This window comes from Girardinichthys multiradiatus, chromosome 18 (genome assembly GCF_021462225.1).
Source record: "Girardinichthys multiradiatus isolate DD_20200921_A chromosome 18, DD_fGirMul_XY1, whole genome shotgun sequence".
In the NCBI taxonomy this organism is placed as follows: Eukaryota; Metazoa; Chordata; class Actinopteri; order Cyprinodontiformes; family Goodeidae; genus Girardinichthys; species Girardinichthys multiradiatus.
In genome coordinates, this window is record NC_061810.1 from 38,734,838 (window position 1) to 38,877,992 (window position 143,155).

The 143,155-nt window shown below is 39.5% G+C and overlaps 10 protein-coding genes across 10 annotated transcripts in view; 3 read left to right on the forward strand and 7 right to left on the reverse strand.

Annotated features, from left to right (window-relative positions):
* The first annotated feature begins 19,791 nt into the window (after positions 1-19,791).
* Positions 19,792-23,419, forward strand: LOC124884441 (extracellular calcium-sensing receptor-like). The gene is made up of 8 exons (XM_047392363.1): positions 19,792-19,865; positions 20,236-20,530; positions 20,624-20,913; positions 21,037-21,329; positions 21,642-21,847; positions 21,989-22,210; positions 22,318-22,441; positions 22,521-23,419. Exons 1-8 carry the CDS (start codon positions 19,807-19,809, stop codon positions 23,417-23,419), a joined length of 2,388 nt encoding a protein of 795 aa, XP_047248319.1. The 5' UTR covers positions 19,792-19,806.
* Positions 23,420-28,079: 4,660 nt separating this feature from the next.
* Positions 28,080-55,770, forward strand: LOC124884709 (extracellular calcium-sensing receptor-like). Its single transcript, XM_047392758.1, is given in 22 exon segments — positions 28,080-28,340; positions 28,431-28,720; positions 28,866-28,974; positions 28,976-29,162; positions 29,594-29,793; positions 29,915-30,136; positions 30,224-30,347; positions 30,428-31,308; positions 43,727-43,931; positions 44,047-44,167; positions 51,670-51,828; positions 51,916-52,078; positions 52,169-52,321; positions 52,405-52,595; positions 52,849-53,015; positions 53,118-53,332; positions 53,417-53,547; positions 53,655-53,751; positions 53,878-54,001; positions 54,613-55,085; positions 55,191-55,271; positions 55,389-55,770. Coding segments are annotated over 22 exon segments (4,911 nt in total). The 3' UTR covers positions 55,746-55,770.
* A 1,656-nt stretch (positions 55,771-57,426) lies between these two features.
* On the reverse strand, positions 57,427-67,969 carry LOC124884710 (extracellular calcium-sensing receptor-like). The gene is made up of 9 exons (XM_047392759.1): positions 67,789-67,969; positions 66,678-66,858; positions 65,611-65,899; positions 65,443-65,529; positions 64,971-65,162; positions 63,351-63,884; positions 63,021-63,245; positions 58,422-58,545; positions 57,427-58,328 (listed from the first exon to the last, which is right to left on the reverse strand). The coding sequence occupies exons 1-9, from the start codon at positions 67,967-67,969 to the stop codon at positions 57,427-57,429; spliced, it is 2,715 nt and encodes a 904-aa protein (XP_047248715.1).
* Positions 67,970-72,376: 4,407 nt separating this feature from the next.
* On the forward strand, positions 72,377-77,465 carry LOC124884711 (extracellular calcium-sensing receptor-like). Its single transcript, XM_047392760.1, has 8 exons — positions 72,377-72,468; positions 72,590-72,932; positions 73,302-73,541; positions 74,014-74,565; positions 74,659-74,880; positions 75,554-75,677; positions 76,484-76,956; positions 77,043-77,465. Exons 2-8 carry the CDS (start codon positions 72,615-72,617, stop codon positions 77,463-77,465), a joined length of 2,352 nt encoding a protein of 783 aa, XP_047248716.1. The 5' UTR covers positions 72,377-72,468; positions 72,590-72,614.
* A 2,862-nt stretch (positions 77,466-80,327) lies between these two features.
* Positions 80,328-84,737, reverse strand: LOC124884712 (extracellular calcium-sensing receptor-like). Its single transcript, XM_047392761.1, has 7 exons — positions 84,628-84,737; positions 84,254-84,539; positions 83,597-84,169; positions 83,110-83,232; positions 82,795-82,918; positions 81,696-82,651; positions 80,328-80,393 (listed from the first exon to the last, which is right to left on the reverse strand). The coding sequence occupies exons 1-7, from the start codon at positions 84,735-84,737 to the stop codon at positions 80,328-80,330; spliced, it is 2,238 nt and encodes a 745-aa protein (XP_047248717.1).
* Positions 84,738-90,190: 5,453 nt separating this feature from the next.
* On the reverse strand, positions 90,191-94,391 carry LOC124884339 (extracellular calcium-sensing receptor-like). Its single transcript, XM_047392217.1, has 4 exons — positions 92,612-94,391; positions 92,290-92,511; positions 92,090-92,213; positions 90,191-91,901 (listed from the first exon to the last, which is right to left on the reverse strand). The coding sequence occupies exons 1-4, from the start codon at positions 93,092-93,094 to the stop codon at positions 91,003-91,005; spliced, it is 1,728 nt and encodes a 575-aa protein (XP_047248173.1). The 5' UTR covers positions 93,095-94,391; the 3' UTR covers positions 90,191-91,002.
* A 3,603-nt stretch (positions 94,392-97,994) lies between these two features.
* On the reverse strand, positions 97,995-101,584 carry LOC124884713 (extracellular calcium-sensing receptor-like). Its single transcript, XM_047392762.1, has 7 exons — positions 101,580-101,584; positions 100,901-101,171; positions 100,018-100,821; positions 99,663-99,893; positions 99,426-99,549; positions 98,411-99,297; positions 97,995-98,030 (listed from the first exon to the last, which is right to left on the reverse strand). The coding sequence occupies exons 1-7, from the start codon at positions 101,582-101,584 to the stop codon at positions 97,995-97,997; spliced, it is 2,358 nt and encodes a 785-aa protein (XP_047248718.1).
* A 3,386-nt stretch (positions 101,585-104,970) lies between these two features.
* Positions 104,971-111,688, reverse strand: LOC124884714 (extracellular calcium-sensing receptor-like). The gene is made up of 8 exons (XM_047392764.1): positions 111,419-111,688; positions 111,126-111,215; positions 110,040-110,332; positions 107,493-107,763; positions 106,608-107,411; positions 106,254-106,484; positions 106,019-106,142; positions 104,971-105,890 (listed from the first exon to the last, which is right to left on the reverse strand). The coding sequence occupies exons 1-8, from the start codon at positions 111,686-111,688 to the stop codon at positions 104,971-104,973; spliced, it is 3,003 nt and encodes a 1,000-aa protein (XP_047248720.1).
* Positions 111,689-135,326: 23,638 nt separating this feature from the next.
* Positions 135,327-138,637, reverse strand: LOC124883647 (extracellular calcium-sensing receptor-like). Its single transcript, XM_047390833.1, has 6 exons — positions 138,438-138,637; positions 138,002-138,290; positions 137,030-137,842; positions 136,728-136,955; positions 136,466-136,589; positions 135,327-136,391 (listed from the first exon to the last, which is right to left on the reverse strand). Exons 1-6 carry the CDS (start codon positions 138,635-138,637, stop codon positions 135,472-135,474), a joined length of 2,574 nt encoding a protein of 857 aa, XP_047246789.1. The 3' UTR covers positions 135,327-135,471.
* Positions 138,638-140,941: 2,304 nt separating this feature from the next.
* LOC124883648 (extracellular calcium-sensing receptor-like) overlaps positions 140,942-143,155 on the reverse strand; it is a 4,489-nt gene continuing 2,275 nt past the window's right edge. The window contains exon 6 of the mRNA XM_047390834.1: positions 140,942-142,309. Coding sequence (XP_047246790.1) covers positions 141,396-142,309 — 914 coding nt within the window. The 3' untranslated portion in view covers positions 140,942-141,395. The remainder of the gene's footprint in view (positions 142,310-143,155) is intronic.

A 143,155-nucleotide genomic window follows, 5' to 3' on the forward strand; every position in this document is an offset into this window, starting at 1 on the left:
CATAAAAGAAAAATGGACACATGATTAACTTAACCCGCTTATATCCAACATAAAATAAAAACCAACTGTACTGTACTGTAAGTTTTGCCTTTCATTCCAATCAACAATAGATGATTGGTTGAAAACCAATTATCTTCACTGCCTAAATTAGCTCATCTGTGTTTGCATTTGTGGTACAAGATGATTGGCAGATAATGGTGCCAATAATGAGATTGTAGTGTGGGATCTGCAAAATTTCTTTACATCTTGAGTATAGTAGAATATTGTCAATTACATATCTTCTTGGTATCAAGGGGAGGGCTTGGATGTATTGATGAACGGTAAAGAGGCCAGTGGGAAAGGAGAAACCTTATTGCATTTCTATTCATCAATTATAAATTTTAAATACAAAATTCCATCCACAATCATTGATATATGGTTAACATGACTTCTAAAGAAACAACTCTTTTTTTAGTCTCAATCAGTGATACACTTCTCCAAAAGAAAAGAAAATTAATACATAACTCCAAATGGGCCTCCCAGACTTCACAGCTTTAGAATGTGAATATTTACTGATTAATATTTTGATTTAGTTGACACGCCTCTTCAACATTGCATGGCGGTCGGGGACAGTGCCTCTGGACTGGCAGACTGGGGTGGTGGTCCAGGGGGAGGGAGGGTGTGTTCCAACTACAGGGGGATCACACTCCTCAGCCTCCCTGATAAGGCCTACGCCAGGGTATTGGAGAAGAGAGTCCAGCCGATAGTCGAACCTCGGCTTCAGGAGGAGCAGTGTGGTTTTCGTCCCGGCCGTGGAACACTGGGCCAGCTCTATACCCTCTACAGGGTGCTCGACGGTTCATGGGAGTTTGCCCAACCGGTTCACATGTGTTTTGTGGACCTGGAGAAGGCATTCGACTGTGTCCCTCGTGATGCCCTGTGGGGGGTGCTGCAGGAGTATGGAATCGGGGGCCCTTTATTAGTGGCCATCCGGTCCCTGTACGAGCGGAGCAGGAGTTTGGTCCGCATTGCCGGCAATAAGTCGGACATGTTCCCGGTGCATGTTGGACTCCGGCAGGGCTGCCCTTTGTCACCGGTCCTGTTCATAACTTTTATGGACAGGATTTCTAGACGCAGCCAAGGGCCGGAGGGGGTCTGGTTTGGGGACCAGTGGATTTCGTCTCTTCTTTTTGCAGATGACATGGTCCTGCTGGCCCCCTCTAGCCAAGACCTACATCATGCGCTGTGGCGGTTCGCAGCCGAGTGTGAAGCGGCTGGGATGAAGATCAGCTCCTCCAAGTCTGAGGCCATGGTACTCGACTGGAAAAGGGTGGCTTGTCCTCTTCAGGTTGGAGGGGAGTTCCTGCCTCAAGTGGAGGAGTTTAAGTATCTCGGGGTCTTGTTCACGAGTGGGGAAAAAATGGAGCGGGAGATCGACAGACGGATTGGTGCGGCTGCCGCAGTAATGGGGGCACTGTGCCGGTCCGTTGTGGTGAAGAGAGAGCTGAGCCGAAAAGCAAAGCTCTCAATTTACCGGTCGGTCTACGTTCCTACCCTCACCTATAGCCAAGAACTTTGGGTCATGACCGAAAGAACGAGATCCCGGATACAAGCGGCTGAAATCCTCCGTAGGGTGGCCGGGCACTCCCTTAGAGATAGGGTGAAGAGCTCGGCCATCTGGGAGGGGCTCCACATCGAGAGGAGCCAGTTGAAGTGGCTTGGGCATCTATACCGGATGCCTCCTGGACGCCTACCTCGGGAGGTGTTCCAGGCACGTCCCACCGGGAGGAGGCCCAGGGGACAGTCCAGGACATGCTGGAGGGACTATGTCTCTCGGCTGGCCTGGGAACGCCTTGGGCTCCACCCGGAGGAGCTGGAGGAGGTGTCTGGGGAGAGGGATGTCTGGGCGTCTCTGCTGAGTCTGCTGCCCCCGCGACCCGGTCCCGGATAAGCGGAAGACGACGAGTGTGAGTATTTTGATTTAATCGTGAGGGTTTATTTAATTTCTGCATGGATACATGGAAGGATCTCATCTAATTTTGACAGAGGGATGGTGGGCAGCGTGGTCTGCATCTCTCTATGGAGGCTGAATTTGTCTGTAACGAAAACATTTATATTAATTTGAGTTTGTGGGCTGCAATACAGTGTTTGGATCCAGCCAATACATTTATTTCCTATGTAAAATTGTTTTAGGATAGCAAATAAGTATGGCCATTCAACCCTATCAAAAGCTTTTTCTGTGTCCATTGATATCATCATTGCATTTTGGTTGTGTAAAGTTGAATAATCAAATATGTTTAATAGCCTCCAGTTGTTGTCACAGCCATAACTGCCCAAAGGCAGTTTGGTCGGGATTAACAAGTTGTGGGAGCAGGTTTTCGAGTCTATGTGCAATTATTTTAGATATTATCTTAAAATTGACTGGGAGTAAAGAAATTGGTCAGAATGATGCACAGTGTGATATCCTTGTATTTCTTATGTATAAGAGTGATTATAGATGCTTGTATTGATTCCATAAGATTTCCATTCTCAAAGAAGTCATTAAGCTTGGGCATAAAGAGAGGCTAGATTTGAGGCCAAAATGTTTTGTAGAATTTCTATATTCAACTGTGAGATTCAGGGTAAGGACATGTTTTCTAAGAAAGTTCTGATGTTTGACTCAGAGGGGTTTCTGACGTGTACAGTTGTGTATAGAAATTAATACAAATTCAAATTCAAAGATACTTTATTGATCCCCGAGGCGGAAATTAGAATTCCAGTACAACCCATCCAAACATACATCATGACACAAGACAAGGGGGGACGGGTCACCGAGGCTTTGCTGCCCACTCACAGGCGCTGCCCTTGCTAGATGAGAAAAGAGGCCACATTAGGTAAGTAGAGGGAAAAAATCATATTTCACACTTTATCCTCAGCAGGATACAGTTTGAGATTGCAAAAAAACCTCACCACAAAGAAGCAACAAGTTTACAAAACAACATCATGCTGAGAATGGTGAAGGTGGTGTGAGGGGGTGCATATGTTTATCTTGAGCATGTGTGTGTGTGCAAGTGAGTGTGTGCAAGTAAGTCCATGAAGCACTGTCACAGAGGCCATTGTCCTTGATGGTACGTTGGAATGTTCATCAGCCGGCCACAAAGTTCTGAGCAGGTCAACAGATGTCTTCAGGGAAGGGAGGGGGCAGAGCGTCATGTTTACATAACTTCCAGGAGAAGTTGAAGATAGCCAGCCATTGAGGCCGTGCAGGGGAGCCAGATTCAGAAAAACAATAATTATTTGGGTTAGGCTGACTCTTAATTTTCCGTCAGCCTTGAGAGTCTCGCTGGTGCTTCTCAAAGGCAAATCCAAACAGCCAAATTCCTGGTCTTTCGCCAGATCCGAGTGAACAACTTTCTCCAAGATTTATCCCATTTCACCCCTGAGTCCAGGAACCGCAACCTGCCTGCGATCCTGTGTAAGGATCACATCCAGTCTGCGATTCAGCTCACGTAACATCTCAGTCTGAGTGCTGATCGCCCTGAAGATCCCATCATACATGCCAGGCAGCCTTACAATTGCCAGAACAGCTGCTGACATTCTCCGAATTTCTCGATATGCCAGGTAACCGCTGACTCCAAAAAGTAGAAATCCTGATATCAAACATCCAATTATATACATATCTTCCACATCCTCGACTGACATTATCGGCAAACACACTATCCTCCACTTCTGCCAGGAGTCCATTGTATATCCAGAGAAAAACATCCCGTCCGGACAAGTTGGGCTCTCCTTCACCCTGTCTTCTCCTCGAGAAAATTTGATCAATTGCATTGAGAGACCAGCTGACCAAATCCATAACTAAGAATTTGGAAGATATGCAAAAAGAGGCTCCAAAAAGAAGACCAGACACAGAGCTGAAGCAGAGCAGATATGGGAGGGGTGCGGGAGACAGAGAAAAAGCGTCCTCCTCCACCGAGAGCAGAAAGAAAAACATCTATAAAAATTAGGTTTTTATAGATTCCACGTCATATTTTTTTTTTCCATGTTTTGTTAGATTTACATTTTATCATGCACTCAGCCTGGACATTTTAAAGCTGATAAGCCATTATTTTACTTGGTTTGTTACCGTACTCGTAATACAGCTGTCTTTTAGCAAAAGATCTTTTCTTTGCTGATGTGTAGGAAATTAAGTGGCCTCTGATCATGGCTTTTGTTGTGTTCCACATTACCGCAGGAGATACTGGGGAAGCTCCATTATCCTGCTTATACTGCTTCAGCCACATTCTAAGGTGTTACAAGCATCTGTATTAGTCATGAGTCAGGAATTAAATCCCCACCATTTTGTCCAGTTTGACTGTTGTGTGAGGGAAAGTAGGAGAGACTGGTGCATGATCAGATAAAAGGATTGGTCCTATACTACAGGATGTCACTGGCGATAAAAAGTGTTACTTGTACCCGTTCTCATCGTCTCCCGCTTCATCCGGGACCGAGTCAAGGGGGAACAGACTCAGCAGACGCCCAGACGTCCCTCTCCCCAGACACCTCATCCAGCTTCACCGGGGGGAGCCCAAGGCGTTCCCAGGCCATCCGAGAGACATAGTCCAGCATGTCCTGGGCTGTGCCCTGGGCCTCCTCCCGGTGGGGCGTACCTGGAACACCTCACAAGGGAGGCATTGTTGGGACCCACAGCCATGAGTTACAACGTGAAAGGCCAGTACAAACTTTCCTGGAACTTTCAAAATAAATTGCATTAACCTACTTCCGGCACAACTTAGGAATTGGCGGTAGCAGCGGACTTCCCACGATGCCACTGGCTGCATAAAAGCACCCCCTTTCCAATGGTCCGACATTTTCCACGCCGGTGATCATTGGGATAGGAGGAGACAGCGCGCTAATGTCTCTTTGCTGGCAAACAGACATAAACCCTTCAACGAGATCCAAGGGTGTCATACGATCCCGTGATCATATGCACAAGTTAAGTACTGATGTACTGATGAATTACTGTTGAAAGAATCCGGTATTTATTCATAAAAAGGGGTAAATTAAGATATAAGCATTGCTTTCTTTCTCTCTGAAGCCTGCAGAAGCAAACTGTCCCAGAGATGTCCCCAGTAGAGAAGTTGTCTCTACAAGCCGAGTGAAGTGGTTTTCCATGCCTGAGAGAAGGACAACAGGAGCCGCATCACAGTGGTTACGGTAACGTGTAGTTTGGCCGGCCGACAGAACAGCCGCCACTCCCCACAGCTAAGGAGGTTAGCTGTAGCTAACCATTTAAAGTTTCTTCAAACTTCGCCGCCTTGGACAACATTCCTCACCACAGTTCATGATGTTAAGTTTTTGGGCAGAGAAATAGAAGTATTTAGACTGAAATGATCTAAACGTTTTCCATTTTATGAAGTTTTGTTTTGTTTGTGTTGAACTCAGCTATCTTGGTGCTAGCAGAATATCTGCAGCACACATGCTCAGGTTGTGTTATTTGTTTGTATGTTTTTAAAGTTAAGACAAACTTTACTTGAAGGGTGATTTTAAACAGAAGATTGATCATAAGGCGCCGTCCGTGCTTATGCATTTTAACCCTTTTATTGACGGTATTTTTAAAGGTGTGTGTTTGATTCTGGTGCTAAGCTATCAGCCTCTTTGTTGGCTTCAACTGCTAACAGGTAAGGACAGTGCTTGCTGCCAAATATTTACCCAGAAAGGTTTAGTTTTCAATCCAGTAAATAATGTGTCCCTAACATCATTTTACAAAATTTTATAACTAAGTAAAGACCATTAAGCTCCATTTATCCAGAAAGATTTGGCTCTTTCCCAAAATATTCCCTTAAGTATTTTACCATTTCCTTTAATAATTTTAATTATTTTGGTCATGGTTTTCAATCATCTTTTATCAACTTGTTTATATTGTACATAGCCTTGGAGTCTTCGTTATTCTTTAATTCTGCTTGGTAGTTAGTTGGATTGTTTTAGCATAGTAAAGAGTTAGTTGATTGAACTATGTTTGACTTTGAGTTGACTTATTTTTGTTAATAAATTCTTGTATTTTAAGAAATTGTGTGAATTCATTCCTTGTGTGTGCAGAGTTTTTGCTGTTCAATAATGTCAGAGCTTGGCTCACCCTTTTGATTTTGTCCTAATACCATCGCCCTACTGGGCTGGTATTCACAGAACAACCCTTAACAGACCGAAATATTATTTGATAAAATATTAAATTATTAAAATTAAATAATATTTTCGGATTCATAATCACAACACCTCAGAAAACCAAGTCAGTCAGGAGGTTGACCAGGAGCTCAGGAGACTGGAACCCATAGTAGAGCTTAGGAGAACACCAGTGCAACCACTGGAACCCTTGCTGGAACCCTGGAGAGCAGTGTTGGAACATTTGAAGGAGCCCTGGAGAGCAGCACTGAGGCCAATGAAACCCTCAGGGGAATGCTGGAGAGCAGCGTCAGGGACAGTAGAACCCACATAGTGACCCAGGAGAGAAGCACTGGTGGTGCAGGAACCCACAGAGTGGCACAGGAGAATGGACCGAATCTCAGAATTGCTGAAAAGGAACAGTTCTGAAAAAGAGCAGGAGCAAAGAGGAGGAAGTTCATGTTTTCTATTTATTATGATATATAATGAAAGATCCTTGGCAAACAAACTGGATGAACTTCAAGAGCTAACATTGACCCAGCCATACTACCAGGAGTTCAGTAATATTATAATAGTTTTCCAAAGAGGCATGGCTACAGGATCTTATTCCTGACTCCAATGCCTGTCTGCCTGGCTTTCTGATTGTACAAACAAACAGATATTTAAAGAGAAGCGACAACAGTAAAGGAGGTGGACTGGCAGAGCTAGTCAGCAACGATGGTGTAATCCAGAAATGCTACTGTGAACTATCAGCTCTGCAGCCTGGATATTGAACTGTTAGCAGTAGATTTTTCTCCATACACTTTAACAGGAGTGCTCACCAGTGTTATTTTGGCAAACATATACATTCCACCATGAGCTGTTGCAAACAATGCATGTGACATCATCAGCTAAGTTGTTGCTAACCTACAGACACATTGCCCCAATGAGTTTCTGGCAATATCTGGTAATTTTGACCATGCCTCACTCTCTGCCTCACTTCCAATGTTTCAATAGTTTGTACCATCATGATCTTCTTTACATCTGTTTCTGGGACATTAATAGCAACAGTGTACGGTCCTTGCCACTTAGCTAGCAACATACTTGGTTCAGTAGGCAAAAGTAATAAAACTTTCTGTCAATTCTTCAAGTCTCTTTCTCGGGCATGTTTGTCATACCATACCCTTTGCTTGTGCTGTGCTTTCTGCATGTGGGCTTTAACCTTACCCCCCTGTATGTTTCCAGCTTGTCTCTCATCTGCAGTATGTGGAAGAGGATGTTTTCTGTTCACAAAGCCAGTGGTGCCACTCCAGCCACCCAATTGTCCCCCAGCATCTCTGATAAACCTGTTTTCCATAGAGCAGCTAAAAAGGAGAGAAACCGGTTGAAGCCATTGGTATTTCTCTGTATGTAAACAAAAGGCAACCTTTTATCCCAGTTTTTACCAGTATAAATCAATAAACTTCCTCAACATGTGCTTTAATGTGTCATTAAATCGTTTCACCAAACCGTCTGTTTCAAGATGGTATGTAGTAGTTTAAATACCTTTTATACCAGATTGGTCGTAAAGACATTTGATCAAATGTAACATGAAACTGGTAACTTGATCTATTAGGATCTCCTTTGGGATGCGAACTCTGGAAAAAATGTCTTCTAAACAGCGGACTATGCGTTAGACCTGAAGAGAACGTAATGGATAGACATTTGGATATCTTGTTGCATAATCACAAATGATTAATGCATATGGCCACTAATGCTCTTTGGTAAAGGACCTATGATATCCTTGGGTACATTCATTATCGGTTAGGTTTGCAGTTGGGCTCGGTCTGAAACATTGTTGGGAGCTACTACCTGACAGTCATGACATGTTTTGCAGTAGCTGACTACATCTTTTTATATTCCTGGCAAATAAAAATGTTGAGCAACATGATTATAGTGTTCTGACCATGGAACAGTTTGACCTAAATGCAGGATTACTGAACAATACTCTTTTGGTACAACGAGTCTGGGTTCCTCAATGTCTGCTAGATACAAAGGTTTACCCATTATTATGAAAGGTTCTCCAGTTGAACTTTTAAGCCCCACAATACTTTCTTTTTCATCATCAACTTTCTGTGCTTTATAAAAGAGGTTTTAAAGATGGATCATTTTCTTGGCTTTGTCATAATAGGTTTTCTCAGACTCTGAAGAGACAACCACGAGGACCAAGACAGTGTTTTAACAGTTCATTATGATAGACAGTTTTCTAAGGTCGGACTGGATACAGGACTGGAGCAGCAGGCAAAAACGGGATCCCTTTTTGAAGGAGGAAACAGAGGCTTATAAAATCTCTGGGTGAATGTAGAAAAAATTTAAAGAGGCTGACTTACAGGGGGTGAGATCTTGGTAAGGCCCGGGGAGGTAATAAGTCCTTTTCCACGGTGACTTGAGGCTGACAGGGTGTGCACAGTTTTGTGAAGAGAATTACTGTGTTCCTTTGCTTTTGTTTCCTCTCTTCCGGGAAGCTCCACAGAGGTCGGAGAAATAACGTTGGAGGGTGGACAGGCAGGTTGATGGTTAGGTTGGGGCAGCTGCTAAGAAGCAGGGTTTGGAGTTGGAAACAGACTAGCGTCTCAGGGCTGGGGAATCGAGGCTGGAATTTCCAGACTCCTCTGAACATGACACGAGTGGAAAACAGGAGATCAGAAAAATACACGGCTTCCTTCGGTAGAAGGTTTGATCTGCAAGGCAGGGGAGAAAAACAAGGTGATGAGAGAAATTCGCTTAGTAGCAGGACTGCAGAGTAGCGGAGGTCTAGCTGTTACCACACCAGGTGAGAAAACGAGCTGATGCCTTCCTCTGGGTTTCCACTCCATAAGAAGCCCAGCTGATTGCACTCAGATGAGTGACACCTGTGTGGCAGCACCTGCCAGTCATACCCTGTCTGGAAAAAACACAGCACACAAACACAGCCTGCATGCAGCCTGCATACAGCCTGCACACAAACCACCGTGGATATGAGGCTTTCTTTCTTTTCTAAAGTTATTGGGGATTTGCTCCTGGAGATCAACAGATGAAGTTATTGGCAAGGCAGTTTCAGGAAGTTTTGCCCTACCTTTGTTTTTATTTTTCTCCTTATCGCGTTGTCTTGGGTTCCTGCTTTTACTTCTTCCTTCACAAAAATAATCATCTGCATCCAGCAAGGGTTCTAAACCCTTTTTTAATGAACGCGTACAAACAGCAGAAAAATATGCCACAGAGTTTAGTTCAACCAAACTGTCTAAAATACTCCCAGAATGACATCATATGCTAATTGTTTCAAATCTCCAACAGTCAACATCAAAGTTTGGCCCTTAACATCAATAGTAATGTCTGGAGTTGGGTAATCTTTCTGACAATCATGGACACAAGGAATGTTTACAGGCATACTGAAGTTAGGCAGTACATTGCTCCACATAGAAGATTTTACAAAAGTTTGTGAACTACCAGTGTCTGCAAGAGGCTTTACTACTTTGCCATTTATTGCCACATCCACCACATGCTTATGCTGAATCAGTCCGTGAGTCAGTTCACTCAGCACTCATTCCACACACCCAAAAACCATTACCAAGTAGGTAGGGAAGAACTTAATGCTTCCTAACACACCTGTATTACTAGAGAAAATTATGTTCTTCTTTCCTCTCTTTGCCATCTGTGCCTTCTGTGGCCATTAGCATTTTGGGGAATATCAATTGTTTGCAGTTTGAGCTTCTGCTGTTGTGAGACTCAGGCTAAACCTACATTAGCATGTGAAATGCAAGTTCATTCAATTCAATTCAAATTCAAAAACACTTTGTTGATCCCAAAGGGAAATTAAATGTTGTTGTAGCTCATAATGCAGGTTTCTTCAAAGAGCCATTGCAGATGCTAATGGCTGTGGGAAGGAAGGATGTTCTGTACTGGTCTGTCTTACAGTAGATCTGAAGAAGCCTCTGACTAAAGACACTCTGTTATTGTATGACAGTCTCATGAAGAGGATGCTCAGAGTTATCCTTAATGTTCTTCATTAATGAAGAATCTTTCTTTGCACAATCATCTCTAGAGGAGTCCCCAGAACAAAGCCAGCCTTCTTTATTAGCTTATTAAGCTTTTTAAAGTCCTTGGCTCAATGCTGCTATGCCAACAGATGATGACAGAAGAGATCACACTCTCGAAAGCAGACTTATAGAAGATATCCAGCTTATTGCTGCAAACACTGAATGACCTAAGCTTCCTCATGAAATACAGTCTTCTCTGTCCCTTCTTGTAGACAGCTTCATAGTTGCATCTCCACTCTAGTCTGTTGTCCAGGGGTCCTCATGTACGATGCGTACTCAGGTACAAAAATATTGCAGTGCAATGTTTTACGCACAACTTGGCACGTACAAAAATAAATGGTGTGAAAATGTGCGTAAATCCACGCAAACTTTGACCAGCCATGAAAATGTGCTGAAGCCACGCCAACTTTTTCAATTGACTATAATAAACTACAGAAAACTAAAACTCACTTAAATCCACTGAAATATGACTCTATTCAGCTTTATTTAATACACTGAGAATCAAACCTAAAGTTTTTTTATGAGTCTGAGCTTTTACGGTTTAAACCACAGCAATGAAACCGAATCACATTTAGCCTCATAAAATAACTTAACACACCTCAGAAAAAGACGGAAACAACCTCATTCGGATATAAACTGTGAAACATCCTCTGTTTCTGTCAAATGTAGATGGAAATGCGCATCGGTCTGTGTGCTGAGAAGCATAAAATGCATGTGAATTACCTAAGAGGCACTTTCATTCTCAATGAAAATGAAATGTGTCGGATCAGCAGATTAATTCCAACCAAGTCAGGTTGGATGATTCCTAAGTTGGAGAAGCTAGGGACAATCATATGTCCATGATGTTATAATAATAGTTGTGTTGGGCACAAACCCTCCGTGCGCGATGGTTGGCTACTAGGTAATTTTATTTTATGTGACGTCCTGAATGGTTGTAAGGAAGTACTTCACATAGTGTGTGGTGATAGTCTTCCTAATAGTAATATAGGAGGCATATTCACGTCATTATAATGACCAGCATTGAGCTAAGAATGAACGTAGTGCAGGAGCTAGACAGAGCCGTTTGGTTTAGATACACACATTGTAGAACTAAACGGGTACGAGCCAACAAACGTTTTATTTTCAGCCAGGTTTGAGTCACTGATGTCATTCCAGAAGTTGTTGATTTGCTGTGACTACAAATAGCCCTCATGGTGTTTAGACACAGTCTCTCTAAGCGGTTTTTTGCCGAAAGGAACTAGGTTATTGACCATCACAGCACCGTTGCCATGGTTATTTGGACACGTGATGGGTGACTTCTGGCTATTTATACTACTTTGCATATGTATTTAGGGGTGGGGACCAGGGGGTCCAAGCTCCACGTGCAGCTATGCAGAATTCACCTTAAATTGGGATGCTTGAAGGCTACGAGTGCGGTGACATGTCTACGCACTGTTTCGTACATCTGAATTTTCAGGATTTCGCCCTACCACTAACCTATAGAATGAATGTTATGCAGTCTTTTGTACATGAGGCCTCAGGTGAACATCAAGGTATTTATACTCCTCCACCAGATCAGGTTGGAATGTTTTAAATGCACTGGAGAAATCAAAGAACATGATCCTCACAATGCTGCTGGCTTTTCTGTTATCCTTAACTCCACCTCCACAGCGATAAGCAAACTGCAGGGTGTCCTAAAAGCTGCTTGTTTGCTTACTCAGGTGTTCCAACAGTCTCTTTAGGACCTTCATGATGTAGGATTTCAGAGCAACATGTCTATAGTAATTACGGACTGATGGGTGAGTTTTCTTTGGTACCGAAACAAGGCAAGAGGTCTTCCACAACACCGGAATGTTCCCCTGGGTCAGGCTAAAGTTGAATAAGTGCTGCAGAATCCCACAGAGCTGTTCTGCACAGGCCCTCATGACTCTGGGGCTGAGACCACCTGAACCTTCAGCCTCAGGTTTAATCTCTCTAGCTGCCTTTTTACCTGACTTCTAGAGACACAAAGGTGGAAGGGTGGATGCAGCGGGAGCATTAGCATCTCTTGATTTGGTTGAAGATAAACATGTTGAAGCAGAAGGATCCATGGCTGAGCTGGAAGATAAAACAGATTAGGTGTGACAAGGAAGCTTTGGGAGGTTTGGATCTCTGTTTGGCTGTAGGCAGGAGTGAAGGATACTAGGCTTGTTCCTGAATTGAACCTATTGAAGGGTTCAACAGGTTGAACATTGATTATGTTTAGTTCAGGGGTTCTGTCCAGACATCCATCTGTCTGATCTTCTTTCTGCTTGAAGCCTGTGATCTTATTCATCCCTGATCACACATCTCTGATATTGTTTTGCTGGAGCTTGCTCTCCAGTTTCTTCCTGCACCTCATTGCTGTCTCTTATCCTGACTTTTAAGTGGCTTTTGTATACTTCTCAATAATTTCCTGTCTCCCGCTCCAAAGGCTCTTTTTTTGTTAAGCAGGTCCATCAGGCCACTGGTGTCCAGGATGCATTATTAGGGAAGCATTTCATCATTCTGGTCAGGATAGTGTTATCCACACAGAAGGTTATGTAGTCTGCCACACACTCAGTCATGGCATTGATGTTTTCTCCATGTGGCTCAGGACATCACATTTTGCAGCCTCAATGCAACCTTGCAGGGCTTCTTCAGCTTCCTGTGACCATCTTCTCACAGTTCGCTTTATTACAGTATGTCTCTGAACAAGGGGTTTATAGTTGGAGCAGAGAAAACAAGATTCTGATTTGCCTGGAGGATGTCTCGCTTCAATGAGTCCTTGACATTTTTATAAAAGAAATCTAGTGTTTTGTTTTCTCTGATTGAGCAGCTAACAAACTGTTGAAATGTTGGAAGTGTAGCAGAGAGTTAGCTGTGATTAAAATTGCCAGAACTTGCCACAAACGCATTGGAGTGTGAATATTAGCCAGCAATCATTTCAAACAGTTCAAAAACTCAAAGCTGTCCTTTATGATATGAAAATTGCTCACACTGATATTGTGATGATGATATAGTCATGATATATTGTGCAGCCCTATTATTGAGAAGACGGTCATGGGAATCTGAAGAAGCTTTGCAGGGTTGTTTTTGAGGATACAAACTGGGAGTGTGTGACTATATTAACTTACAGGAAAAGACTGGAGAGCTAGCTCCAGCAGAACAATTTTATAAAGGTGTGGTCATAGATGAAGAAGATCACAGGCTTTAAGCAGAAGGAAAATCGGAAAGATGGAAATTTGGACAGAGGAAATTAACTGGACATATTTGTCAATAGGAACAAGCTCTGCATACTCCTCTTCTACATGCAGCCAAAAATACATCATACTTTCTCTGGCCCCACAGCTGTTCTGTCACACCTCAAATGTTTTATCTTCCATGGACACTTCTGCTTCTACATCATTGTCTTTAACTAACCATGTTGGTGCCCCCTCTGCTTTCCCCTACCACATGTCTGTCTCTAGAAGTCAGGTAAAGAGGCAGCTGGGGAGACTAAACTAGAAACTGAGGCAGCTCTTCAACCTCAGTCTCACCCAGGAGAAGGTTCCAGCTTTGTAGATCTAGCTGAAGGTGCAACCAGCAGATTTCCTATTGTTGGGACCACACAGCCATGGGTGTTCAACACTAAAACTCCGGTACATACTTTCCTGGAACCTTTCAAAATAAAGTGCATTAACCTTCTTCCAGCACAGCCAGGAAATGGGGTAACTGCGGACTTCCTGTGGCGCCAATACCCAAATAAAAGCCCCACCTTTCCACAAGTCTTCCTCTTCCACACCAATGACCATCGGGTCAGGAGGGAACACAGCGCGCTGAATATCTTTTGCTGGCAAAAGGACATAAATTCAACTGGATCCAAGGACCGATCATTTGCAAAAGTTAAGTAGAATGAAATACTGTCTGTGTATCCGGTATTTTCATTCTTGAACGGAGAAATTAAGGTGTAAGAGTTGCTTACATTTTCTCTTCGAGGCCCCACAGAAGCAAACGGTGTTCTGAGAGAAGCTGTTTCGACAAGCCGAGTCTGGAGGAAAGACGACGGCCGCAACTGTGTTTACGGTAACGAACAGCTGGTCACCTTCTGATCGGGAGAAACTGAGGAAGTTAGCGGGAAGCTAACTCTTTGTTCACGATGGATATCTTCTTCAAACTTCGCCTTGGGACGACATTCCCTCAACAGCTTCAGAGGTTGGGGTTTGGGCAGATTAACAGATTGGTTTAGGATGAAATGATCTAAACGTTTTCATGTTATGAAGTTTGTTTTGTGGAACTCGGCTTTCTTGGTGCTAGCATGCTACCTGTAGCACCGAGGCCGGTTCGGGTTCTTTGTATGTGTTAAAGCTAAGATAAACTTTATTTAAAGGGTGGTTTTTACCTGAACATTGCTCATAACGCGCCGTCAGCGCTTATGCATTTTAACCCTGGTATTTTAAAGGTATGTGTTGATTCTGGCGCTAAGCTATCTCTAGCTTAGCACTTTAGCTAGCTTCTTTGTTAGCCCAACGGCCAGCCGGTAAATACACGTGTGCTAGCATTAAGGCTAGTCAACAGAAAGGTTGTTAGTTTTCAAGCTAGTGAATAATCGTCCCCGAACATCATTTACTAAAGTTGATAACTAAGTAAACACCATTAAGCCCCATTTCTCCAGAAAGATTTGGCTCTTTTCCAAAATACTCAATAATATTTCTTCAAATATTGTTTTAATAAATGAAGGCAGCTAATTAGACACCGTTGAGAATTAGTCATCCAGGAGGTGGGTTTTATTCAGCAGATCATTATTTAAAACATTATTTTATTAAAATAATATTTAATCTGATCTTGCATTGTGAAAGGTTGTCTAAAGGTTGCTGATTATTTTCTAAGTTAGTTCCAAAACTAACTTAACTTCACTTCCAGATTCTTCAAGATAATCCGTGGTTCTCAAACATAAACATTGCATGGTAATGTTGCATCACTCTTTTTGGGTCATGATTTCTAATCATCTTTAATCAACTTGTTTATATTGTAAATAGTCCATTAGTTGTCATTATTCTTTAATTCTGCTTGGTAGTTTAGTTGGATTGTTTTAGCATAGTAAAGAGTTTGTTGATTGAAATATGTTGGACTTTGAGTTGACTTATTTTTGTTAATAAATTCTTGTATTTTAAGAAATTGTGTGAATTCATTCCATATGTGTGCAGAGTTTATGCTGTTCAATAATGCCTGAGCTCGTCTCACACCTTTCTATTCTGTCCTAATACCATCGCCTTAATGGGGCTGGTATTCACAGGACAATCCTTAACAGACCGGAATATTATTTGGTAAAATATTAATATTAAAATATTAATATTAAATAATATTCTCAGATTCATATTTACAACACTATTCCGATTGAAGACCTGAATTATCACATTTTGCGACCTAGGTGTGCAAAATCCGACAAGCCTAGGTTGGTTGAGACAAGTCTACCTCCACAAACTTGATGATACCCTGCAGACAGTGAATGCCACCAGGAGTGTTGGAAGCTGAAGATAAGTTGGAAGCTGCCGAATCAAGAGCTAGGAGGTTGGAGAAAGGTGAGTGTAGTCGAAACATTTCGCACCCCTAGAGGAATGGGGGCTGGTGGTAAATCCCACCTCAAAGGTGAATTTTTTAAAGGAGAGACTAACCTGCAGCATCCTGATTGAATCTTCAGCTCAGAGCTGGAAGAAGAAGCTGTTCTGCAAAGATTCCCCTTCCAGATTCGAGTTGATCCCCGCAGATCCACCGAGTCCAGAGTAGGTATGAATGGTCCGAGTAGTGTCAGTGGTGCAGTGTCCCACTCCACTGCAGTGGACAGCCATAGACAATACCTGGTGGTGGACTCAGTAGAGGCAGGTGGTTTAAAATTTAGGGGTGATTAACCTTCAAACCTGACTTGCAGCACCCTTCACTGTCTGTGGGACTCAGGTGCTTCATACCGCTCTGAACTACTGCCATGGACCCATGTCCGTAGGGCACAGGGCACACCAACGTACGATGAACAGCCTCCGTTGCTTTCTCGAAGGCTGGATCAGGATTTTCTAGCATACCATGGACGTACTAGGCCGGAAATCTCAGATGATGATTCAGATGGACCAGCACCAATACCTGAGCATGGATTGTGCACGTCAGCTTGAGTCTGTTGACAGAGACATAAACTGTTGCGACCTGAGTAATACAGAATCAAACAATGACTACCCTATGGAGGTCGAATGTTGTCTTTTAGACTTGCACTGTTCCTCGGCTCATAAAGAGAGATGGAGGATGCCTTCCACAAGCTTTTAGCATAAGCAATGTGCCAGGCCACCGCTCCACCTCAACCATTATCGGAGGTAACCAAACCACAGGTGAAACCGAACCCATAACCCCCATCGGCATGACTAGACATGGACCTAGTCTCCACTGCCACCAGAATTTATCTGGTCAGATGGGAAAACAAACCTAGGAAACCCCAAAAACCTCTTGGGAACTTACTAAGAGAAATACCAAGAACTAATTTCTTAAGATTTTTAGGTGAACAAAGCCACAATGAGCGTGTACGTCGCCAATATTGTCCAACCCTTCTGGACGCAGGGTCTGCGATAAGCCTGATGTGCTCAACCTTGTTTGAAGCAGTGACTAAAGCCATGCTCTTCCTTGGTGAACCATTTCAGGGAGAGGCTTGTGATGTAAGCATCACTAGTTACCAATCCAGTCATGATGCATCACAACTCAGGTGTGGTTAGACATCACATTCCAAGACATTGACTAACCTCTGCTTATCATCTGTTGTGGAGAGTACTATCCTTTTAATTTCCCCTTGGGATTAATTAAATGTTTTTATTTGAATTAAATTGAATTGAGTGAGGATTTAGAGTACAGTCATTATACAGTAGAGACTATATGTACATCCTTCAATCAAACGAGGTGTGAAAATCTTGACAGGTGGGCGGGACTTCCGGTGGCTGGGACATCCTAGGGCGGGACTTCCGGTGGTGGGCCTTCCGGTGACGTAACCGGATATCATCATTAACCGGATGTTGTCATTAGCCGGATATCGTCATTAACCGGATATCGTCATTAGCCGGATATCGTTATTAACCGGATGTTGTCATTAGCCAGATATTGTCATGACAAGGAAGCAAATCTTTCTAATTGTATGTTTTTAGATGTTTTTTACATCTAAAAACAAAACATGTAGTTTATCCACTTTAAAAAGTCACTCAGGTTAATGCAGGCACATCACACAAAATTCTGATAAAAAGAGAGAACCTGACAGAATTGTAAATTAATTTTGTTTTAACGCAGGGGTTATACCTGGTTTGATTCTACAGGCAAGGTTGATCATCAGGTAAAGATTTGTTGTCACCATACTCCTTAAATCCACAGCAGCCAGAAAAGGAGATTACAGACAGGTGTGCAGGCTGCTGGCTGCAGACTGCACACACAGAACTCACACTTACACACCAGGATCATAACAATTTGTTGACAAAGGACTGCTCCATAAATTCCCAGTTCCTAAAGGATACCTGGAGAATTGGAATTTGTTAGGTTGGATGTTTAGTTTTGCTTTAGAACTAGGAAATTCTTTGGATTTTTAAGGCCTGTCTTCATGTACCATTTGAGCCTTTTGAGGTGACTGATCTGAAGTCAAACTTCTTCAAAATATTGTTTCTGCTGACCATAACAACAAGGAGAATTAGTCAGCACCACATTGTCTAAGCTTGCACCTACTGCTCTAGTTTTCTGTCTAATCAATTAGGCATTAGGCACCCTGGTCAAGACTACCCTATACTGTACCCTATTGTGGCCTTGGCAAAGTACATCCACCACATATTGAAAATTAGGAAACTGATCTGTTTTATTGTCTTCTTCAGTAACAATATTTTAGACAAGCCTTTATCTAAGTCCAGGCTATAGGAATGGGTTGTGACACAATTCAGCTTGCCTAGATATTTTCAGGTATTCCTGCCCCAATAGGTGTTCAAGAAAGCTCCACTGCTGTTTCTACATTACAAGACTTATGTTGATGATCCTCTCTTGCTGACCTATGTACATCAGCAAAATTGTTTTCTTGCCTACTTTTTCAGTATTCTATCAGTTGACTATAGTAGCCAACCTTTCCATTGGGAAGTGGGTGTTGAACTGGATCTGCCAGCAGAGGCTTTAAGTGTTGTTTCTGTATGTTTAGTCAGCTTGGTGACCTGCAAACAAAAGTGGCATTTTATTACAAGGATGGTATTTTTGTCTTCCAGGGCTATTCTTAATCTAGAGTTAGTCTTGCATCTTGCAGACTGCTTCCACAAGCCATTTTGCTTTTCTGGATTTTCTTTAACGCCAAGTTCTGGATGGTTTTTGTATAGTATAACTTTGTGAATAGTTAATTGGCTGCACCAATGTTATGGATGGCACTATCACCATGAAGTGTCATAAAGTTAGCCTTAATAATAATAATAAACTTGTCCTGTCTCATAATCAGAAATAGTTATTTTTTTCTGTTTTATTCATTCATTAAAAATATGTTTGTATATTTGATTTTTGATTGTAATGTTGATTAGCTTTCTTAATTTTTTACATCTTTTAATTTAAATATTATTTATTGTATAGATTGTGAATAAATCAGGCTGCACAATTGTGCAGTTGTTAGCACTTTAGCACTGGACTAAAATGGTTCTGGGTCTGAATACCAGCCAAGGCACATCTGCGTACAGTTTGCGTGTTCTCGATATGTATGCATGAGTTAACTCAGATTCTCTAGCTTCCTCCTACAGAATAAAGACTTAGCATGTTAGGTCAATTGGTCTCTTGAATACCTCTGGGTTCAAATGTGTGCATGCATGGCTGTTTTTGTTGTGTGTCAGTGTTGCCTAGTGAAGGAATTGCAACTAGTCAAAGCTGTACCCTGTTTCTTGGACTATGATTGCTAGAGATAGGGACCAGCCACATTGCAAACCTTAGAAAATGGATGGATTAGTTCATTTTTCAGTTGATTTCAAATACTGAGAAAAAGACAGAGGTCGGTTTAGAGTTTGCTTAAGTAATCAAAGTATATACATATAAATATACATATACATGTACACAGCAGGTTGTGGCAGTGCAATGTACTTATTTGTTTCACAGCTGCAAGGTGTTTACTGTGTTCAACAGAGAGACATCCTGGGAACAAAACTGTCTCTGTCTCATATTCACATATTTAATCTTTGGGAGTAGGTATTTTTAGTGTTTTCAGTAAAGATAAAAAAGAAAGCAAGAAAAAAGAACAAGAGGGGAAAAAGTAGAGAAATAGAAAGAGATAAACAGAAACAGGTGACAGACACACCTGAAAAAATAAATATATGATGCTCATCCAATTAAAACAGTTGATCTCAGGCCACTGTGTTACAGAATGCTTTCTAATCTCCTCCTCTGACAGACCAATAAAGGTATATAGGAAAGATAAAACACTTTTGCATGCAAGTGAGTGATGGAGATCTCAGTTTTTTTGATTGACCTGACATTGGGTCTGTATCTGTTTGAGGTTAGAACAGTTGTTGCTTTGGGTGGGTCTGTTTTTAGTGAGAAAAAATCAGCTGCTCTCAAAGAGCCTGGCAGTGCTAATGGTGCTTTTACTGGGGTTTCATCTTTGAAATGTAGCCTGCAGGCTAGTGCTCATGTACCTGCCTTCTCAATGGATGGGGACTACCTTATTGGAGGTGTTTTCTCCATCCACGCCAACATGCACACGATAGATAATAACTACACCACAACTCCTGAGCCTCCAAGGTGCACAGGGAGGTTAGTAAGTGAGAAGAGGTGAAAAATGATGTTGAACTGAAATGCTGCATTTTTTTCTCAATGTTGATATAGGCTGTGATAATGTTTTTAACTAGTAGTAAAATGCATCACCTATTTTTGAGTGTTTAGACACAATTTTATTTTATCACTTTAAACAACGTGTTCAATAACTTGCGGGAATGCAGGAAAAATACTTTAGGAGCTATAGGTTCAAGATTAACAAAGATTGTTCCTAATTTTTATTTTGTACCGATATGTATTGAATTTCCCAAGAAACGTTTTCATTTATATTTTGCATTGTTTTGTAATAACATGTCAAAGCACCTGTTTCTTAACGCATAACCTGCACACCCAAACTTTCTATGTGCAGAATAGATCCACGTGAACTGCGCTTCTCTCGTGCAATGATCTTTGCCATTGAGGAAATAAATAACAGCACAGAGCTGCTGCCAGGTGTCAAACTGGGATATCAGATCCATGACTCTTGTGCCTCTGTGCCTGTCACAATACATGTGGCATTTCAGCTGTCAAATGGACATGACTCTGTTTTTTACAAAGGCAGTGATTGTTCTAAATCTGGTGCAGTGATGGCTGTAATTGGTGAATCTGGATCCACTCCATCTATCAGCATGTCTCGTGTTATCGGGCCCTTTAACATTCCACAGGTGCAAAGTTTCAAAAATCTTCCTTACAAATGAATTAGCTCCAGTTGCTTTATTTGTTATGTTAATGAGTTTTCTTAACATTCATTTTTTTAGGTGAGCCACTATGCCACCTGTGCCTGTCTGTCAAATAGAAAGCAGTATCCAACTTTTTTCAGAACAATTCCCAGTGATCAGTACCAAGCTGACGCTATGGCCAAGCTGGTGAAACATTTTGGTTGGACTTGGATAGGTGCCGTAAGGTCGGATTCAGATTATGGAAATAACGGCATGGCAACTTTTCTTGATGCAGCGCTCAGAGAGGGGATCTGTGTGGAGTACTCCGAATCCTTCTATCGGACCAACCCACCCAGTAAAATCCAAAGAGTTGCTGATGTTATCCGGAGGTTTCTGTATCCTGCCTTTTTATATTGAATCAAATATTCTATCAAAGATAACTGATTTGCATTATTATGACTGAAAAAAAAAGTCATATGTTGGTTTAAAGCAATACAGTAATTTATTTTCAGGTCAACATCAAAAGTAGTTGTGGCATTCGCAGCGCCCGGGGACATGAAGTTCCTTTTAGAGGAGCTGGCTGAAGACCCTCCTCCACCTCATCAGTGGATTGGAAGTGAGGCCTGGGTAACTGATCCACACTTAATGGAATTCAGTTTTTGTTCAGGGGCTATTGGAGTTGCCATTCAACAATCTGTCATTCCTGGCCTGAGAGACTTCCTTCTGAATCTTTCTCCTTCGCAAGTTGCTGCCTCCTCAGTGCTGACTGAGTACTGGGAGGATGCTTTCAACTGCAAGCTGAAAAGTGAGACAGTTTTCTCAAACTTTCCTTAAAAGTAAAGGTGTTAAATTAAACAATACCCCCAAAATGATGTAATGCTTTTGTTACAGGATTCCTTAACATTTGCAACAGAAAACATATTTAAAGAGAAAAATAGTCTAACTACTTTTTGAAAAGTAATTTACTATATTTATATTTATGTTCTGTAACATCTCCCCAAAACTTTTTTTATTATTAAGTGATGTATTTTTATATGGGCATTTTTGCGATTCCCAACAGGAAGTTTGTGTTGCATTTTGGTAAATAAGATTGGGTTTTTTCTTTCCATATCTTTAGGTTATGATCTAGATAAGAGGTCCTGTGATGGAACTGAGGACATTAGAACACTCTCGAGCCCGTACACCGAAACATCTCAGTTAAGAATTACTAATATGGCATACAAGGCTGTTTATGCAGTAGCACATGCCATTCATGATTCAGTTTGCCAGGAAACCAATGAAACAATACAGTGTGACAAACACATCAAATTGGAATCAAGCCAGGTCTGTTTGAATGAAGAATGATTCTAAACTGTTTCCCTGACAATACATTTTCCCCACCCCATTATTTTTTTCATAAAACTTTTAAATTTAAAGATTATTTTTAGAAATCATTCCTTCCTTCAATTCTGTGCTGCTTCACAGGTTTTGTCAGGGCTGAAGAAAGTAAATTTTTCCAGAAATGGTTACCATGTGTCATTTGACACTAATGGTGATCCTGTTGCTTTTTATGAACTGGTCAACTGGCAGAAAAGTGACGGGGGAGTTACTGAATTGGTTACAGTGGGATACTATGATGCATCACTGCCAATGGGCCGACAGTTCCTTATCAACCGGAACTTAACCTGGTTGGACGGCAGCACTGAGGTAATGGGACTTTAGAGGAAAAACAGATTAACCTTTGTCTTATTGCTCCATTATGGTTGCATGACAAAAACATTTGTATTGTGAATTTGTTTATAATTGTGGTACAGGTACCAGTTTCATCTTGCTCTGAGAGTTGTCCTCCAGGAACTCGTAAAGTGTTACAGAAAGGGAAGTCCATCTGCTGCTATGATTGTATATCTTGTCCTGAAGGAGAGATTAGCAATATGACAGGTAATGTCAAACATCTTTTTATACAGCTCTTCATCACCGAATATTCATGAGTTACAAATGTTTTTGATTGATATTTTAGATTCCCCTGACTGCTTCCCATGTCCCAGTGAGTTCTGGCCAAACGCAAAGAGAGATGCATGTTTCCCCAAACCTGTGGAGTTTCTTTCTTTTGAGGAAATCCTGTCAATTATCCTGGCTGTATTCTCCATCAGTGGGGCCTGTCTGGCCATCATAACAGCAGCAGTTTTTTATCATCACAGGACAACCCCAATTGTCAGAGCCAACAACTCTGAGCTGAGCTTCCTGCTGCTCTTCTCTCTGACTCTGTGCTTCTTGTGTTCATTAACATTTATTGGAGCACCGTCTGAGTGGTCCTGCATGCTACGACACACAACGTTTGGCATCACCTTTGTCCTTTGTATCTCCTGTGTTCTTGGTAAAACTATTGTGGTTTTAATGGCCTTTAAAGCTACACTACCAGGAAACAATGTCATAAAATGGTTTGGTCCTCCACAGCAAAGAATGACTGTAGTGTCATTTACATTTATTCAGGTTATAATTTGTATTATTTGGTTGCTAGTGAGTCCTCCTTTCCCAGTTAAAAATCTAAGCACCTACAAGGAGAAGATTATCCTGGAATGTGCATTAGGCTCTGCTGTTGGCTTCTGGGCTGTGCTGGGATACATCGGCCTCCTGGCTTTTTTTTGCTTTGTGTTAGCTGTTCTAGCTCGGAAACTACCTGATAATTTTAATGAAGCCAAGATGATAACCTTCAGCATGTTGATATTCTGTGCAGTCTGGATCACCTTTATTCCAGCATATATCAGCTCTCCTGGAAAATTTACTGTGGCTGTGGAGATATTTGCCATTCTGGCTTCCAGCTTTGGACTGATACTGTGTATATTTGCTCCAAAGTTTTTCATTATTTTGTTTCAGCCGGAGAAGAACACCAAAAAATTTTTAATGACCAAAAGCTAATAATTGCTTTGTAGTGTTAATGATATGATAAATCCTGGAATACATCTGCTAACATTTAGCTTTGTAAACAATGCTAATTATTATGTTTTATCAAAATTAAACATTTGAGACCAGCCTTGTGTAAGTCACTCATTCTTAAGTCAAGTTGATTGAAATAGATTTTAGAATTTGTGGTCTTACAAAATATATATTTTATGAATTGAAAAAAAAAAGAATTCTCAAAATTTAAAACTACTCTGCCATTTTCATTTTTTTTTCCCAATTGTCTGAATTTACCACTGAAGAGCCAATCATACACTATGTCCAATCATCCATCCCAGACATAATCATATACTTTGTGCACAATTATTAGGCAAATGAGCATTGTGCTCATATCTTTAGTTTTAGGAATATTTTCCGTGGCAAAAAGTCGATAGGGTTAGAATGTCGATACTGAGAAAAAAGACCCAAATTACCTGCCAAGGATTTGAGAAGAATCTAACATGAAGCTACCAGGAACCCATTTATTGCATCTTGTCCCTTTAGATAACTTTGGCAAAGTTTTTTTTATTTTATTTTAACACAGTAATGTTCGGGAGATTGCTCAAACTCCCTCTCCATCATTTTCTTCTCACTAAACATGCAGAACATGGTCACATTCTTGTGTGTCTTTTCCATCAGTCCTTTGTAGCCTCCTACAGATTTTCTTATGACATTGCCCTAAATTTAGCTCCATCTATCTATACATAAGTGTGGAGTAGCCTATCAATGCTAAATGTAAGCTTCCTTACAACACGATATTGGCACCACTATGTTGCCTGCTGGAGATGGTTTACATTATGGGATGTTCAGTTTTATTTCTTTCCCACATCAAGCATTTTGCACATAGGCCACGAAGTTTGGCTTTGGAATAATCCAACCAAGAAACCATCCTCCAAGTGTTTGTTTTGTCCCCTATAATGCTTGTTGAAAAACAGCAAATGGAATTTTCTCCATAGTTACAATGTTCCTCTTGGCTGCTATACTGGCTAATTCTCTCCTTGCCCAGTTTATATGGAACGCCAAAGTGTTCAAAATTAAATAAATAAATAAAACAGTATGAATCAGGGGGAGAAGCTCGGTCATCCTGGAGGGACTCAGAGTAGAGCCGTTGCTTCTCCACATCGAGAGGAGCCAGCTGAGGTGGCTCGGGCATCTAGTTAGGATGCCTCCTGGACGCCTCCCTGGTGAAGTGTTCCGGACCTGTAGGAGGCCCAGAGGAAGACCCAGGACACACTGGAGGGACTATGTTTCTTGGCTGGCCTGGGAACGCCTTGGGATTCCCCCAGATGAGCTGGGCCAAGTGGCTGGGGAGAGGGAAGTCTGGGTCTTAGGCTGCTGCCCCTGCAACCCGACCCCGGTTAAGCGGAAGACAATGAATGGATGGATGGATGGATGGATGGATGGATGGATGGATGGATGGATGGATGGATGGATGGATGGATGGATGGATGGATGGATGGATGGATGGATGGATGGATGGATGGATGGATGGATGAAAATAAGTATCCACATCAATAAATAATAGATAATGATTTTAATGTGACAATGAAATTGTGAAATAATTGAATGTATATTACATTCTCATCTCATTATTATGAAATATATTTAATTTTCCACAAAAAAATCAGCTTTATAATATAAAAGAATTTTCATATAAGATTTATACCTAATAATTGAAATTATTATTGAGGCTATGTTTATGTAGTTCCATCAATTTGTTTTTTTTTTCCTTTCAAAATGTCAATTTTTAAAAGTCAGCTTGTATTTCAAAAAGGCAGCTTTTAGTTTATAAGGGTGATTTCTCCCCATGGCCTATTTATTTCATGTCACTTTACAACTGAATGACTGTGGGGCCAATCAGCATCAATGGGCTGGACCTGCATCCTTATTGGCTGAGCCTTACATAAAGATTAGTTTCCAGATCAAATTGAGGGGAATAATATATCATATGATTCCATTTTGAGTTGTTTGGATGACATCTTTCAAATGATCGGGATGATAATTGCTCTCCAGAATATTAGCATCAACGATGCCGTTGTGGATACCCTAAGAGCCTTTGAGCACCGTGTCCACATGGAATATGCAGAGCACAACACTCAAGACTTTAGTGGTGTCTGGCATAACCATTGGGGTTCTTGCTGTTAGGTTTTCTGTGTCACCCAGCACAGTTCACTGCAGTCAAGTAAGCCGACAGTCACGCCAGTCAATGTTAGCTCTCTATTAAAGATTAGCATCGCACATACAAGGTGCATTACGGTAATAGAGCTGACCAGACGCCTATCCAGGCAACGGTTGAGAAATTAAGACGAAAACAAAAAAGTAACCTTAAGAACATTTATATTAAAGACATATTTACAATTTTCACATACATGTTTATGTAAAAAATTTATATTTAATCATTTTAATGTAGATTTTAGAAGGAAATAACAGGTCAAAGTACTTACTAATGTTATATACTTTTGTTAAACTTTCAGCAATTTATTTCTCCAGAATCATGAGAGGTGACAACACAATCTCTTCAGACTATGTCAGAGGGTCATCTATACTATAACCAATATTATTCCCCTGTATAGTGACTGGGATCTGCCAGATTTTAATGGAAAATAAACCTGAATGTCCTCTACATAAAAATGGAATATAGCACAAAATGAGGCTTCCCACAATGAACCATGGCAATGAAAAAACAATGAACTAATGAAAAATTCCAAAATCTTAAAACACAATTAAATCCACTGCAGACTTATAAAGGCCTTGGTTATTAAGCTCTGGATGTGTTTCAATATTGTTAGTAAATTTTAAACTTTTGGAAAGATGAATAAAAGCAGTTATTAGCTTAAAAATTTGACTTTTAAAGTTTAGCTGTTTTCTCTAAAACAAGGAAAAATCTATTTTATTTAACTAGTCCCGCAGGTTAGCCCAAGTTTAAACAATTATCTTTATTTATTAAACATTAATACAGGCAGAGATGGGTAGTGTAGCCATTTTACTCAGGGAAGATTAGCAGTATTTCAATGTATTTTTTTCTCAAGAAGAAGTAAAACGTAGTCATCCAAATAGAGTAAAAAAGTATTCAGTAAAAAGCCTTTGTAAATACTGAGTACTTAAGTAGCCCTGTTCTACTGATTTACTGTGAAAATTATGCTCGAGTTTTAGCGCTTTGAATAATTAAATAAAAACATATTACAGTTGGATAATGCATATATTCTAGGTATGTATATTATATTTGACAATATATGCTGTTTACTATATGTTCACTTGCCCTCCAAATCGCACAACATATTCCACAGATAAAAACGTGTTGCATTTTTGGTATAGTGCAGTAAAACTACTCTTAGAAGTACTTTCATTTTCAAAAAGTTACTTAAGTAAATGTAACTGAGTAATTGTAAATAGTTACTACCCACCTACAGGCAGCTATTCATTGCTATACGCCTTACTCTGTGGGAGGTGCAATGAGTTGTCAAGCTGTTAATCACAGTTAAAGCTCTCATTCTTTGAAAACACATCAGCTTAGCCTCTAACTTCTTAAATGCCAATGAGAAAACTGATTGTATAAATGGCTAGTGGAAGTTTGAATTTCATAAAGATAAAAAGAAAAGAAAAAATTCAAAGCCCTCATGTCTTTATATCCAAACACATTTAAAGGTAACATAGCTGAGAATAGAATGTAATTCTCATCAGCTAAATTCTCATTATTTACAGAAAAGTCAGAATGTGTAGCACCTACACAGAAAAACAGGCCAATTTATTTTTTTTAAACAGTTAAATCTAAAATTTATAAAGCAGAGGTCACAAAGCAGCTGCACATTTGTAAAAGTTAAATGTATTCTAAAGGAAAAGATAATGGGTAAGATTTGGTAAACAATAGAGATTTTCAGTGTTTTGAGGGGAAATGCTGCAAGAAGACAAAAGAGGCAGTGTATAGACTTGGCATGGGGAAATGGAACACATGAAGGTCATCCAATTAAAATACTTGTTTTCTGGCCACGTTATGACAGCATGCTTTCTGATCTCCTCCTCTGAGTGAAGAAGCTATATAGAAAAGATGAAACCCACCATCCTGCACTTGAGGGATGGAGATCTTAGCTTATTTTATTGGTCTGACACTGGCTCTAGGTTTGTTTGAGGGAAATTCAATATTTGCTCAGAAAAAATCTGCTGGTACAGAGAAATGTAGCCTGCAGGGTACAGCTGGTTTACCTGCATTCTCTATGAATGGGGACTACATTATTGGGGGTGTTTTCTCCCTCCACAACAACATGCACACAGTGGAGAAAAACTACACCACAGCGCCTGAGCCTCCAAGGTGCTCAGGGAGGTTAGTAGTTGAGAAGAGGTGAAACTAACTAAAGTTATTGGAGAACTAAAATGCTGAGAATTTGTCATAGTTCAAATCAGTTATAATGACCTTTATATCATAGTTAAATCTGATGTATGTATCTTTAAAGCTGTGTTTATCAACTTAGTTAAATAAATAAAATATATAAATACATTAATGCTAGGCTTTTGATGTAACTGATTAATGATTTATGTTGTAGGCCTTATAATGCAATTGGTAAGGCATTTTCTTGTGTATTTTACTTTTTGAATTTTTTTTCTGTGCAGAATAGACCCTCGTGAAGTGCGCTTTGCTCGTGCAATGATCTTTGCCATTGAGGAGATAAATAACAGCACAGAGCTGCTGCCGGAAATCAAACTTGGATATCAGATCCACGACTCGTGTGCCTCCGTGCCAGTGGCTGTGCATGCAGCATTTCAGCTGACAAACGGCCAAGATCCTTTGTTTTATCAAAGTGATAATTGTTCTCAGTCTGGAGAGGTGATGGGTGTTGTGGGCGAATCTGGATCCACTCCATCCATCAGCATATCACGTATTATTGGGTCTTTTAAGATTCCCCAGGTATATAGTTTGAATTTCTGACACATGGAATAAGCTTTTCTTAATTCAATTGTTACATTTCAGAGCATGTTTGGCATTTTGTTTTTTTAGGTGAGCCACTACGCCACTTGTGCCTCTCTGTCAGATAAGAAGCAGTATCCAACTTTTTTCAGAACAATTCCCAGTGATCAGTTTCAAGCTGATGCGCTGGCCAAGCTGGTGAAACACTTTGGTTGGACTTGGATAGGTGCTGTTCGATCTGACTCAGATTATGGAAATAATGGCATGGCAGCTTTTCTTGAAGTAGCACTCAGAGAGGGGATCTGTGTGGAGTACTCTGAAGCCTTTTATCGGACCAACCCACGCAGTAAAATAAAAAGAGTCGCTGACATTATCCGGAGGTTTCTGTATCTCCTGCATGTATACTTTGCATTGATGTCCATCAGCAAACTTTATGAATGTTCATTCAGAAATAAATGAAATACATTTTCTAAGATTGATAAAAAGTGGGATATGTTTAAGATTATGCATTTAATATCTTTCCAGGTCAACAGCAAAAGTTGTAGTGGCATTTGCAGCTATTGGAGAGATGAAGATCCTGTTGGAAGAGTTGGCTCGGGATCCTTCTCCGCCTCGTCAGTGGATTGGAAGCGAAGGCCTGGTTTACTGACACAGACATGTTAAGCTTCACTTTCTGTGCAGGGGCTATCGGAGTTTCCATTCAGCAATCTAATATCCCTGGCTTTAACAATTTCCTTCTGAATCTCTCTCCTTCTGAAGTAGCTGCTTCCTCATTGCTCACTGAGTTCTGGGAGGATGCATTTAACTGCACCACAAGAAAAAGTGAGATTTTTCAAGGTAATCGCTAATTAAATTCATTTGAGAACTCATTCCAGGCTTCTGTTGCTATGTTTGTAAGGCTTTGGGTAAATGTGACCTTCCATTTCCAAAAATGAATTGTCCAAAAAAGACAATACATATTTCTACATAAATACATATTCTTACATAAAATATCCTTAAAGAATTCATATATTGGAGAACAGGGTGTATCACTGAAAACATTTGAACATGATCTGTTGTTTCGAGTTGAGTTAAAACCGTTTTGAACTGATGAACAATTTTCCAAGTCATAAATCATATCTCTCATTCTCCAGAAAAAGTTCAACAAATGTACAGAATAGTATTCTTAGTTTGTATAGATACATACATACTCAAAAATGGAAGATTACTGATGAAAATTAGCTTTACCATTTGCTTCCTTCTTGTATCTTTAGGTGGTGGTACAGTAAGGAGAATGTGTAATGGAAAAGAGGATTTAATGACACTTCAAAGCCCGTACACTGAAACTTCTCAGCTGAGAATTACTAACATGGTGTATAAGGCTGTTTATGCAATAGCACGAGCCATTCAAAACACATGGTTTCAAAAAAAGAATTTCACTCTTTACAAAACCATCAAGCTGAAGTCAGAAGAGGTCTGGGAACCTCATTTTCAGTTTTTAACTGTCATTAGCTTTGCTGAGGTGAAATGCAATTGAATGTAATGCATTTTCCTGTATACTTTTTCATCTTTATGACCTTGCATCACACTCACAGGTTTTTACTGAGCTCAAAAACGTAAACATTTCCCAAAATGGTTATCATGTGTTATTTGATGCTAATGGAGATCCAGTGGCTTTTTACGAATTGGTAAACTGGCAGCTGAACGAGAGAGGAGTTATTGAGCCAGTAAAAGTGGGGTATTATGATGCATCACTGCCAGAAGGCAAGAAGTTCCGTATCAACAGAAACATAACTTGGGTGCAAGGTGGCTTAGAAGTAATAACAACAGTCCAGTTGATTAAACTTTGTCTAGCTGCTTTTTAACTGTTGTTTTTTAACTTTTTGTCTCTATCTCATGGACAGGTACCAGTGTCCATTTGCTCTGAGAGTTGTCCTCCAGGAAGTCGTAAAGTTTTGCAGAAAGGAAAACCCATCTGCTGCTATGATTGTATACCATGTCCTGATGGGGAGATTAGCAATATGACAGGTAAAATCAATTGTTTCAATGCAATGCTGCATTATTACAAAATACTTTAGTGATAACACACTTCTCAATATATTCTTTAGATTCTGCTGATTGCTTCCTATGCCCCAAAGAGTTCTGGCCAAATGCAGAAAAAAATGCCTGTTTCCCCAAATCTGTGGAGTTTCTTTCCTTTGATGAAGTGCTGGGAATCATTCTGGAAGTGTTTTCTGTTACTGGGGCCTGTTTGGCCATTATTACAGCAGTGGTTTTCTTTCGTCACAGAACAACTCCAATGGTCAGAGCCAACAACTCAGAGCTGAGCTTCCTGCTGCTCTTCTCTCTGACTCTGTGTTTTTTATGTTCATTGACTTTCATTGGCGCTCCATCTGAGTGGTCTTGTATGCTACGACACACAGTATTTGGCATCACCTTTGTCCTCTGTATCTCATGTGTTCTTGGTAAAACTATCGTGGTTTTAATGGCCTTTAAAGCTACACTTCCTGGTAACAATGTCATAAAATGGTTTGGTCCTCCACAGCAAAGAATGACTGTAGTTTCATTTACATTTATTCAGGTTATAATTTGTATTATATGGTTGGTTGTGAGTCCTCCATTCCCAGTAAAAAATTTAACCACCTACAAGGAGAAGATCATCCTGGAATGTGCTTTAGGCTCTACTATCAGCTTCTGGGCTGTGCTTGGCTACATTGGCCTCCTGGCTGTTTTTTGCTTTGTGTTAGCTGTTCTAGCTCGGAAACTACCTGATAATTTTAACGAAGCTTAGATGATAACTTTCAGCATGTTGATATTCTGTGCTGTCTGGATCACCTTTATTCCAGCATATATCAGCTCTCCTGGAAAATTTACTGTGGCTGTTGAGATATTTGCCATTCTGGCCTCCAGCTTTGGACTGATACTGTGTATATTTGCCCCAAAGTGTTTCATCATTTTGCTCAAGCCATACAAAAACACAAAGAAATATTTAATGAACAAAAACTAACTGTATCCTGTTATCTTACACAACATAGAGATGACAATATTTTAGCCATGCTGTCTTTGTCACTTTAAACAGTAACTGGGTGTATTTTACATATTTCTACCTTTCTGGTTTCTCTATTTGAATAAATATTTAAACTATATATTTTTGGCTCAGTATTTCCTTTATGTCAGTTTACAAATTTGAAAAAGGTAAAACGTATTTTACAAAGAAAATGTTCTATACAAATGGGAAAATTTGTTTTATATTCGATTTAATGTGGAGTTCTTGACAATAACATTAATGTTAGTCCTGCAATGTCATTTAAATAAAACAAAATAGCCCAAAGTGCAGATATACAACATTTAATGTAGCAATGACCTACATTTGTGTTTAATACAAATTAAAATACCATTCACAATTAACTGTTACCTGCAGTAAAAAGCATATATATGAACACACTAGATCACAAAATAGAATGTTGTTAGTTTTAGTTTTAGAACACTGTCTATAAATATTGAACAAAGTAATGTACTCATTACTTATCAGTATCTAAAAAATTTTATATGTTAAACATTCTACGATGTGATTCTCCACCTTATAAACTTACACAGTGGTTGATTTGGGTCTAAGTTGGAATTGTTTTTAAATGAGAGACAATCAATTGAGTAATAGTACTACTATTACTGAGAATATTTAATAGTAAAAATACATTTTATTAAGACTGTATTTACACTATAATGACAAAATATTTGTTTGCCTGCCTTCACACAAATTAATACCCACAAGGTTTATGGGAATGACTATTAATTTTGAAGCATTTGTGAGGTCAGACATGATATTGGGTTAGAAGGCATAACACAAAGTCTCCATTCATCCATTACACTAGTCGGTCAAGATCAAAAGGGCTCTTAGAGGCAGCTCTTTGAAATGAACAACGGGAGCTGGCTTCCGCTGGGATCAATTTGTATGTCATTGTCCCTGCTTGCACTAGCAGAGGGGTGGCTGATAGGCCACCTGACTATTTGGCAATGGGTATGGCCAGCGCTGCCACACCTTGAGCAAGGATGCTATTACAATTAATAGGGTCTTTTCAATTTTGCTGTTGTTCAGTGTTATTATAATTATAAATTGGTTGCACACTTTATGAAGCACTGAATTCACACTGAAAATGAAAATCTATTTCTCCTGAATCTATGGCCCACTGTCAGTGTGTGAATGTGTCTATGAATGGATGAATGACTTATTGTAGTGTAAAGCGCTTTGGGGTCCTTGAACTTGATAAAGCCCTATGCAAGTTCAGGCCATTTACCATTTAATCAGGGCATGCTTAGGTCAGTTTTCTAAGGTTACAGTGTATCAAACATTCCTACATGTTCTCTGAGCCATTATTTGCAGTTACAGATCTGATTCCATGGTTTTTCTATTTCTACATAGTGGTTTTCCTGTGACAAATAATGCATATGTCCTAATTTGTCATGGCACACCTACTTGTGTCAGATTGACTTTTACGCAATATATTCAGAATATTCTTTTCATATATGTGACTGGCCGTGGCAAAACCAGGAACAAGTCTACCCGGGGTCGTTTTGAGTTATGTACAGATTCTGAAAGAGTGGAGTCTAAGATTTCCAATGATGTCAAACTTGTGGAAATTGAAAAATAATGGAAGAAGATATGTCCATCTGAATGTCTGCACTCGCCAGACTACTTTTCTGAGAAATCAGTCCTGAAAGATTCCTTGTTTTCTCTCCCTGAAAGCAGGGCGGTGACAAAAGCTGCTAATTTGAATAACTTTGAATAGCCCACCTCCCCCAACTGTTTGTCAAGATAAGCTCCAACTGACTGCCACAGACTTCTGTCACTGAACTCATAGTAGTATTTTTCTATGTAAAGATAATTCACAGCACTGCATTACAATTTATTATTTATTTTATTTATGTCTGCAAATTGCATCATGACTGCAACCTAAGGTGTGCATCCTGGTGATTGGTTGGTTTCCTCTTGTTTTTAGATAAGTCTCACTTAAAGTTCCAGTCTATTAAATGTTCTGCCTCAGGCAGAGTTTGAAATCCTATCTCACAGCAATTAGCAAAATATCAGGGTAATATTCAATTCAATTCAAATTAAATTCAAAAATACTTTATTAATCCCAAAGGGAAATTAAATGTTGTTATAGCTCATATTATGAAGGTTTCCTCAAAGAGCCGTTGTAGATGCTGATGGCTGTGGACAGGAAGGATCTCCTGTATCGCTCCGTCTTACAGCAGATCTGAAGAAGCCTCTGACTGAAGACACTCTGTTGTTGTAGGACAGTCTCATGAAGATGATGCTCAGGGTTCTCCATAATGTTCTTCATTTTATTAAGAATCTGTCTTTCCACAATGATCTCCAGAGGTTCCAGAGGAGTCCCAAGAACAGAGCCAGCCTTTTTTATCAGCTTGTTGAGCTTTTTTAAGTCCCTGGCTCTGATGCTGCTTCCCCAGCAGATGATGGCAGAAGAGATCACACTCTCCACAACAGACTTATAGAAGATATGCAGCATCTTGCTGCAAACACCAAAGGACCTAAGCTTCCTCAAGAAGTAGTCTGCTCTGTCCCTTCTTATAGATGGCTTCACAGTTGCATCTCCACTCTAGTCTGTTGTACAAGTGACCATCAAAGTATTTATAGTCCTCCACCACCTCTACTTCTTCTCCCATGATAGAAATAGTTTTTGACTTATTCCTGTTTCTCTTAAAATCTACAATCATCTCCTTTGTTTTAGTTACGTTCAAAATGAGATGATTGTTTCCACACCATGCCACAAAGCGGTCCACCACCTTCCTGTACTCAGCTACTTGTCCATCTCTGATCCACCCCACGACTGCAGAATCATTCCGAGTATTTCTGCAGATGACAGGAGTCTGTCTTGTACTGGAAGTCTGAGGTGTACAGAGTGAAAAGGAATGGTGAGAGTACAGTCCCCTGTGGTGCTCCTGTGCTGCTGACTACCTGGTTAGACTCACCACCTTTCAGTCTCACAAACTGTGGTCTGTTTGTCAGGTAGTCTTTGATCCAGGAGATTGTTGAGGCCTCCACCTGAGTGTTCTGGAGTTTCTGACAAAGCAAATCAGGTTGGAATGTATTAAATGCACTGGATAAATCAAAGAACATGATCCTCACAGTGCTACTGGTTTTGTCCAGATGACAGTGGGTTTGTTGAAGCAGGTGTATGATGGCATCTTCAACTCCAATTCCACAGCAATAAGCAAACTGAAGGGGGTCCTGATGGTTTACTGTTTGCTTACTCAGGTGGGCCAACAGGAGTCTCTCTAGGACCTTCATGATGTGAGATGTCAGGGCAACAGGTCTATAGTCATTGAGGACTGATGGGTGAGTTTTCTTTGGTACTGGAACAAGACAGGAGGTCTTCCACAACACCGGAACCTTCTTCTGGGCCAGGCTAAGGTTGAAGGGGTGCTGCAGAATCCCACAAAGCTGCTCTGCACAGGCCTTCAGGACTCTAGGGCTGACATGATATGGACCTGCAGCCTTATTCCTATTCAGTCTCTCCAGTTGTCTCTTCACCTGACTTCTTGAGACACACAGGTGGAAGGGGGAAGCAAAGGAAGTATCAGCATCTTCTGATATGGTTGAAGGCAAACATGTAGAAGCAGAAGGGTCTAGGGCTGAGGTGGAAGATAAAAAATGTGAGGTGTTACTGGACAGTTGTGGGTCCTGTGGGTCAAAGGAAGGTGGAATGTCTGTTTGGCTGTGAGCAGGAAAGGAGGATGCGAAGCTTGTTTCTGAACTGAACCTATTGAAGAATGTGTTCAGTTCATTGGCTCTGTCCAGACCTCCATCGGTCTGATCATCCTTCTGCTTGAAGCCTGTGATCTTCTTCATCCCTGTCCACACATCTCTGATATTGTTTTGCTGGAGCTTGCTCTCCAGCTTCTTCTTGTACACCTCCTTGCTGTCTCTTATTTTGACTTTAAGTTGCTTCTGTATACTCCTCAATAATTCTCTGTCTCCCTCTCTGAAGGCTCTTTTTTCTTGTTAAGCAGGTCCTTCAGGTCACTGGTGATCCAAGGTTTGTTATTGGGGAAGCATCTCACGGATCTGGTGATGTCCTCTCCATGTGGCTGGCACAGTGCATCCCAGTCTGTAGCCTCAAAGCAACCTTGCAGAACTTCTTCAGCTTCCTGTGACCATTTTCTCACAGTCCTCTTTATTACAGGTTGCCTCTGAACAAGGGGCTTATATTTTGAGCAGAGAAAAACAAGATTGTGACCTGATTTGCCTAGAGGAGGTCTTGCTGTAGAGATGTATGAGTCCTTGACATTTGCATAAAACAAATCCAATGTTTTGTTTTCTCTGGTAGAGCAGCTAACAAACTGTTGAAACGTTGGAAGTGTAGCAGAGAGTGAAGCATGGTTAAAATCACCAGAAATTGCCACAAAAGCATTGGGGTTTTGTGTCTGTAGCTTAGCAACAACTGAGCTGATGGCATCACATGCAGTGTCGGCAACAGCGGAAGGTGGAACGTAAACTGTTGCCAAAATAACACTGGTGAACTCTCTGGGTAAATAATATGGATGAAAACTTATTGCCAACAGTTCAATATCTGGACTGCAGAGATGACACTTCACAGTAACATGTCCTGGGTTACACCATCTGTTGTTCACAAGTAGTGCCAGTCCACCTCCTTTACATTTGCCGCTCCTCCTTAAATCTCTATCTGCTCGTATGGTTAAAAAGCCCGGCAGAGAGACGCTGGAGTTGGGGATATGATCCTGCAGCCACGTCTCAGTAAAACACATGATACTGCATGCCCGGTACTCTGGCTGGGTCCTTTGTAGGGCTTGGAGTTCATCCAACTTGTTTCCCAACGATCTCACATTGCCCATCAAAATCGATGGAAGAGATTGTTTGAACTTCCTCCTTCTCTCTCTTCTCTTAGCTCCTGCTCTGCATCCACGGCGTCTCCTTTTCAACTCATCAGGGATTTGGGGTTGTAGCTGAAGTATTATTTGAGCTTTTGAGATATTAATTAGCTGCTCCCGGTTGTAAGAAACAACCCTGTTGCCATGGCAATGCATCATAACAAATGTCCAAAAATAGAAAGTCTTAAGAAAAATCCTTTTCAATATGGATGTGTTCTTCTTAATATGTGATATGAAATGTCCAAAGATTATTGTAGCATGCAGAAATATTGTTTATAATTCATTAATAATTAATTTTATGTGTGCAGGTATGAAGAGAGCTATGGGCTAATAGCTTAAACCTTTTGAATACGTGTTAATCTAGAAGAGGCTGGTGCAGCAGCTACTTAATCTGTACCCATCAAATTTTATGTCTTCAAACCTCTTGACTTTAATGGACCCAGGGAAATAACTTGACTTTGATCTTGTCACAAATGTGATTTTTATTTACAACTCTATACACATTACAAATTGCCAAAACGCCAATGTCACAGTGCCACACCATCATTCTCTTCTGTGTGCTATTCTGTGTAGTGCTTTGTGGTGCTGGGCATGTAATATCCTTTGCTTCATCGGAACAGAAAGGCCTGATCTTTGAATAAAGATAAGTCTGCCTGTCCGTGGCCAGTCCAGGTGCAGGCAGGGCAGGAACACAGACGACTGGGGGTAGAACTTCTGGGTCACACAGCAGCTGAAAGCTAACAGACTCTGCGTCGCTGTGAATCCTAGCTGGGACCACACTAGGTCTGTTGGCATCAAAGCTGTTAATAAAAGCACACAAAAGACAATTAAAATATTGCATGTCTCTTTGTTATTGACAAATACAGATTGTGGAAGTCTGCAGAATAGATACCCGAAGTGCTGATAACTCTTGATCTGTGGGAGCTTTCGGAAGTAGGGACTCAGGTGTGCCTGCCAGTCAAACGTGTTGACTAACACCGTGCCGTCTTCCAGTCCGACCAGCTGTAGGGTGTTGAGGCGACTTTCAGGAGAGCTGTTTTCCACTACCTGTACACAGAAGGACCATAATAGAAATGAGCATATTAGTTTTCATGCACATGACTGACTTTCTTCTTTGATTTTCTATCAGATGGAATAGACTTACTTTGGCAATATCTGCCAATGTGCTGACCCTGGTCCTCTTGTATGCTTGTTTAATAAGCCAAAGCCACAGTCTGTGGCACATTTGGTGTGGCCAGCAATCAGGAAGTGGATGTTTAGTGTGGAGTGAAGCTTGTGTGCATCCCGACAGGCGCCATACCACAGCTTAAAACTGTTTTTGTTTTGCCCAGTGCAATTGTCACAATGAAGATCCACATCAGTTTCTCCAACTCCAAAATGAGTGAAGAAGTGGTGCATGTAGCTGATGACTTCATTGCTCCCCTTCCGTGATGACATGCCTTCATCAATCAGGAAAGTCCCCTGGTTTTGCAGGCCTTTACAAAAGACACCAAAATGTCCACATTTCCGTGGTGTCAGGAAGTACAGTACATTGGCCCAGGCTGCGGTGGGTTCGAGGAGAAGTGCATCTGATGAAGACAGAGGACAAAAAAACAAGGTTTAGAATAAACAAAAGTTGTGTATCGTTAAAGCAGTCTTATGTTTATACTATGTAAGAAAAAAAAGTGCAATGTGGAACAAATACCTGCTGTGCAAAGTCAAAGATGTAGTGCATCCTGATCTTCTTACTTGAAGGTGGGGAGGGGTCGACGGATAATTGATAGTCGACGCAGGTCGTTTTACAGGCAGCAGTCATCTCGTTGTAGATGGCCCTCTCTTTTTGAACAAGCTGAAGATGATCCTGTTGCTTCTTGACTGCTGCAGTCTTTCTGTCCTCTGGAAGGTTTGCACTTCTTATAAGCTGGTCATTATTCTGTTGGCACTGCCAGCAGAGGTCGGTGCGGGCCTACAGCTTTTTATGTGTGGGAGTAGCTAGGTCCAAAGCGCCTTGAAGCTTGATTTGCAAATTGCACGCTCACCTGAGAGAAAAATATCACAGGGTTATTAATTTGTGATGAAGTTTTACATCACTGGTCATTAGAAGAATTTCACTGTTCTATAAAAATATATTTTTATACATATCAAGCTCCTTGGCACACTTCATATAGAGACGCCACACTGAGGCCCTTGACACATGCGTTGGCAGTAGCTTCACATGCCAATCCCTGTGGCCAGGATGTCGACCAGGCAGCATGATGGCATGATCTTCAGCGTAGTTCTTTATGAACTCCAAAACTGTGCGGAGTTGCTCACTGCTGATAAAATGGGGATCCTGTGGCCGCTGGCTCTTTTTCCTCAAGCGGGGTCTTGCACCATTCTCATCAAAGTGTGTGATGATGTCAGTCAACGTGGCTGTACAAATTCTGAGCAGGAGAAAAAAAGGAAATATTCAGCTTATGGTTTACATCGACGAGTGTTGGCAAAATTGGTATGACAATACACAACGTTTTTTCTGCACATAGGTGTGTTTATAGAAATAAACATCTATCACAAAACATAAAAATAGGTAACCCATCATAATAGTTTTTAAAAAAGTTATCAAACTCACCCCATGAGAAACTGAAAGGTATTCCGACAGACTTCGATGCCTCCGATTGAATAAGTAGTCCTGGCATGTTCTCTTTTCCTTGGTGTCTTCTTGGTGGATGTGGTCATTGCTGAAGTTTCTAGCATACGCCGGTTTGCTTCAAGATGTCCGATTATTCTCATGCCCTGCCACTCCCTTTCTGCTGCTAAAGAATCCATCCGTTTGTTGTACATGAGCTCTAGAGAACGTTTGCGGCTACAGGACTGTGTCCCAAGTGAAGAGTTCTCCTTTCTTCTTCCGTAGCATTTACAGTCAAAGTTACGTATCTTCTCCATTCGACTGTCTCTGTTTTCCTCAAATGTGTTATAGCTTCTGAAATCTTACGTTCTAGCTCCTCAGCCGCCAGTCCAAAGCTTTCTTCATCATTCTCGTCTTGGTTGAAGACAGCTGCAAACTAGGAATGTTCTCCAAAGTACTGCAGTTGCTATCATCTTCCGCTTCATCTCCTTCTGATTCAGATTTTGAAGAGAGTTTGGCGGCGGTATTTCTGAACATGTACTCCCACAGCGAAGCGCTGTAACACCCGCGATTCAGTTAGTTTGCAACACGCTGAGCTTGGTCCATCGTGAAGAAACACATTATTTTTCATAGGAGCTGTTAAGTAGCCACGAGGTTTCTTGAAGCATGCTGGTTATTGGTCGACAAGCAGAACAAAAGCCAGCGCAGAGCCAAACAAAACCGCTACAGAAATGAGCTGAGGCTTTTGCCCTCCCCAAAATGGAAATACTGAGTTTTAGGCTGAAAACAAGCCGAGTTTAAACATAAAATTTTCCATTTAAAAATCTCTGAAACTGTCATTTAAAGAACTAAGTGGATACTTCATTTCAACATGCACATTTTGCAATAAAACGAAAATCAGTATTTTCTCAGAAATTGACATTTTTTTCTCATTTTCTCCGTCTGTGCTCTGCCGACTTGTTCCTGGTTTTCCCGTGGCGTGTCACATATTCAGGCTTTTATTTAATATATTCAGAGTTCATTAAATATATTCAGACTTTTATTCAGCATATTTAGCCTTTTATATATATAAAAACTTGGATGACGTAAAACTTTTTTGCTTCTAAATTCAGACAAGACAGAAGTTGTCGTCTTTGGACCGGAGTCTTTAAAAAAGAAACTGCTTAGTCAATCACTTAACCTGGATGGCATTAAATTGACCTCTGATAATAAAGTAAAAAACCTTGGTGTTATTTTTGACCAGGACATGTCATTTAAATCCCATATTAAACAGGTTTCTAGGAGTTCCTTCTTTCATCTCCGGAACATAGCCAAAATTAGAAATATCCTATCTAGGAGTGACGCTGAAAAACTAGTCCACGCATTTGTTACTTCAAGGCTGGACTATTGTAATTCGTTACTATCAGGATGTCCACAAAATGCAGTTAAAAGCCTTCAGCTGATTCAAAATGCTGCAGCAAGAGTTCTGATGAAAATTAAAAAGAGAGATCAAATTTCTCCTATTTTAGCTTCCCTTCATTGGCTCCCTGTTAAGTCCAGAATAGAATTTAAAATTCTCCTCCTCACACATAAAGCCCTTAATGACCTAGCTCCATCATACATCAGAGATCTGATTGTTCCATATGTTCCAAACAGAGCACTTCATTCTCAGACTGCATGTTTATTGGTGGTTCCTAGAGTCTCTAGAAGTAGAATGGGAGGCAGATCCTTTAGTTATCAGGCTCCTCTCCTGTGGAACCAGCTCCCAGCTTTAGTCCATGAGGCAGACACCCTGTCTACTTTTAAGGCTAGGCTTAAAACTTTCCTTTTTGATAAAGCTTATAGTTAGAGTGGCTTAGTTTCTCCTGAGCTATCTTCCTTATTTTTTTACCTCCGTCTTCTTCCCTCCCTGTTGGTTGGAGTAAGGGGGAGTCAGGTTTAGCCTAAACCGGCTCAGTTATGGTTGAGGTGCAAACACACCCTCCATTTCTGCTACCTGTATGACCCCTTCTCTTTTCCAATGGTTATAATCAGTCTGACAGAGGGAGGTATCCCAATCATTGTGGTTTTTAGTACAACAATGACCATCAGCGGGACCCTTTGTGGGGTTCCTTGAGACGACATTGTTGTAAATAAGCGCCGTTTAACTAAATAATCTGAACTAAAACTATCTGTGTAGTTATGCTGCTATAGGCTTAGGCTGCTGGAGGACATAACGACCACTTTCACCCTCTTCGCTACATTCTCACACTACTCTCCAATTTTGCATTGTTTGCTGTTATTTCAGCTTTTAACCTTGTTCTCTCTTTTCTCTTCCTAGAAGCTACACCTGGCCTGGCTCTGTGTCTGCCTGTGACACCTTTCTGGAGAGGGGAATCGTCCGAGCTTCTGCTGGCAACAACTTAATGCTCACCCTCTACCGATGATCCACATAGCTCTGTCGTTTAGTGTTTAACCCTTTCTCTCTCCTAGACATGGAAATTGACTGAGCTTTTACTGTAACTAATTATATGTGCTCTCTTTCAGACTCTTACCTTGAAAACTGGCTCAGAGTTTATCTGTTCTTTCTTTCTAGGTGAAACGACTAAAGGAGCTACATCCATTAACATTTACTTTTCCTTCCCATAGAAAGTACTTCTGGATCAGTGCTTCTGTGTTCTTTTTGTGTCTCTGCTCTGTTCTCTCAAACCCCCAGTCGGTCGTGGCAGATGGCCGCTCACACTGAGCCTGGTTCTGCTGGAGGTTTCTTCCTGTTAAAAGGGAGTTTTTCCTCTCCACTGTCGCTACATGCATGCTCAGTATGAGGGATTGCTGCAAAGTCAACGCCAGTGACTGTCCATTGTCTCTACATGCTCATCCGGGAGGAGGGAATGCTGCAAGTCACTGACTGGATGCAATCTGCTGGGTTTCCTTAGACAGAAAAACTTTTTATCCAATTTGAATAAAAAGCTAACTCCGACTGCACTGTTCAATTGTTAGGATTAATAGGAATGTATGTACCTGACTGTTGTGAAGTGCCTTGAGAAAATATGTGTTGAGAATTGGCGCTATATAAATAAAACTGAATTGAATTGAATTGAATTGAATATATTCAAGGTTCAGTCAGTATATTTAACAAGGTGTCAAGAGCATTCCTCAAAGATTTTGGACGATATTAACATGATGCATGCATTTGCTGCAGAGTTGTCCGTTGCGAATTCATTATGTGAATCTTCCAGTACGACACATCCTGAAGGCATTCAAACAATGTTTAATTAGGGGTAACACCATTACACCACAACCATCAGCAACCCGAACCGTTAATACAAGGCAGTATAGATCCACGCGTACATGTTGCCTGTAACAAATTCTGACTATCCTTGTTGGAGTTCTGAGAGCTTTTTTTTCTGTTCACCTTTTTTACCTGCTACTAACCCCAATCAACCTCTAGATGGCACCAGACGCACAATAGGAGCAGAGTCCTGATGTTCTCCATCAGCCTCATCAGGAGAGGAGCTTAAGTACCCAACGTTGCCAACACTCCGGTGTCTGAGTGTTAACAGCAGTGGTAACTCTAGCTGGCCAAGACAAGTCTCCTTGTGAATTTTTTCTAAGTACTTACCTTCTCGTGTCCTCCTTCCCAGGTTACCTCCAGTTCCGAGCTTCTTATCCAGTTTGCGTATGCAGAAGATCCAGAATCTCTCTCTGCAAGAGAACTTCATGGATTATCTTCTCAGTTGGCTGCTCCCCCCTGGTGGATCTCCTAATCACTCTCTGTAAGCAAAAAATATATCAAGATCAACAACCCAGAATATTACCTGTCACTTACCGTTGATCCGTTCTCCATACAGCGGCAAGTTCCTGTTTCTCCAGCAAACTAAATATTTCTTAATAAACTTGTTAAAACTTTTCCTGTTTTCCTGAGTGTATTTCTGCATGTGGGTCTAAGCAGCTAGAAAAACGATGACAGAACACTCAGGCCAATCTGACCCAGCACATACACTCAGGAGGACTCTTTCAGATCATAGCCTCCAGATCCAGTCCCACAGAAACTCACTTCGATCACTCCTGCAACAGCAACGCCACACAAACCAACAGATTGAACAGATGTCCTCTTTACTCCAACATGCTCTGAACAGTCTAAACCCCGCTGCACCAGGGGGCGCCGCTGAGTCCGCCGTCTCACACCAACTTACTCATTCCCGATCCCGATCATTCTCCCAATGTGGAGAAGCTTTCCGGTGAGGTTGGTAGTTGTGGAGGTTTCCTCTTACGGTGCTCCCTTGTGTTTAATCGCTCTCCACAATCTTTTCCCCATGATGATGTTAAAATCTCTTTTATTTTAGGACTCCTTTCTGGAAAGGCACTAAGATGGGCTGAGGTTCGCTTTACCGATCATAATTGATTCGGCTGCACTTATAATGATTTTATAAGTGAATTCAAGCAGATTTTTTGCACTGAGTTAGACCAGACACATACAGCCCGCCGCCTGTTGGCGTTAAAACAAAGAAATAAACCAATTTCTGAGTTTTCTATAGAATTTCGTACACAAGCAGCAGCTTCAGGTTGGGATACCTGCACTCTTAAAGCCGCCTTTCTCCAGTTCCTTGACGAATCTTTGAAGGATGAGTTAGTTTTTGCTAGATGAACCCAAGACTTTAAATGAAGTTATAGCTCTAGCTACTCGAGTTGATAATAGATTGAGAGATAGAAGAAAGTCACATTTTGAAAGGTTTGCTGTGAGATCACAGTCACCTCAGAGCTCAGCCGCAGCACCTCGCCCTGAACCACTTACACCTTTCCCAGAACCCATGCAAATTGGTCTAACTCGGCTCTCCCCAGAGGAACGTCAACGAAGAATGGAATCCATACAGTGTTTATACTGTGGCACACACAGACACTTCATCGCCTCTTGTCCAGTGCGACCAAAAAAGAGGTTCCTCCATTTGTATAGGGGAACCTGACGGACAACCATTTCACCCCTACCAATTACCGATTCACCATACCAGCTACCATCTTGTTCTCCCAAGACTCACTCCATTTATCAGCTCTCATTGACTCAGGAAGTGAGCAAAATTTAATCGACCAACGTTTGGTGGAACTGGCTCAGATCGACACTGAACTCCTTCCTATCCCTCACCTGGTTTCTGCCATTAACGGTAAGAACCTTCAACACATCACACACAAGACCAAGCCTTTGTAATTAATAATCTCTGGCAATCATCGTGAACAGATATCATTCTTTGTGTTTCCTTGTGTTTTCCTGTATCTCAGAACCCCAACCCACTCCTTCACTAGTCAAACTGTCAAAATTAGTTCCTGGTCCACTAACTGCGTCTCATCCTGTTTATATTCAGCCGTTCTACCCAAACAACCAGAACCTGATCCTGGAACAGTAGAGTATCCTGACTTTACTTCAGTTCCCAAGGAGTATATAGATCTAAAACAGGTCTTCAGTAAGACTAAGGCTCTGCCCTTATCCCCTTAAAGGCCATACGACTGTGCCATTGACCTTCTCTCTGGGGTACCTCTGCCCTCCAGTGGACTTTATAATGTCTCACGCCCAGAACGACAGACCCTTGAAAAATGTATCACTGAGTCCCTAGCTGCAGGAATCATTCGTCCCTCATCGTCTACACTAGGGGCAGGATTTTTCTTTGTGGGGAAAAAATATGGATCCCTTCGTCCATGCAGTGACTACAGGGGACTCAATCTTATCACAATAAAGAACAAATATCCTCTTCCACTCATCTCCGCATTCTAACCCATACAAGATGCTACCATATTTTCCAAACTTGACCTCCGTAATGCTTACCATCTCGTCCGAATCTGCCAGGGGGGACAAATGGAAAACCGCTTTAGGACATTTTGAGTATCTGGTTATGCTTTTCGGCCTCTGTAACGCCCTAGCCATGTTTCAGGCCCTAGTGAATGATGTCCTGAGGGACTTCATCAATCGTTTCGTTTTTGTGTATTTAGATGACATCCTAATTTACTCAAAAGACCTCTCAGAGCATCAACAACATGTCCGCCCGGTCCTTCAACACCTCCAAGAGAACCGTCTATATGTAAAAGCTGAAAAGTGTGAGTTTCACAAGCCCTCCGTTACCTTCCTCGGATTCATCCCAGAGGGTGGGCAGGTTCGTTCAGACCCAGATTTAGGCTGTACTCAAATGACCCACTCCTGACTCACGTAACCAGCTTCAACGGTTTTTGGGCTTGGCCAATTTTTATAAAAGATTCATCAGAAACTACAGTCAAACTGCAGCCCCATTAAGCGCTCTGACTTCCACTAAACACCCTTTTGAGTGGACTCCACAGGCAGATGCAGCTTTTAATAAGCTCAAAGACAGTTTTTTCAAGCCCCCATTCTCATTCATCCAAACCCGTCAAAACAATTCACACTAGAAGTTGACGCATCTGACATTGGAGCAGGGGCTGTGCTATCCCAAGTTTCTGACTCTGATGGTAAACTTCACCCTTGTGCCTTTTTCTCCCGCAGATTCAATCCATCCGAGAGAAATTATGATGTGGGAGACCAATAACTCCTGGCAATAAAACTGGCCCTAGAGGAGTGATGTCATTGGCTGGAGGGCGCTGAACACCCAGTTGTGGTATGGACAGATCATAAAAACCTAGCCTACCTTCAAGCAGCCAAACGCATTAATCCTCGCCAGTCCTGTTGGTCCCTTTTCTTTTCACGTTTTAACCTTTCAATCACATACAGACCTGGTTCCAAAAATATCAAGCCCGACGCCCTCTCTCGACAGTTCTCCCCAGACGACTCTGACAAGGAACCTGCTCCCATCCTACCACAAAGTTGTGTTATTGGACCCCTCACGTGGGATGTGGAGAATTTGGTATCCCAGGCCCTCAGAAATTAACCAGATCCCGGAACTGGACCCCCAAATCGGACTTACGTCCCGTCAACTGTCCGGTCCCACCTGATCCACTGGTTCCATTTGTTGGGACCCAGCCATGGATTTCAACATTAAAACTCCGGTACACACTTTTCCGGAACTTTCAAAATAAATAGCATTTAACTGACTTCCAGCAACTGAGGAAAGGGGGGTAGCAGCAGACTTCCCATGATGCCACTGTCTGAATAAAAGCACGCCCTCTCCAACAAGCCGACCTCTTCCACGCCGGTGTTCATCAGGATAGGAGGGGGACAAAGCGTGCTGATGTCTCTTTGCTGGCAAACAGACATAAACTCTTCAACTGGATCCAAGGATGTCATACAATCATCGATCATATGCAAAGTTAAGTACGAATGAAATACTTTCTGTGTATCTGGTATTTTCATTCATGAACAGGAAAATCAAGGTGTAAGAATTGCTTACTTTCTCTCTGAGACCTGCAGAAGCAAACTGTCCCAGAGAAGTACCCTACAGAGAAGCGGTCTCTACGAAGCCGAGTGGTGCGGTCTCCCAGTCTGGAAGGAAGACAGCAGAGACCACATCACCGTGTTAACGTGCAGTGTGGTTGGTGGACAGAACGGGCCGTATTTCATCCACAGCCACGGAGGTTAGCTAGAAGCTAACCGTTTGTTCACAGACCGGCCGACAGAACAACCGCCACTCCCACAGCTAAGGAGGTTAGCTGTAGCTAACCATTGTTCACTGTGGATACTCTCTTCAAACTTCATCGTTGCTTGGACAATGTTCCTCACCACAGTTCATGAGGTTAAGTGTTTGGGCAGAAAAACATAGAAGTGATTTAGGTTAAAATGATCTAAACGTTTTTCATTTTATGAAGTTTGGTTTGTTTGTGTTGAATTCAGCTACCTTGGTGCTAGCAGACTATTTGCAGCACACATGCTCAGGTTGTGTTCTTTGTGTGTCTCGTCAACTGGGAGGGCTATGGTCCTGAGGACCGCACCTGGGTGGCCCGGTCTTTTGTCTGCGACCCATCTCTCATCTCTGACTACCTCTCCTCCCTTCCTTCTACTTCCTCTGGGCCGCCAGGCGGCGGCCGTTGAGAGGGGAGTACTGTCGGAGTTCTGGGAGCTTTTTTTTTCTGTTCACTTTTTTTACCTGCTGCTAACCCCATTCAACCTCTAGATGGCACCAGACGCACAGTAGGAGCTGAGTCCGCAGGTGTTCTCCATCAGCCTCATCAGGAGAGGAGCTGAAGTACCCAACGTTGCCAACACTGGTGCCTGAGTGTTAACCTGCAGTGGTAACTCTAGCTGGCCAATAAAAGTCTCCTTGTGAATTTTTTCTGACTACTTACCTTCTTGTGTCGTCCTTCCCAGGTTACCTCCAGTTCCGAGCTTCTTATCCAGTCCGCGTATGCAGAAGATCCAGACTCTCTCTCTGCAAGAGAACTTGATGGATTATCTTCTCAGTTGGCTGCATTCGGATTTCAAGTCTCCTTTCGCTACCTGTGAACGAACCTGGCTCACCTTCCACCATGCTCCCCTCCAAGATCATCCACCTGGTGCCTCTTCCACCTCAAGTGCAAGTAAAACTGAATTACCTGGACCTTTCATTTACCCGACACGCTCCCGGAGTTTTCCATCATCTCACTTCTGCTCCCCCTGGCGGATCTCCTAATCACCCTCTGTAAGCAAAAAATACACTGCTCAAAAAATAAAGGGAACACTCAAATAACACATCCTAGATCTGAATGAATGAAATATTCTCATTGAATACTTTGTTCTGTACAAAGTTGAATGTGCTGACAACAAAATCACGCAAAAATAATCAATGGAAATCAAATTTGTTAACCAATGGAGGCCTGGATTTGGAGTCACACACAAAAGTGGAAAAACACACTACAGGCTGATCCAACTTTGATGTAATGTCCTTAAAACAAGTCAAAATGAGGCTCAGTATTGTGTGTGGCCTCCATGTGTCTGTATGACCTCCCTACAACACCTGGACATGCTCCTGATGAGACGGTGGATGGTCTCCTGAAGGATCTCCTCCCAGACCTGGACTAAAGCATCCACCAACTCCTGGACAGTCTGTGGTGCAACGTGACGTAGGTGAATGGAGCGAGAGATGATGTCCCAGATGTGCTCAATCGGATTCAGGTCTGGGGAACGGGCGGGCCAGTCCATAGCTTCAATGTCTTCATCTTGCAGGAATTGCTGACACACTCCAGCCACATGAGGTCTAGCATTGTCCTGCATTAGGAGGAACCCAGGGCCAACCGCACCAGCATATGGTCTCACAAGGGGTCTGAGGATCTCATCTCGGGACCTAATGGCAGTGAGGGTATCTCTGGTGAGCACATGAAGGGCCATGCGGCCCTCCAAAGAAATGCCACCCCACACCATTACTGACCCACTGCCAAACCGGTCATGCTGAAGGATGTTGCAGGCAGCAGATCGCACTCCACGGTGTCTCCAGACTCTGTCACATCTGTCACATGTGTTCAGTGTGAACCTGCTTTCATCTGTGAAGAGCACAGAGCGGCAGTGACGAATTTGCCAATCCTGGTGTTCTCTAGCAAATGCCAAGCATCCTGCACGTTGTTGGGCTGTGAGCACAACCCCCATTTGTGGACATCGGGCCCTCATACCATCCTCATGGAGTCGGTTTCTAACCATTTATGCAGACACATGCACATTTGTGGCCTACTGGAGGTCATTTTGCAGGGCTCTGGCAGTGCTCCTCCTGTTCCTCCTTGCACAAAGGCGGAAGTAGCGATCCTGCTGCTGGGTTGTTACCCTCCTACGGCCTCCTCCACATCTCCTGGTGTACTGGCCTGTCTCCTGGTAGCACCTCCAGGCTCTGGACACTATGCTGACAGACACAGCAAACCTTCTTGCCACAGCTCGCATTGATGTGCCATCCTGGATGAGCTGCACTACCTGAGCCACTTGTGTGTGTTGTAGAGTCCGTCTCATGCTACCAAGAGTGTGAAAGCACCACAAACATTCAAAAGTAAACAAAACATCAGCCAGAAAGCATAGGTACTGAGAAGTGGTCTGCAGAACCACTCCTTTATTGAGTGTGTCTTGCTAATCGCCAAAGATTTCCCCGTTGTCTATTCCATTTGCACAACAGCATGTGAAATTGATTGTCAATCAATGTTGCTTGCTAAGTGGACAGTTTGATTTCACAGAAGTTTGATTTACCCTTTATTTTTTTTGAGCAGTGTATATCAAGATCAACAACCCAGAATATTACCTGTCACTTACCATTGATCCCTTCTCCATACAGTTCCTGTTTCTCCAGCAAACAAAATATTTCTTAACAAACTTGTTAAAACTGTACTCCTGAGTGTATTTCTGCATGTGGGTCAAAGCAACTATAAAAACAATGACAATCCTTTCTTAATGTTACAGCTGTAATTAGGACTCATCACATGACATGTTTTCCCAATGATTTATTGTCCAATTTCTTTAGCCTGTATTATCTGTGGCCTCAGCTCCATGTTCTTAGACATTAATGGCTTCAGTTCCGTCTTCTGGTATTGTAGCCCATCTGCTTGAAGGCTCAAGGTTTTATGCTTTTAGAAATGTAATTCCACAAACATTTGTTTTAACAAGTGTTTACTTGTTCCTATTCATACTGCTCATTCTGACATCAACAGGCATTTTCATCAAGACAGCCGTTAAACCAGAGAAATGTTTGTTTATGAAAATTCAAGTAGAACAGCAGTTTTTGATATACTCTGACCAGCTTATTTGCAAAACGTACCCTTGCCATATTCATTATGACATTGTTCTAATTTCTTCCTCATGCCAGTGCTTATTTTAAACATGATGGTGTCATTATCACAACATAGATATGCCTAAATGCATTGTGTTTCTTTTACTGACTTAATGTTGTTGCCAAGCAATTAAACTGGTACACCTAGTATATAGAACAAGAAGTATATAACAATTTTACAAATGAAAACACAGTGTAATATAGAAATGTTTCAGGCCAATTAAAAAACAAATATATACTGATTACACTATTTTGTGGGTTTCTATATTACAGGGTTTCTATTTCATTATGGATCTAGTTTTAGCTTTGTTGGTTTTTTTTAAGATTTCTGTTGTGCAGGTGGCCTTTATTTACAGAAATCTGACAAAAAACAGCTACAGAGAGGATGGGGGAAGATTGTCAGTAAAGGTTGGTAATCGTATCCTGAATGGCTGGATGCATGAATGTGGTTATTAACATTTTTGCAATATTAAGGAGGTCACAAATGTTGCATGGTATTAAAAGTACAAATGTTTTTTAGCATTAGGTTTATCAAAAATGAAGTAACTGGCATAAACTGAAAGTTAAATTATCAGATTTTCATGAACAGAACAACTCTATCTGAATTTGTTATCCAGAAGATTGTATTTTGCTGACTGGTATAAGAATGTGTTCCTGTTCCTTTAATTTACCAACACATTGCATAAATTACAGTATCCACATTGGATTGATAATATGTTTTGTGTCTTTACTCATTCTTCCTCTACTACTTGTTGCATCAGAGCCAACTTTACGGTTTAATCATTACATACCTAAATCTCATTGACATGCCCTCTTGGCAATGTATTTAAAAAGGACAAATTAACAATCTTTTGCTAATCATATGAACTTTAAACTTGCTGAATATCATGTCACAACATTAAAGTTAATTGCTGCCCAAAGAACGATTAAGAATATATTGGTTTGGAATAAACATGTTTAAACATGATACTGTACCTCAGTGCAACGTCAAGTTAGCTCAACTAAACAATGTCCAGTAGATTACAATAGTTTACCAAAATAGATTACTAAAAAGTCTTCATTAATGCATATGTTTTCATGCAAAATGTATTAATAACTGTAATTCATATTTCAAGTACTTTCTAGAGTTTTAAATATTGATTTTAATTGTTATTTGAGTGTAAATTGTTTAAATTCAAAACTAAAATCAAAAAGGAAGATAATTATTTCATATTTCAAAATACAGTACATTCCTGAGTCTGTTTCTTAACATCTCGTACTCGTCGTCTTCCGCTTTATCCGGGACCGGGTCGCGGGGGCAGCAGACTCAGCAGAGACACCCAGACGTCCCTCACCCCAGACACCTCCTCCAGCTCCTCCAGGGGGAGCCCAAGGCCGGCCAAGAGACATAGTCCCTCCAGCGTGTCCTGGGCCATTCCCTGGGCCTCGTCCCGGTGGGACGTGCCTGGAAGACCTCCCGAGGAAGGTGTCCAGGATGTTTCTTAACATCTCTGTCTTTTATTTATTTTATTTTTTTCTCATATGCTTGGTGTCAACATTTTAACAATATCATTCACTTTTTCTGTGCTGTTTATTTTCACTGTGATTGGTAGAACTGGTGATGACTCATATTACTAATAAAATGGAGCACACATAATAACAGTTTCTAATTTATCTTAACTCAGCAGTGTGTCAGAGTCTTTGTTAGATAATCATTGGGTCCCGCACATACAGTCTTTATGGGGTCAGTATGGGGAAGCCAGTTAACCTTTTTCAGGCACTGTTTAATATTGCATCTTTGGGTTTTATTTAGCATTCTTTTTATTGCGTTGTCAGGGTTTTGTCATTCTGTGGAAAAAAGAAAAATTTTGAATATAGAGGAAAGAGTTGAGAAAACCAAAAAGGCCATAAAAGAAGGACTGGATGGTCTGCAGATGGAGGAAATGAGTGGTTTCGAATCTACCTCACCTCAATGTGTGAAAGTAGAAGATAATGTGCCTCTAGCCTTGCAGACGGAAGGGGATGTTCTCATAGGAGGGTTTTTCCCTCTACACTATCTGACCTCTGAGCTTCAGCACAGCTACCAAAGCAAACCCCAGATTGCACCTTGCAGTGGGTAAGTGTTAGGATATTAGTATTTAATGTATTTACGTTTCATTAACTACTGTCTGTGCTCTGTTTTTAAAACTGTTTAATTGGTCACTTGACAAATGATTGACTTTTGACAAATATTTGACTATAATGTTTGCAGATTTGATCACAGAGCCTTCCGCTGGATGATGACAATGGTGTTTGCTGTGGAGGAAATAAACAACATATCAAGCCTACTACCAGGTGTTAAACTTGGCTATCGCATCTTGGACAGCTGTGACAATGTCCCCAGAAGTCTGCAGGCTCTTTTCTCTTTACTTAGTTTCCCTGATTCTATGGCCAGTAACAACCAAATTTTGGAAAAGAAAAACACCATAAATTTGACAAACAAAAGGGATTTTGGAACAACAGGGTTGAGGTCAGATGACAGGGCACAAACATTATTAACAACACAGAATGAAACTCCCAGATGTCTGTCTGGTTCTCACATCCCTGCTATCATCGGTCTTGCATCCTCTTCCCCAACAAGAGCTGTTGCTCAGGTTCTTGGCTCTTTCAGCATCCCACTGGTAAGAAAGGCAAAAAGAAGACATCTTGTGCATAGTTTCTTTGTAGTGTTTTAAAATGTTTTGTTGTTAAAAAGCTCTGTCTCATCTTAGGTGAGTTATTTTGCCACTTGCACCTGTCTTAGTGACAAACATATGTATCCATCATTTTTGCGGACTGTGCCAAGTGATCTTTTTCAAGTTGGAGGTCTTGTACAACTGGTCACATTCTTAGGATGGCTCTGGGTGGGCACAATAGGGACGACAGTAAGATTAGGCTTTTCTTTTATCTCCAATTGTTATATTACCTGTTTAATGTAAATTACTAACCCGTTCAATGTTGATTACAGGATGACTACAGTCAGTATGGAATACAAGAATTTTCGAATCACTTTACACAGCGTGGCGGGTGTGTGGCATTTCACCTCACTATTCCGAAATCACCCACAGTGACTGAGATTCAAGAAATGGCAGACATACTGCAGATTTCAACTGCACATGTTGTGGTGGTTTTTGCAACAGAGGGACAGCTATTGGATCTGTTTCTAGAAGTAAGGATCTGTTTTTTTTTGTTTTTTTTTTGCAGAATAGAGAAGATATGCAGGCTTCATGATTATATTAGGGTATAGTCAGAGATCAGAACATAAACATGATTTTATTTTATTTTTTGCTAACCCTTACATATCTGTACCTATATTTTCACAGCTTACTCATAGAAATGTAACAGGGATCCAGTGGGTAGCTAGTGAAGCCTGGGTGACTGCTAGCCTTCTGACACTTCCGAACTTCCACAGCCTTTTAGAGGGAACGCTCGGCTTCTCCTTTCCTGGAGTCAGTATCCCTGGGTTGAAAGAGTTCCTTCTGAATGTCCGTCCTTCTCCCAAACAAGGGATGGAATTCATCAACATGTTCTGGGAAGAGCAGTTTGGTTGTCAGCTCAAGTTTGATGAAAATGTAACTAATGAAAACAAGGCAGAAACACTGGATTACATAATCAATCTGGACTCTCAAAATATTTCTATTGCGACAAACAACAGCTCATTTAAAAGGCCATCTTATGAACATATAGGTACTGCTAAAAATCCTGTATGTACAGGATCAGAAGACCTAAGTATCACATCAAGCAGTTACACTGATGTATCTCGGGTCAGGATATCCTATAATGTGTATAAAGCTGTATTTGCCATTGCCCATGCTCTCCACAGCTTACTCAACTGTGATTCTGCAGGGACTAATGAGGGAGTGTGTCACAAATACAAAGAATTCACCTCAGGGCAGGTATGTGAAATAGTTACTAAAAACAAATACCTGCTTATTTTTTATTAAGTTTTTGTGTGATGTTTTTGTCTTTTTTTCAAATAGTTGCTGTACCATCTGAGGAAAGAAAATTTCACAAATCAGTTTCAAGAGAGAGTTTACTTTGACACTAACGGAGAGCCAGTTCCTTTATATGACATTATTAACTGGCAGAAGGACAATGAGGGGAAAATCAGGTCAAATATCATGGTCATTTTAAAGACAGTTATCCCTATCCATGTGTCTCTACTGCTTGATTCAGAGTCCCAACTTGATTTCATTTAGATTTTCATGTCGTTGACAGATTTGTTAAAGTAGGAGGTTATGATGGTTCAGCTCCACTGGGACAACAATTAAGGATAAATGACACCACTATTGTATGGACAGGAGGCCAGTCACAGGTGCAGCAAATGTGATTTAAAACTTAACATTCAACATTTTGATAAAAAAATTGCTTTAAACTGTGGGAAGTGGATAAAAGGAAATGTTTGTGTAATTTATGTTGTGCTTTTGTGGTCATCATTTAGGTGCCTGTATCTCAGTGTAGTGCTCCATGTCCCCCTGGCAGCAGACAGGCCAGGCGTCCTGGAAAATCTCAATGTTGTTTTGATTGTTTGCCTTGTGCAGAAGGAGAGATCAGCAACCAGACAGGTAGGCAATGCTTATTATTTTTTTTTTTTCCCAATGCATATACAGTTAAGCCCAAGTAATTTTTATCCCTGGCAGAATTAGATGTACAATAATCTTTATTCAACCAAGACGTTTGCTTCTGATAAGAAATAGGATAGGTGAATAGATAATAAAACAACAAAGGAGAATCAATTACAAAAATTATAATAATTTGATATTTTTACTTAAATTTTATTAAAAATGAAAAGTCAAAATTTATTATACCCTTCTCAGTAACCAGTGGAGAAATCAACCTTATATTCCAACAATTTATTCTTGTAAGTCTTTGAGGGTAAAGCCCATCTTGCCATCGCCCTAATCTTTATCTCCCTCCTCAGATTCTGCATAAGATTTAAGTCTGAGCCTTTCTAAAACATTATTATTTTCAGCCAGAAGAAATATGTTGCTAAAATTAAAAGATTACTTTAAGTTTTAATCTGTCAGAAGTATGAATAATTTGGAATTTAACTGTACTTTTTACCTGTTCTTTGTAGTCCATCACTAATGCTAGTGAAATGTTGTGGAAAAGTAATCAACCAATAAGACTGTGGAATACAATTTTATGTCATTTAATATTTTCTGTGTCCCCAAAGGCTCCACTGAGTGTATCAAATGCTCAGAGTCCTACTGGTCTGACAAACACAAGGTGAAATGTGTCGCAGGGGTTGAAGAGTTCTTGTCATTCAGTGAGACCATGGGCATTATCCTAGTTGTACTGATCTTGCTTGGCGTCATCCTAACAATCATCATTACTGTGATCTTCCATCGTTTCCGCACTACGCCCATTGTTAAGGCCAACAACTCCGAAATAAGTTTCTTGCTTCTGTTGTCGATTAAGCTATGTTTTCTCTGTTCCCTGGTGTTTATTGGCCAACCCTCAGTGTGGACCTGTATGCTTCGTCAGTCTGTGTTTGGGATTAGCTTTGTAATCTGTCTGTCCTGTCTCCTGGTTAAGACTGTTGTGGTTCTTTTGGCTTTTCGGGCTAATATACCAAGCTCCAGGGGGCTGAAGCTGTTTGGGCCATCCCAACAGAGGACTATGATCCTCTGCACAACAACTCCTCAGGTGGAAAAATATGCAGCTCTGAAAACCCTACACAGTTTACCATTATTATTAATATTATATTATTAGTAGTATTGTTTATCATTTTATTGTTATTTGTTCTCTCAGATTTGTCTGTGTGTTGGCTGGCTGTTGGGTGCACCTCCTTTCCCTGTAAGGAATCCTACATACCAAGCTTCATATGGAAAAGTAAGCATATCGAGTCTTAATAATCATCCTGTCAAATTCAATCATAACCATATTATACACATAACACTTTTATTGTAAACATCAAGGTTACAACATTGTATTCTTTTCCCCAAATAGATTGTTTTGGAGTGTAAGGAACCATGGCCACTTGGATTTTACCTGCTCCTAAGCTACATTGGCTTGCTTGCTTTTGTGTGCCTTCTCTTGGCGTTTCTTGGACGGAAGCTGCCAGATACCTTTAACGAAGCCAAGTTCATTACCTTCAGTATGCTGATTTTCTGGGCGGTGTGGATCTGTTTCATTCCAGCTTATGTTAGCTCACCTGGAAAGTTCTCAGTAACTGTGGAAATATTTGCAATATTAGCCTCCAGTTTTGGCCTGTTGTTGTGTATTTTTGTGCCCAAATGTTACATAATTCTACTGCATCCTGAAAGGAACATTAGAAAAGGTATGACTGGAAAATATAATAGATAAACCCCATCAAGTTTGATGTAGTTGTTTGTTTTCATTGTGACCATCACAAATATTATAGTCAAAATAGTGTGCATATTTAATTTTGACTGAAATAAAAATAAGAAATTTGTTTCAACAAATTGCTTCAATTTGTTTCAGAGGAAAGTTTTTTTCACTCATCATGAGAATGCATGTTGTATTAATTTTAGTCCTTTAAGGATTTAGGTTTTCAGTGTTTGTGATCTTTGTCTTCTAAGAAAGCCTATACAAGTTTCAACTATCTAGACATTTATTTGAGAGGAAGTTTAATATTTGAAGGTAGTTTTCTTTTTCATTATTGCACTAGTATCATAATGCTAGCACCACCATGTCTGACAGTTAGTACATTGATTTTAGATTTAGATGATTTTTTTCAAAGACCTGTCTCATCCAAACATAATTCGTCTGGCCAAAGGATTCAGTATTTTGCTGTCTGACAATAAATCCTTTCTCCACAAATCAAATGGGTTGTCCAAGTGGGCATGACCAACTTTCAGTCAAGCTTTAGTTGTCCATATTACAGGCAGCTGGTTTTGGTTGGCATCCTATAAGTCCACAGCAATGTAAAACTGTAGACAATGTTACTGGTGTTTCAGCTTTTTCTAGTTAATGTTCAAGTTTTCAGTTTTATTCATTTTATCTGAGGCTGACATTTTGATTTGGGTAATTGAAATTTAGATTGGACTGGGTGTTCCAACACGACGATAATCACAAACACACATTTTAGTCAATCTTCTTGAATTAAAAGAGACAAAGGTACATATTAAATTTTTTGAGTCTAAATATATTTTGTAGACTTAGGACCAAAAAGAGAATATACAAATGTTTGCTTGGTTTTTGTTTCCAATGACAAAACAAGTCAACAATTTAATATTTATTTCCATCAAAAGGCTGGCCTTTAACAGCCTTACACTTCTAAACAGTTGTGTAGTCTCAACAGGCTTATCCTTCAACTTAAAGGCATAAGCACTTTTCACAATAAAGAAAGTTTTGTTTTGAGGTAGTTCACTTGGGGTTTCAGCATAGCATAAATACTATCCAACAACTACACAGTCTTACAATTATTTTACAACACTTGTAGAAAGAAAATGGCTGTTTGTGCTTGCCAACCATGCCAACCCAACCAACAAAGTAACACAATGTTGGCCTTCCCTTCTTAAAGACTGCACAATAAAATTCAAAAACTCTGTCAGGAAAACTAAACAATTCAACATTAAACACATCTCTCTGGCTTTCTACTGGAGTTGCTGGGAAATCTATTTATGTAACAAGGTTCAATTAACAGTGAACATGGTCAGTATTACATTGATTAATATGACGTTAATTTAAATAATCAAATTAGATTCTAACTAATTTATTTTTAAACTAACAAGTACCACATATAATTTATTTTTACAAAAATAGGACAACATAGCATGTTTTTAAGGAATGGACAAGAATTTTATTGTATTCTGACACTTCATTAGATACATAAAAATCTTTGTTATCATACATTTTACTTTCTCGTCACAGGAGTTTACAAACCTTACCTTGTAGATATACATAAAAGGAAAGCATAATGAAACAAATAAAATTAAACAGAATTGAATAAATTTAATAAAATAATGCCAAACACTTATTAACCAATTACGAAATGTAAAGATATTTTAAAAATGGTCATTAGTTACTTTTTTTCTTTACCCATGAGATGGTGTTTTGTATTTTTTTCTGGCTTCAGCAAAATAATGTAACATTTAGGAGCAAACAGACAAAACAATAATCCAAAGCTGGAGGCCAAAATGGCAAATGACTCAACTGCCCCTGCATAGTTTCCAGGGGCACTTATATAAGCAGGGATGAAAGCAAGCCACACAGCAGAGAAGATGAGCATACTAAAGGTGATGTACTTGGCCTCATTGAAGTTTCCAGGTAACTTTCGAGCCAGAAATGCTAACACAAAGCAGAGAGATGCCTGGAGACCAATGTATCCTAAAACGCACCAGAATGCAAGGCTAGACCCAACACTACACTCTAGGATAATCTTTGAGCGTTCATAAGTAGTGTTTCGAATTGGATAAGGGGGAGCATCAATCAGCCAGGCGGCACAGATTACTACCTGGACAAGAGTACAGCTGAAAATAATGGCTCGTTGCTGCTTGGGCCCAAACCACTTCATGATGTTGTCTCCTGGCCTGGTGGCAGTGAAAGCTGCCAAAACAACCAAAGTCTTTCCCAAGATGCAGGAGATACAAAGTGAAAATGTGATGCTAAAGGCAGTGTGACGGAGCATACAGGACCAAAATGTGGGTTCTCCAATAAAAACAAGAGAACATAGGAAGCAAAGTATTAGGGCAAACAGAATGAAAAAGCTGAGTTCTGAGTTATTCACTCGCACAACTGCTGTGTTTCTGTGGTAGAAAAACACAACAAAAACGCCTATAGTGAGAGAGGCACCCACTACTGAGATGACTGTCAAGGGTATACCCAAGGCATCATAGGCCAGGAACTCTACATTCTTGGGGATACAGGCTGTTCTGTCTTGGTTTGACCAGAAGTCCTCAGGACAAAACATGCATTCTACTGAGTCTACCGAAAGAGAATAAAGAAGAAAAAAGTAAGATTATATAAATGTTACCTTACTTTGATAGATATTTGAACTGCAATGAATTTTATTCTCACTTGTCTGATTACTGATCTTGCCACTGTCACATGGTACACAGTCAAAGCAGCAGACAGGCTCCCCACGACGGACAGCTTTCCTGGAACCTGGAGGGCAGCTGGGACTGCACACAGACACTGGCATCTATAAAAAGACAATGCAGACACTTAAAACTAGCCCTGATGGGTTGTTCTGACACACAACAAATGCTCTCAAAATCATGGAACTACAGTCACTGTGGAAAAAAAACACTCTTTTAATTGTAGGGCGTTACTTATCAGGCATAATTAACAATTATCAGGTTTTTAGTTTTTTTTTTTTATATTTAGAGGCATGCAAAAATACAAGATTCCACCACGTCCTTATATCTATTGGATTGAGATCTGGTGAGTGTGGAGGCCATTTGAGGACGGTGAACTCATCGTCACATTCAAGAAACCAGTCTGAGATGATTCGTGCTTTATGACATGGCACGTTATCCTGCTGGAAGTAACCATCAGAAGATGGGTACACTGTGGTCATAAAGGGATGGACATGGTCAGCAACAATACTCAGGTAGGCGGTGGCATTAACACGATGCTTAATTGGTACTAAGGGTCCCAAAGTGTGCTAAGAAAATATTCCCCACAACATTACACCACCACCACCAGCCTGAACCGCTGATACAAGGCAGGATGGATCCATGCTTTCATGTTGTTGACACCAAATTCTGACCCTACCATCCGAATGTCACAGCAGAAATCGAGACTCATCAGACCAGGCAACGTTTTTCCAATCTTCTATTGTCCAATTTTGGTGAGCCTGCGTGAATTGTAGCCTCAGTTTCCTGTTCTTAGCTGACAGGAGTGAAACCAGGGGTGGTCTTCTGCTGCTGTAGCCCATCCGCCTCAAGGTTTGACGTGTTGTGCGTCCAGAGATGCTCTTCTGCATCCCTTGGTTGTAATGAGTGGTTATTTGAGTTACTATTGCCTTTCTATCAGCTCAAACCAGTCTGGCCATTCTCCTCTGACCTCTGGCATCAACAAGGCATTTGCGCCCACATAACTGCTGCTCACTGGATATTTTCTCTTTTTCGGACCACTCTATGTAAATCCTAGAGATGGTAGTGCAGGAAAATCCCAGTAGATCAGCAGTTTCTGAAATACTTAGAACCGGCCTGTCTGGCACCAACAACCATGCCACGTTCAAAGTCACTTAATCACCTTTCTTCCCCATTTTGATGCTCGATTTGAACTGCAGCAGATCGTCTTGACCATGTCTACATGCCTAAATGCATTGAGTTCCTGCCATGTGATTGGCTGATTAGAAATTTGCGTTAACGAGCAGTTAGACAGGTGTACCTAATAAAGTGGCCGGTGAGAGTAGTTTCTTTTTTATTTTCCAGCTATTCTGTTGTAGTTATTGATGCTTTTGGGACTACTGTCCTGTTGAATGATGCAAGCTTTGGATGTTATACAAATGGCCTCATATTTAACTCTAGAATGTCATGGTACAAAGAGGTGTCCATGGTCAACTCAGTGACAGCAAGGTCCTGGAGAGTTTTGACTGCAAATAAAGCCCATGTCATCACCCTCCCATCGCCACACTTGGTATAAGGTGTTTGTAATGCTATGCTGTGTTTAGTTTTTCCCCAATTTACCACTGTGGATTATATCTGAGCATCTTCATTTGATCTGTCCAGAGGATAGGTCTTGGAGTTAAAAAAAAATCAATGTTTTTCCATATGAACCGAAATTTAAAATGCCAAGTGAGGCCTTTAGAGTTCCAGATTGAGCTCTTAGTTTTGACACTTTCTTTAAAGATTTTATAGCTTCGAGGTCAGTTAACTGGAATGTTGATTTCTGTGAAGACTGGCAACTTCCTTAAATGTTTACCTGCCTTGGCATGGTGTTTATGCACACTTGTAAGCTCCAGACCAGCAAACTCCTAAACGTTTAGCTTTAATGGAGGTAGTAAAATTAGCTGAGGATCACCTAAATAATTGGATTTGAGTAGTAACACCTGGCTGCAAAGTAACCTTCAAAATCCTTTGTTAGCGTTAAGGATACATTTAGTTTCTTTTCACACACAGCCTCTTGAATTTGGCTTAGCTGTTGTTTAATCATGACATGGCGAAATCTCTAGTGTGGTCTTTTGGACACTTGAAGCTAGATTTAAATAATTTTAGAATCTGATGGGGACTAGATTATCTTTAATATATCCTGATATGTAAAATGTGGAACTAGAGGAGGGTGTGCTTTCTATTTACCATGACTTTGTGAAAATTAATGTTTCATTATTTTTATCTCTATGGAAAAAAAGCATTTTACATTACATTTGACCACCTATTGGTGTTTTATTGATAATATTGGGGTCCTGACCCCCAACTAGAAAACCATTAACACAGTTTGGGGGCTCCGTTGTGAGCTCAGTGATTGATGGTGTCTGCCCGGTTGTACCTGTGGGCAGGGGCTTGGGCGGCATTGCACGCGGCCCTTGCCTTGCTGTCGTGGCGCACTGTGTGGTGGGGGCAGGACACGGTGGGGGTGCTTGGAGCGGGGCTGTCTGTGGAGCTTGTGCGCTGTGTGGGTGTCGCTTTGTCAGCTTTTCGGGGATGAAGCTCTCCTGTGTCCCCATGTGCTGTAGACCCCTCTTTTGTATGTGGCCCACTCCCCGGATAGGGGTGGTTGGGGACTGGGGTCGGGGTCCGGGCCAGGGTCGCTCAGGTTCAGGCACGAGCTAGCCCAGACCAGGTTCAGGTGCTGGGGCGGTCTGTCTGTCTCCACCCCCGGAGGGAAGGGGACCACCTCCTGGGTCTGGGGGACGGTTGTCCCTATGGGGTATCGGCACCTGGACCTGGGAGTATAGAGTATGTATGTGGAGTGTGAGTGAGTGTACGATGTCTATTGTTGTTTGTCTTTATGTTGGGTGCCCGGGTGTGAATGTTTTTGTGTGTACACATGAGAATTGTGATTGTGTGTGCCTGTTTTTTTGTGTCAGGTTGGGTCTTGGGCTGCTCCCTCTCCCGGATCACATCGAATGTGAGGCCTATTCCGTCCCCGCCACACTACCTGCCGGTGGTTGGTATCCCTGCCCGCCGGTGTACTTGTGGTTCTCGGTATCTGGGGCTGGGTGCTTTGGTGTGTGCTGGCTCATTCCCGGTGGCTGCTTGCCGGGGCCTGGACCCCTGGGCTTGTTCGGGCCTCTGCTTGGGGAGTGATATGTCCCAGGGTCTCGGGTCTCTGGGTCCATCGCTGGATTTGCTCGGGCGTGGACGGCTGGGCCTGTGGGCTCGTCGCTGCAGCTCCCTGGGACTTCTGCACTGGTGCTACTGGGTGGTTCCCCTGGGATTTTCCCCTGCTCCTCTTTGGGGTGGTTATGGTAGCCCTGGCGGTGGTTCTCCTAGGGTTCCTGTGCTCTGGGGGGGCCTTTGGATGTCTGTGGCTCGGATCTCCTCCGTTTCTGTCCCAGGTCCAGGGGGCAGGTCAGAAACAATTGAAATAATCCCAAAGCAGTTTCTAATAAAGTTTCTTTTTATGAATATCAAGCAGAGCTTTAAAGTGTTAGCTGTAATGCTCCACTTGTGAAAGTAAATCTGTTGGGCTTTTTCTTGGCACTCTGCCGGACAGGACACGGTAAAAAAAAACAAAAAAAACATTAACCATAGCTAAAAACTACTGTTCACTTCAGATTTTTTAAGAACTCACAGTAAGCCACAACAACATATTCGAAGCCAATTAGGTACAAGGTCATAAAAGGAATGACAAAAACAGACATGCCAATCAATTAATCAACTAAACCATCTTGAATAAAAGCTTCTCCTTCTCCTTTTCTGCGAAGAGAAATAGGGTGACGTACTATACTATATTTTGCAAATGTAATAATTTAGATTGAAGTCTTAATGAGTTTTAGCTGTCAGAATTGAATCCAATATATTTAACATTATATTATGAACAGAGAAGTTAGACCTAAGTTGTGAAACATGAAATAGCCTCTTTCAGATCATAGTTCCACAATACATGTCCATTTACATCATACATGTTGATCAGCTGAGACCATGAGCTATATGAGCTTTTAGATCTGGGACTGCAGAATCATAGGAGTGCAGTTCACAACATGCAGCATTCACCTGCAGGGCATTTTCCTAGGGCTCAGCTCTTTGTCATGGTAATCATGCAGGAGGTCCAACTGCAGTGCTTTGAATTAAGCAAAGTTATTGTGTGTTGCTAGAGCTGTCTTTGCTTTGTAATGATTAACACTATTCCACAAACCTCTATTACTGTTTAGGGATCACAGTGATTACAGATTTAGTACTAATTCACGAGGTAGTTTAGCGATGTATCATTGGTGGGTTGACCATAACCCCCTATTCCACTTTGAGACCATTTAGTTGAACTTAAAGCTTAATAAACACATGCAAATCACAGAAGAAAAGGTGATCTGAAAGGGGCTATTGAATAAATATTTCATAATCTATGGAGATCTTGAAGGCTGTATAAATATGATGTTTACTATGTAATGGCAAAGGGGATCATATGCGATCCAATTATTTCTATCTACCTTACTTACCTCCATCTTAACCTACAGAACTTCAACACTTGGCATCTGATGAAGGTAAAAACACAGTGTGAGCAGCTTGCCTCACTCTGATGACCCGCCCACATTATTCCTTCCTCCTGGATCACCAGCTCTTCTCCAGCAGGCTTTGTCCCATCAAACAACCCTATGTTGACAAACTCAATGTTCCCAGATGTACCTCTCTGCCAGTTGATAATGTCATAGTATGGCACCGAGTCACCTTTTAGGTCAAAATTAACCTCCTCCCCGGCAATGTTGAACTTCACTTCTTGCAGGTAGTACTGAAGCTAATGAAATAGCATTTATAACAGAACAAAGGCAAGACTGCCTTTATTAAGTACTCTAACAAGGTTTAGATGCAATATTAAAATGTAAAAAAGTTTTTATTTTACCTGCCAGGGGAGTATATTGTTACTTTGAGCACATGAATTGTTTTCAAAAGGCCCATTGCCTGGTTGACAAAGAAGAAGGTTGTGCAGTGAATGGGCAACTGCATATACTGCCTTATAGACATTGTAAGCCACTCTAGGGCTGGATGTATTCATGTAGGCAGAATGCTGCTCCAACAGGACCTCCTGCCCTGAACAAATTGGAAAATGGTTGGCAGAGGATGGAAAAGGTGTACAGCCATAAAGAGCCTCCCAAAGTTCACCCACAAGAATGTTATTGGGATATCTCTGAGGGTTGACTGTCTGTAGGTAGTCACTGAGTTGAGCAATGTGACCTTTTTTGATGCCAAACCCAATGGTGCCCCCAAGGTAGGGGTAAAACTCCCTTCTTGTAAAGACAGATGCTGTGACCCAGGCTTCACTTGCCACCCATTGGATTCCAGTGATGTTCTGCATCATGTAGTCTCTCAAGAAAGGCGTCATTTCCCCTTCAGCTGAGAATACCACCACTACTTTTGCCGAAGAAGTACGCATTACCTCGAAAAGTGAAACAAAAACACAATGATTTACCTTACAACAACTTTAAGATTTCACTTAATTATGCAGGTAAACCAAAACATCGGTAAAGAATAAATTGTTACTTCTTAAATGTTTGGAGCACTGCCAATAATTAAGTGGGGATAATTATTTTCTTTTTTTTTTTAACCTAATCTTCAAATCAGTCATTGTCTGCCTTACACTGTTGAACTACATTGAAATTTGTACATTTGTTCCACCTGAGCCAAATTACTATAATATTTTAGGTACCTCTATTACATCTTTAAATTACTGTAGTTGCATGAAGTTATTTAGTGAATCCAGATGAATTTAAAATTTTGTTGGAAATGTATCTCTTTCTGTTAAAATAAAATTGGCTTGATGCAGCCAAGAAATGTCTACAGACATATGAGATTTAATTTACTACCTGTATAGTAGGGGTGTAATGGCACACAAAAATCATAGTTCTGTATGTATTTGGATTTTAAAGTCAGCTCGGTACGTTTGTGTGTGGTTATTTTTAACAATGAGCACTGAACAATTTTTGTTTTTCAATTTCTAAAATTAGCCTGATTTTATTATATATTTTAGTACCCACTTGGATGTCAGCAGATTTTTCTCCTGTATCTGTGATTTTTACCTTCAGCATATTGTTTCAGGTGATTAATTCAGATGAGTGCGGAGCAGCTATGTAACTTATTGTTTTTGAAAGATACATACATTGACATAAAGTTTTATTTTGGCGTGCATGAGAAATCTTATTGTTCCCAAATAGTAGAGTTTAGTGAGAGCCAGAAGCCCTTTCTGTTTGGTTTTGGTGTCGCTCTTTAAAGTTGCGCTACAGACAGTTGCATTGCGCACTTAGTTCTGCACTTTAATATTCTGTATGTGTCCAGGTATGAAACAATGCTGCATTTGTTTGGTATGGTACATGTGCATTCTGAGCCGACTGGGCAGTACCACATATTTTTGGTAGGAATATTGTCACCGCCCTACTGTGCAGTATTCATTATGATCTGGGGATAGTTTGAAATCACACCTCAGTAATTTAATAATAACTAAATGAGTGCTTCTTTAAGCATCTACCTGCATAATCTCCAATGCCCTTTGTGTGTTGTAGAGCAGAGGGATCATTTCTTGATAGGCCACACACACATTGCTGCCCTGTAGTTCCTTCAGTAAACCTTGCACAGCAAATTGTCCATATTCATGATCCCCTCGAATAAGCCCAACCCATGTCCAGTTGAAGTGTATCAGAAGTTGAGCAATGGCCTTCACCTTATTCAGCAAGAAAAAAAAAATCAAAGGAACAATGTTTCAAAGCACAGACATAAATTGGAACACAAATAACACTTGAAAATTGTTTGAAAAATATATATTCAAAATAGAAACTTCGTGATCATATTTTGTGTCTTCACAAAGCAATTAGGACAAAAATGGGATTAATGGAATTAAATGTATATTCGCACACAAGATCATGTAAATGTCAAAACCTCCTTTTCTATATTGCATAAGTGCTTACATGTCATTAAACCCATTTTTTATTTTGAAGTCTTACCTGATAGTCATCATTAGGAATTACTCTGAAAAATGTGGGATATTTTGTCCTGTCAGTAAAGCAGGCACACGATGAGAAGTAGCTGATCTGTGTCAAGGAAAAATCAGAACAACTTCAAACATATGATGAAATGCTTAAATAATTTTGAAGGAAAGGAGACACTATTACCATTGGGATTCTGAATGGCCGCAGGATTCTTGAAACCACTATGGACTGAGCAGATCCGGATTCCCCAATCACAGCCAGCAATGGAGAGGCCCCTATGCACATGGGAGAGTCGTCCTCACTCAACCCATTCAGGACAGCCAGAGCAGCCCTCTGACCAGTCAGCGGATATGCACATGAATCAAAGATTTTGTATCCCAGAGTGTGATTGGTCAGTAGTTCTGAACTCTGGTTTATCTCCTCCACTGCTAGTCTCATAGTCTGAACCCAGCGGAAAGCCCTGGGATCAAACCTGTAACTCCAGAAAGATGCATGCACACATATTTAACAAAATAGTTAGAGATTCTGGTACAGAAGAAACTGCATCTTGTACATTTAAGTAACTAAATAGTTTATTTGTCCATACTGTCTAATTTAAGTCTGAAATCATCGAATCAATTTCATATAAATTGGAATATATGTTCCAGTGAGGGTCGTTTTTCAGATTAGATGTACCTTTTGAAAATAACAACCTTTAAGCAGGTATTAAACCTACTTTTAATTAACCTTATATTTCAGTATAATAATGTTTATTAGTCTGATATAATATTCTAATCTTAAATGTCATGTTCATTAGCTGTAAATCATCATTATTAACAGGAATTTAGGCTTGAAAACATAGGTTCGTGTGTAATTAATCAATATATTGTGTTTCACTTAGTGATCTGAGATATAGAAACAAATTAACTTGTCAATGCTATTTTTCTAATATTCTAATTATTTGATTGGGTCTGTACATACATTTATAATGAATCTCCTTGAAAATACAAAAACAAGTGAACAAATGATCGATAATATAATAGTATGATTAAATAACAATTATTCAGACAAAAATGACTCAAAAATACATTTATAGATCATAAAATCAAGCTTCTTTACCTCCTAAAACCGAAATGCGCTCTCATCAGCTCTTGAAATCATTTATTGGTTTATCTATCAGCAGGTGTAATTGGATTTAAACTGATTCTAAACTCTAGAGAAAAAATGATCGCTATTTTAGCAGTAAAAACTAATCTCTGAATTAGGCTCACCCATTGCACTTCACTGGTGGTGGTCTGTAGGTGCTGTTGCGATCAGGCATTTCCTGGTTATAATGAAGAGGAAAAATCCCTCCAACTACAAAGTCACCTCCTGCAACAAAGCCTGGCTGAAAGCTGTTTCGGAGAGTGCAGTCTTTGGCTGCAGTTGTAGGTGAGGACGAGTATCTGGAAACTGGGGAGTGTGTAAAAGACAAGACATTGACATAGTAAAGCAAAGAAAATAAAGCAAGTGGAGGCATACTGACAGATACTCCCAAAAATCCAGAGAGCTGGAAATTAGTCAGTTTATATACTGAATGCAACGTTGTCATCCTTTGACATTCTGTGTTGTGATTGGACATTTAGCAGCCTTCCATAATTCACTGAAGGTAATTAGCATAAGAGGGATCACAAGATAATAATTCCATTTGGAAAAAAAAATCTGTAATAAGCCAAGGTTTTCAATTTACAAAAACATGTCATATATTTTTTATGTGACATATGTTTATCCATTTATTTTTTTCCTACTTCTTTGTGGCTGATATGTGTATATACTGATCAGCTTTTGTCTTTTTACTAACTTGATTCAGTAACACAGATTCAGTTCACAGTAACACACCTATATCATCTATCTATCTATCTATCTATCTATCTATCTATCTATCTATCTATCTATCTATCTATCTATCTATCTATCTATCTATCTATCTATCTATCTATCTATCTATCTATCTATCTATCTATCTATCTATCTATCTATCTATCTATCTATCTATCTATCTATCTATCTATCTATCTATCTATCTATCTATCTATCTATCTATTATCTATCTATCTATCTATCTATCTATCTATCTATCTATCTATCTATCTATCTATCTATCTATCTATCTATCTATCTATCTATCTATCTAACTATCTATCTATCTATCTATCTATCTATCTATCTATCTATCTATCTATCTATCTATCTATCTATCTATCTATCTATCTATCTATCTATCTATCTATCTATCTATCTATCTATCTATCTATCTATCTATCTATCTATCTATCTATCTATCAATCCGACATTTTCATACATACATCTTAGTATATGGTAGATGCATGACTTGGGTAATACATTTTGGATTTCCTTTCACACGCTTCTCCAAATACTTGATGTCAGCTGTAGGTTTGATGGCTGGATTGCCTATACAGATCTTTGCCCCCAGATTTGTAGTGGGACTGAGATCAGTACTTCGTGATGGTCTTTGTAAAACATTAACTTTGTTGTCCTTAAGATAGTTGGGTGGTGTGCCCATGGTAACTGTATATTTGGAAGATCCGTTTGTGCCCAAGCTTTAACTACTTGGCTGATGTCTAGAGATGTTGTTCCACTATTTCCACATTATGTTCTTTCCTCCTGATGCCATCTATTTTGTAAAGTGATCCACTCCTTTTTTCAGCAAAACACCTACACAACATAATGTTGCCACCTACATACTTTATAGCTGGGATGGTGTTGTTAGGCTTGCAAGCTTAGCTCTTTTTTCATGATGTAACAATGGTCAGTACGGTCAAACACTTACATTTTAGTTTCATCAGACCATAGGACATATCTCCAAATAGTGAGGTATTTCTCTCTTTGTGCTTTTGCAAAGAGTAATCTGGCTGCAACTTTCTGAGTTGAAATTCTGACTTCAGGGTGCATTGCTGTTTTTCTGAGTGGGAATTCGCAAATTTCGACTTTTAAGTACAAAAAGAATAAATTACATTGTAAACAGTGAGGCATGTGAGCCAAAATGTAATTAGAACTCAGCACCCAGTCATCTGCTCGGTATAGCACTTTGCTTAACGTTGTTACTGTTGTGATTATAATATTTAATATTAATAATTTAGTATTTTATTAATTAATAATTCGGTCTGTTAAGGGTTGTCCTGTGAATAACAGCCCAATAAGGTGGTGGTATTAGGACAAAATTGAAAGGGATGAGCCAGACTCTGGCATTATTGAACAGCAAAACTCTGTACACACACTGAGAATAAATTCACACAATATCTTAAAAGACAAAAGTTTATTAACAAATATAAGTCAACTCAAAGTCAAACACATTAAAAGCAATAAACTCTTTACTATGATAAAACAACCCAAATAAACTACCAAGCAAAATGAAAGAATAAGGAAGACTAATGGGCTATGTACATGTTGGGACCCACAGCCATGGATTTCAACATTAAACTCCGGTACGGACCTTTCTAGAACTTTCAAAATAAAGTGCATTAACCTTCTTCCGGCACAGCCAGGAAACGGGATAACTGCAGACTTCCTGTGACGCCACTACCCAAATAAAAGCACAGCTGTTGCTACATCCACCCTCTTCCACACCGGTGACCATCGGGATAGGAGGGGACATAAACTCTTCAACTGGATCCAAGGAAGCCATACGATCATCGATCATATCCAAAGATAACCCCCGCAGACGCAAACGGTGTTCGAGAGAAGCCCCTGCAAAGACACGGTCCCCAGCCTGGAAGGAAGACAGCAGAGACCGCAGTGGACAGGACGAGCCGCCCAGCTACAGCTCCGGAGCTAACCCTTTTGTTCACAGAGCGAACGCACCTTCAACCCCCGAGAGGTTAGGTGAAAGCTAACCGCTTGTTGACTGTGGACGTTTCTTCAAGCTTCGCCCCTTGGACAACGTTTCCTCACCATGGTTCATGAGGTTAGGTGTTTTGGGCAGATACAGATTTAGGATGAAATAATCTAAACGTTTTTCATTTTATGAAGTTTGTGTGAAACTCGGCTATCTTAGTGCTAGCAGGCCATCTGCAGCACATGTGCCGGTTTGTGTTCTTTGTATGTTTTAAGGTTAAGATAAACTTTATTTAAAGGGTGATTTTAAACAGAACATTGCTCATAACGCGCCGTCCGCGCTTATGCATTTTAACCCTTTTATTAACCCTGGTATTTTAAAGGTACGTGTTGATTCTGGTGCTAAGCTATCCGCTTCTTTGTTAGCTTAACTGCTAACCGGTAAGAACACGTGCTTGTTACTAAAGAGTATTCAACAGAATGGTTGTTGGTTTTCAAGCTAGTGAATAATAGTTCCTAAACATCATTTACTAAATTTGATAACTAAGTAAACACCATTAAGCACCATTTCTCCCTTAAAGATTTGGCTCTTTTCCAAAATACTCCCTTAATAATATTTCTTCGAATATTATTTCAATAAATGAAGGCAGCTAATGAGACACCGTTGAGAATTAGTCATCCAGAAGGTAAGTTTTATTCAGCAGATCATTATTTAAAACATTATTTTATTAAAATAATTTTTTATCTGATCTTGCATTGTGAATGGTTGTCTAAATGTTTGCTGATTATTGCCTAAGTTAGTTCCAAGACTAACTTAACTTCACTTCCAGATTCTTCAAGATAATCCTTGGTTCTCAGACATAAACATTGCATGGTAATGTTGCATCACTCTTTTGGTCGTCATTTCCAATCATCTTTAATCAACTTGTTTATATTGTACATAGTCCATTAGTCTTCGTTATTCTTTAATTCTGCTTGGTAGTTTAGTTGGATTGTTTTAGCATAGTAAAGAGTTTGTTGATTGAAATATGTTTGACTTTGAGTTGACTTATTTTTGTTAACAAATTCTTGTATTTTAAGAAATTGTCTGAATTCATTCCATATATGTGCAGAGTTTATGCTGTTCAATAATGTCAGAGCTTGTCTCACACCTTTCTATTTTGTCCTAATACCATTGCCTTACTGGACTGGTATTCACAGGATAACCCTTAACAGACTGAAATATTATTTGGTACAATATGAAGAAGTGAATCAAATATGGTTGAAAACCATGGCAGAAAGAGTGATGCAATATTACCATGCAATGTTATTTATGTTTGAGAATCAAGCATTATCTTGAAGAATTTGGAAATGAAGTTAAGTTAGTCTTGGAACTAATTTAGGCAACAACTGGTATACTTTCAAACAACCATTCACAATGCAAGATCAGGTAAAACTTTATTTTAATAAAATAAAATTTTTAATGATGATTTCGGCTCCTTGAGCTGCCGCGATGCAGCGGAGTACCTCTCGCTACTTGGACGTACATGCAGGAAGGTGTGCTATGCGGTCACGGCCCTCTTTTCCAGGCCGTGGGGGATTAGGGCTGCTTCTGGAGGCCTCAGAAGAACAGTCAAGTCAAGCTTGTCTCTTTACACTCTTTATATGAATGAATGCCAGATACTCAAACAGCAAATCATTACTTAACTTTGTTGCATGTGATCGTAATTACTTTTGGATCCAAGCTAAAGAGTCATGTCTGCTTGCCAGCAAGGAGACATACGCGCGTTTGGTTCCTCTCCTGTCCGGTTCCCATCTGGAATCTGCATGGAAAGAGGTCTGTTTGTTTGACTTCGAGGTTTTTATTCAAACAGTGACGTCACGGGAAGTCCACTGTTACTCCTGGCTGAGCTGTAAGTAGGTTAATGCAATTTATTTTGAAAGTTCCAGAAAAAGTTTTTGCTGGCCTTTAATGTTGTAACCCATGATGGGGTCCCAACAGTTGCTTTGTGTATTTTTCATCAAAACATGTTCATCATGGGACACAGAAACAGCCATGGTATTATGGCTGGATATTTTCTTGGTATTTATGAATGAATAACAGATGAATGCAAAGGATGAGCCAAACTTGTGGAAGCCCACAATTCTCCTTTTGATATCTCAGCTGATTTTTTATGATGTACCAAAAGAAAGCAGTTTGATTGATGTGTTACCTTAAAATACATTCACGGGGATGTTTCCATTTAACTCAAAAGTTGTGAATAAACCTATCACAAACTTAAAAAGCCATGACATCATAATCTGAACATGATGTATGTAAGCTTCTCACTTTTAAAAAAAACAACAACATATCTTTGTTAATATTCCAGCATTTAGCATATATAAAATATTTTGGTAATCCTAACTAAACTAAAACAAGAAAAGCTTGATTGTCATGCAGTGAAAAAAGAATCAGCTTTCTGCCTTTCTATGCAGTGTAACTGTCTGGTTTCAACTGCACATGAAGTATCCAGAGAAACTCTGAATGCAAAGGAAAACCAAGTAAAATCCTTACAGAAATAACTCAGCTAAATTCTGAATAGATACATTTCTTGATCTGAGGCAAGAGCCACCTGAGCCAATGTGCAAGAACAAAAATTTCATTGCATAAATATTCATAATTTATATATTGCCTAAGATAAATGCACACCTTTTGAAAACCTAGAGTGTTTTTGGAAATAAACAAATATCTTTATCATATATTTCAGGGTTGAGGCTTTGGACATATGCTATTTATCATAAACAAAACATGGTTAGTTTCAACAAAAAAGAACTAACTAGGAAGATTATTTTGTTTGCAGTATTCACTGGAACAGACGATATTGCCACCAAATATGTCACAACCATTGTATCTGGGCGGTACCCTCAGACTTGTTTGTGTCAACTATGGGATAAAAATCAGACGTGCCTAAATATATTGTGATCTTCTCCACGAGTATAGAAAGTGCAGCTGTGTTTTTAGTTTTCCATCACACCAGAAGGAAACATGTCATTGCTGGCTGCGAGGCTCCTTCTTTATCTGTCTCTATTCCGAGGAAAACATGGCTTGGCTGCTGCTCTAGATAATTGTGCTTTCCTGGGAGAGGAAGAGAAAAACAGTCTTTATGAAGATGGTGATGTAGTTATTGGGGGTTTATTCCCTCTTCATTATAGCCGTGTGCCCTCTCTTCCCACATATAAAGCAAAACCATCACCTAATACTTATAATTAGTAAGTTACAAACAATTACTTGACCCGTTCAAAATGTGCTTAATTTATTTTGTTGTAATACTGTTTACAGAAAAAAATGTGAATATCTTTGTTGGTTAACTTTTTCTCTGTTTGTCTACAGTTTCAGTGCTCGTGCCCTCCGCTGGATGCAGACAATGACATTTACAATCAAAGAGATCAACCAACGAACTGATCTCCTTCCACAACTTAAGCTTGGCTTCCATATCCGTGACAGCTGTGATGATATACCCATTTCCTTGAGAGCGTCCTTTCTATTGGTAAACGGACGCCCAGAGCAAGGGCTTGGAACTGAGAGTGTAGAGAAAAGTGAGAGTCAAGATGAAGCAACTGATTTAGGATGTGTTGCTGTAAACAGAACTGTGTCCTCAGTAATCATAGGGGATGCTGGTTCTGGTGTTTCTATGGCTCTGCTACGAAGTCTGGGTTCTTTCCATATTCCACTGGTGAGACTGAGCCTTTATTTTTTCTAATTTACCTTAAGCATGCTTAAATTTGAGCTGTATACTTTTAGAACACAATCAGTACGCCTTAGCTTTTTAATGATATTGTGCCTTTTTTCTAACATTATTCAATTCAAAAATTGCAGTAGCTGGTGTAAATGTAATTTATATATTCAGAAAACTATGACACTACATTCGTATGAGGCAAACTACTATACTTTTATTCTTAAGCTTAGGTGTCTTGACTTCCTCAAAGTGCAGGGTAAATTCAGAAGCCTTCTAAAGAAGTTTGCATTGTTAATGTAATTTGATGCTTTCTCTGCAGTCTTTAGAGAACAGCAGTGGGTCAACGAATGTTTGCTGTAATTCTAGGTGAGCTATTTTGCTTCCTGCAGCTGCCTTGGTAATCAAAGGGAATTTCCCACCTTCATGAGGACAATGCCTAGTGACACCTTCCAGATAAAAGCCCTGGCCCAGCTGGTTAGCTATTTTGGCTGGACTTGGGTAGGAGTCATCGGTGTGGAATCTGATTATGCTCGCTTTGCCATCCAGCTTTTCCTTCAGGAATCAGTGCACTACAGTGTGTGTGCTGCTTACACACATTTCTACCCTGTAAGTCTGAGCCACCGGGATCTTGAAAGGCTTCTGAATGTTATTCAGGTGCGTCATAAATACTACGACTACATTTCTCAATAAACTTGCAAAAGGATCGAATGGAAGTAACAAGTTTGTGTTTTTCTTTAAAACAGAATTGACCAGTGCATTGCTACTGTAAATAAACAATAAAAAAATAATGTTTGAAAGTAGGTATTTAAATACTTTAGATTTGGTTACAAGACAAGCACTTTTTTGTCTTCATTTTAAGTACTTTTTCTCTTTATGTTATTCAAGGAGTTGCTGCACTAATCATAAAGTTTGTGACATAAGGTTATTTAACACAATAACATGTATATTTTTTCTGTCACTAAGGAAATAATTTAATGTTCTCCATTCATGCAACATACTTAATGGAGAGAAAAAGTTCCAACACATCCTAATTTAATAAATTGTAATGAAATACTATCTCAATATTTTTCCTCATTAGATGACATCTTCAAAAGTTATAATTAATTTTTCTGGTGAGGCGGAGATGCAGGGCATTCTAAGAGAGATGCAACGACGAAATTTGACTGGCTTTCAGTGGGTTGCCAGTGAGGCCTGGGCTACCGCCAAGACACTTTGGGAAAAATCAGCCAATCTTCTAAAGGGAACTTTAGGATTTGCCATACAGAGAGCAGCTGTGATTCCAGGGCTGCAACAACATCTTGTGGGTCTCACACCATCAAATATTCATAAATTAGCTTTCTTGGCAGAATTTTGGGAGGAAACATTTAACTGTCAACTAAATGGGTCTGTGAACACCCATTACCATGGGTTGGGAAGCTATCAAGGCAGAGTACAATGCGAAGGGACTGAAGTTTTAAATGATGTTTACTCTCCTTATTCTGATGTGACGCAGCTACGAGTTTCTTATAACGTCTACAAAGCTGTATATCTTGTAGCTTATGCGTTGCAAGATATGTGTAATTGTAAAGCTGGAGAGGGGCCATTCCTTAAAAAGAGTTGTGCAGATCCAAAGAATTTTAAGCCCTGGCAGGTAAGAATAGCTATAAGTTGTATATTATTTGTAGTAATATCTTAAAAAACTGTCAAAACAGAAGTTAAATGCCCCATACTTTTATTCCCATAGCTTCTCCACTACATGAAGCTTGCTAATTTTTCTGCACTAGGAGAGGAAGTCAACTTTGATCAAAATGGTGATCCAATTGCTTATTATGATCTTATTAACTGGCAGAGGGGGCCTGATGGGTCTCTAAATTTGGTAAAAGTAGGTTTCTATGATGCCTCGCTTCCTGCTGGACTCAGCTTGGTTATAAATGACTCAGTGATCATGTGGCCACTTGGAAAGCAGGTTTGTTCTCCACAAACAGGTCTGAGACCGTGTTCACCACTTAGACTCTTATGTGCACTGCTGATTGATACATCAGTTAAATTACTGATATTTATGTGCAACTTACTTTGTTGAATTGACATTGTAATCTCCTTTTAACAGTTTGTTGAAATATGATCAGTTATAGTTTATTATTAGAAAATTGTAAACCTAGATATATTCTCAAACAAAACTATTTAAAGGTATCATCATTCTAAAATCTTTTGAGTACTTAAAAAGTTAACTTATTGAATGTAATTTTTTATAAAGAATTCATGAATGCTCCTAACAGTTTTGTAAAAATTATACTCTACTAACTTTGATAAAATATTTCAAAGTAAATATATTGGTCTTCAGAATTAAATTTGTCAGTGATGAATAAACATCTGAACACATTTTCTGCTAATATGTCATACTGTATTGCCCCAAATTTACATTTTATGAACATATATAAATGTAACTAATTTATACGCAGAATCAAAATATTTTTCAAAGTTACAGTTTTTTTATTCAGTTTGAAAGAATATTACTTACATTTTGTAAACATGATCTATATTTTTGGTAAAATATGTGTACATTAGAAAAGAGAGTATCTTGTTAAGTCATAATTACTGAAGTTAATTATCCTTCTGAGTTCCTGAACTTTGCCTCTCAGGCTATCCGCTCTGTGTGCAGCAACAGGTGTCCTCCAGGTTCTCGTGTTGCCAGGAGAAAGGGGGAACCTATCTGCTGTTATGACTGTGTCCCCTGTGCTGAAGCAGAGTTTAGTAATACAACTGGTATGTCCTGTCTTTTACTATGCTGTTTTTGACTACTTATTTGATCAATTTAGGTAACTTATATTGGCACCTAACTAAAATAAGTTAAGTGATTGTTAGTGGATAACAGTCTCATTTGGAGATAGCGCCAGAGCAGAGAAAGAGGGGGAGGAAACTAGTTTCTTTTTGTTCATTTTAATTTTCAAATTTAAGCCAACAGTCACACTATTTCCTATCTTTCCATGTACGTTGGCATATTGAAAAAGATATATAGTATATACTGGATGAAATTATGTCATCTTATCTTTGACGAATGTGTATTGCCTTTGATGCACTCCCATTCTGAGTAATGCATGTGTACTGGGATCAAGGGTCCCACCCCAGTTTAACTTAAACTTTCAAGCAACTGAAATACTGAGGTGAATAAATCTTCTTCAGTGCAGACAGAATAGTATAGTTTGACATTAATACATTTTATGAATGGGTCATTGCTGCTGTATTTGAGTTCCAGTTGCAATTCTTTAGTAATGGTTCAGTAGACAGTGTGTGAGAGCTGCAGTGCTTATGTGGCAGAATCTTTCAACATGTTCGAAGGATCTGTGGTAGTGGCAGCTTGGGTTACCTAGTGATCTGATTGTGTATACTACAGTGGCAAATGCATCGTAAGGCAATGACAGAATATTATTTTCCAAGGTATTGTGTCTTCCTATGAAATAAAAGGCAGATATGCAATAGTGTTATAGGGACAGAAGTACAATACTTCTCAAAAACAGCTCTGCTTTAAATGTGGTTTTTGTATGTTTTCTCTTTTCTCTCTCTATGTTTAGATTCTTTAGATTGCTCACGTTGTTCTGAGGACACATGGCCCAATAAAGCCAGAGATCTCTGCATCCCTAAAACAATGGAGTATCTCTCTTATCATGAGTTCATGGGTATTCTCCTGTGTGTTGCCTCAGTTCTAGGAGCTTATATTTCCGTTGTAATCATTGCCATATTCTACACATATAAGGACACAGCTCTAGTTCGAGCAAACAACATGGAATTGAGCTTCCTGCTTTTGGTGTTTCTTACCATCTGTTTCCTTGTTGGTCTGCTGTTCCTTGGTAAGCCTTCAGACTGGCTCTGTCAGATCAGATATCCAGCATTTGGAATCAGTTTTGCACTCTGCCTTTCATGCCTCCTGGCCAAGACAGTAGTGGTTCTAATGGCTTTTAGGTCTAGATTACCAGGAAGCCATTTGATGAAATGGTTTGGAACCAAACAGCAGAGAGCCAGTGTTATTTTGGGAACCACCGTCCAGGTAGTTAAACCTTTCCAGTTTAGCAATCATTTTTCATTTAAAATGTGTTTAAAACCACTATCTTTATGTATTTCTACCTTTTCAAGGTTCTAGTCTGTCTTATTTGGCTGCTTACCAGTCCACCTCATGCCTATTACAATACAGATTACCACAGCTCTACAATTATCATTGAATGTGTGACTGGTTCAGACATTGGCTTTTGGCTCGTTCTTGGATACATCGGAATCCTGGCTTGCATGTGCCTCGTGACAGCCTTTTTGGCACGAAAGCTGCCAGATAATTTCAACGAGGCCAAGTTCATCACCTTCAGCATACTAATTTTCTTTGCTGTTTGGGTTACTTTTATCCCAGTTTATATGAGCACTGTTGGAAAATACACTGTAGCTGTCCATGTTTTTGCTATTTTAGCCTCAGCTCTAGGACTTCTATTTTGCATTTTTGCCCCAAAGTGCTATATAATTTTGCTGAAACCTGAAAAGAACAGTAAAAAACAAATGATGCAAAGGTAAAAAGAAACAACTGCAAAACATTTAAAAATGTAAGAGACGGATTAATATAAACGTTTGTAGAATATTCAAAACACTTGTGTGGAGAACTGTAAAATGTACACATGAATTTGTGACTGTGATGGACTGGAGACCTGTCCAGGGTGTACCCTGCCTCTCACCCCTAGACTGCTGGAAATTGGCACCAGTTCCTTTGCAACCCTGTATAGAAGAAGCAAAAAGAAGATGGATGGATAGAAGGATGGATGGATGATGGATAGATTTTGTGCCTGGTGATGGTGTCAGAATGAGGTATAAACAAAGCTGTAATCAAATGATCTCTTTCTAATTAAAGATGGCTGACACACACACAAAAAAGATCAGTTAAAGAAGTATTCATAAATTTATAAATGTATTTATAAAAATAACTTAGGAAGAACATGCAACATAAAGACATCTTCCAAAAACTGCAATGCATAATACACTGCCTGGCCAAAAACAAAGTCACCACTTGGATTTAACCAAGCAAATAGGTACAAGCCTCCCATTAGATAATTACTGCATGTTATTTAACCCCAACTAGTGCAATGAGTTGCTTCTCATTTCTTAAACAACCATGTTGAAAGACACATCCCATGGTCATGGAAAGGATGTCAATCTGTTTCACAAGGGTCAAATTATTGCCATGCATCAAGCAGAGAAAACATCTAAGGAGACTGCAGAAACTACCAAAACTGCATTGAGAACTGTCCAACGCATTATTAAAAACTGGAAGGATAGTGGGGACCCATTGTCTTCGAGGAAGAAATGTAACCGGAAAAAAATCCTGAATGATCGTGATCGGCAATCATTTAAACGTATGGTAAAATCAAATCGAAGAATAACATGAGTAGAACTCCCGGCTATGTTTAATAGTGAAAGTAAGAGCATTTCCACACGCACAATGAGAAGGGAACTCAAAGGATTGGGACTTAAAAGCTGTGTAGCCTTAAGAAAACCACTAATTAGTGAGGCTAACCAGAAAAAAAGGCTTCAATTTGCTAGGGAGCATAAAGATTGGACTCTGGAGCAATGGAAGAAGGTCATATGGTCGGGGACGTGCTGGAGAAGGCTGTAGTCAGATTCTACCATCATCAATACAAGATCTTGGTGAAAAATTAATGCAAAACTGGGTGGAAATAAATCTTTTGACATTGCAGAAGCATATCGAAACAATGCCACAGCGAATGCGTGCAGGAATCAAAGCTAAAGGATGTCCAACAAAATATTAGAGACTGGTTGTTTTTTTTTTGGTGATTACTTTTTTTTTTTGGCCAGGCAGTGTATTTTGATAACATTCAAGAAGATTGGGAAAAACTGCAGAATAGGTTTGTCTCTTTCTAAAAATGAATGTGTCATTGAACATAATGACAAGATCACCAACTTTTGGGAAGCTGATATCTTGTCTATAACTGGACTGGACATAAATTTCTGTTGCAGAAATCCCACATTTATTGTCACTTCACTATGTGACTGCAGTAAACTTAATTACTTTCGAAGTTTTTATTCATATCTGCCCAACATAATCAAATATGTAAATGAACTCTAAATAACTGCTGACACAGTCTTGTATGTATATATTTTTTAGCTGAATTTAAATGTTGAATTACGTAACTTTTAAGATTACGTGAGATTGAAATATAAAATAAAAATAATAAACCATCTTTCATGATCTAAAACACCATCCACACTAATGTGCACCACCAGTCTTCTTAGTCCTCTATGTGTAATAAAAAGTTGTTTTTTATTTATTTATTTTTTTTTGCATGATCTATCATAAAAAACACAAAGAAAATCTAGGGCTAAGGATTTGTAAAAAGTTGGCTGTAATAAATAAGCCTAATAAAGACAGCTATAGTCAGTCAGTCAGTCGTGGCAGATGGCTGTTCACACTGAGCCTGATTCTGCTGGAGGTTTCTTCCTGTTAAACGGGAGTTTTCCTTTCCACTGTCACTACATGCATGCTCAGTATGAGGGATTGCTGCAAAGTCAATGCAAGTGACTGCCTACTGTCTCTACATGCTCATCCAGGAGGAGTGAATGCTGCAAGCCACTGATTCAATGCAATCTTCTTGGTTTCATTAGATAGAAAAACGTTTTAACCAATTTGAATAATACACTGAATCTTACTGCAGTGTTTGATAGTTAAGATTATTTGTAATGTATGTACCGGACTTGAAATCTTTATGATGCGATTGAATGGACTTTGTAAAGTTCCTTGTGAAGACATGCGTTGTGAATTGGCACTAAATAAATAAAACTGAATTGAATTGAAAGTGCAACAGAAACTGCAAACATTGTGTTGTATTACCAGTGGCAATTGCTAATTGGTGTTGATTATAATCAAATAACATTGTGACAGTTTTGTCAAATAGCCACTCTTAGATTGATGCTGTTTACATCCTGTTTTTACTTGAGAACAGAGGATGCACAGGTTGATTGACTGTTATGGTGAACTTTGCAGGCTAATCTACACATGGTTGATAGTATCTGTGTTTATGTCTCTTTCCTGTCCTGTCCTCTCAACCGTAAACTGTGCAAGGCAGATGGCCACTTTTCCATATATTTGTTTGGGATGGAGGGTTTTTCCTGTGAAAAGGGAATGGCTCCACTACACTTAAGTGATATTAAATTGGACTGTAGCTAGATTTAAAGCTGACTGTTTGTATATAAACTGGATCGTATACAGTTGAAAATATATTGGATTTAGTCATTGTCACGGTGACCTGTCTTACCATCTTTATGGAACTGCATGCCATCATACAAGCACACATGCTGTAAGCAGTTGCACAGCAGTGTGCCATGAGCACTCCTCCAGGTGTGCTGAATTTGGGCAATCAGCAGCTCCTATTTAAAGGCCATGGATGCAGAGCAAACCAGTTTGGACTGAACAGCAAGCTGAACAGATGGCAGCTACAAGAAAGGCACAAAGACAGCAAGGAAAAATTGGACTTTGATTTTCAAATAAAGTTAAACTGAGTGAAATCTGAAGTCTGGTCCTGGTCCTTCAAGTGAAGGCACCTCAATGTCACTAGAACACTTGACAGTCATATTGTAATTAACCTTGAGATGGCATATATTGTGAATCAGCACTGTTTAAATTAAGCTGTTTTGATATTATTTGAATCTAGATTTGTGTTTTTTGTAAATTTAAAAATTTTCAAATCACCCTACTCAGTTGCACATTTCTTTTAACTGGAGTATGCCATAACATAGTACAGTATTTCTTTTTCTTATGTCGTAATTCTTTTCTTCTTTTACTGTAGAGTCTACACTTACTTTTTGATTTTTATAGTTTTTGTTTTATATTTGTAAGTACTTGCTTGCTTTTAATTGTCTTTGCATTGCTGCTGACACACCTGAATACATGACTATTCATGCTTAGAGCATAATTCAGTTTTTTGTCTTTAGTATATTTTCTAAAGACATTACATTTTTGTTACCAGTGACCATTTTTGCTCCAGTCATTTTATTTTGTGTAAAATTCACAACTTTCTATGTTCTTCTTACAGACTTGTTTAACTTGTTTGCTGCACCTGTGTACCCATTTATCTCATAATAAAATTTGCTAAAATTAAACCTTATGCTAAAAATTATATTCATTTGTACAAACACTGCATCTATGTATACTTACAGAAAAACAAACAACTTTTTATTTCTCACCAATTATTTTTATATATTTATATTGAAAATGTCTTAATTTAGAGCAAAGTGGAACTGAAGTTCAATTTCTTGTTTGTGTGCACAAACAAAGCGAATAAAGTTCTGAGTCTGAAAACATTTATTTCCTAACTAATTGTATAGGCTTTGGCACCAACAGAATATACTTTTTAAAGTTAATACTGTACTACTCAAACATTATCACACATTATGTGATGTTTTGATGTTTATTGTAAAATAAATTATTGACCATTATTACATAATTCACATTCAAACATTAACTTAAGAAAATGTGATTTTTACAATGCATACAAAAATGTTGACAAATGTCTGATTAGGAAAATCCTAAAAACACATTTAAAAATACCTGTTTAGCTTCAGGGTTTGTAATTATAAAAAATGTCCCATTTGTACTACAGTAAAGTAATGTACTTCTACTCAGTAGTGAGCATTTTGAAGTTTTTGACATCATAATGCAAGAATGTATTTACAGTAAATGCTTTAATGTATATAGTTTTTCTAATTTTCATTCAAAATATTTTTGGATTGCCTTACTGGAATTGTGTAGACAGGGTGATCATTATCTTTTATTTTCAAATTATATTTTTTATTAGCATTTGTTCCCATAACATACTTTTTTGTGTTTTTATCTGGCTTTATCAAGATTATGTAACATTTTGGAGCAAAAATGCTGATCAACAAACCAAACGCTGATGACAAAATTGCAAAAATTTCCACAGCTACAGTGAACTTTCCTGGAGAGCTGACATATGCTGGGATAAAAGTGATCCAGACAGCACAGAATATCAGCATGCTGAATGTTATACATTTGGCTTCATTAAAATTGTCAGGCAATTTTCTTGCTAAAAATGCAAGGATTAAACATATACCTGCAAGAATGCCTATGTATCCCAGTACTGCATAAAAAGCAACCTCAGACCCTGTGTTACATTCTAAACCTATTTTCTTGTTACTGTATCTAAAAACTTTGTCAGGAAAAGGTGGTTTTAATTTCAGCCAAGATATGCAGATAATTACTTGAATCAAAGTGCAAGAGCAAACAATACATCTTTGTTGGATAGGACCAAAATGCCATATAACTTTGGTGCTGGGTTGTACGACTTTAAAGGCAGTTACAACCACAATAGTTTTTCCTAAGACACAGGAAATACAAAGTGCAAATGTCACCCCAAAAGCTGTGTGGCGCAACATGCACGTCCAGACTGTAGGTCTACCAATGAAGGTGAGAGGGCAGAGAAAACACAGGAAGAGAGAAAACAGCAAGAAGCAGCTCAGCTCTGAGTTGCTGGCCTTTATTACTGGAGTTTCTCTGTAGTGGATAAAAACAGCCATTGTTAGCAGTGATAGGGAGGCCCCTAACAATGCTACAACCGTGAGAACTATTCCCATGGGCTCATAGTACGTCAGAAATTCAATTGTTCTTGGAATACACTCATTTCGTTGCTCATTCGACCAGTATTCCTGTGGACAGGCTGTGCAGTCCATTGCACCTGTTGCAAAAACACACACAAAGTAGAAACAAAATGGGATAGATGGAATAGATGTTTAGTAGCAAGGTAAATATATAATATATTTAACCTAAAATGCATATTAGACTATATAGGTGTATTTGTTTTGACTCATATCTGTCTACCTGTAAAGTTGGCTATAGTTCCATCTGCACATGGAATGCAGTCAAAACAGCATGTTGGTTTCCCTCTGATTTGAGCTTTCCTTGTCCCTGTTGGGCAATCATTAGAGCACAGTGAAGTAGGAACCTAAAGGGAAAAAAAGAAAAAATATAAACTTTGTCACTTTGTGATTTCATAGAAATAATATCTCAAAGAGACTTGTACTAAAAAATAATTACCCTTTTTTCTGTCCTCCAAACAATTTTTTCCTCCTGTATGCTAAGTGTATAATCTCCGTTTTTAGTGGATGCAAAATGACCCAGAGTCACATGCTGGACGTGTCCGTTATTGAGCTGCCAGTTAATGATATCATAGGAAGCAGGAGGATTGCCATTCTCATCAAAAAACACATAATCTCCAAACTGATTCCTGAAGTTTACTCTTTGTAGGTGATAAGTAACCTTAGAATAAGAAAACGTCATGATGTCATGTTAAACATTTTGGAATATTTTTATTATTATTTGCTGCCAACAGGAAGCACCGTTGGACTAATTTTGCTTTATTGCTCACCTCTTTAGGATGAATTTCGGATATATTCAAACAAGGCTTAACAGTTTTTTCTCCTGCTGGTTGGCAGAACATCAGCTGGTGAAGGGCATGTGCAATAGCATAAACAGCTTTATACACATTATAGGACACTCTAAGCTGTGTGACATTGAAGAATACATCCTCGGTGTAATCCATCAATGTCTCATTGCCTGCGCATATTTTAGTTGCTTTCACTGCACCAGGGTCCATCCCATGTGAAACAGGTTTACAACCTACTATTATCTCCCAAAAATCCTTCACAAAAGGCTCACTTGGATCTCTATAAGGGTTAATATCTGTAAGAAATGGATTTAGATTTGGGATGGCCATCTTCTGAACGACAAATCCCAAAGCTCCACCAAAAGCTTGATACATCTGAGGTGTGGAAGGTCTTGCTGCTGTTATCCATGCTTCACTGGCAATCCACTGAATTCCTGTGATGTTCTGTTTCACTATCTCCTTCATCAAAGGGTAAAAGTCACCCTCTGGAACAAAAGCCAGAATTACTTTGACAGTCGATTGTTTGATCATTTCTACAACTTTCAGAATTTTATCGAGAGGGTATGTTCGAAGAACTGTACCGATAAAAGCAATACAAATCTTTAATGTTTTAATCTCCTCAGTGAATGCAAGGATTCCATTTTGTCCATAATCATTGTCTGATTGTATGACTCCAATCCACTCCCAGCCAAAATGCTTAATTAGGGCAGCCAAAGCTTTTGCCTGGAAGTAATCGCTGGGGATTGTTCGGAAAAAGGTTGGGTATTTAGCTCTGTTACTTAGACAGGCACATGTTGAGAAATAACTTACCTACAAAAGAAAAAAAAAATTATTTTAAATCATACAAAATTACTCCATAAAGCAAGTAAAAAACTGTGTTATGTTATCTCGTACTATTGGCACTTGAAATGGTCCAAGAGTTTCAGAAACAGCTAAGGACTGAGATGATCCTGACTCAGCTATAAGAGCAGATATTGCTGGAGGACAAGAAGAAGTAAGTTCTATCCCATCTGGTTGACCTCCCAGTGTTAATGCAGCACGTACAGCATTAGTAGGAGAGGCACAAGAGTCAAAAATCCTATAACCAAGAGAAATGTTTGGAAGGAGAGCAGGATCTTTGTTAATTTCGTCAATTGCAAATATCATCACTTGGGTCCATCGGAAAGCACGCAGATCAAATCTAAAAAAACAAGAAAGATAAAGAATAAGCTTAAAACACAAAGTTCAAACTATATATACAGTGAATGTGGAAAATAAATAAATGTTACCCTTCACACGTAACTCCAAGAGGCTCCCACTCAAATCTAGAAGTGCTGCTTATCTCTTTGTTGAAAATTGGAAAAATTCCACCAATCATTATGTGTCCTTGTTTAAACATATATGGCATATGAAATTTTCCAGTCACCTCACAGCCATAAACTTGGCTAATGTAGAAAACACACAAAAGTAAAAGAGTAGTTTCCTCCATGTTTATGTTGCATTGTCAAAAGGAGATGAGGACTGAGCTTTTATAACTGCCGAGTCGGATGCGTGAAGACGTCCCTTAGGACATTCTCACACAGTCAAGGTTTGCACTACAGGAAAAATCAACCCGAACATTTAAACCACACATCACTTGACCCAAGTGCAGTTTAGTCATACAAAATTTCTCATTAAAAGGTATGATTTTACCAAAAAAATAATAATTATTAAGGACATTGATCATTATTTTGATTTATTCCATGCCCCAGTCTTAGAAAAACAACACAACAAATCATACCGTTCATGTGTATCCAGGTGGTCCTACAAATCTGTGTGTAAACCTATAGTAAATAGTTTTTGCTGCATGTGGTTTTGTTTAAATACATGTTTGAATATACTACCCTAAAGCTCAACTATTTTTCAGTACATCGGAGATCAATGATTTGCTGTACATCAGACTACCTTTAAACAAATGTTTGGTATAACTTGTTTACATTCGATGAAGCATCTGACAGTCAGTAAAAACAGTAAGTAAAGGTCACCTGAAACAGGGGTCTTTGATGCATTAGACAACATTAAATAAATGTTGTCTAATGCATCTAAATTTAAAGAAAAATTTGAAGGATTGCATTTGAGGTATACGGGACACCAGATTGTATTGTGCAGCTGTCTATGGTATATATATAGGTCCTTCTCAAAATATTAGCATATTGTGATAAAGTTAATTATTTTCCATAATGTAATGATGAAAATTTAACATTCATATATTTTAGATTCATTGCACACTAACTGAAATATTTCAGGTCTTTTATTGTCTTAATACGGATGATTTTGGCATACAGCTCATGAAAACCCAAAATTCCTATCTCACAAAATTAGCATATCATTAAAAGGGTCTCTAAACGAGCTATGAACCTAATCATCTGAATCAACGAGTTAACTCTAAACACCTGCAAAAGATTCCTGAGGCCTTTAAAACTCCCAGCCTGGTTCATCACTCAAAACCCCAATCATGGGTAAGACTGCCAACCTGACTGCTGTCCAGAAGGCCACTATTGACACCCTCAAGCAAGAGGGTAAGACACAGAAAGAAATTTCTGAACGAATAGGCTGTTCCCAGAGTGCTGTATCAAGGCACCTCAGTGGGAAGTCTGTGGGAAGGAAAAAATGTGGCAGAAAACGCTGCACAACGAGAAGAGGTGACCGGACCCTGAGGAAGATTGTGGAGAAGGGCCGATTCCAGACCTTGGGGGACCTGCGGAAGCAATGGACTGAGTCTGGAGTAGAAACATCCAGAGCCACCGTGTACAGGCGTGTGCAGGAAATGGGCTACAGGTGCCGCATTCCCCAGGTCAAGCCACTTTTGAACCACAAACAGCGACAGAAGCGCCTGACCTGGGCTACAGAGAAGCAGCACTGGACTGTTGCTCAGTGGTCCAAAGTACTTTTTTTGGATGAAAGCAAATTCTGCATGTCATTCGGAAATCAAGGTGCCAGAGTCTGGAGGAAGACTGGGGAGAAGGAAATGCCAAAATGCCAGAAGTCCAGTGTCAAGTACCCACAGTCAGTGATGGTCTGGGGTGCCGTGTCAGCTGCTGGTGTTGGTCCACTGTGTTTTATCAAGGGCAGGGTCAATGCAGCTAGCTATCAGGAGATTTTGGAGCACTTCATGCTTCCATCTGCTGAAAAGCTTTATGGAGATGAATATTTCATTTTTCAGCACGACCTGGCACCTGCTCACAGTGCCAAAACCACTGATAAATGGTTTACTGACCATGGTATCACTGTGCTCAATTGGCCTGCCAACTTTCCTGACCTGAACCCCATAGAGAATCTGTGGGATATTGTGAAGAGAACATTGAGGGACTCAATATCCAACACTGGATGAGCTAAAGGCCGCTATCGAAGCATCCTGGGCCTCCCATAAGACCTCAGCAGTGCCACAGGCTGATTGCCTCCATGCCACGCTGCATTGAAGCAGTCATTTCTGCAAAAGGATTCCCGACCAAGTATTGAGTGCATAACTGTACATGATTCTTTGTTTGAAGGACCAGTTAGGTCCCTGTTTTTAGCTGTAGTAATGGCCAGTTAAAGTAAAAAGAATAATAATGAAGAAATAATAAAATATCAAACAGGGAAACAGACCACGCCTATCTTAGCTGAATAAACAAAATGTACATAGTTGTATTTTACTCATTTATTAAGTGATTGTTTCCTTTGAACAATGACATCACTTTTATGGTTCAAGTTGCTGAAACGAAAGAAAAATGCACCTAGCAAGAGAACTGTACTACTGTAACAGAAGTGCAAAAAAGCATTACCTTCACAATTTAGAAACTGTACCTCAGTGGTTCACAGCCCTGGTCCTCAGGGACCCCTTCCCTACAGGTTTCAGATGTGTGTCTGCTCCAGAACACCTGATTCAAATTCTGACATGACCTATACAAGCATCAAGAATGGAGGGTCAAACTGGACAAAATTAAAACAATAAAATCATCATTAAATAAATAAATGTTGTGAATGTCCCATAAGTGAAGTAAATGTAACATGAAAGAAATGTAATATTAAATGTGCCATTAAATTAAATGTACCATTTATTTATTTAATACATCATTAGAAATAATAAATGTACTATTATATCATGAAATAGACTATTATGCAATCAAATGTGCCACTGAATAATTAAGTATAATTTTAAAGATGACATAACGTAACTAGTGGTACACTTAATATTTAATGATGTATTAAAATAAATTGTACATTTAATGGTACATACCTTTTTTTTCTATTTCACAACGTATTTATTTAATATCTTCCCTTGATGAAGCCTTTCTACGGAGCCCACGAGGGGACATGGGGGAATTTCTTTTTCTTTTGCGCCCCCACGCAATACTTTTTGCGTTCCCATGCAATAGTCTTTGCGTTATCTCGCAATACTTTGTGGGATAGTTTCCAAACCAGGTAACTGAAAAAATGGAACAAACATTACACCCCTTTTTGAGATTTATTGAGTTTTATTTTGAAATTGGCCTTAAATAAAATGATCTTCAATCAGACTTAAAGACAGTTATTGTCCACAAGCTGTCAAACTACTGAACTCTGGACAATAATACTGCACGAAACCACATCTGTGACACTTTTTTTTCTTACTGTTGCTACATGATGTGTACTTTGTTTTTTTTTTTTGCACACCACTTTTGTTTTTATGGTGATTTCAATGGTTCTTCTTATCCTAAGCATTTAATCGCATTGTTGAGTGTGTGTTAACCTTCATATGACAAATAAACCATACCAATGCCATATCAGTGTTGTTTTGTGAGCAGTTTTTCATCTGTGCTGCTGTTCCAAAATGCACACCTTTCTCAAGGCGATTAACAACTTTTGCGAGCAAACGCAAAAGTATTGCGTGGGGACGCAAAAGAAAAAATTCCTCCATGTCCCCTCGCGGGCTCCGTACCTTTCCCCTCTACTGTGGCAAAAGCTCTTAAACCTTTAGTGCACATGGAGCAATTTTGTTGATCAGATGAGACTTGACGCGTGATGGTACTTTGGTACTTTTCGTTTGACGAATGAAGAGATGCAGGGCTGATTCAAACCAGAATTTGCCTTCCAAGTGTGCCTTAATCACTGGTGTACTTGATTGCGACTAAACAACACCGCTACATTCAACTCTCCTGAAGTTCGGTAATATTTGCGACTTTTCTGTCAGTTCTATGAGTTTAATAGATAAGTCCTTACTTCTGACTTTACGTTGCAAATCCAATTTTACCATGTCCAGTTCTCCGCCTGCGTTTGCTCCCTCCATTTTCAAGGCCCTGTCCCAATTCCCACACTACACCCTACACCCCTCTATGAAGAGTGTACTTTGTACAAGTGCATGTAGGGGTTGAAGTGCGCAGGTTACAAGCGTGCAAAATTGGAGAATTGGGACAGTAGGAGTGACGTCATTGACTTGCACCTCTGCACCGTAAATGCAACATCAAAAAGGGCGGGACCCAGCGCTGTTTTCACAGTCTTGTTGCTAAAAAAACTATTTAAAACTACAACAAGCAATTGTTTTGAGGAGAAGAACGTGCAGGAAGCAAAGGAGGCTTATACACCAGACTCTTGCTGCGCCAGTGTTTGTTTGAAAGGTAACTTCAGTGTTATGGCCTACTGACTGCCCAGACTCACTCTGAACCCAGTGGTATCTTACAATGTTGAGCCTGGAAAACCAGTAAAAAAAAATATTTGTCGGCTTGCTGTCTAAAGTTCACGCAGTTCTTATTATACTGATTTGATGGTTGATTATGTTGATGGTTGTGATAGGTTTTTGCTCGCAACGTCATCTGCAGCAGTGAATTGTGGGTAATATACTTCGGCGAAGTCCGCTTAGATACTCGCTTGGCCAAAGTGTGGATTGAGGGCACAAAGGGGGCGGGGGTAAGGACCACTCTGGAGAATTGGGACACAGTACGCACTCGAACCTATCTACGGGAACGCGCAATTCAGGGACACAAGGGTGGAAGTGCAAGTATTGGGACAGGGCCCAACACAGGTGGAAAACATCGATCAGAAGCACTGTTGGCTTGTGGGTCGTGTAGTTTGTTTGACTCGCATTATAGTATAGGCTTCTTGGAAAAAAACTACACAATGGCGGCGTCGATCCAAGTTTATTTTTCTTAAAGTTTATAACAAAGTTTCAGTTTTACATTTCCAAAGACAATTGATCCTGGTTTGTTTTCCCTCCTATTGGTTGGCTCCTGCTCCTGTTAATTTTTTTATCCTATACCATCCCAATCACGTGATCTTTACTAATGCTGTCTCCCATCCCGCGGGATTCCCATGGGAATCCCGTGACCCGTGGGATTCCCGAAAAAATGTCAACCTCTAGTACCCAACTACTGCAAGAAGCTTAGTGAAACCTTAATGTGTTCAGATACAATTCCTCAGTTAATTCTTAAGTGTGACCCTATGAAGTCCTGAAACTTCCCATAAGGTAATTTGAGTATAAACTGGGAAACTTTTTAAATGGAGAATAATACAGAAAATCCAGTTTAAAATGTTCTTTCTGAAGTTAGAAATAAGATACCTCTTGTAAAATGTCAACCTACTCAGCACTGCACACTATTCTGACATTAACCAGCAATAAAATCAAATACACTTTTCATCCTAAAGTAAATGACTCTATCTAATGAGTCAGATGATGCACAACGAACATATTTGTTTAAAGTGGAGAATATACACAGTGAGGCTCTTTTAGAACAAAGACAAATCATTACCTTGCATCAAACAAATCTTTATTTTTAATTCCTAGACACTGATTGTGGTGTGCATTATGACAGATAACTATTAAGATAAAGTCATTTTAAAACCTAAGAAATAAAAGATTGTATTTTTAAGAGATAAGCATGAATTGTTGATTATCAGTCATTTTGTCATCACTATTTGTCTGCAACTAACCTCACAAAACCACACACCACCATATTACCAACATGTAATTGGAAATTTACAAATCTTTTGCTGACAGAGAAATTGTATATTTACACTTAGCACAATATATAAATTATTAATTAATTTAATCATAATTGTTTTTATCAAATTGCAATGTAGCATGTGTTTTAACCCTTGTGTTGTCTTGCGGGTCAAAAGTGACCCACTACTACGTTTAGCTGTAGAAAAAATACCTTGAACCACCTTTTTCCAACTTGAAATTTTAAGACTTTTCCTAAAGGGACCCCATTATTAGAAAAAAAAAAAATTATACTTTGTTTTTGTTTATGTTTCCATGTGGGCTGTACACCAATAGGATACAAAGATTGTATTATGGGTCATTTTTGACCTTTAGGACAAGGGGAGTAAACAGGATATTAAGAATGCACAAGGGTTAAGTTATTTTGAGTTAGAAGAAAAACATTTAAAAATTGCAAAAAGGTAGCAAGAAAGATTCATGGTAAAAAGGTAGAAAGATTCACATTTATGTTTAGGGTTTCTGTAACACTAGCATACAGATGAAATTCAGTTTAGCCAATTTTAACATATAATTACTAAACAGTTTTCTTGGTATGGTAATCACTGAATTCATCATTATGTTTTACACTATGGATTATTCTATGTTTAGTCCCAATGTACTTTGTGATTTAAATGCACCTAATCTCATTTCAGAAAAAGCAGACAAAAACAAAATTATATTTCTTGTTCTCCTATTTTTTTCCCATAACATTTTTCCTTGTGTTTTTTTCTGGCTTTATCAAGATTATGTAACATTTAGGTGCAAAAATGCAAATTAATAAACCAAATGCTGATGACAAAATTGCAAAAATTTCCACAGCTACAGTGAACTTTCCTGGAGAGCTGACATATGCTGGAATAAAAGTAATCCAAACAGCACAGAATATCAGCATGCTGAATGTAATAAATTTGGCTTCATTAAAATTATCTGGCAATTTTCTAGTTAAAAATGCAAGAACCAGACATACCACTGCAAGAAATCCAATGTATCCCAAAACTACATAAAAAGCAACCTCAGACCCTGTGTTGCATTCTAAAACGATCTTCTTGTTGCTGTATTTGAAAATCTGATCTGGCAAGGGAGGATTTAATTTCAGCCACATTATGCATATCACTATTTGAATCAATGTGCAGGAGCAAACAATGATCCTTTGCTGTGTGGGGCCAAACTTTACCGCAACTTTATTACCAGGATGTGTGGCTTTAAAGGCAGTTACAACAACAATGGTTTTTCCCAGAATGCAGGAAATACAAAGTGCAAATGTCACACCAAAAGCTGTGTGGCGCAGCATGCATGTCCAGACTGTAGGTCTACCAATGAAGGTGAGAGGGCAGAGAAAACACAGGAAGAGAGAAAACAGCAAGAAGCAGCTCAGTTCTGAGTTGCTGGCCTTTATTACTGGAGTTTCTCTGTAGTGGAAAAACATGGCCATTGTGAGCAGTGACAGGGAGGCCCCTAGCAATGCAACAACTGTGAGAGCTATTCCCATGGGCTCATGATATGCCAGAAACTCAACTGTCTTTGGAATGCACCCATCTTTTCTTTCATTAGACCAGTATTCCTGTGGACAGGGCATGCATCCTGCTGCAGCTGTTGAGAAAGAAAAAGGACTGATGACATTGTACAGGCCGCACAAATGAGATAAAACTCAACAAGAGAATTAATTATTTGGCAGAAAAGGTTTGAATTACAAAAAGATCACTTAGCATAAAATATTCAATACTGGACTGTACTTGGTTTTAGAATAAAATATGCTCTCTCAAATCATGTTTGTCTACCTGTTGAGTTGGCTATAGTTCCACCTGCACAAGGAATACAATCAAAACAGCATGTAGGTTTTCCTTTGATTTGAGCTTTCCTGGTTCCTACTGGACAAGCATTTGAGCACACTGATGTTGGAACCTAAAGGAAAAAATATGGTCATTTTTCTTTTGTGTTGTAATGATCTGAGTATGGGGAAAGAACACTATATTTTTACCATTTTCCCTGTCCTCCAAACAATTTTTTCTTCTTGTATGCTAAGTGTATAATCTCCATTTTTTGTGGATGCAAAATGACCCAGAGTCACATGCTGGACCTGTCCGTTATTGAGCTGCCAGTTAATGATATCATAGGAAGCAGGAGGATTGCCATTCTCATCAAAAAACACATAATCTCCAAACTGATTCCTGAAGTTTACTCTTTGTAGGTGATAAGTAACCTTAGAATAAGAAAATATGTCATGTTAAAAGTTTTGGAATATTTTTATTATTTGCTGCCAACAAGAAGCACTGTTGGACTACTTTTGCTTTATTGCTCACCTCTTTAGGATGAATATCGGATATATTCAAACAAGGCTTAACAGTTTTTTCTCCTGCTGGTTGGCAGAACATCAGCTGGTGAAGGGCATGTGCAATAGCATAAACAGCTTTATACACATTATAGGACACTCTAAGCTGTGTGACATTGAAGAACACATCCTCGGTGTAATCCATCAATGTCTCATTGCCTGCGCATATTTTAGTTGCTTTCACTGCACCAGTGTCCATCCCATGTGAAACAGGTTTACAACCTACTATTATCTCCCAAAAATCCTTCACAAAAGGCTCACTTGGATCTCTATAAGGGTTAATATCTGTAAGAAATGGATTTAGATTAGGAATAGCCATCTTCTGAACGACAAATCCCAAAGCACCACCAAATGCTTGATACATTTCAGGGGTCGAAGGCTGAGGTGCTGTTATCCATGCTTCACTAGCGAGCCACTGAATTCCTGTGATGTTGTGCTTCACAACCTCTCTCATTAAAGGAGAAAAATCACCCTCAGGAGTAAAAGCCAGAATTACTTTGACAGTTGATTGTTTGATAATTTCTATAACTTTCAGAATCCTCTCCAGAGGGTACGTTCGCAGAACTGTCCCAACAAAAGCAATACAAATCCCAAACTTTTTAACTTCCTCTGTAAAAGCCAGAACCCCATTTCGTCCATAATCATTGTCTGACTGTATGGCTCCAATCCACTCCCAACCAAAATGTTTGACAAGTGCTGCCAAAGCTTTTGCCTGGAAGTAATCGCTAGGGATTGTTCGAAAAAAAGTAGGGTATTTAGCTCTGTTACTGAGACAGGCACATGTTGAGAAATAACTTACCTAGAAAAAAGACCCAAAGCATTAGTTACAATAAAATTCTATATTGTAAAATATATATTGTATATAAAGTATATTGTAATAAAAATTACAACATTTTAAAGCAATTTACACTAATGTGAATTCCATTAATAACGGAAAAGTTCAGAAACATTACTGTCGCTTACTACTGGAACTTGAAATGGTCCAAGAATTCCAGCAACTGCCAAAGACTGAGAGGATCCTGCCTCTGCAATGACTGCAGATATCGCTGGAGAACAGCCAGAAGCTGTTTTTATTTCATTTTTACTACTTGTCAGAGTTAGTGCAGCTCGTAAAGTATTTGTAGGAGATGAACATGAATTGAGAATTCTGTAACCCAGAGAGATATTGGGAAGAAGCCCAGAATCTTTGTTAATTTCTGCTATTGCAAATATCATCATTTGGGTCCATCGAAAAGCTCGAAGGTCAAACCTGCAAAGATATTTGGTCATGTTTCATACTGTAAAGTAGATACGCGCACAGTCATAATTGTATACGGTAAGAATAAAAAAAATAACAGAAACAGTCAAACTTACAGGGCACACGTCACTGCAGGAATTTCCCCCTCAAATGTAGCAACGTTGCTGACATCTTTGTTAAAAACTGGGAAAATCCCCCCAATCATTATGTCACCTTCTTTAAATAAACTTGGCATGTCAAATTTACCCACGAGCTCACAGGCATTAACTGTGTTCATGTAGAGAACACAAAGATATACAAGAGCACTTCTTTGCATGTTTGCACTGCATTGTCAGATTTGGATCAAAGCATGAGTCTTAAGACCTGACTGATGTAGGAAAATATGTCATCATGGAGGGTTAATTTTTTTCCCACAAGGCAAAGCAGTCACAGATTGGTGGATAGCACAAAAGGGAGGTGATTGCTGAGCAGAATATGCATGCTAGATACCTCTATGTCTTAGTTAATTTTTATACTTTTTTGATAAAAAAATGTTAAAAATACTAACCTGATACATGTTTAGATATTACCTAAAGTTATATAACATTAATCATTTTAATGACACTTAAAAATAGTATTGTAGCTTACTTTAAGGAAAACTTAAGACCTCCTAACAAACGTTTTGTCAGCAAGAGGTCTCATATGAGAAAATTTGATAGAAAATATTTTCTGAAATTAAGCTTTTCTGACAGAAACATTCCGGCATGCTTGATTAAGCAATGTCATGGAACTGTAATTTTAAACAAAACTTTAATTAGTATGCTAACTATCAAGCAAATCTGTAAAACTAAAAATCCAAAAGGGATTCTGTTAAGAGTTTGCTTTAAAATCAGTCACATTATATGCTGTTCATTCCATAAAATAAAATGTGGAAGCTTTTTTTTTTAGCTTGTTTAGCTGTTTTGTTTGTAAATCATGATTTTGCCTAATTAAATGCACCTTTAAAACAAACGAACTTCCGCGTTCCATATATGTCCGTCAGAGAAGTCAGAAAAGGTGTTAGCTTACATAACAGAGTATTGCTAAGTATGGCTAGTGTTCCCAAAGACTATTTGTGTTTTTCCTCAGTGTTTTTAGTCACATTTATTATCAGGTGCTATACACTCATTTTTTGTACAACTGCAGCATAACCTCTGAGCTGAAAACACTGCATAGGTTTACAGATCAACTGGCAAAACCAAATGATGGAAGTAGTTTGTGATCATATGGCCAGACCTGGTTTTCAAGTAAATATATATTCTGCTTGACCTGCAAAACTACTGCATTGTCTGCTATGACTGCCAGGAAAGATCTACAAGCAGGCAGACTTGCGATGGATCCAGTCAAACCAGCTTACCCTGGCATGACCATGAAACATTTTCCAAGAAATTTTATTATGCTGCATTCAAGTTGTCTTGGAAGTCAGAGCTTGGAACTGGGAATGACATCACACCCAAGTTAGATCATTAGTACAAGTTAGAAAAGTGGTATTTGGTTTTTGTGCAAACTATGATTAGCAATGCAAGCCAATAACAGCATATTTCTCTCCATTTCATGCATCAAAACAAACTTGTTCACAAGTAGATATGTTACAGCAATGTGTGATTTAAGGAGATGCAAACCATCAGAAGTGATTAGCTTGTATTTGATATGTGAAACCTTAACTGAATTTAATATGCTAACAGCCATAGTAGACACTGAATTAAGATTTGCCCATGGTTAATCAGCAAGTTACAACTTTCTGAGTTGGAATTTTGACTTCAGGGTGCATTGCTGTTTTTCTGGCTGGGAATTTGCAAATTTCGACTATTAAGTACAAAAAGAATACATTGTTTACATTGTAAACAGTGAGGCATGTGAGCCAAAATGTAATTAGAACTCAGCACTCAGTCATCTGCTCTGTTTAGCACTTTGCTTAATGTTGCTACTGTTGTGATTATGAATATATTTAATATTATATTATATGATATTATATATATATATATTAATATTTAATTTAATATATATATATAAATATATATTCATATTTAATTTAGAGAGCCAAATTAACCTAACAGTCATGTCTTTGGACTGTGGAAGGAAGCCGGAGTACCTGGTGAGAACCCAAGCATGCAAACTCCATGCAGAAAGACTCCCGGCCGGGAGAAACTCGGTATTGGTATACCTTCAAAACAACCTTCAAACAACCATTCACAATGCAAGATCAGATAAAACATTATTTTAATAAAATAACATTTTAAAGAATGGTTTGCTAAATAAAAACCTTCTGGATGACTAATTCTCAGAGGTGTTTAATTAACTGCCTTTATTTATTAAAATTATATTTAAAGAAATATTACTAAGGAAATATTAAAATAATATTTAAGGAAATAAGATATTATTTTGAATAAGAACGAACCATTTGGATAAATGGGTCTCAATGGTGTTTAATTACTTATCATGTTTAGTGAAATAATATTTAGGGAAATATTATTTCCTAGATTGGAAACTAACAACATTCCTAGATAAATAACCTTTAGCTGGCTCATAAAGTGGGCGAGCACATGTTTTTACCCGTTAGCGGTTGGAGCTAACAAAAGGAGCTTATAGCTTGTCATCAGAATCAAACACATACCTTTTAAAATGCCACTAATAATACGGCTGAAATGTATAAGCGTGGACGGCACGTTATACGTGATCTTCTGTGTTTAAAAACCACCCTTTAAATAAGGTTTGTCTTAACTTTAAAAACACGTGTTTTTAAAGTTAAGACAAACTTTATTTAAAGTCCTTAGGACTCAGCTAAGGATGTGTTCTGTGTTGTACAACACAGAACACATCCTTAGCTGAGTGCTAGTCTGCTAGCACTTACTGTAGCTGAGTTTCTCAACACAAACAGAAACAAACGTCATTAAACGAACATTATTTAGATTATTTAACTCTAAACAAATCTTCTCTGCCCAAACACTAACTCTTACATGAATCATGCTTAGGTATGTTGTCCTGGGCGTTGAGGAAAACATCCATGAGTGGGTAAACAAAGGGTTAGCTTGCAGCTAACCTCCGTAGCTGTGGGGGAAGGGCTTTTAGCTGGCCCGGTTGAACCGTACGACAAAGGCACGTCCGGCTCCTTGAGTGGCTGCAATGCGGCGAGGTAGCAGTAAGGTGTGCGATGCGGTCCCGCCCTTCTTTTCCAGGACATGGGAAAAATCTGCTTCAATTAGGGGTGCTTCTGGAGGCCTCATAAGAGGCCACTTTGAAGAGTTATGTCTGCATGCCAGCAAAGAAACATGCTTCTTTGGTGCTTCTCCTGTCCGGTTCCCATCTGGAATCTGCATGGAAAGAGATCAGTTAATTAGAATACGGGGTTTTTATTCAAACAGTGACGTCACAGGAAGTCCACTCTCCTTCTGTTCCTGGCTGTGCTGGAAGGAGGTTACTGTGATTTATTTTTGAAAATTCCAGATAAGATCAAACTGGCCTTTAAATATAATAATGTTATGCCAGATAAGATAAACCTAGCTTCCACTCCTGGTAAGATGTAGAGGCACATCTGGTTAGAAATAAAAACGTTTTTCAAGTGGTTTATAAAGCACTTTGGTTATTTGCATGGGTAAATAATTTCAAGAAAAATTCCACCCGAAAAATTACTGGCTACATGGTTATTGTTTTAATAATCAAATAGACACACAACAATTTTTCACATGAACATATAAGAAGATCATATAACATCTATTTTATTTTTTAGTGTGTACCAATTCTGCCCCTGCCAGAATCTGTCTTTGTCTTAGTTTGAGTTTGTGTTTTGGTTTATTTATACCTGGTCTGGTTCTCTGTTTACCCTTAGTTCTGTGTCTTGTTTGAAGGACTACAACAGAAAAAAAGAATTTATTTGCAACAGAAAACAGTTTCTTTTCCTTACTTCCACAAAAAGGAGATTAAGTACCCCCCTGTGTTGATCACAATGGGGCACAGTTACAGTACTTGTGTAAGTACTGTAAAAAAAAATATTGTTGTACACCTTAGGTGGCTAATTATGCTGAAGATGGAATCTGAATTATACCTTCAAAATCACTACTAAATGTAAAGGTTGGTAAAACCCAAAACTCTTTTGCCAACCTCAGCCATCATTGTGATCAGGTCTTTTGCTTTTGTTCTGGGGTTGATTCACACGTCACAACACGTTTATCACTGGGACAAAGACCCCTTCTCCTGCCTGAATGGTATTATGGCTGGACATTCCCATTTTTAACTTAAATTCCATTAAAGTTATTTGAAAACCAAAACCATATTTGAAAACCAAAACCATGAAACTTGCGAAAACTTTGAGAGTTAACTTTATTGAAGCATACATAGAGAGCATCAACAACCAACTTTTTAAAAAGAGAAAAGCAGGGCGTGACAGTGCTAACTATTTCAACAAAGACAAAAGAAAACGAGTATGTGACAATTGTGGTTGCTAGTATAGCATCAAGATAGTTCGTTTTAGAAGAATTCTGACATTACAATTTTAATTTATTTTGGGGATATCTTCACCATTAAACTCTTTTTTGAGTTTTGGTCTGGTCTCAGCAAAATAATATAACACTTTGGAGCAAAAATGCAAAGCAACAAACCAAAACTCGAGGCCAGAATAGCAAATATCTCCACAGCCACAGTAAATTTTCCTGGAGAGCTAACATATGATGGGATAAATGTGATCCAGACTGTACAGAATATCAGCATGCTAAATGTGATTAGTTTGGATTCATTAAAACTGTCCGGTAGTTTTCTGGCAAGAAAAGCAAGAATGAAGCATAAGGCAGCAAGAATTCCTATATAACCGAGCACTGCCCAGAATCCAACCGCTGAACCCAGAGCACACTCTAAAATGATTCGGTCTTTATAGTACTGCATATTCATATTTGGGAATGGTGGTCTGGTTGTTAGCCAAATTGTACAAATGACAACCTGAACAAGGGTAAAAATGAGAACGGTGACTCTTAGCTGTGCAGGTCCAAACCACTTCATCACGTTGCTGCCTGGAAGTCTTGCTCTGAAGGCCATCAGAACCAGCATTGTTTTCCCCAGAACACATGAAATGCAAAAGACAAATGTAATGCTGAATGAGGTGTGTCGAAGCATGCAAGACCAATGAGTGGGCCGACCAATGAAGGTCAATGAGCAGAGGAAACACAACTTTAGTGAAAACAGAAGCAGAAAGCTCAGCTCAGAGTTGTTTGCTCTTACAATGGGAGTGTCTTTATGACAAAAAAATATTGTGGTCATGAGAAGTGATAAAAATACACCAAAGGTGCCAAAACCAGTAAGAAGAGCCCCCATGGTCTCCGTGTAGGAAAGGTATTCAGTAGGTTTTGGAACACAGTTGTCTCTCATTTCATTTGGCCGAAATTCAGGTGAACAGGTCAAACAGTCAAGAGAATCTGTAAAAAATATTAAATTCCACAGCAACATAAGCATATTGTCAATAAAAGTTGGCTCGGTGTCAAAATATTTTCATATTTAGAAATTTTCTATGAAGGCTAAATTGCTTGTTAAAATTCACACTCACTTGTCTTATTACTAATTGTTCCTTCATGACACTGAAAGCAATCAAAGCAGCACAAAGGCTTATTTTTGTTTACAGCCTTTCGAGTTCCTGGTGGACACGGCTCTCTGCAGACAGACCGTACCACCTGATTATAAAAAACATAGAATGCAAGAAATTTAATGAATGAAACTAATCACTGGGAAAATCCCAAATTATCAAACATTGCTGTATAGTTTTTTTTTTATATAGACTAATTACCATGTTATTATAGCTGCCCCAAACTATTTTCATATTGTCTTTTAGTTTCAGTTTCGTCCCCTCCGGTAAAGAATTATCAAACTGGCCAATGCTGACTATGTCTGCTGAACCATCCTCTTTTATCTGCCAATTCACAAGGTCATACTTGGCAGTAGAGTCACCATTATTATCAAAGAAAATGTTAGCCCCATTCTTAGTTGTGAAGTTTACTAGCTTCATGGCATCAAATACCTTCAGAAAGATAATAAACAAATTACACAAACACCCCCTTTGAAAAAAAACATCATCTTTCAATAAAATTTCATTTAAACCTAATAAACAATTATCTTTATCAGTATATATTCTTGGAACTTACTAACTTAGGCTGGATTTCATCCTTGGACAAACAGGGATTTCCAGTGGTAGGATTTGAGCCATTTTCACACTGCAAAAGCACACTGAGAGCAAATGCTACAGAATAGACAGCTGTATAAATACAATTTTCCTCTCTGAAATTTGTTACATCTGTGTAGACACTAGAGATGGCCTGTAGATCTTCTGTACCAGTACACAAAGTAGAGGTATTTGTTGGGGTGAAGCTGCATCCAAAGAAATCCTCCCAGATAGCTTCAATTAGAGAGCTGTCTGATTGATTGAAAGGTTTTAAGCTAAGCAGGAATTCCCCTAGACCTGGTATGGATGCCTGAGGAAGGGCAAAGCCTATTGCCCCCTGTAAGATGTGCTTTCTATCAGCAGAAACAAGGTGTGTTTGTGTGATCCAAGATTCACTGCCCACCCACTGCTTTCCAGTTATGTTATGCACCTCCATTTCTGAAAGGAATGACTCTGCATAAGACAGCGACATAAACATCAATACCACCTTGGACGAAGACTCCTGCAGTGTCTTTACTATGGTTCTAAATCTCAACCTGGATGTTTTTAAGTAAAGTATCCTGTATTCTACACATATACCTTCCTTTAGTGCCTCTTTAACTAACTCAGATGCACCTTCCTCTGCATATGTACCCACAGAATGAATGATTCCTATCCAGCGCCAGTCAAAGTATTTCATAAGCTCTACCAGAGCTGTGATTTGGTAGCGGTCGCTTGGTACCGTTCTGAAGAATGTTGGATATCGAATTTTGTCACTTAAGCAAGCACATGTAGACAGGTGACTAATCTTGAGAGAAAAGAAAAAAAATTAACAAGTTCCCACAGGTTTTAAACCAAAAATTGATCAAGAATTTTCTATTACTTACCTGTGGCACAGATACCGTACTGATTATGGTGTTTATGTCATCACTCACGCCAGAGGATGAATGACCTAAGATAGCCAGCGTCTGATCACTGCAGGACAGTGGGTCATTTCCATTTATAGCTTCAATAGCTGCTCGAATGAGGTTGTCAGCCCCACACCCATTGTACACCTTGTAACCCAAGCTTAATCCAGGGAGAAGCAAAGGATCCCTGTTGATCTCCTCGACAGCAAAAATCATTGTTCTAGCAAACTTCAGTTCTCTGTGATTATATCTACAAATACAGAATAAAGAATGACACTTAACTCAAAAACACACTGTAACATTGAGAATTTTACTACTGATCACAAAAGTCTATAAAACAGTACATATTGACTGACCCTTCACAGTAATAATATGGAACTGCCTGGTAGTTGTGATTTACTAATTTTCCTGTACTTGTTATTGAGAAAATTCCTGCTATATTCAGATCACCATCTTTGGAAAATTCCAATAATTCTGTCTTTTCAATCACTTTGCATGTTGGGTCTTCTGGTTTTGTTCCTGAAAGCAAGGTTAGTAAGATAATGACAATCACACCCATTTTAAACAACCCTCCCCTCTACTGAAGCAAGGCTGACCTGAAAGTTGACCTTTATAGTTTGTTTCTACAGTAAGAAATATCCTCAGGCAAGCAACGTACATCATGAATTCTCACAAGACCTCCACTACAATTGTTCATGCGTCACAGATCCTCACATCCAAGTCTAGATAGTTGTAAGCAAGTGCAGTTATCCCATTTTATATCGTAATAGTTTCACAAACACATTTCCTGCAGCTACTCTTAAGGCAAATAAAGGTTTAATACATTTGATTATATTCATATAATTATATTTTTTTAAATTCACATTCAATCAAAATGAAGAACTTTATGTCGACTGAGTAATGAAACACTGCTTTTGGGGGGGGTGAACACATGGGTTAAATTGGGCGGGGGCTGTCCGGGGCTGAGCCCCACACAGAAGGTACATATTATATGACTTGTGAAGGCTATATTCTATGTGTAAAAAAACAAACAAATAGTTTTTTCAAGTAATGAAATCAACAATCATATAAAGACTAAATGTTTGACTGGAAACAAATAGTTTTTTAACTTGCCGTTACTTAACACACAAACAGCATCTGCTTCCCAACATCCTTCTCTGTGCGTATAACACACACTGCAGGTGCTGTTTGTGAACAAGGAGGTCAGTGTCAAGCTGTAGTTTTGCAGCTCTGTGGATATAGGTTAAAGAAACTGAAAGAGTTAGAAATTGAGTTCTATTCTGTTCCAGCAGCAGAGTTGAGCTGCAACTGTTAGAACAATAAAACCAGATCTTTATCCAGATAGCCTGCTCAAAAGACTCGGGAATGATCCTTTTTTTTCAAATGTTTATACTTTACAAGTTCAAATGGTAGATGCAAACAGGTAATCTCTTATGTTAGGTCAGATGAAACAAAATTATGCAGAGCCAAGAAAAAATGCAAATATAATGTTGAATTAAAATAAAAGAAAAACAAAAAAATTATAATATATACAATGTGCACAATTTTCCAGAGCTAATTTCTAGACATATTCCACCTAACCAGCAAGAAATTTTTTAAGTCTTTGAAGTTGATACTGATCAGTAGCTTTTTAGGCTTTACTGAAGGATTTCTAAAGTTTTGTTTTTATTTGTAAATAACATCCCAAGCAAATTAACGGTATCAGAAAGTCATGTCTTTAAGAACAGGAAAATATTTAGTAAAGACCTGGCACAGGACCTGAGAGATGCATCATCCTTTTGTTGATCACATCTTGTATGCTTGCTTTCAGCTAAAGGATTGTTTTGATTCATCACTTATTCTGCATTAATTATTTGTAGGTCAGAGTCATATTTAAACAAACAAAAGAAACAAAACTAAATCCTTCTTCTGTAACTGCTCAGATAATGAACTGAGGATAAAGAACAGCCCAGATACAACAGGCACCTCTGGCAAACCCTCAGAAACATCAGGAACTATTGTTTAAGACTCTTTAAAACAGAGTATTTAAGACTGATTTAAAACATTTGCAGAGTTCTTTAGTTTAAACCGTATACACAGCTGGTAACTTACTGGCCGCTGGATGCCAATAAGTTACTGTAAGTGTTTAAACTATTGCTACACTTATTTAGAGTAATACAATTATGGCTTTGACTCAGTTATAGTAGTGTTACTGTAGTTTTGCTATATTTTCATTTACAGTATCAAAATTATTGTTGTAATTTATTGACAGTTCTATTCCTGTATTTATTATAACAGTATCGTTAATAACTGTCAGTTTTGCTATTAATGTATTTATTAAACAGCTAACTTTACTTTTCAGTGATAGAGGTTCATCTACTAAATTTCCAGTCACAAAATATTTTAAAAACTTTTTATAATGACAATATGTCAGAATTCCCTATTAGATGATTAGCACTATGCTACCCTTATATCAATAAGAAAAAGCAAAAACAAAAAAACACTTTTAAAACTATTTGGAATTTGGCACTCCTCAAACTCAAACAATAAATATTTTGCATTTTACATCCAATGTTTGATTTGCTATTTTTATTTGTTTTTACAGTCCAATAGATCAGTATGAGGGTGGGCACATTCAGGCAGTTAAGGTTTAGCTCCCCTCTGGTCATAGATTCCAGTTGGTTATACTTTTTGAAGAAATCTGTGATATCAGAAACAGGTGCAGACTCACTATGAATTATTTTGAGTGTGTCATGCCATAAAATGTACCGTTCTTTTGAAAAGTAATGTGGTGGATGGCAAACAGCTTGTTGCTTTACTCTCTACCCGTGGTAGTGTGACCTATGAATTACTGTTAACTGGTAGTAATTTCTCAAAATAATAGTTGCACAGATATTTTTTAGTTATTTAAATATTCAGAAATATTCGGGCATACCTGATTCATAGCCTAAGTCCCAACCAACTTCTTACTGGCACTGTGTGCATTCTTAGTTGCCTTTTAATATTTGCTTTGTAATGTATTAACCTTTTAGAAATTAAAATTTATTTGTGATTTATTTAGACAAATGTTTTTAAAATAATATTTTAAACATTTCAATGGTGTTTAAACATGCATTCTATTGCTTAAAGAGATTAACGTGGTACTTTTGGGGATCTGGAAAATGTAGCCACAGAACCAGAGAGAGCTGAAGGTCGACAATACCCATTCACAAGTGCAATTCCATTTAACTCAAATGCTGAGAATTGACCTATCAGGAGAGTACAAAGCCATGACATCACCTGGGCTTTGTAGAAATCATACTGTATGTAAACTTCAGAATTTAAAGAAGGTAATAAAAACTCTCTGAGAAAATATTTATTGTCATTTCAACCTGGAAACTCACAAGAGAAGACAGGGATGTAATTAGAAAAGTTTATTAGTGAATGTTTATATCTTTGGCGCTCGAACCCCAGTGGAAGACATGAATGCTGAGAATGACATGGGCTTGAATGAACATCTTAGGGTTAGATTTAAAGATGTCTTCCCCCCTGGGATCCGATCCTGGTGGTGGAGTGGAGGCCTGAGGAGATTTGGAAAGAGTTTGGAAGCCAAATGGTGGAAATGTGGTGGAGAAGGGTCAAAGTCCAGCTACAGAACGGAGGGTTCCATGGATGAAGATCTTTTAAAGCGGACCCTTGAAGGATGATTGGCTGGGGAGAAATGCAGACTTGACGCTGATTGGTAGAGCAGAGCTGCATGGAGGAGTAATTAGACGAAGCTGGAGGTGATGGTGAGTCTTCCATGTTGAATTTTCATTTAAACTCCATTACCAGTAATATTTATGGGATCAAGTTTAAATTGGGTACATAAATGTCATTACAATTAGCTGTAAATAAAAACAATGAATTCTGTGAAAGCTTTGAGAAAAAAAAAATATTTAAGCACACAGAGAGCAAAAAAAGAAAAAACAAACATGGAAAAAGACAGTACATATTCATTCAGCTCTATTTTATTTCCTGTTAAGCTAATGTATGTAACATTTGTGGTTGTTATAATTTCATTAAGAGTATGTTTTAGAAGAACTCTGACTTTACGAATTAAAGTTATTTGGGGACATCTTAACCATTAAACTCTTTTTTGAGTTTTCATCTGGTCTCAGCAAAATAATATAACACTTTGGAGCAAAAATGCAAAGCAACACACCAAAACTGGAGGCCAGAATAGCAAATATCTCCACAGCCACAGCAAATTTTCCTGGAGAGCTAATGTATGCTGGGATAAATGTGATCCAGACTGCACAGAATATCAGCATGCTAAATGTGATTAGTTTGGATTCATTGAAACTGTCCGGTAGTTTTCTAGCAAGAAAAGTAAGAATGAAGCATAAGGCAGCTAGAATTCCTATATAACCGAGCATTGCCCAGAATCCAACCGCTGAACCCAGAGCACACTCTAAAATGATTCGGTCTTTATAGTACTGCATATTCATATTTGGGAAAGGGGGACTGGTAGTTAGCCAAATTCTACAAATGACAACCTGAACAAGAATAAAAATGAGAACGGTGACTCTTAGCTGTGCAGGTCCAAACCACTTTATCACGTTACTGCCTGGAAGTCTTGCTCTGAAGGTGATCAGAACCAGCATTGTTTTCCCCAGAACACATGAAATGCAAAAGACAAATGTAATGCTGAATGAGGTGTATCGAAGCATGCAAGACCAATGAGTGGGCCGACCAATGAAGGTCAATGAGCAGAGGAAACACAACTTTAGTGAAAACAGAAGCAGAAAGCTCAGCTCAGAGTTGTTTGCTCTTACAATGGGAGTGTCTTTATGACAAAAAAATATTGTGGTTATGAGAAGTGATAAAAATACACCAAAGGTGCCAAAACCAGTAAGAAGTTTCCCCATGGTCTCCGTGTAGGAAAGGTATTCAGTAGGTTTTGGAACACAGTTGTCTCTCATTTCATTTGGCCGAAATTCAGGTGAACAGGTCAAACAGTCGAGAGAATCTGTAAGAAATATTACATTCCACAGCAACATAAGCATATTGTCAATAAAAGTTGGCTCGGTGTCAAAATATTTTCATATTTAAAAATTTTCTATGAAGGCTAAATTGCTTGTTAAAATTCACACTCACTTGTCTTATTACTAATTGTTCCTTCATGACACTGAAAGCAATCAAAGCAGCACAAAGGCTTATTTTTGTTTACTGCCTTTCGAGTTCCTGGTGGACACGGCTCTCTGCAGACAGACCGTACCACCTGATTATAAAAAACATAGAATGCAAGAAATTTAATGAATGAAACTAATCACTGGGAAAATCCCAAATTATCAAACATTGCTGTATAGTTTTTTTTATATAGACTAATTACCATGTTATTATAGCTGCCCCAAACTATTTTCATATTGTCTTTTAGTTTCAGTTTCGTCCCCTCCGGTAAAGAATTATCAAACTGGCCAATGCTGACTATGTCTGCTGAACCATCCTCTTTTATCTGCCAATTCACAAGGTCATACTTGGCAGTAGAGTCACCATTATTATCAAAGAAAATGTTAGCCCCATTCTTAGTTGTGAAGTTTACTAGCTTCATGGCATCAAATACCTTCAGAAAGATAATAAACAAATTACACAAACACCCCTTTGAAAAAAAACATCATCTTTCAATAAAATTTCATTTAAACCTAATAAACAATTATCTTTATCAGTATATATTCTTGGAACTTACTAACTTAGGCTGGATTTCATCCTTGGACAAACAGGGATTTCCAGTGGTAGGATTTGAGCCATTTTCACACTGCAAAAGCACACTGAGAGCAAATGCTACAGAATAGACAGCTGTATAAATACAATTTTCTTCTCTGAAATTTGTTACATCTGTGTAGACACTAGAGATGGCCTGTAGATCTTCTGTACCAGTACACAAAGTAGAGGTATTTGTTGGGGTGAAACTGCATCCAAAGAAATCCTCCCAGATAGCTTCAATTAGAGAGCTGTCTGATTGATTGAAAGGTTTTAAGCTAAGCAGGAATTCCCCTAGACCTGGTATAGATGCCTGAGGAAGGGCAAAGCCTATTGCCCCCTGTAAGATGTGCTTTCTATCAGCAGAAACAAGGTGTGTTTGTGTGATCCAAGATTCACTGCCCACCCACTGCTTTCCAGTTATGTTATGCACCTCCATTTCTGAAAGGAATGACTCTGCATAAGACAGCGACATAAACATCAATACCACCTTGGACGAAGACTCCTGCAGTGTCTTTACTATGGTTCTAAATCTCAACCTGGATGTTTTTAAGTAAAGTATCCTGTATTCTACACATATACCTTCCTTTAGTGCCTCTTTAACTAACTCAGATGCACCTTCCTCTGCATATGTACCCACAGAATGAATGATTCCTATCCAGCGCCAGTCAAAGTATTTCATAAGCTCTACCAGAGCTGTGATTTGGTAGCGGTCGCTTGGTACCGTTCTGAAGAATGTTGGATATCGAATTTTGTCACTTAAGCAAGCACATGTAGACAGGTGACTAATCTTGAGAGAAAAGAAAAAACAAATTAACAAGTTCCCACAGGTTTTAAACCAAAAATTGATCAAGAATTTTCTATTACTTACCTGTGGCACAGATACCGTACTGATTATGGTGTTTATGTCATCACTCACGCCAGAGGATGAATGACCTAAGATAGCCAGCGTCTGATCACTGCAGGACAGTGGGTCATTTCCATTTATAGCTTCAATAGCTGCTCGAATGAGGTTGTCAGCCCCACACCCATTGTACACCTTGTAACCCAAGCTTAATCCAGGGAGAAGCAAAGGATCCCTGTTGATCTCCTCGACAGCAAAAATCATTGTTCTAGCAAACTTCAGTTCTCTGTGATTATATCTACAAATACAGAATAAAGAATGACACTTGACTCAAAAACAGATTGTAACATTGAGAAATTTACTAACAAAAGTCTATAAAACAGTACATATTGACTGACCCTTCACAGTAATAATATGGAACTGCCTGGTAGTTGTGATTTACTAATTTTCCTGTACTTGTTATTGAGAAAATTCCTGCTATATTCAGATCACCATCTTTGAAAAATTCCAATAATTCTGTCTTTTCCATCACGTTGCATGTTGGGTCTTCTGGCTTTGTTTCTGAAAGCAAGGTTAGTAAGATAATGACAATCACACCCATTTTAAACAACCCTCCCCTCTACTGAAGCAAGGCTGACCTGAAAGTTGACCTTTATAGTTTGTCTCTACAGTAAGAAATATCCTCAGGCAAGCAACGTACATCATGAATTCTCACAAGACCGCCACTACAATTGTTCATGCGTCACAGATCCTCACATCCAAGTCTAGATAGTTGTAAGCAAGTGCAGTTATCCTATTTTATATCGTAATAGTTTCACAAACATATTTCCTGCAAATACTCTTAAGGGAAAAAAGGTATAATATGTTTGATTTATAGCATTATATAACTTATTATCATATAATCATATTTTTAAAATTGACATAATTGAAAAGATTTGAAATTTATAAACAAAATTAAGAACTTTGTTGTCTATTTTACTGAGTACCTGAAACAATGCTTTTGGCAGGGATGCACACATCGCTTAAGTTGGGTTAGGGCTAGCAAGAGCTGAGCCCCACACAGGTATACAGTATAAGATTTGATATACCTTTATTCTATTTGTAAAAAAACAAAAAGTACTTTCATGTAGTGAAATCAACAATTAAATAAAGAGTAAAGTAACTTGATACAAATACTGGCCGCTGGATGCCAGTAAGTCGCTGTTAAAGTGTTTACACTATTAATACTATAATCTCCTTTAGAATAACAACATTATTGCAGTGACTCAGTTACAGTAGTTTTACTGTAATTTCATTTACAGTACTATTGCTCTGCTTTCATTTACAGTATCAACATCAATAATGTTAATCATTAGCAGCACTAGCATATTTTCAACAGTATCAAAATTATTGCTGTAATTTATTGACAGTACCATTCCTGTATGTATAACCGTACAATTACTTAACTGCCATTTTTGGTATTAATTTAAGTATTAAACAACTAACGTTACGTTTCAGTGATAGATGTTAATCTACAATTGTTTTGTCAGATTTGTTTTTTCTTTTTAAGCTTCAAAATGGCAATTTTTCATAAAGCCCTATTGGATGATTAGCACTATGCCACCCTTATATCACCAATAGAAAAAGCAAATAAACGAAAACAGTTTGAAAACCATTTGGAAGTTGACACTCCTCAAACTCAACACTATAAATGTTTTGCATTTTACATACAATGTTTCATTTGTCTCATAAGTGATTTTTGTATGAAATAATTGAGAGCTAACACAATCAATACGTTTTTTATTTTCCTTATGTTAATAAAAAACAGTATCAAGCATCAGAAATTAATTTTGTTTTTTATTAACCATCTTTATTCAAAGTAGGCTTTGTCTTTCCCCAGTAACCAAAGTTCAGCACAAAAAAAATGTGATTTCTTTTTTTCTCTGTTAAATATTTCATTGAATCTAATAAAACAATTTTGTAAAAAAGATGTAACAGAAAACAAAAAATACGCAGTGGGAAATCCAGACATGTTTCAGAAATTTTAACACTTAAAATAGTGATATTGAAATGGAATAACTGTACAGCGTTTTCAGACCCTGCAGAAGCTCCTCGCTGTTCAGAATTTAAGGGTGTATTCACACCTGCCACTTTTGGTCCCCATTAAGTGGGCCAGAGTTCGTTTTCCCCCTTGGTCGGTGTGAATAAGCTCAAGTGAAATGGACTCTAGTGTGGTTTGCTTCTGGTGTAAATACGAAATGCCCTCAAACCAACCCAACTACAGAAAACATACATCTCCTTGAACTTAAGCCACTGTAGTTAGTAGCAATTGTGAATGTTGTAATGAAGTCATACCTGATCAGCCATCTGTTGCTTAGCAATGCTTCTACCAACATGCTGTGGGTCAGGGTACGCAGAGCACGTTGTCTCTTATGGCTAGCAGCACACATTCACCGATGCCGTCGTTGCGACACCCATGTTGAATTACCAGGCAAACCCTCGGAGGCTGAAGCAGAACCAGACGAACCCTCGGAGGCTGAAGCAGATCCAGGCGAACACTCGGAGCTGGGTTCAGAGACCAGAACAAAGACAAACTGTTCCTTGAACCCCTCAGGAACAAGGTCCGGCGGCGCTTCCTTCTCGAACCCCTCGTCTCTGGGTTCAGAAGCCAGAACGAGGACAAACTGCTCCTTGAACCACTCAGAGACAGGATCCGGCGGCGCTCCCTCCTCGAACCACTCGTTGCAGGTTTCAGAGGCCAGAATGAGGACCAGTTTCTCAGTGAATACCCTGCAGACTAGGAACAGGAGCTGAGGTGTCGGCGGGACCCTCGGTGACGTGAGCAGGGGCTGAGGCATCGCAGACACCCTCCGCAGCGTGGGCAGGAGCTGAGGTGTCGCCGAGACCCTCAGTGGCGTGGGCAGAAGCTGAGGCGTCGCCGAGACCCTCAGTGGCATGGGCAGAAGCTGAGGCGTCGCCGAGACCCTCAGTGGTGTGGGTAGGAGCTGAGGCGTCGCCGAGATCCTCAGTGGCGCGGGCAGAAGCTGAGGCGTCAATGAGACCCTCAGTGGCGTGTGCGGAAGCTGAGGCGGTGCCGAGACCCTCAGTGGCATGAGCAAAGGCGTCGCCGGGACCCCCGATGACTTGGGCTGGGGCGTCCCTCTTACTACGTCCTCTGCGACGTGTGGAGGAGGGTAAAGCGGTCTTAGGGTCAGGCTGTGGTGTGTCTGGCTGTGGTGTGTCATGTTGTGGTGTGTCTGGCTGTGGTGTGTCTGGCTGTGGCGTGTCTGGCTGTGGTGCATCTGGCTGTGGTGTGTCATGTTGTGGTGTGTCTGGCTGTGGTGTGTCTGACTGTGGTGTGTCAGGCTGTCATGTATCATGTTGTGGTGTGTCAGGCTGTAGACCTGGCTGTGGTGTGTCATGTTGTGGTGTGTCAGGCTGTAGACCTGGCTGTGGTGTGTCTGGCCTGGAGTCAGGCTGTGGTCCTGAAGTGGGCTGCTCTGCAGCAACGCTCTGGAGACCTGATGTGGGCTGCTCTGCAGCAGCGCTGTGGAGACCTGGCGTGGGCTGTTATGCAGCAGCAGCAGCTCCCTGGAGTCCTGGCGTGGGCTGCTCTGCAGCAGCAGCAGCTCCCTGGAGTCCTGACGCGGAAGGAGGTGGACGGCAGTAAAACTGCCTTACTGCAGTCTCATAATCCCCCTCCATCTGCCCGATCCTCTCCATCAGCTCCGGAGAGGAATACATGAGACTGGTCCTCCTAAAGCTCTTGATCTGGCGAGCAAAAAACCTTAACAGCTGCTCCAGCTCGTCAGGTGTTGCCTCAGAACACCGGGCTGGACTGAGCGAAGACGGCATGGGCGGAGCTGCAGCGAGCCTGGGAGACAGTGCTTTGGCAGATGAAGATGTGGGCTTACTTCCTGCAGCCCTCACGTCCGCTAACAGGGAAACCACCTCCTCGCCAGCCGACCGCCAACCCCTGTGCGTCGGCGATTTCTGCGGCGGGAGGAAGAAGACGGCTTAGCTGCCGGTACGGAAGCAGGAAGGGAACGTTGGAGCTGAGGCGGAGGGACAGAGCAGCCCTCCCGATCTCTCTGGCGCTGGGCCGCCTCACGCTCCATCTGTTCCAACAGCAATGGAGATGGCAGAACCTCCAGGTCTTTAGGCAGATTCCTCTTCGCCTTCTCCTTCTGCCATTCAACCCAGTGATCCAAGGCGTCTGCCTTCTGTTTATCTGCGAGGTCCATGGTTGGCGGAAACATTCTGGTATGACTAGCGAGATTGAGGACCCCAGAATGCATACTAGAAGGCAGCATGTCGGTAAGTGAAAGAAAGACTTAATTAACAAAAATTCACTCTCAGAAGAGGCAGGAACAAAACAACGAACAGGCAGGCAGGACAGGCAAAAACAGACATGGGCAGGCTGGCGAGACAGGCGTGGCGTGACTACAGGACAAGAGCATTATCTAAATAATATTTCTGCTAAGAACAACTGAACAGGAGTGTATATATGGAGAGTAAACCAGGTGGAGCTAGGAGACAGATTAGTTTGGAGCAGGTGAACCGGATAAAGATAATTAACAGACAGAACAGAATATGGCTGGAGCAATAACAGAGACTCTTGAATACAAACAAAAACTAAAGCATGACCAGAACCAAAAACCAAACTTGACAGAACATGAACAAGACTAAAACATGACCAGAAAAATAATAAACAGAAGCATGATTCAAAAACTGTGAAAGAAATACAAGAAAAACCCAGAAACCAAAAACCAAACAACCCCAAATCTCAAAAATCCCAAAACACTTTATTGTGAATATAAAAAAATGTATTTAATATGTGGTTAACGATCTATTTACTATTTAACTTTGACAAAACCCTCCTTGAACTGCCACCGAAATGTGGTGGAGGGGTTTGAGTGCTTGATTGATCCTAGAGGCTATGTTGTCTTGGGATTAAATGCCCCTGGTAGGGTATCCCATGGCAAACAGGCTCTGGGAGCCGGGGTGCCACCCTGGAGCCAGGCTGGGGGTCGTTACTCGTTGGAGACGACCTGGTGGCCGGGTTGCTCCTTATTCCATAGAAGGTCACGGGGGAGCTGGTGTCTATCTCCAGCAGTCTATGGGCGAGAGGCGGTGTACACGCTGGACAGGTCGCCAACACATCACAGGACAACACAGAGACATACAAGACAAACAACCATGCACACACTCATTCACACGTAAAGTCAATTTAGAGAGACCAATTAACCTAACTGTCACGTTTTTGGACTAAGGGTACCCGGAGAGAACCCAAGCAAGTCGAGAGATATCAACTAGAAATAGTTGGGCTCGCCTCCACACACAGCGTGGGTTCTGGAACCCAGATCCTCGAGAGAGGCTGGACCCTCTTCTACTCTGTAGTAGCACATGGGGAGAGGCAACGAGCTGGGGTGGGTTTGCTTGTTGTCCCCCAGTTCAGCCATCTCGTGTCGGGGTTTAACCCTGTGGATGAGAGGGTCACATCCCTGCGCCTTCAGGTTGGAGACAGGTCTCTTCCTGTTTTGTCGGCCTATGGACTGAGCGTTACTGCGGATTACCCGGCCTTCTTGGCATCCCTGTCGGGGGTGCTGCATAGTGCCTCTTCTGGGGACTCCATTATTCCGCTGGGGGATTTCAACACCCACGTGGGAAATGACAGTAACACCTGGAGAGGCATGATCAGGAGGAATGGCCTCCCCAACCTGAATCCAAGTGGTGTTTCATTATTGGACTTCTATGCTAGTCACGGATTGTCCATAATGAACACCATGTTCAAGCATAAGGGTGTTCATCGGGGCACTTGGCACCAGGACACCCTAGGCAGGAGGTCAATGATCGACTTTGTTGTCGTGTCTTTATACCTTCTGCCCCATGTTTTGGACACTCAGGTGAAGAGAGGGGCTGAGCTGTCCACTGATTACCACCTGGTGGTGAGTTGAATTCGCTGGAAGATGAGAAAGCCGCAGAGATTTAGCTGGCCCAAGTGCATAGTGAGCATCTGCTGGGAATGTCTGGTGGAGCCCTTGGCCAGGGATGTATTCAACTCACACCTCCAGGAGAGCTTTGACCAGATTCCAGGGGGAGGTTGGAAACATAGAGTCCAAGTGGACCAAGTGCATCCATTGTCGATGCTGCTGCCCGTAGTTGTGGCTGTAAGGTCCGTGGTGCCTGTTGTGGTGGCAGTATAGGGTGCTGTCAAGCTCAAGAGGGAGTCCTATCGGCTGTGGTTGGCTTGTGGGAATCCTGAGGCCGCTGACAGTTACCGTGAGGCCAAACATGCCACAGCCCAGGCTGTGGCAGAGGCAAAAACTTGGGCCTGGGAGGAGTTCCGTGAGGCCATGGAGAAGGACTACCGGTTGGCTTCGAAGCACTTCTGGTAAACCATCCAGCGCCTCAGGAGGGGGAAGTAGTACTTTGCCAACACTGTTTACAGTTCGGGTGGGGAGCTGTTGACCTCGCCTATGGACATTATTGGGCGGTGGAAGGAATACTTCGAGGGTCTCCTCAATCCTGCTGTCACGCATTCCTTGGTGACAGCAGAGGCTTGGGACTCGGGGTTGGACTCTTTCATCACCCAGGTTGAAGTCACCGAGGTGGTAAAAAGCTACATGGTGGCAGGGTTTCTGGGGTGGATGAGATCCATCCTGAGTACCTCAAGTCTCTGGATGTTGTGGGGCTGTCATGGTTGACATGCGTTTTCAAAACGGCGGTCGGGGAGAGTGCCTCTGGACTGGCAGACCGGGGGTTGTGCACTTTCCTAAGAAGGGTGACTGGAGGGTGTGTTCTATAGGGGGATCACACTCCCCAGCCTCCCTGGTAAAGCCTATGCCAGGGTATTCTGAGGAGAGTCCAACCAATAGTTGAACCTTGGCTTCAGGAGGAGCAGTGGGGTTTTCATCCCGTCTGTGGAACACTGGACCAGTTCTACACCCTCTGCAGGTTACTCAAGGGTTCATGGGAGTTTGCCCAACCAGTCCACGTGTTTTGTTACCCTGACAAGGCATTCGACTTCTACGTTCCTAACCTATGGACATGAACTGAAAGCACGAAATCCCAGACAAAAGCAGCTGAAATGAGCTTCCTCTGTAGGCACTCCCTTAGAGATAGGGTGAGGAGCTTGGCCATCCAGGAGGAGCTCAGAGTAGAGCCGCTGCTCCTCCACATCGAGAGGAGCCAGTTGAGATGGCTCTGGCATTTATACCAGATGCCTCTTGGACACCTTCTTCGGGAGCTCTTCCAGGCACGTCCCACTGGGAGGAGGGACACTCTGGAGGGGCTATGTCTCTCTAGGGCTCCCCCCGGAGGAGCTGGAGGAGGTGTCTGGGGAGAGGGACGTCTGAGTGTCTCTAGTGAGTCTGATGCCCTCGCAACCAGGTCCCGGATAAAGCGGAAGATGACGAGTACGAGAACGAGAACATTGACAAACCGGATGTTGTTAGCGTTCTTTTTCCTGTTTGCTACAATTGTAATTTTGGAACTTGACCCAGCCAGAACCAGACTGCCCGGAATAGAACAGAGTTGGAGTTGTTCCGTAATTTGATGGTGAACAACGGAGAGCGGGTCCGTCAACGGTGACGTTCAGAGTAGTCATGGAGAATGTGGAACCGTTTTCATTAATTAACATAACAACGAGTTGCTCCATCTGTCGTACGTGAACGGACATGAACAGAATGGAGCAAGCAGTCAGGATGTGGAATCTGGGGGTAAGACCTATGTCAAGGCTTCGCCTGATTGCATCAAACAAATGATGCAGTCTATGCATCTCAGTATAAATTCATTACCAAGGAGATTCAAGCTAACCTAGTTTTACCTGTCACTCAGTCGTAACTATCCAGAAAACACTAAGGCCCTGTCCACATGGAGACAAAAATGGTATCAAGCTGGGGTTTTGTGTGTGGACTCAGTCTTCTAAGGCATTATCTAGTATTATTTTTCTCCTCTGTTCTTATCTCCTTCTCTCCCTTTTACCTTTTTGCCCAACCTCTCTTGTTTATTTGCTTCTTTTGTTCCGTTTTGTTTCCCTCTTTGTGTCCATTGCATTTGAAATAATCCCAAAGCAATTTCTAAAACGTTTTTTATACATGTCAAGCCGGAGCATTATAGCGATAGCCGTAATGCTCCACTTGTGAAAGCAAATCTGTTTGGCTTTTTCTTGGCACTCAGACAACAATTCTGAGTGCTACTGTGCCAGACAGGACACATAAAAAAAAAAAAAAAGATATTCGGTCAAAAACCCATCAATTCAATTCAATTCAGTTTTATTTATATAGCGCCAATTCACAACACATGTTGTCTCACAACAGTCAGGTACATACATTCCAATTAATCCTAACAATTGAACAGTGCAGTCGGAGTTAGCTTTTATTCAAATTGGATAAAACGTTTTTCTATCTAAGGAAACCCAGCAGATTGCATCCAGTCAGTGACTTGCAGCATTCCCACATCCCGGATGAGCATGTAGAGACAGTGGACAGTAACTGGTGTTGACTTTGCAGCAATCCCTCATACTGAGCATGCATGTAGCGACAGCGGAGAGGAAAAACTCCCTTTTAACAGGAAGAAACCTCCAGCAGAATCAATCCATTTTCTATACCCGCTTTTTCCATACAAGGTCGCAGGGTAGCTGGTGCTTATCTCCAGCAGTCTACGGGCAGGTTACCAGTCCATCGCAGGGCAATGCAGAGACACACAGGACAAACAACCATGCACGTACCCATTCACACCTAATGGCAATTGAGAAAGACCAATTAACCTAAAAGTCATGCTTTTGGACTGTATGAACAAGCCAACGTACGTGGAGAGAACCCGTGTAAGCACAGGGAGAACATGCAAACTCCATGCAGAAAGATCCCTTGCTGAGCGTCGAATCGAGGAAACTTTTTTCTGCAAGACAACAGTGTGTCCAACTGCGCCACCTGCAACCCCGTGTCAAAAATGATTTAGAAAACATGTACATCCACACGAATGCACATAGCTCAACTGAAAATGCTGTAGTATGTATGCGGGGTCCATAGGTGGCATTCTGCCACAGAAACACATTTAAAACAGGGGACAAAAACACCAGGCATGCATAAACAACTCATATTCGTCATCTTCCACTTGTCCGGGACTGGGTCTAAGCAGAGATGCCCCGACTTCCCTCTTCCCAGGCATGTCCTCCAGCTCTTCTGGGGGACGCCAGAGGCATTCCCAGGCCAGTCGAGACACATAGTTCCTACAACTTTCCTGGGCCGTCCTCTGTGCCTTTAACACCTCCCAGGGAACTGTCCAGGAGGCATCTGAAATAGAAGCCCGAGCCACCTCAACTGACTTCTCTTGATGTGGTGGAGCAGTGGCTCTACTCCAAGCTTCTCCCGGATGGCCGAGCTCCTCACCCTATCTCTAAGGGAGTGCATGGCCACCCTGCAGAGGAAACTCATTTCGGCCGCTTGTATCCAGGATCTCATTCTCTGGGTTATTCTTCGGTCACAGAGGTACTGTCCCCAACTGCACCCAATGTTGAAGGGCCAGGACAGCCCCACAAGATCCAGAGACTTGAGGTACTCAGGACAGATCTTATCCACCCCAACAGAGCTTTTTGGCCACCTCAGTGACTTCAGCCTGAGCGATGAACGAGTCCAACTCCGAGTCCCCAGTCTCTGCTTCTACCAGGGAAGTCCTGATGGCAGGATTGAGGAGACCCTCGCAGTACTCCTTCAACCGTTGAGGTCAGCAACTCCCCACCACCCCTGTAAACAGTTTTGACAAAGCACATCTTCCCTCTCCTGAGGGGCCGGATTGTTTGCCAGAATCGCTTCAAGGCTGACAGTTAGTCCTTCTCCTGGCGTTGTGCCACATGCAAAATAAACACAAAAACATGCTGACAAAGAGGCTCATGTGGGTTACGTGTCTTAGCCAGCTTCACAACATCACCTTGCACATACATCCTTTCATCCCTCCATCCCTTCCTCCACCCTTACTTCTACCATACAAAGTAACATGGTTCCTGCTCCTTTTTAAGCTCCTCAAACCCATCAAGAGTCATCTTCTCTCATGGCCTGCTCATCCAACTCAGCCTACAGCTCCAGGACGTCTCCCATTTCCTACTAGTCTATCCTTCCCCCCTTCCTTCCCCAATTCCTTCCCTTCCCCATTCTCAAATGTGTTTTCTCACTGTGATAAATTTTACAACCTCTCCATAGCTGTTCCAACCCCAACCATCTTCATCATTTCAACGTCCATCCCCTCCATTTTGTCAACAAATCCTTAATGGTAATCACAGAGATTTAGCACAACTCTGTTAGCCATCTTTCATTAATTTCAGTCAGTCCAGGGAATTGCAAACAAGTCTGGGGTTCATGCAGCTAAGCCACCCACTATGTTCTCATTCAAAAGACCTTACTCCAACCGAATTTACCCTGGCGTTTTCACTTTTTAGGGATACCATTTGCTCAGCCTATCCAGATTGTAGGTCAGAACTTGATTACTGTCTTTCCATTATTTTTGACATGGCTCTCCGCTTTGGAGGCACTGGTTTCTATCAGTACCGCATCCTCTTTGCTACCCAGGACGCAGGTCGCTTGCAGCAATATAATTAGGGAACATATTGGGGTTCTCTTGATTCTGAATTGTACCGTTGCAAAGTAGCTGCTCATTTTTCTCTGTCATGCAGTCTTTGTGGCACACCATCTCATCCAGCCATTGCATTTACAACCATCGTCCCTCTCTGCTGTAGTTCCTCCTCTCGCAGGTCCACAGTTCTTGATCACCTGTCTCCTTCTGCCTCTCCTCTACCAATTATTCCCAAACCCAGCAACACCTGCCCCTCAATCAATATTCCAATCCCTAAGGGTATTTACAAACGCAATTTCAGTGACCTTAGCTGTTCAATCTCCAGCGGCAGATTGCTTGTATGGTTCCTCCTTCTGTGGTGGAGCCCATGCAAGGAACTCCTGCCCCCATAATCCATGGCGGACTGATTATGAGAGCACCTCTCCACACCTGTTAAGGTATTGCTCTCACTTCTGTTCAAAAAAATCACCCTGATAGAGACATCATGGACTTTCTCATTAGTGGGCTCACACATGTTTTTTACCCAGGCATAAAAATCATTCTCGATTCCACCCACCATTGTCACAACCTCCAGTCTGCACTTTCAGAACACTCTCACAGCCAACGAAGTCAGTCCTCTTAGAATGGCATATATTTATTTTACAATGATTTTATTACTTATCCTGATGACATTCACCTCTAGACAGATGCAGTGCCCCAAAAGGTTTTGGCTGCTGCTACAATTCGCTCTCATCAACCCTTCACGAGCTTTACCCCATCATCACAGCAGCAATCCTTTGGGCGCATGGATGGTTCAATAAGTTAATTCTCATCCATTCAGATACCACTGCAGTCAAAGAAATCATTAATAAAGGTTCACTCTCTTCTCTGCTTAAGTGAATCTTGAAAGTTTGGCGATCCTCAGTGGGCTCGGAAAAAAGCTATTTCCTGAAAACTGCAACCCACACTAAGTCTCCTTCTACCAGTCCTTCCGGCAGTCTCCCCAGATCACCTAAACCTCCCTGTTCATCCATCCCCCTGACCCCTTCATTTAATAAACCTTTAATCTCATATCTCATGGCGGGTCATTGCTAGTGAAATAAGGATAATATGTTAACTTGGGTTCGGGAGCAGGGCCACACCCAAACCACACATCTAATTACCCAGCAGTCTACTTATACCCAGTTTACCCATACCTCACAGTCTGTCACGTTCTTTAACCCCACTCCATTATCCCCAACCCCTTCTTACCTACTCCCTTCAAACTCATTCCTCGTCCTTCCCTTCATCTCATCACCCTCATCCCACTTCATCCCTACCTCCTAATTTTGATCCTTCTTCTGCAATTGAGTTACATTCCTCTGCTCTAAACCACTCCACTGCAGGTCTGAGTGTATGCTATTGTTGTTGTCCTGAAGTCCCCCCCCCCCCTCCCATGTGTCCAACATATGCCTTGTGGCAATCTAAAAACAGGACTTATAATTGTTTTCTTTTCACCTTGGCTTTTGTCCTGCTACCCTTCCATAATTTCCACAGCTCATCCAGAGTGGCCATACAACTGTATTTACTTTGGTAATAAATTGCAAGCTGTAATTTACAGTACTTACTATTATTATGTGTTCTACTTTCCTAATTATTGGACATCTGAAGTCAGTGGAGTGCATTTTATTTAGTATCAGAATTAGGCAGGCAAGATACACCTTTCAGATTTTTATTTATAGAAATATTTAAAACAATGTATCAATTTTACTCTGCATCATAATCATGTACTACTTTGTGTTTTTGGTCTGTCACGTACAATCCCATTGAAATACATTGATTCTGATTCGGACATTCTGATTGCAACATACCAAAATTCCTGAAGGTTGAAGGGGTAGGAAGACGAGTGTAAATCTATGTAGGACTTTGTTAATACACATTTTATCATATAAAAGAAACCAAATTTTTAAACAAGGAAATAATTTTTTGGCAGAGGTAAAGTAGTATGTCTAGTGACCAATGGTGAAATTATAAATTCATTACTTCTTCATCAGAACAATGCACTGATCTGTGTCCACAAAGCCAATTACAGGGTAAATGCAGAAGGGGAATTTTGGTTGAAACCAGATATTTACACACACAATATAAGAAATAAAAATTTTTTTTCTTCACTGTATGACATCAATTTGTACCAATCCCTTGCTGTACTGTCTTCGTTTATTTAGTTTTCCTAAAATTATTACAATTTGCAAATTACCATGATAACATGTATGTAGTAATTCATAGATTTGTCTTTTAAATTGTATGATATTGGAAAAATGTTTAGCTCATTCTTACGAATGCATCTCAAAATAGTTTGCTGCAGTGTAGGGCCATTCCAGCAGACAGAACTGGTGTAAGCGAGTCAGGTCTGCAAGCCACCTTGACCACACATCTTTTTTGACTCTGCCCATTTATTTTCTTTAGGACTGAGATCAAGGCTTTGTAATGGCCACTACAAAACATTGACTTTGTTGTCCTTAGATATAAAGTCTCTTTATATCTAATTTGGTGGTATGCTTAGGGCCAGTGTCTACTTGGAAGACCAACTTGAGCTCAAACTTTAACATCCTGACAGATGTCTTGAGAGGCAGCATCAGATTTTCCACGTGATGTTTTTTCCTCTCTGATTTCCTTTGATTTTACCATTATGTCACACAAGGAAACAGAGTATTGAAGTTGTTGCTTTAAAATACATCCACAAGTGTGCCCCCATTTACTGTAACTCAAACGCTGTGAATAACCTTATCAGAAACTTTGGAAAGGTATGATGTCTTCTGGTGGGCTTCTCAAAGTGAAATCTGCAGCAAAATTATACAAATAAATACATGTATCACATTTCTCAAAAACCGTGTTGATGATCCTAAAGACTGGGGTGAATATTTTGATGACAAAAATTGTATTTTTTTGGTGATGTGTCTACCATTCATTCTGATGTAAAACTAACACAGCATTTAGAAAAAAGAACATCAGACTGACAATCAAACATGGTGGTGGGAGTGTGATGGTCTGTTTTTTTTTTGGCTTCTGCAGTGACTTGTCCTAATTGATAGAACCACAACCTCACTTCCAGAAAATCCAGTAGAAGAATGTCCAGCCATTAGTTTATGACCTTATGTTCAGGCACACTTGGGTTAGGCAGTAGTGAATTGATTCAAAGCACACCAGTAGGTCTACCTGTCGATGGCTGAAGCACAAAAATGAACGGTTTTGCTATTAAAACAATTTAAATTTTGGGCCATAATTCCTCCGAAGTAATAATTATTCAAAGTTATTGCAAACAGTTGATGGGTTTGTTGCTCCTAAGAGGCTTACAAGCAGTTATTAGCTTTAGGGTCCATACATTTTCACATATGGCCACCATGGTTTAGATTTTATTTTCCTTAATTTAAGGAAATAAAAAAAATAGTTTGATGTCCTGAAATAATTAAATTTGAGAACAATAGCAAACATGACGGAAAAAACAAAATTATAATTCACATCATTGTAACAGTTTGAAAAGTAAAACTAACAGATCCCATTATTGTCTAAATAAAAACAAATGTTTCCAAAAAGTAATAGCTTTATCTTAATATGTTTAGTTTCTTTATTAGTTCAATAGAAAATGTAAACATTTACCTTAAATTAACATGTATATCCTTACAAAAAGTACATACTTTCTTGGAGTTCTTGAATTTTGTGGGTATGACACGAGCTGGAGTTGAAACAGGATATTCAAGCAGTTCAGTTTAGTCAGGATGAAAAGTAGCAAAAAAGGAAGGAGGGCAAATAAACAGTAAACACAAGCGAGACGCTCAAGCTGTCCTAAAACAACCAATGATCTTAGTGTTGATTTAAAACTATCCTCCATATGGATGTCTGTAGACCAGTCTTTCAAGTTCTTATTCGGAAAAGTAAAGATAAAAGTTAGCCAAAGAATCAACACAGTAGCAGGTATGGCCATTGACTTCAGGTGTAAAGCAAAAAATCTGTTTATGACCAAATGCACAGTCTTGTAGACAATTAAAACATGACAAGTTTTTGCTAGAGCACAAAAGAGGTAAAAGGACAACACTGACCACTCGGATGAACGATACATTGCGATTCTGAAAAGCATCTCCATCATGGTGTTTCTGTTGTGAGCAGAGCCAGCCGGGTTTGTTTTAAGTCTTGCTGTATAGATTAACATCAGCAGTGCTGTTGCCAGGAAAAGTCTTCCAACACATCTACTGGAGACTAAATGTGAATCCCATAATTTTGTACAAACATGAAATTTGAACATTTCTGTAAAAGACCAATGTTGTAGATTGGTATACAGATGCAGGAAAAAGTAAAAACTGACTGTTCTTAATAGGACAAGTAATATTACCAGTTTGGATCATGCATTCTTCTTTTGAGCAGGATGTTGAAAGGATCTGTAAATGGAATATAAAAATATCACATTTTACACATACACACACACATTACTATCGTTTGCTACTGAAAATGACTCAATATGAAAGTTACATATTATTATTGTTTAGTACTGTTTGATCCCACAGTGCATAAAAATGCATATTTCACAAAAGACATAATCCCCCTGCACTATCAGCATTGATGAATTTAAAACAATTTTGTTTATTATGTTAAAACACATTCATTTGTCACAAGCATTGAACTACTTGCAGCTGGAAAACTGGAAAGATTATGACACCTGTCTATGGAAATTAAATGCTAATTATTTGAGCTCTCTGGAGTCTCTATTACATAGTTTGATGTATTGCCTATTTGCAGTTCTTTTGGTTCTAATGTTTTATCAACAACCATGAGTATTGCTTCCAGAAAAATGAAAAGGTTCATATACACACCTTACCACAGCCGACTCTGAGGTAAACTCTTTTTGATACATTGGAGGATACATGGCTCTTTTGGCTGCCAAACATTCTGAGGATTTGGTATTTCAAAAATCCACTTCTAAAGTTTGTGCTCATAAAATCCTTTAGGATTTTGTCTTTCAGATCACACTCCTTGAAAATGCCAAAATAATTAACAGTTCTCCATTGGTGCAGATGGACAAAAGTGGTGATTGAACAATAGACATTTCTATCATTTAACTGTATGCTCTGATCACCAGCTTTTGTCTGAAAAGAGTTGAAAACAAACAAGGTGAGAAATAACTTTTACAGTAAGTTTATATAATCAGGTGTTTATTTCCACATTAGCACAACTGCACTACTCAAAATTGAAATCAAAATTAACCTTCTTAGATCATGAGTTAATTTTTTCTCTTATCTTAGAATAGTGTAAATATTGTACTCACCATCTTATGTAAAAGGCAGTCAGTCTTAGAAAGAAAATGCACCCCAAACTGTAGAACCGGACATTTACACATTTCTCTGTTTTCCACTTTAGCGTTCATGTTGTTCTTATCTTTTTGCAGAAGATAAAAGCATGAATCAAAGAGCATGCACAACAAGGACAATGTGCATCTCTTACAAGCCAAACTCTTATCAAAGGCAATGTCCATTTCAGAGGATCTAAAATTACAAACAATATTTTATTATATTACCTCATGCATTTGATATCTCAAATGACATCCGTATACTGCAGCACTTTCCATCTGTTCATTATCACCCAGCAAACATGAAATTACCAGGCATTTAAAATGTAGGGAATGCTAGTTGCTGATGCTGGTTTAACTGTTTAAAATGCAATTGTTCAACAGAAGCATATTTGAACAGCAGGGAGTTCTGTTAATAATTACAATAAATACACTTAAATTGCATTAAACAGCTTATCTTCTCAAGAGATTGTCTAATTGTCTTTTGGGGGCCTTCTTAATGCAGTATGAAGGCCTCCTTTATTTTAACTAACTGGTTCCCTGCAGGGGACTTAATTAAATTACTGCCAAATTGGCACTAAATATGTGGAAAAAAACACACCTGGGTATTCAGATTACTAACATCATTGTGCATGCTAACAGACAAGCTGCAAGTGAAAATAATAGAAAAATGTGATCACTGAAAACATCAATTCTACCTGCAAGTTACTTACCTATTAAATGCCAAAGTTGGTTTTGTTTTATAACTGTCATGAATGAGAGAATATTTACATGACATGCTGAAGGTCTCGTTTTTTTTATAATGCTCATCCTGACAAAATTCAGTTGGCTGGTCCAGGCCAAATGAAGTGCCGGTTGATATGATCCATGTAAACAGAGTTAAGAAGCCAACTGTGTCTGTTATCATTGCAGAGCCTTGCCTGTAGCATACGTGTTTGATGCAAAGATGTCTTTTTAAAGCTCTCTCTTGATGTCTGTAATGTAGGAGGCAACTTGGTGGACCACTCTCAGTGGCATATGCAAATTTGTGTTTAATTGTTTAAGGTTTAAAGATTATAATGTATGATGAATGTTGGAAACAACTGGAAAACATGTGGGATGTAAGAATTGTGATTATTGATTGATTAATATTTATCAAGAATTATAATTTAAAATCATAATTTGAAAAAAAATTATTTCTTAACCAAAAATCATTACTTACGAATAGAAATCAGAGATGTCCTCTGGTGTTGTGATTATGGGCTCAAAGCTCTTTAATAATTACAATTAGTTATTCATCATTAATAATTGATAAATTATTTACCAAAACCACAAAATGCCTTCACCAAAGGTGGGGGAACTTCAACCTTGCTTTGACAGATAAATCACTCTTGCACGAAATAAACACAAACGCGTCTCTTAATTATATATATGAAGGTTTATTGAAGCCAAATAATTCTGATATACCATTATTCTGGTCCAAAAACCTTCACCTAACTAACAAGCACTATTCTACACAAAGGGGCTAAAAATGACTTACTAACAATAATAATAAAAGAAAAATATATGTGCATCTAGTGTCTATGAAGATCAAGCCAGCAGTTTTATGGACATTATGTGCAATTTGGGTTAAATGGAAAGAGAAATCCTTCTGGTGTTCTGATGTCTCAATTGCAGCTATCAGCTGTAAAAACGGAGGGGCCACGCCCTTTAGCTGATTGCCACAAATTTCGAACAAAGACTCATAAAACTCTGAGGCGGGAACTCAGTGGAAAAACCCCAGTAATAAAACTGGAACAAAGGAGTGGTCAGGCCATGAGGCCCAGACCACAGTTGCTTTGAATGAAAAACATTTAAAAGTCCAACTTCTAACTCCTGGCTGATTTGGGATCAGCTGGACAAAACATGAACGCACACCATTCAGCAGCACTTGTGCAGCAAATCAAAACACCACTCAACATAAAACACTTCAATCAGTATTGCATGCAATAAGTTGATACCTTAGATTAACTACTGGTGATTCTAAAATCACCTTAACTATGCCTCATCCTGCCCAGACCTCTAAGTGCACCTATTCGGTTTAATATAAAAAAGAACGAAATTACTTTGATGTTGTTTTCTTCTCTCCACCAGTTGAGAATGGGTCAGGTCTGAAGAAAAACAAGGCAGAGGGGGGATCACGCGTCCGTGATCACCTCAAAGGAGAAAAAAACGGTAAACTTCTCATCCGTCCAGGAGGGGAAAATATGAAAAACCGTTTAGTCGACTGAATCAACAAGGTGGAAACTCATCTCCTTGGAAATAAAACCTTTGTGGGTTTTCACCTGCGCCGGGTGTCGGCGTGGTCTTCGATTGGTATATGAATCTTCTGACCTTCTTGAATCAGACAGATTTCCAGCTTTCAAGCTCTTCCAGGAATGGCCTTGTAGAGCAAAAGTTCGCCTGCGAGCTTTTGCTCCCCAGATATGCGCCTCCATTGCGTTGTCCCGTGAGACACGCAGGAAATGGCAATGAGAAACACTTTTTTACACATTTTGCCCAAATAAAGATTTAAACAATGGGTTATTAGGAAGGGTATATATAATTTTAAACATGTATTTTGTTTTAGTAACATTTAAAAAACAAAGCCAGATACATCTTTTTTTATTGATCCCTTTTTTTTTTTACAATGTTGTGCTATATTTTGAGAGATACAGGTGTCATTTCCAAACCGAAACAGACTTGGTTGAATGAAAATTATTTTACATTTAAATCGGCCTCGGGTTTAAATAATTTTGAGCTTAATTGAAACAGTGTGGTATGTTACTTTTTGATTGGACATCACTTTCTTGTTGTTTTCATACTTAATGATGAGCTGACAATCTTGGGATTACATTTTAATGCATGTTAGTGTAACCCTAATTTTTCTCACTGACATTATTCAGTCTCCAGAGTTTCATTAAAAGAAATGGACCACATCAGCACCTTTTGTTAACTTCCCCTTTCTATCTGAACAGCATGTATACAGTTCCTTGTAACATAATATTACAAGGTATATTCATAACAACCTTTTAAAATTTTGTTAAGTTATACTCACAGGATTTATTGTCATTGATATGGATTTAATGTGATATAAAAGCACAAAGTTGCACAAATTTGTGAGGATGAAGGAAAAATATTTAAAAAAGATTTTTATGAGCAAAAATCTGAAAAGCATGGCATGGTGTTGAGCTCAAAAGTGGTAATGTTTTGGAGAACCACATTTCACTGCAATGATAGCTCCAAGTACTTTGGGTTTCTTTCCACATAAAGACTATGCCACAAAGCATATTTGCTCATTCTCAGTCAGCCTGGGTGAAGAGCATCTGTGAGCATGCAGTTTTCACATTTCGGTAGATAGCTAGATTTGCTGGATTAAGGTCAGGACTGTAACTGGACCATTCTAACACATGCAAAAACACTTTATTTATATCTGGTGATATGTTGAGCATTATTGTCAAGCTGCAAGGTGACACTCTGCCCATGAATCAAGTACTGCTGCTGCTGATCTGCTTTCTTCCAGGACTGGTCTGTTTTACTGTGTGGATAGTGTGTTTGGGGTTATGTAGAGTGTTATTTTTCCACCAAACATAGCATTGCCTGATCATCATGATGCTGTTTGCTAATGTTTTCTATCAAACCACCGAGGTCTTCACAGAGCAGATGTGCAAATGAAATTACACAGTTTGACTCTATTTAGGTTTATCAGATAATAAAGGATTGAATAGAAAAGCACACTTTTAGAAATGTATTAGTGAAGAGGTTATGCACTATTTTGCATTGGAGTGTCACATACAATCCAAATAATTACATTAAAATTTGTAGGATCTAACATAAAAAAATATAAAATTGTTCAATGGCGTTTTATACTTTTGAAAGGCACTGTGTCATGCAAGGTTACTATAGTAAGAACTCTGCACATAATCCAAGAGCCATGAATTTATTTTTGCCACAGTGTTTTCTTTTTCATTTTAGAAAAGTGGGGAGACAAAGGTTTGGCTGCAGAACTGATTTTTGCATGCTTATTGCCTTGACTAAATCAGGCTCTTTGCTTTCACCTGCTTGAAAGTGTTCTATTGTAGTATGCTGTGAGCAGTTCAGAAGACACTTGGATGGGGAAAATAGGAAGATAATTATTTGATTAGATGATAAACTACAAAATCAGAAAATAAATTTTATAACTATAAACCTTGAAGTGTAGACATTAGGGCTGTGTACCCTGAACGAAAGGTGAAGATATACCAAAGATAGAGGTTCCGTTTTGGGTCAGTAGAGGTTTTGGCATCCTCATGTTTAACTTGCACACATGGTTCACTCACCTGTTTAGAGCAGCTAACATCAGCAGCAAACTTTATGATTTAGAGAGTGACTAAAGGAACTCTTTCCGAAGAATGGTATCCTTAAAAAGTATGCTTTGGTGTACAATAGTCTTAAGAGTGCAAAGTAGGCACAAAATAAACGTTTTTCTTTGTCTTTTATATCCTATCATATAAAATATGTCTGAAGTATAGCATTTGCAGTAAGTATACAACATGAAATAACACAGAAATAAAGTGGTTAATCCTTATTTAAATGTCCAGTTAGAAATTTAAGGTGTACACATTGTTAATTTAAATGTCATTATGTTGCTCTTTGTTCAAATATGGATCGTTTGTCACCTCTTGTCATTATTTTCTTTAAGGCCGACTTGACCCATATGTAGAGAGAACACTCAAAACAGAGAAGCGTGGATTCAATGATTTATTTTACACGACTTCAGAGAAATCAGTCACAGAGTGGAGTGGCCGGTAGTCAGGCTGAAAAGGAAACGGCAGAAGGTGAGAGGTGGTCAAGGTAAGAAATAACACTACAATGGACTTAGCTCACAGTTCAGGTAGAGGTGGATCCACCGGGGGGCTGTACTGCTGCGCAGGTAGGCAAAAGGGGTCTGATGGTCCAGAGGGTCTTGTGGTAGAGCGGGCAGGTTGCACACGATCAAACTGGAGGGTTCACAAGAGCGGCTGCCAGGCAGGAAAAATCCATATTCTGTTCCAGGTGGTTCCAAGAAAATCTCCAGCGTGGAGCTCAGTTAACAGGCCTAGGAATCAAGGGAAACAGAACAGGCAATTAGTAAGAGAACTACTGTTCAATTCAGTTTTATTCATATAGTGCCAATTCACAACACATGTTGTCTCAAGGCACTTCACAACAGTCAGGTACAAACATTCCAATTAGTCCTAACCATTGAACAGTGCAGTAAGAGTTACTTATTTATTCAAATTGGATAAAACATTTTTCTGTCTAAGGAAACCCAGCTGATTGCATCCAGTCAATGACTTGCAGCATTCACTCCTCCCGGATGAGCATGTAGCGACAGTGGACAGTCACTGACGTTGACTTTGCAGCAATCCCTCATACTGAGCATGCATGTAGCGACAGTGGAGAGAAAAAACTCCCTTTTAACAGGAAGAAACCTCCAGCAGAACCAGGCTCAGTGTGAGCGGCCATCTGCCACGACCGACTGGGGGTTTGAGAGAACACAGAAGCACTGTTCCAGGAGTACTTTCTATGGGAAGGAAAAGTAATGGATGTAGCTCCTTTAGTCGTTTCACCTAGAAAGAAAGAACAGATAAACTCTGAGCCAGTTTTCAAGGTTAGAGTCTGAAAGAGAGCACATAGAGTTTGTTACAGTTAAGCTCAGTCAATCGCCATGTCTAGGAGAGAGAAAGGGTTAAACACTGAAAGACAGGGCTATGTGGATCATCGGTAGAGGGTGAGCATTAAGTTGTTGCCAGCAGAAGCTCGGACGATTCCCCTCTCCAGAAAGGTGTCACAGGTAGACACAGAGTCAGGTCAGGTGTAGCTTCTAGGAGGAGAAAAGAGAGAACAAAGTTAAAAGCTGAAATAACAGCAAATAATGCAAAATTGGAGAGTAGTGTGAGAATGTAGCGAAGAGGGTGAAAGTGGTCATTATGTCCTCCAGCAGTCTAAGCCTATAGCAGCATAACTACACAGATAGTTTCAGTTCAGATTATTTAGTTAAACAGCGCTTATTCACAACAATGTCGTCACAAGGCACCCCACAAAGGGTCCCACTGATGGTCATTGTTATACTAAAAACCACAAGGATTGGGATACCTCCCTCTGTCAGACTGATTATAACCATTGGAAAAGATTACAACGTAACGGCCAGGTGATCACTAACGCAGTGGTCAAAACACTCAGGCGTAGAAGTGCCAGCGAGCCGCCTTCATATAGTCCTCCAGCTGATGAGGCAACGATGTGCACCTGTCAGAAACTCGGGACTCAGCTCCTGCGCCCCTTAGTGGCGGAAGAAGGTTAACAGCAGGCAGGTGAAAAAACAGACTCTGACACCTCTCATTTTTGCTCAATGAATTTGTGTCTCTTCAGAGTTTAGTGGAAACAATTTTGCAAGAACTGATATTTTTATACACTACAATTAATTATGTATATGTACATCAAATTAGGTTGTTCGCTAAATCAGTGGCTCATGTGAACCTGTGGGTTTCCTTCAGATACCTTGAATTCTTAAAAAAAAAACATGTTAGGCTACGTTCCTACTGCAGGTCTTAATGCTCAAATCTGATTTTTCAGGAATCTGATTTTTTTTTGTGTGGTCTTTCCCATTCCTTTGAAAATGTTGAGGCTCCAAACTGACCCGCATGCGTGTAAGAACAAGAAGTGTGTTGTCAAGCGCAGCACAACAGTACAAGGAGAAATAGGTGTTATGGTTTAAGTGCACAACAGAAGCTATTTATTGTCAGCAGGTGCTGACAAGAGGACTTAATGAGCTAATTAGAACCAGTTCGTACCAGTAAACCCCCAAGGAGTATTAATGAAATTTGATTTGTTTTTCTTTGTTTGATTTTCTGTATCATTGTAATGTTTTTCCTCGTGTACAGCACTTTGAGTGCCTTGTTGCTGAAAAGTGCTATATAAATAAACTTGACTTGACTGTGGAAAACACATGAATAAAAGGAGAGTGAAACTCTTTATTGTTCCATTTTAGGGAGATCTGACTGCCATTTCAGCACAATAAACTGTTTGGATACAGAGACACAGTCAGCAATAGTTGGGCAGGGATGTTAACAACTTTACATAGACCGAGTTTAATCCGAATTTTATAATGTTGAGGGCAACTTTTAATCATATATGTCAGCGCTTCTCCCAACTCTACAGGCAGAAAACTTGATGCAATCTAGTGTATTGGACTGCAGCAGGGGCAGATCCTCACATGCTTGGTAACCTCAATAGCATTTTAAAGTCCTCTGTTCGAAGGGTTGTAGACAAATTTTACAATACAAACTATGTCCCACACCCATATGGTTCCTATGAGCCTTTCAATTAGGCTTGAATAAAGCTTTATCTCTGTTTATTAACAAGCTCTAATGTCTTGCTGTCTCTCCACTGTGCAGTTATATTCTTGCCCCATCTGTTTTGCTAACTGCTACCGTTTCCTGCTGGGCGGCGCAAAATTGTGATGAATGTGACGGAAAGTGACGACAAGTCAAATCTAATCCGCGTTGGTCGATCGACTGGAGTCACATTCCAAAAGATCAGATACGAGTCGGTTTCTGGACCACATATGAATATGGCTCAAATGTGACTTGGAAAAAGTCAGATATGGGCCAGAAATGAACATTCCCATTCGCTTTAAACAGCCTGACCTGATCATTTGACCCCCAAAAAAAACGATTTGGGACACATTTGCCAGCAGTGTGAACGGGGCCTTAGAGTAATAGCTGTTGTTGAATCTGATGTGAGTGTTATTGTGCATGCCTGTCTGTGTCAGTGTCGGCTCTGTGATGGACTGGTGACTAAGCTTTGGCCATCAGCAGATCGGTTTCTGCTGTCCTGAATAGTAAAACATTTGTACACAGTATAACAGTTGGAAATGTTTTCATAATGTTGGGAGAACTTTCACAAACTCAAATAACTTATAGAACACTTTAAACTACAAAAATCTAATATTGTAATATCTTAATGTTGTAATACATACTATAGAAGACAGCAGTATGTTTAAATTCAGGTGAAGTCATTGGCCATGTATTAATTGTTTATGTCCTGCCTATGATCCTGAGTGGTGCTTTCACATTTTAACCAGTGTGAGTTACACCGTATATTTAAATACAGTGTCATACAGCAAAATGTACTGTTTCTAAAGTTACCCAGTATCTGCAGAACCATGTTGCTTCATAAACTACGATACCTGGACAAGGTTTGAATCACTATTTTGTTGGACTCACTGCATCTCCACCTCACAGAGATTAAATAATTGGTAATTATTCACAATACTATAAGACAAAACAATACATTTTTGATCTACACACTTTTTTGCCAGTGATATCATATATTATTCATGTTGCTTATTGGACCCGCTGTGGTCCAACAGAGTAAGACATAAAAGAAAAAGAAAGCAACCAGGAGAAAATAATATTGTTTAAACTTAAGGGAGAACAATTGATTAGTTATTGTGACAGAGATGTTAATTAGCACCCAGGTTATTTTTCTGCTTGAAGCAATATGCCACCTGTTGTTCAGCTTGTTGTGGACAAGAACAAAGCAACGTGTTGCAATGTTTAATCCCTAGTGTCTGCTGTTTGTGACCCTGATGCAGCTGGTCTGTCCTATTAGAGTAAGCCCCTGGGTAATGAAGCCACTTGTGTAACAGATGGGAACTTATTTACTTTCCACTATTTTTCTTCTCTATTTTTAAGTGTTTGTCTGTGAGTGTCTGGGGGGTGGGAGGTTGGTAGTCTGTGTAACCTTTTGTAATCTTCTTTCATTGGTGTGATATTGTTGCCTATTGCAATGGTTCAGTGCAACATTAATACCAAAGTAAAAGGGTATTGTCTAAGGCCAAATGTATTGAAGATCACCTTTTAGAGTCAGCAACCTCACATTTAATTTGCAATCATATTTTTATAAACTGATGATTCTAATTAAGCAAGTTCTGAATGGTACAAGTCATTTAGTTTCACTAGTGATTTTACATGAGTGCTGTAATATGAATCTAAAAGATCAGTAATAAGTAACAAAATGCATGTCAGAGACAGAGTTCTATACTGTAAGACACCTAGGATCATGAGAAAAAAAACTTAGTTTGTTGTAATTGTATCCCCTTTTCTTCAATGTCCAGAAAGCTTAAACAAAAGGGAAAATTGCCAAACCTCAGCTCCTCAATATGTTTAAGCAACGCATAGGCCTTGATGAGTCATTATTAGCCATAAAAGCCAATAACAGTCCATTTTTTTCCATTTTATAAAATCGATGATGTTGAAAAATATATATTTTTTAGTAGTCTGTGTGTGCCATTAGTTTAATATGACGCAGTTTGTTTTAAGTGCTTATAAATAGCAAATAGCCTGCAAATATTACTAACTTTTATGAGCAAGTAAGTTATTTTGGATACTGAACATGGGACTGTTTGGTCAGAATTTGAACTTCAGGGAGTCATTCTTGTTGTTTTTCTAACTAGGATTTCAGAGTTCAACTTGAATGGTTACCTGCATTCTGAGTCTTTCATTGGGAGTTCAGAAAAGTGGGGCTAAAGGCTGAACTAAAGGGAAACACACTTTTGGAGCTTTACGGTGTTTGTAATCAATTTAAGCATATTCATCATGGCTCGCGTGTGGGACACACCTTGCAGAAAAGCAACCAAGACAAAGCAGACTAGACTGGACAAATAAGACTAGACTTCAAAGTAATTTTATTAGTTGTTTTTTTCAGATAAATCAATGCTTCTGAATTGAACAAGTACAAAAAGGATTCTGGTTGCCAACCCTTGGAGTATGACTGCCATCCAGATGCCACAGTTGGTTGTTGAGTTGATACTAAGAGTTTTTGCCTTGGGCAGAGCCAGGTTAACCAATTTTGCACCAGCCCACCGAGGTTTCACTAGGTTCTATAAGTCATGAAAACAATGGAACAGGGTCTCTATCAAATGTGCTAAAAAGGCCAATCTCAGATGGTTTGTTGAACGAATATATTCTTGTCCATGTTTTCGTTAGATACTCATGAGTATCTGTCTCTAGCTTGCTCTAGCTCTCATTGTAATGTACTTTTTTGCAACATGTTTTTATGTTTCTTTGGTACGGTATGTGCTACCCCTTTCCAATCCCTCTCACAACATTTCAGTGGAAATCAGGTCAGGGGGTGTTTTCAGCATTGCATAATTTCATATTCTTTTCTTCACTTAATCCTTTTGCAGATTTAATGATTTTCAGATTATGTCCTTTTGGAAAGGTCCACTTACTGTCAGGGTTTTGAAACATATGCTCACAATGTTTATCAAAACTGGCATGTAAAATGTACAACTTATAATTGAATGAAATAAGAACCTTGAAAGTCCCTGAAGCACTTGAACTCCAAACTGTAACATTTTCACCATCATGCTTTTCTAGCATGAGGCAGGGAAAGATTTTATCCAGCACACTTGTCATTAGAGCTGATCAAAGGTTTTGTAGGGCCTTAGGAGGAACTTTATTTGGAAGTTCACCCCGCACATATTTGTTTGACTTTACAGAATGTCCATCATCCCACACACATTTGTTTCAAAACACATATGGTAGAGTTTGATAATTAGTTCAGTTGTATTTCCGAGTTGTTACAGGGTGCATGAAACTTGATGTCAGCTTGGCATAAGAAGCAGGAAGATTAAAGGAGCATTTAAATATGAGTGTTAACTGTAATAGTTGAACTTTAAAGATTGTATTTGTCAGTTTCAAGCAGGGTTCTAGAACTAGTAGCACAGCACTGCCACTCCCAAACCTGTTGCTGCAGGTTTCTACACTTTTCCCCCAAATACAAGAAAGACAAATTTAACAAATGAAGTACATTTTAGGGTGTTAAAAACACAGGCTGTCATGGTTTGGAAACTTGAGAAGTCCCTCCCATCACTGCTTTTAAAGTAAATGTTTTCAAACTACAGGTATTCCTCTTTCTTAATTCAACATTAACAAATGCAATATTTTGTGTAATAATGAAAACTATTAATATACTTATATTTGTTTACTCTATATTTATCCTGACTTAATACATTAACAATGTATGTAATAAAAATCAATAATTTATACATAAAATAATTTTAACTGTATTAAAAACTGTGCTAAATTATATAGCACCAGCACCAATAATTGTTGCTTTTCTTTTTTAAACGAAATAGAATAATTGATCTAAAGATCTATGAAAAGTTTTGAGCATGTTCATTTTTGATTAATGCAATTCTGAGATCTACTGTATATGTGTGTGAATTCCAGCATTATTCCGAAACCCCTGATGGTTTTTGGGCCCTAAGCAGTGGTTTTATATGTTCTTTTTTAGGGCCAGTTTTACATGGTCCTGAATTTTGAAATCAAAATTCATAGAATAATCAAAAAATATGAGTGGCAGGTCATATTTTGGATTATTCTATGAATTTTGATTTTAAAATCAATCAGAAAGAAAACTCTGATTGGTTTTGCATTTCTTTATAACTTGTTTGCCTGTCACGGCTATTCTAGGCCAAATGTATAAGTTAAACTGATACTAATTTTGCTTTATTCAGGTTTATTTATTTATATTTCTGTGATTAAAAATGTGTTCTAGTGTGCAAGATATTTTTTTCTGAGGGCCCAAGAGGTCTTTCTAATTTTTTTTGATTAGGCAACTAACTTCGTTAGCAAAGAGAACACTGAATGTCATAGATTTAAATTAGGCATTTTCCACTAAGCCATTTTTAGCACTTCAGTTCATCTATATTATTTAAAAAAAAACTGTAAATAACTTAACTGTATTTTCAAAGTCGTTCTCTTATTTTTAATTCATTGTAATTTTACAATTTGCTCCAAACATTCTCACCTATGTGTTCATATTTGACTAATAACTATTTAAAATAATAACTATTTATAAATGTTTTTTGTTAAGTATAAAGAAAAAGCATGCAGTGTCAGCTATACATATTAAAATAACAATAAAAATGTTTCTATGATACAGAAGGAAAGATGCAAAAATATTTTTTTATTCACTTTTATTGCTTTCACCTTTAAACATAAATGAACAAACATTCTTACTTAAAAAAAAGATGTATTTATCACCACAGAAAACGGTGCAATAACAAAAGTAGCAAAAGTTACAATGTTATTACTATGGAAACACACAACCTGAAAACATTTTTTATAGAGTTTGTTAATATTGTAAATCCGTTTTGACTGTCTTTCCCATTATGTGTCTCTTGGTATTCTGTTCTGGTCTGAATAATATTATAAAGCATTTTGGCAGAAAAATGCAGAATAGGACTCCATACGTAGAGGCTAAAATTGCAAATATTTCCACAGCATCACTTAGTTTACCAGGAGAACTGATGTATGCTGGGATAAATGTAATCCAGACTGAGCAGAATATCAACATGCTGAAAGTTATAAACTTAGCTTCATTAAAGTTATCAGGGAGCTTTCGAGCCAAAAAAGCAAGTACAAAACATAAAACAGCTAAAAATCCTATGTACCCCAAAGCAACATAAAACCCAGTGTCTGAACCAAGATCACACTGTAAAACGATTCTGTCCTCATACAGCTCTAAATTCATAAAAGGGAATGGAGGACTTATAGTTAGCCAAAGCACACAAATCAAAACCTGTATAAGTGTAAAGGTTAATATGCTGAATCTCTGCTGTACAGGCCCAAACCATTTCGTTATATTGCTACCTGGAAGTGTAGCCCTGAAAGCTATTAAAACCACCATTGTTTTCCCAAGAACACAGGACATACAGAGGACAAAGGTCATGCTGAATGCTGTGTGTCGCAGCTTGCAGGACCATTCAGTGGGGCGGCCTATAAAGGTTAGAGAACATAGGAAACACAGAGTCAAGGAGAAGAGCAACAGGAAGCTCAGCTCTGAGTTGTTAGCTCGTACTAATGGGGTCTCTTTGTAAGTGAAAAAGATTAGTGTTGTGATCAAAGTAAGAAAGATTCCCAGTAGAGAACATATTGCCAACACCTTCCCCAGGATTTCATTGTATGCCAGGAACTCAACTGGTTTTGGGATGCAGGCATCTCTATCATTGTTTGACCAGTACTCTGGAGGGCATTTAAGACACTGCAACGATTCTGTAAAACATAGAAAAACAAATATATAATAGATGATTGAAACAAAAGACTGAATCTGCACAATTTATGTTTACCAGTTAGAATTGTGATCTCTCCTGCTGGACAGGGCATGCAGTCATGACAGCAGATTGGCTTTCCTTTCTGGAGGACCTTATAAGTTCCAGGGAGACATTTTTTACTGCAGACCGATACAGGCACCTTGTAGACACAAATATAATTGTATAACATTCCATAGCATTGCACAACAAAACAATCATTCCCTATCAAATTGTCTAAAACAAAACAAACAAAAAAAAACAAAAACAAAAAAAAAAAATATATATATATATATATTACCTCTAACAAGCCATTTGCCCAGGCTACTGAGATATTGTTCATAATTAACTGCTGGCCTTCTGGAAAAGAAGCATCATAAACGCCCACAGTTTCTCCTTTCATGATCCCTGTTGTTGTCATTTGTAAATTTACAAGTTCATATCTTGCCGGTGAGTCTCCATTACTGTCAAAATAAACTTTTTCCCCATCCACAGTGGTGAAATTTACACTGTTGAGATTTTGCAAGAGCTGCAAAAAACAGTAGTTCAAATGAAATCATAGACTAAATTAAATTATATAACAATAACCTCTGTGTTTCTCACCTGCCATGGCTGTATGTTTTTGGGATCAAAACAGCTCCTATTAGAGAAGGCTTCTTTATTATCATTACATTTAATCATAATGTCAAGTGCATGAGCTACTGCAAAGACTGACTTGTAGACATTTTTGGTAAATCTGAGCTCGGACACATCCGTGAACTCAGACTGAATAGTTTGCAAGCTCTCGAAACCATTACAGGGCTGTCTTTGTGTGTTCACAGTTTCATTTAGAGAACAATCAAACACTCCTTCCCAGAAATCTTTGACAAACTGGCTGTTGGGGAACTGTGAAGGGTGGAGCTGCCTCAGGTATTCTTCCAGTCCAGGGATGTTAGCTTTGGCAACAGTGAAGCCAAGTGACCCCAGCAGGATGGTGTGTCCTTTGCTGTCTGTGAGGGAGGAATCTGTGATCCATGCATCACTGCCAATCCACTGCAGTCCTGTGATGTTCTGTTTGTACAACTCAGAAGCAAGTATTTTAATTTCTCTGTGTGACATAAAAGCTATAATAACCTTGGAAGTAGACTGCTTGATGGTTTCTATTATTCTCTGTATGACATGGGTTGGATCAGAAGATGAAAATGCTTCAGAGTACTCTATACATACTCCATATTCTTCTGCAGCTTGGATAAATGCCACAATTCCATTCAAGCCATATTCATTATCCACAGCAACAGCCCCAACCCACGTCCACCCAAAATGCTTGACCAGCTTTGCCAGAGCTTTGCTTTGGTAGTAATCACTGGGAACAGTTCTGAAAAAAGTTGGATACTCTCTCCTATTGCTCAGGCAGGCACAAGTGGCAAAATGGCTGATCTATAATAAGATAACAAAACATCTCACATTAACTTTCTTGGATTTCAAAATTATTGAAACTACTTCACCAGTCTGAACATAACTGTAGCCATAAAATACAATTAAGAGAATATCCAGACACTTCACTGGTAGATTATTGATGTCTAGTCTTAAACTTACCACAGGTATTTGAAACCTTCCGACAATATGTAAAAACGCAATGGTTGGAGTTGATCCAGAATGACCTAAGATAGCTTGCACTGACTCTGTGTCTATGCAGCCATCATCCACGATTTCGTCTTTAAGCCCACTTACAAGTGACAACGCAGCTCTCAGTATGTCCATAGTCCCACAGTTGTCATAGATCTTGTAGCCAAGTCTCACACCAGAAAGCATTTCAGCATTTGTGTTGATCTCATTTATAGCAAAGATCATCGTTTGGGCAAATTTGAATTCTCTAAAATTAAAACTGAAAAATACATACAATATACAATCTGATATCTAAGTCATAACTGTGTACACTTAAAAAAACATACATTATACCATAAATCATTTAAAAACACAATAAAAGGTAATTATTCAATTAATGTGTTTTAAAACACAAGCTTAACTGTACTTGTTGCATTTTCGGAAGTTTGGAATTGATTGAAATGTGTCGGTGAAATAATCCTGGCCTGTGCGAAATGAAAAAATTCCTCCAATGATAAGGTCGCCATTCTGTGCTAATTCAGGCTGTTGTGCTCCACCTCTCAGTCGACAAACAGTCTCTCCTTTTCTTGTTAGTACAACCATTAGCAGCATCCTGAACAGTATCATAATTCCTCTCTGTTACATATCAGCTCTACTTGTCATCTCAGGGCTTTATACACAATCAGTTAAGGGGGTGTGTTTGTCAAAGTTAAACTCAATCTCAGGAGACAGCAACAAATGAGTAAGATGAACAGAATTTACAGATGGGTTCTCTTAATTATTTGCCTTCCATTTATTTTAAGCCTAATATCATTATATTGTTGGAACTGCCCTTCCCTTCAACCAGGACGTGTGCTGGTTTATGGTCAGCGAAAGGGCAGCTAACAACTCTGTAGACTCCACACATCCTGGACACAAACCAGCAACCACACAGAGAGTTTCTTTCCTAAATATACATGCTGTTCCTTTTATCCTTTATTTTATTTACTTTAAAGTTTATACATTTATACTAAATGTCTGTATGCTGTTAGAGCTTGAAACCAAAGTCAAATTTCTTGTTTGTGCACAATCTTGGCCAATAAAGCTAATTCTGATTCAGTATAAAATCAAACATTTCATGATTTTTTCTCTTACAGTTCAGCTAAAAAAAAAATCATACCACTTTTAACCAGCCAAAAAGTGTGTTTCTGACAGAAAATAAGACAGATGTTTTTAAAAAGATAATAAAATCAAGTAAAGTCGAAATTATTTCTAAAAAAAGAAATCTGTGTATTTACTTTTGATTCTCAAAAATTATTTATAACCTCCTTAATATTCAATAAATAAACAATCTATGTTGGCCTTACAACAATTTAACCCTTTTTTAATAACAGATTTTGCACGTTTCCACTAGTATTTTGATGATTAATCTTTGCTCATGAGCTCTAAGTGTTTATTGTTGACGGCCTCCTTCTCCCTACCCTAATCTTTAGGTCCTTCCACAAGTTTTCTGTCAGAATTAGGTCAAGATTCAAAATGCTGTGTATGAATATTTTAGGCCTCAACTGGGGTCGGGACTCGCTGGAGAGCACCTGGTGGGCGGGTCGCTTCTTGCGGGACCCGGCCGGGCCAAGCCCGAACGAGAGACGCAAACCATCCCCCAGTGGGCCCACCATCTGCAAGGGGAACCGTGAGGGACCGGTGCAAAGAGGATTGATCAACTGTACACTTAAATAAAAAATAATAAGATTATGAAAAAAACAAAAGTATATGCGAATGGATTTGTTGCAGAAAAGCAGTTGTCTACAAGGGGTATGACATGTGTTTGCATCAACCAGATTTACTATCAGTTGTTTAAAGTTGGATGAAGAATATGTCAGTCAGAGGGTATTGTTACTCTCAACCAGAGTAATACATGGACATGTATGTTTTTGTTGAGTGCCATGAAAGAAAATTAATTGATTGAAGCTTTCTAAAGCAGTCTACACCAAACTAATGCAAATATGGCTTGCAAAGATGACTTGCAGAAGACTGAAGCCCCATCCACTGGTAAGCTGTGAAAAAAAACAGTTATCTACAACCTTAGTAGGTCTTCATTCCCCTAAAAAGTGGGTTTAGGTTTCCAGTAATGACAGCAGTAGAGAGGAAACAATGTGCATTTTGCAAGCCCATAAGTGATAAAACAGTTCTTGGTAAGTTATTTGAGTTTATATTCAGTATCCTTGATGACATTTTTGGTTTTTGCTTACACGTACAGGGCTTCCCAAAATTGCAACTTTGTTTGGCTATGTATGTGAATGTTAGGAATAACCTTTATTAATATGACTCATAGCTGGTTTTCCCATTTATACTATAGTGATGTAAAGCATAAGTTCTAATGTTTCCCTTTTGTTAGAATAGGATAAGAATGCTCATCGACACACATTACAAAGATAAATGGCCCAAGGGTTGTCATGAATGACCTGAGGCTGGGGCACTGGGTTTGATAGTGGAGCAGCTGGTATCTGGTTTGATTAGAAAGCCACGGCACACTTAGATCAAGGATGGACACCCGCTACTACACAACCTACCAGATAGACACCACAATGGTGACACATAGTCTACTGATAATCACTGAGGGAGGGCACATCCATAGCATTGGAGTGCCAGTTATAAAACTACACGTGACCTTCTATTGAGGCTCTTCGTCACTCTTACACAGTCGGCAGCGGTCCGAGATGGAAGCCTCAGTGCTGATGTCTGCAATCATTCCTCGGCCTAATTTAGATTAAAGGAGCTAAAAGTTAGAAACTGTTTGAGAGTCGTTCATTTAAGAGTCAGTGTTTGATAAAGTGTGTGATCGCTTCTGGGGACCAAGGACCGGAGGAATTCCGAGACGTCTGACCGCCAACAGGGTGCTGTAGCTCGGACATGAGTATTAAACAACATTAAATACACCACCATGCACTAAATGTACGCAAATCGGTTATTAACAAGCTCCACCTAGTGCTCAAACAGTGTCACAACAGGCAGCTATGATAGTGAGATTAACATTTTACAGCCAATTTATTTTGTATTTTGACAACTTCTTTAATCTGGCATAGTTATTTGTTTAGCAAGAAGTTAAGGATATTTTTTTTCTATTCCAAAAATTATACCCTTTAGTTTTGGACCTAATAAAGTCAATTGTTTAACACATGACCTTTAGTTCAAACTAGATGAAAATGTTTTAAATTTAATTTGACATTAAACAAGTACTACCTTACCACATTTGCCTTTTTAATGTATTTATTGCTGTGCTGCTGTATTAGTACATCACCATGATTTATTTACTGGGACTGTTAGAGCCCTAGGGTATACTTAGTCTGTTAAAGATATACTACATTAGAAATTACAAATGTAAAGAAAAAAAAGTTGATTTAAGTTTTCAAAATCTCTTTTGTGACCCCTTCCCCATCATATTTTTCTTTGTATTTATCTCTGGCTTCAGCAGCATGATATAGCATTTAGGTATGAAAATACAAATTAGCAAACCAAAACTAGAAGCAAGAATAGCAAAGATTTCTACAGCAACACTAAACTTTCCAGGAGAGCTGACATAAGCTGGGATAAAAGTGATCCACACAGCACAGAATATCAGCATGCTAAAGGTGATCAGTTTAGCTTCATTAAAATTATCAGGTAATTTTCGAGCCAGAAAAGCAAAAATAAAACACAGCATGGCAAGTAGCCCTATATATCCAAGCACAGACCAGAAACCAAGAGTAGAACCCAAATTGCACTCCAGAACAATTTTATCTTTGAATTCCTTAAAGTTCTTGATTGGAAAAGGAGGAGAGATTGTTAACCAGAGGATACATATGATGACTTGAATTAGAGTAAAACCCAGGACACTAACTCTCTGCTGTGCAGGTCCAAACCATTTTGTGACATTTTTCCCTGGAATTGTGGCTTTAAAGGCCATTAAAACCACTATGGTTTTGCCCAGAACACAAGAGGTGCAGAGGACAAAGGTGATTCCAAATGCTGTGTGCCGCAGCATGCAGGACCACTCAGAGGGCTGGCCGATGAAAGTCAGAGAGCAGAGGAAACACAGGGTCAAGGAGAAGAGCAACAGGAAGCTCAGCTCAGAGTTATTTGCCCTCACAAGAGGAGTTTTCCGATGTCTGAAGAAAATGGCTGCTACAACAGCAGTCATACATGTTCCAAATAAGGAAGCTGTTGTTAGTAACACTCCCATAATTTCCTCATATGAAAGGAACAGTTCTTCTTTCTTTATACAGGAGTCTCTTCCCTCATTTGACCAGAACTCTGGCAAGCATTTCAAACAGGTAGTAGAATCTGCAAAACAATATTGACGCTTACTATTTATTAATTATATTTCAATTTGGGGTGAAAAAACATACGACCTCTTGTTCATGCATTGACTGTGATTTTGTAAACTGTATCAACCAGCAAGATATGTGGTTTTGTTTTACCTAAGACATTTTAAAAGTCACAGTTTGTTTTTATGTGCATGGCTTGCTAAACTACATTATACGCTTTGCACATTATATTGTTGATCAAACAAATCTGAGTGTTTTTATTTTTTTTACCATGTAGAATGACATGCAGCTCAAAGCCTAGACAAACTCGGAGAAATATCTTAGAAGCTCAGCTGTCAACAAGTCATTTCAAAATAGAGAGTAAACATGCTAACATTAACTTATTAGTTCAGCAAAGTCCTTAACGAGATGCATGTTTATTAAAGACTGTAGCTGTATGTTTTGAGTCAGACAAATCTTTAGACACAAATAATGCTGCTTTGCGTATTTTAAGTAATTGGTTGTCAAATCATTTTAGTAGTTTTCTAGTACATAGTTAATCATGTGTTGCAGTAGCATATCATGCTGACCTACAGCATTGTGTTCTGAACATCATTGACGATTTCGTTAAATTCATTACAATACTAATGTAGACAGATAATACATGGTGCATTGTTTTACTCCATAAAGATGACATTGGTTTTTGTAAACTCGTAAATCCGTCTCTATATAAATTATCCGGTTGTCTCTATAAGCATATTCTTAAATAGTTTGGATCAGTTTATGGGAAAATGAGTCCTGATTGGGACAGTATTATAACCCTAACCCTAACCTTAACCCTACGCATAGAAATGTGAAATAGATGTCACAGATTTTTTTTTTT

What these genes read in the sequence shown, in the direction of transcription:
- LOC124884441 (XM_047392363.1), top strand. Translation starts at nt 19,807, where the DNA reads ATGCACACGATAGATAATAACTACACCACAACTCCTGAGCCTCCAAGG. An exon ending in CCTCCAAGGTGCACAGGGAG is followed by an intron (nt 19,866 to 20,235) that starts GTTAGTAAGTGA and finishes TTCTATGTGCAG; the next exon opens with AATAGATCCACGTGAACTGC. An exon ending in TCAAATTGGAATCAAGCCAG is followed by an intron (nt 21,848 to 21,988) that starts GTCTGTTTGAAT and finishes GCTGCTTCACAG; the next exon opens with GTTTTGTCAGGGCTGAAGAA.
- LOC124884710 (XM_047392759.1), bottom strand. Translation starts at nt 67,969, where the DNA reads ATGGGCACACCACCCAACTATCTTAAGGACAACAAAGTTAATGTTTTA. An exon ending in TGTGAAAGGAAATCCAAAAT is followed by an intron (nt 66,859 to 67,788) that starts GTATTACCCAAG and finishes CACACTCCCCAG; the next exon opens with TTTCCAGATACTCGTCCTCA. An exon ending in GGCCATTCAGAATCCCAATG is followed by an intron (nt 65,530 to 65,610) that starts GTAATAGTGTCT and finishes TCCTTGACACAG; the next exon opens with ATCAGCTACTTCTCATCGTG.
- LOC124884711 (XM_047392760.1), top strand. Translation starts at nt 72,615, where the DNA reads ATGCAGACAATGACATTTACAATCAAAGAGATCAACCAACGAACTGAT. An exon ending in CTTACACACATTTCTACCCT is followed by an intron (nt 73,542 to 74,013) that starts GTAAGTCTGAGC and finishes TTTCCTCATTAG; the next exon opens with ATGACATCTTCAAAAGTTAT. An exon ending in AGAGTTTAGTAATACAACTG is followed by an intron (nt 75,678 to 76,483) that starts GTATGTCCTGTC and finishes CTCTATGTTTAG; the next exon opens with ATTCTTTAGATTGCTCACGT.
- LOC124884712 (XM_047392761.1), bottom strand. Translation starts at nt 84,737, where the DNA reads ATGTTTAAACAAGGACACATAATGATTGGTGGAATTTTTCCAATTTTC. An exon ending in GGCAGCTCAATAACGGACAC is followed by an intron (nt 82,919 to 83,109) that starts GTCCAGCATGTG and finishes TTTTCCCTTTAG; the next exon opens with GTTCCTACTTCACTGTGCTC. An exon ending in ACCCTGTCTACACAATTCCA is followed by an intron (nt 80,394 to 81,695) that starts GTAAGGCAATCC and finishes CCTTTCTTGTAG; the next exon opens with CTGCCATCTGTTCAGCTTGC.
- LOC124884339 (XM_047392217.1), bottom strand. Translation starts at nt 93,094, where the DNA reads ATGAGAGAGGTTGTGAAGCACAACATCACAGGAATTCAGTGGCTCGCT. An exon ending in CCGATATTCATCCTAAAGAG is followed by an intron (nt 92,512 to 92,611) that starts GTGAGCAATAAA and finishes TCTTATTCTAAG; the next exon opens with GTTACTTATCACCTACAAAG. An exon ending in TTTGGAGGACAGGGAAAATG is followed by an intron (nt 92,214 to 92,289) that starts GTAAAAATATAG and finishes TTTTTCCTTTAG; the next exon opens with GTTCCAACATCAGTGTGCTC.
- LOC124884713 (XM_047392762.1), bottom strand. An exon ending in GTACGGTATCTGTGCCACAG is followed by an intron (nt 100,822 to 100,900) that starts GTAAGTAATAGA and finishes TTTTCTCTCAAG; the next exon opens with ATTAGTCACCTGTCTACATG. An exon ending in ATGAAATCCAGCCTAAGTTA is followed by an intron (nt 99,894 to 100,017) that starts GTAAGTTCCAAG and finishes ATCTTTCTGAAG; the next exon opens with GTATTTGATGCCATGAAGCT.
- LOC124884714 (XM_047392764.1), bottom strand. Translation starts at nt 111,688, where the DNA reads ATGGACCTCGCAGATAAACAGAAGGCAGACGCCTTGGATCACTGGGTT. An exon ending in ATGAAATCCAGCCTAAGTTA is followed by an intron (nt 106,485 to 106,607) that starts GTAAGTTCCAAG and finishes ATCTTTCTGAAG; the next exon opens with GTATTTGATGCCATGAAGCT. An exon ending in AACAATTAGTAATAAGACAA is followed by an intron (nt 105,891 to 106,018) that starts GTGAGTGTGAAT and finishes TATTTCTTACAG; the next exon opens with ATTCTCTCGACTGTTTGACC.
- LOC124883647 (XM_047390833.1), bottom strand. Translation starts at nt 138,637, where the DNA reads ATGATACTGTTCAGGATGCTGCTAATGGTTGTACTAACAAGAAAAGGA. An exon ending in GAAGGTTTCAAATACCTGTG is followed by an intron (nt 137,843 to 138,001) that starts GTAAGTTTAAGA and finishes ATCTTATTATAG; the next exon opens with ATCAGCCATTTTGCCACTTG. An exon ending in AGAGATCACAATTCTAACTG is followed by an intron (nt 136,392 to 136,465) that starts GTAAACATAAAT and finishes TATGTTTTACAG; the next exon opens with AATCGTTGCAGTGTCTTAAA.